The sequence below is a fragment of the Camelina sativa genome, chromosome 15 (assembly GCF_030686135.1).
Source record: "Camelina sativa cultivar CO46 ecotype springtype chromosome 15, ASM3068613v1".
Taxonomy (NCBI): domain Eukaryota; kingdom Viridiplantae; phylum Streptophyta; class Magnoliopsida; order Brassicales; family Brassicaceae; genus Camelina; species Camelina sativa.
Genome location: NC_141894.1, coordinates 7,930,708 through 8,070,043, shown reverse-complemented (window position 1 = coordinate 8,070,043; position 139,336 = coordinate 7,930,708). Strand labels below are relative to the sequence as shown.

The 139,336-nt window shown below is 35.1% G+C and overlaps 20 protein-coding genes, 4 long non-coding RNA genes and 8 pseudogenes across 36 annotated transcripts in view; 16 read left to right on the top strand and 16 right to left on the bottom strand.

The window, feature by feature from the left end:
• LOC104746035 (defensin-like protein 47) overlaps positions 1–568 on the top strand; it is a 675-nt gene extending 107 nt beyond the window's left edge. Inside the window, exons 1-2 of the mRNA XM_087489514.1 lie at positions 1–54; positions 254–568. The exon at positions 1–54 is cut by the window's left edge and continues 107 nt beyond it. Coding sequence (XP_087345640.1) covers positions 1–54; positions 254–420 — 221 coding nt within the window. The 3' untranslated portion in view covers positions 421–568. The remainder of the gene's footprint in view (positions 55–253) is intronic.
• Positions 569–6,206: 5,638 nt separating this feature from the next.
• Positions 6,207–8,186, bottom strand: LOC109129337 (DEAD-box ATP-dependent RNA helicase 20-like). 11 transcript variants are annotated; one of them, XR_015581608.1, is made up of 8 exons: positions 8,042–8,186; positions 7,787–7,907; positions 7,653–7,695; positions 7,262–7,467; positions 7,114–7,194; positions 6,808–6,993; positions 6,551–6,712; positions 6,207–6,444 (listed from the first exon to the last, which is right to left on the bottom strand). XR_015581608.1 is itself a non-coding variant. In XM_087487001.1 (8 exons), exons 4-8 carry the CDS (start codon positions 7,427–7,429, stop codon positions 6,314–6,316), a joined length of 660 nt encoding a protein of 219 aa, XP_087343127.1. In that variant the 5' UTR covers positions 7,430–7,467; positions 7,653–7,695; positions 7,787–7,907; positions 8,042–8,154; the 3' UTR covers positions 6,207–6,313. The 11 variants fall into 11 exon arrangements, 6 of the variants coding, with proteins under 6 accessions (XP_087343127.1, XP_087343126.1, XP_087343130.1 ...); XR_015581610.1 differs by having other exon boundaries at positions 7,374–7,467; positions 8,042–8,154; XR_015581607.1 differs by having other exon boundaries at positions 8,023–8,131.
• Positions 8,187–12,840: 4,654 nt separating this feature from the next.
• LOC104746034 (uncharacterized) lies at positions 12,841–14,101 on the top strand. The gene is made up of 3 exons (XR_760812.3): positions 12,841–13,174; positions 13,301–13,627; positions 13,805–14,101. It is a non-coding gene; the product is annotated as an uncharacterized LOC104746034 (long non-coding RNA).
• Positions 14,102–14,135: 34 nt separating this feature from the next.
• LOC104746033 (protein neprosin) lies at positions 14,136–17,517 on the bottom strand. Its single transcript, XM_087489513.1, has 8 exons — positions 17,195–17,517; positions 16,860–17,106; positions 16,642–16,728; positions 16,346–16,528; positions 15,663–15,833; positions 15,476–15,529; positions 14,821–14,967; positions 14,136–14,729 (listed from the first exon to the last, which is right to left on the bottom strand). Exons 2-8 carry the CDS (start codon positions 16,950–16,952, stop codon positions 14,283–14,285), a joined length of 1,182 nt encoding a protein of 393 aa, XP_087345639.1. The 5' UTR covers positions 16,953–17,106; positions 17,195–17,517; the 3' UTR covers positions 14,136–14,282.
• Positions 17,518–19,795: 2,278 nt separating this feature from the next.
• On the top strand, positions 19,796–21,335 carry LOC104746032 (chitinase-like protein 2). The gene is made up of 3 exons (XM_010467415.3): positions 19,796–20,429; positions 20,514–20,673; positions 20,756–21,335. The coding sequence occupies exons 1-3, from the start codon at positions 20,009–20,011 to the stop codon at positions 21,186–21,188; spliced, it is 1,014 nt and encodes a 337-aa protein (XP_010465717.1). The 5' UTR covers positions 19,796–20,008; the 3' UTR covers positions 21,189–21,335.
• A 145-nt stretch (positions 21,336–21,480) lies between these two features.
• On the top strand, positions 21,481–23,074 carry LOC147926377 (uncharacterized). Its single transcript, XM_087489511.1, has one exon. It carries the CDS (start codon positions 21,481–21,483, stop codon positions 22,822–22,824), a length of 1,344 nt encoding a protein of 447 aa, XP_087345637.1. The 3' UTR covers positions 22,825–23,074.
• On the top strand, positions 22,910–24,175 carry LOC147926376 (uncharacterized). Its single transcript, XM_087487041.1, has one exon. The coding sequence runs from the start codon at positions 22,910–22,912 to the stop codon at positions 24,173–24,175; it is 1,266 nt and encodes a 421-aa protein (XP_087343167.1).
• Positions 24,176–29,036: 4,861 nt separating this feature from the next.
• LOC104746031 (defensin-like protein 47 pseudogene) lies at positions 29,037–29,593 on the top strand (annotated as a pseudogene).
• Positions 29,594–31,441: 1,848 nt separating this feature from the next.
• LOC104746030 (uncharacterized) lies at positions 31,442–31,876 on the bottom strand. The gene is made up of 2 exons (XR_760810.2): positions 31,783–31,876; positions 31,442–31,675 (listed from the first exon to the last, which is right to left on the bottom strand). It is a non-coding gene; the product is annotated as an uncharacterized LOC104746030 (long non-coding RNA).
• Positions 31,877–45,585: 13,709 nt separating this feature from the next.
• LOC147926375 (defensin-like protein 47) lies at positions 45,586–46,259 on the top strand. The gene is made up of 2 exons (XM_087489510.1): positions 45,586–45,731; positions 45,974–46,259. The coding sequence occupies exons 1-2, from the start codon at positions 45,647–45,649 to the stop codon at positions 46,123–46,125; spliced, it is 237 nt and encodes a 78-aa protein (XP_087345636.1). The 5' UTR covers positions 45,586–45,646; the 3' UTR covers positions 46,126–46,259.
• A 2,419-nt stretch (positions 46,260–48,678) lies between these two features.
• LOC147926374 (uncharacterized) lies at positions 48,679–49,136 on the bottom strand. The gene is made up of 2 exons (XR_015582825.1): positions 49,018–49,136; positions 48,679–48,911 (listed from the first exon to the last, which is right to left on the bottom strand). It is a non-coding gene; the product is annotated as an uncharacterized LOC147926374 (long non-coding RNA).
• A 4,076-nt stretch (positions 49,137–53,212) lies between these two features.
• Positions 53,213–53,591, top strand: LOC109129082 (chitinase-like protein 2 pseudogene; annotated as a pseudogene).
• Positions 53,592–57,637: 4,046 nt separating this feature from the next.
• On the top strand, positions 57,638–58,393 carry LOC104746028 (uncharacterized). The gene is made up of 2 exons (XR_760809.3): positions 57,638–57,875; positions 58,115–58,393. It is a non-coding gene; the product is annotated as an uncharacterized LOC104746028 (long non-coding RNA).
• An 866-nt stretch (positions 58,394–59,259) lies between these two features.
• LOC104746027 (acetate/butyrate--CoA ligase AAE7, peroxisomal) lies at positions 59,260–61,929 on the top strand. The gene is made up of 3 exons (XM_010467414.3): positions 59,260–59,871; positions 60,205–60,795; positions 60,868–61,929. The coding sequence occupies exons 1-3, from the start codon at positions 59,650–59,652 to the stop codon at positions 61,762–61,764; spliced, it is 1,710 nt and encodes a 569-aa protein (XP_010465716.1). The 5' UTR covers positions 59,260–59,649; the 3' UTR covers positions 61,765–61,929.
• On the bottom strand, positions 61,921–62,887 carry LOC104746026 (protein LURP-one-related 13). Its single transcript, XM_010467413.3, has 2 exons — positions 62,572–62,887; positions 61,921–62,467 (listed from the first exon to the last, which is right to left on the bottom strand). Exons 1-2 carry the CDS (start codon positions 62,797–62,799, stop codon positions 62,126–62,128), a joined length of 570 nt encoding a protein of 189 aa, XP_010465715.2. The 5' UTR covers positions 62,800–62,887; the 3' UTR covers positions 61,921–62,125.
• Positions 62,888–62,993: 106 nt separating this feature from the next.
• On the bottom strand, positions 62,994–66,794 carry LOC104748243 (putative F-box/kelch-repeat protein At3g16880 pseudogene; annotated as a pseudogene). Its single transcript, XR_015582795.1, has one exon. The product of XR_015582795.1 is annotated as a putative F-box/kelch-repeat protein At3g16880 pseudogene (transcript).
• Positions 63,042–65,441, top strand: LOC104746025 (putative pentatricopeptide repeat-containing protein At3g16890, mitochondrial pseudogene; annotated as a pseudogene). The gene has a single exon (XR_015582794.1). The product of XR_015582794.1 is annotated as a putative pentatricopeptide repeat-containing protein At3g16890, mitochondrial pseudogene (transcript).
• A 1,782-nt stretch (positions 66,795–68,576) lies between the features above and the next one.
• LOC104746024 (uncharacterized) lies at positions 68,577–69,340 on the top strand. Its single transcript, XM_087487040.1, has 2 exons — positions 68,577–69,206; positions 69,323–69,340. The coding sequence occupies exons 1-2, from the start codon at positions 68,577–68,579 to the stop codon at positions 69,338–69,340; spliced, it is 648 nt and encodes a 215-aa protein (XP_087343166.1).
• A 2,802-nt stretch (positions 69,341–72,142) lies between these two features.
• Positions 72,143–76,449, top strand: LOC147926373 (uncharacterized). Its single transcript, XM_087489509.1, has 9 exons — positions 72,143–74,328; positions 74,444–74,809; positions 74,885–75,019; positions 75,113–75,187; positions 75,281–75,355; positions 75,449–75,541; positions 75,627–75,866; positions 75,944–76,089; positions 76,182–76,449. The coding sequence occupies exons 2-8, from the start codon at positions 74,531–74,533 to the stop codon at positions 76,031–76,033; spliced, it is 987 nt and encodes a 328-aa protein (XP_087345635.1). The 5' UTR covers positions 72,143–74,328; positions 74,444–74,530; the 3' UTR covers positions 76,034–76,089; positions 76,182–76,449.
• On the top strand, positions 76,060–77,904 carry LOC104773984 (uncharacterized). The gene is made up of 7 exons (XM_087487039.1): positions 76,060–76,089; positions 76,182–76,220; positions 76,266–76,448; positions 76,813–76,832; positions 76,920–76,998; positions 77,140–77,536; positions 77,626–77,904. The coding sequence occupies exons 1-7, from the start codon at positions 76,060–76,062 to the stop codon at positions 77,865–77,867; spliced, it is 990 nt and encodes a 329-aa protein (XP_087343165.1). The 3' UTR covers positions 77,868–77,904.
• A 1,381-nt stretch (positions 77,905–79,285) lies between these two features.
• On the bottom strand, positions 79,286–80,953 carry LOC147926372 (uncharacterized). The gene has a single exon (XM_087486887.1). The coding sequence runs from the start codon at positions 80,951–80,953 to the stop codon at positions 79,286–79,288; it is 1,668 nt and encodes a 555-aa protein (XP_087343013.1).
• A 4,492-nt stretch (positions 80,954–85,445) lies between these two features.
• LOC147926371 (glutathione S-transferase T3-like) lies at positions 85,446–86,369 on the bottom strand. The gene has a single exon (XM_087487038.1). It carries the CDS (start codon positions 86,367–86,369, stop codon positions 85,446–85,448), a length of 924 nt encoding a protein of 307 aa, XP_087343164.1.
• A 2,389-nt stretch (positions 86,370–88,758) lies between these two features.
• Positions 88,759–94,403, bottom strand: LOC147926370 (uncharacterized). The gene is made up of 5 exons (XM_087487037.1): positions 93,880–94,403; positions 92,102–93,786; positions 91,591–91,834; positions 91,000–91,476; positions 88,759–89,281 (listed from the first exon to the last, which is right to left on the bottom strand). The coding sequence occupies exons 1-5, from the start codon at positions 94,401–94,403 to the stop codon at positions 88,759–88,761; spliced, it is 3,453 nt and encodes a 1,150-aa protein (XP_087343163.1).
• A 4,186-nt stretch (positions 94,404–98,589) lies between these two features.
• On the bottom strand, positions 98,590–104,588 carry LOC147926369 (putative F-box/kelch-repeat protein At3g16880 pseudogene; annotated as a pseudogene).
• A 4,312-nt stretch (positions 104,589–108,900) lies between these two features.
• Positions 108,901–110,384, bottom strand: LOC147926368 (uncharacterized). Its single transcript, XM_087487036.1, has 2 exons — positions 109,235–110,384; positions 108,901–108,944 (listed from the first exon to the last, which is right to left on the bottom strand). The coding sequence occupies exons 1-2, from the start codon at positions 110,382–110,384 to the stop codon at positions 108,901–108,903; spliced, it is 1,194 nt and encodes a 397-aa protein (XP_087343162.1).
• A 191-nt stretch (positions 110,385–110,575) lies between these two features.
• On the bottom strand, positions 110,576–110,968 carry LOC147926367 (putative F-box/kelch-repeat protein At3g16880 pseudogene; annotated as a pseudogene).
• Positions 110,969–112,503: 1,535 nt separating this feature from the next.
• On the bottom strand, positions 112,504–113,211 carry LOC104748240 (putative F-box/kelch-repeat protein At3g16880 pseudogene; annotated as a pseudogene).
• Positions 113,212–119,767: 6,556 nt separating this feature from the next.
• Positions 119,768–120,930, bottom strand: LOC147926366 (putative F-box/kelch-repeat protein At3g16880 pseudogene; annotated as a pseudogene).
• A 264-nt stretch (positions 120,931–121,194) lies between these two features.
• Positions 121,195–122,457, top strand: LOC104746023 (GATA transcription factor 17). Its single transcript, XM_010467411.3, has 2 exons — positions 121,195–121,704; positions 121,925–122,457. The coding sequence occupies exons 1-2, from the start codon at positions 121,510–121,512 to the stop codon at positions 122,312–122,314; spliced, it is 585 nt and encodes a 194-aa protein (XP_010465713.1). The 5' UTR covers positions 121,195–121,509; the 3' UTR covers positions 122,315–122,457.
• A 1,674-nt stretch (positions 122,458–124,131) lies between these two features.
• LOC104746022 (COBRA-like protein 8) lies at positions 124,132–127,046 on the top strand. Its single transcript, XM_010467410.3, has 2 exons — positions 124,132–125,082; positions 125,411–127,046. The coding sequence occupies exons 1-2, from the start codon at positions 124,560–124,562 to the stop codon at positions 126,829–126,831; spliced, it is 1,944 nt and encodes a 647-aa protein (XP_010465712.1). The 5' UTR covers positions 124,132–124,559; the 3' UTR covers positions 126,832–127,046.
• Positions 127,047–127,058: 12 nt separating this feature from the next.
• On the bottom strand, positions 127,059–131,015 carry LOC104746021 (two-component response regulator ARR1). The gene is made up of 6 exons (XM_010467408.3): positions 130,457–131,015; positions 129,645–129,797; positions 129,101–129,535; positions 128,946–129,022; positions 127,715–128,866; positions 127,059–127,434 (listed from the first exon to the last, which is right to left on the bottom strand). Exons 1-6 carry the CDS (start codon positions 130,644–130,646, stop codon positions 127,366–127,368), a joined length of 2,076 nt encoding a protein of 691 aa, XP_010465710.1. The 5' UTR covers positions 130,647–131,015; the 3' UTR covers positions 127,059–127,365.
• Positions 131,016–135,887: 4,872 nt separating this feature from the next.
• Positions 135,888–138,918, bottom strand: LOC104746020 (putative polygalacturonase). Its single transcript, XM_010467407.3, has 5 exons — positions 138,524–138,918; positions 137,610–137,924; positions 137,258–137,378; positions 136,920–137,165; positions 135,888–136,842 (listed from the first exon to the last, which is right to left on the bottom strand). The coding sequence occupies exons 1-5, from the start codon at positions 138,533–138,535 to the stop codon at positions 136,178–136,180; spliced, it is 1,359 nt and encodes a 452-aa protein (XP_010465709.1). The 5' UTR covers positions 138,536–138,918; the 3' UTR covers positions 135,888–136,177.
• Positions 138,919–139,336: the final 418 nt, after the last annotated feature.

Here is a 139,336-nt window from a genome sequence, read left to right as displayed (position 1 = left end):
TCCTTCTCATAATATTTGCAGTGTCGTTGTCTAAGCAAAATGTTTTGGCTTCAGGTATATTTAAAGTTTGATTTTCACTTTCATAAGCTATATTTAAATACGTAGAATTTGTAACGACCATGTTTTTGATTTTATGTATATATATAGACATGCATTCAAAAGTTTCGTTAATTTTTTTTTTATTTGGACATGTTCTATAATTATCTTTGCATGTTTATACGATAATGTTTAATATATATGTGCACATGTATAGATGCAGGGATTGAAAAATTCTCATTTGACCATTGTATTCATTTGTGTACGGATCATTACGGATGGTTTGAATGTATGAACGACTGTCAGGAAGATGGATTTTTTAAAGGTGGACAGTGTGGTTCTCTTGGTATTGCAGAACCTCTGAAATGTTGTTGCCAAAAATAATCCAAACTTATATCATCTCTCTCAAAAGTGTCAATTATAGTGGGCACTTAATATGTATCTTGCGTTTATTTATTAAAGTTATTGGACTTAATATGTATCTTGCTTTTACAAAGAAATGCAATGAAATAAGAAAACGTTTTCTTATAAATAAGTATATTTCTTTTGAAATCTATATTTTATAAAATGTATTCTTAATCATACGTTAATAGCATAATAATGAGGGAGATTTGCAAGAATACATTTTTTTTTTACTCGTAACATATCATTTCATTGATTAAAACTGATCAATACACAATTGTTCCAGGAGCCATATTGGCTTGTTTACAGAATCAGCATAGTAAAGAGAAGAAGTACATCCAAATTGTGCCAATAAATGAGCTGCCTTATTACAAGATCGTTTTGTAAAAACACAATTAACACATTCAAATTTCGATAACCAACACTTTAGATCAAGGAGTATGTTTGTAAGCTGTCTGTGTCGTAAGTTCCCATTTATAATGTTTATCAGCACTTCACAGTCGCCTTCCAAAATTAATGATGTATATCCTCTGATCCAAGATTGTTGTAATGCTATTAGCATAGCTTTGGCTTCCGCTTCCAATGGTGAAGATGTGTTTGATAATCGCGTTGCACCCCAGGTCAATGCAGATCCCAAGTTATCACGAATGATCCAATCTCCTGTTGCTTCTCGATTTAAACTATTATATCCAACATCGAAATTGAATTTGATATAGTTGATAGGAGGTGGACACCAACGCTGAATATTACGATTCTCGATTCTCTGTTGATTGTGTCTTTCAATGCCATGTGTGAGATCATAGAATTGTTTCGCCTCCGATTTTGCCCATAATACAGTTTTAGATGGACTCTCTCTAATGTTGTTAAAAATACTGTTGTTCCTTGCTTTCCAAATTCTCCAAAGTATACATATAGGTGTCATTGATTCAGCACTTGATGTTGAAGAATTGAGAATTGAGGACAAGAGATTTGAGAGATTCTCTTCTGCATCATCAGCTAAATTTGCTGTGTCTAAATGGGAAGTATGTGAAAACCGCCATACCATTTTTGCAAAAGGGCATGCAAATAACGCATGATTAATAGTCTCTTAGTCGACATCTAGAGCAGATTGTGTCCAACTGCATACTTCGAGATCTTAATCTTGTTAAGGAGGGAAGACTCCGAGATATAATTCGCCATAAAAAGTGCTTAAGATTTGGAATAATAGGTAGTCTCCAAATTTTATTCTTCAGCTCAGGTGATCCATATGGTATATCCGGAGGAAAGTCACACGACAGGGGGTCATGCATTAAGAGCCAATAGCCTGATTTAACAGTATAGTCTCCAGAGGTACTATAATTCCAAATGAGTGTATCTGCCTGATCGTTTTGTGTAAGAAATAATGTTTTGATTTGATCAATGTCTCTGTGTTGAACTTGTGATTGGATCTTTTCCATATCCCATGATCGTAATTGTTCTGACTGTGTCATAAGAGTGTTAATGGTTCCTGTATTTTCACCACTGATCATAGATATTGGTCTTGGTGGGTGTGTATCAAGAACGTTGTCTATGCCTATTCTGGCTGTTTTCCCATCTCCTATATTAAATCTTGAACCCTTTTTATCAAAGAGATACCAACTAAAATTGATGACCAACCATAAGATTGGTTTCTCATTGATTTTGCATCTAACACCGTTGTATCTCTGTAATAACGAGCCTTCATTATCTTTGCAAATAAAGAATCTGGGAAATGGATTAGACGCCATGCCTTCTTAGCCAAAAGAGCGTCATTAAATTTTTCTAGATCTCGAAAGCCAAGTCCCCCTTCTTTTTTTGGATGTTGAAGCTTTTTCCAAGATATCCAGGAGATTCCCCGCTTTTGTGCATTTGTTTCCCACCAATATCTCATGAGTAATGATTCGATATCTGTTATAACACCTTTTGGTAATTTGAAACAAGACATCGCATAAACAAGCATGGCTAGTGCTATAGACTTAAGCACTATTTCTTTCCCTGCAGGGGAGAGCCTCCTCGCACTCCAGCTAGACGTTCTTTGCTTTACATTAGTGATTATATAGTCAAACATTTCTTTCTTTTTCCTACCGAACTGCTCCGGCAAACCCAAATACGTCCCACCTCCTCCATGATTTGGAATATTAAGAATTGCTTTTAGTCTATTCTGTGTTGTACCATATACAGAGGAACCAAAAGTTATCAAGGATTTTGAGGTATTCACTTGTTGACCCGAATAATACTCATAAACATCAAAAACATCTTTCAATGCTTGGCAGTTTTTTTTGTTGGCTTGACAAAAAAAGAGACAGTCATCTGCAAACTGAAGATGAGTTCTTCTTGGTGCATTGTCGCTAACCTTTACGCCCTTAATATCCTTATCCTCTACTCGTGATTGAATAAGATGACTCAATATGTCCGAGCAAAGTATGAATAAGTAGGGAGAAAGTGGATCTCCTTGTCTAATCCTCTTTCGGGTTTGATGTGGCCAAATGGTGAACCATTTATTAGGACGGAGTAACTCACCGATTCAACCGTAGCCATGATCCAGTTGATCCATGTATCGCAAAAGCCAAACAGTTGCAAGGTAGATCTCAGGAAGTTCCATTCTACACGATCATAGGCTTTACTTACATCAGTTTTGACTGCCATGTATGACTTTGCAACTCATTTCCGAACTTTGAGTGAATGCATGACTTCATGGGCTATCATGACGTTATCTTGGATTAGTCGACCTGGGATAAATGCAGCTTGTGCATCCGAGATTATCCCATTCAGATGTTTTTTAAGCCGTCTAACTAAGCACTTGGAGATGATTTTATACATAACATTACAAAGTGCTATGGGCCGATAATCTGAGAAGGTGGTTGGATTTTCTATTTTTGCAATTAGACATATGTTCGTATGGTTTAAGCGATGTGGCATTGAGGACGTATTGAAGAATTGTTGAACTTCTCTTATTACATCAGTTCCAACAATGTCCCAACATGTTCTGTAAAAACGAGCAGTGATACCATCGGGACCTGGAGCTTTGTCCTCACCTATTTGACACACTGCTTCATAGATTTCTTGAGCTTCAAAAGGCCTGGTAAGTTCATCATTCATATCAGATGAAACCCGAGGTTGAAAATCTGAAAACACTCCTTTTGTTACTTCATGACCATTAGTAGAGAAGATGTTTTGAAGAAACTCTTGTGCATGTTCCCCTATTGCCTTGTTTCCATACAACACATTACCACAAGCATCCTGGATTGAATTTATCTGATTTTTCGTGAATCGTGTGTTAGCACAAGCTTGGAAAAAGCTTGTGTTACGGTCTCCCTCCAGCATCCATTGATTCCTGCTTTTTTGTTTCCAGTGTTTTTCTTCATCCAAATATGCTTTTGTAAGCTCATCTTCGATTATTGGGATATGCCTTCGTATAGTAGAATCGAGACTTTCCATCGCTGAGTTAAGTTGCGATTGCAGTGCCTTTATTCGGGTATAAGAGTTCAGTTGATTATCATGTTTGAGCTTTGCCATTGCTTTCCTACATGAAACTATTCGAGTGGATATATGAGTATTCTGGTCTTGACATGCACTGTTCCATCCTTGTTTAACCACCTCTTTAAAGCCATCGATGTCGCATAGTCTCTTGTCAAAATAAAAAGCTTTCCTTCTGTATGGGGTTCCAGTGTTAAAGTTTAACAAAATTGGCTTATGATCATAACCTGTGAAGTCTAAGAATTCAACTTCAGCATAAGGGAAAGCAGCTCCCCATGGCCCATTTTGAAAAGCCCTGTCTAAACAACATTTTACAGTATGGGAATGTCTTTCGCCTACCCATGAAAACTTATCTCCTCGGTGTCTAATGTCTTCAAGATCACAGATTGATATCATGTGTTGGAAGTCTCGAAAGGTCCAAGCAGCCCTGTCTGGACCTCCACGTTTTTCTGAGGAGTCGAGTATCTCATTAAAGTCTCCAATAAGAAGCCATGGATCAGTTCTGTGGTAAGATATGTTTTCAAGTCTTTCCCATAAATGGTATTTTTCAGATTGGACAGGGTGACCATACACACAAGACAATAATATCAGCTCCGATATTCCCATAAATGTTTGCAAGAATACATTTTGTCCATATCATTTTGCAAAAATATCAGCTCTTGCTATCTATTTTGAATAATATCCAATTAAATTCTAAATCCAACTCTAAATATTAAACTCTACTCCCTCAAAACTATACCCTAAATATAAAATAAAGAACCCAAACTTGAAAAAAAAATTAAAAACTAATTTAACATATTGTAATTATATAAAATGGCAAAAATAAAAATGAGAAAAATGTTATTTTTGAAAAAAATATATAAAAAAGTATTAATAACAATTTCTCTAATAATGATGCCCTTCCTCAGCTGTTTTTATAATCACACTAGCAATAATTCAATATTAATGTATTATGTATTATGATATTTTTGAATTTGAAGACAAAGAGGAGATATTTAGTCTAAGTTACAATTTAAAATAGAAATTATAAAATTATTATAATAAAATAAATTATTGGTTGGTGACTTTATATAAATAATGACAGAAGAGTTGAATTGTGATTTTAAACACCATAACTAATTTTGTATCAATTTTATTTAGTTATCTGAACCTTAATCATCTCGCTCGTTCAAACCAAGCAAACTCACGTGATATATCAAGATTCCTGTGCATAAGTTTGACACTACTAGCCTAGCCACTTATACAAGTAATATCAATAAAATTTTGATTTAAAGTTTAAACGTGAATGGAGTATCAATAAAAAACGTTGACTAACAAAAATGGAAATCAATTAATAATAATAAAATTTTGAAGACCAAAAGTTATATAAATAGAGTCAATACAGTATGTGAGATCAGAAACAAATAAAAACATTTGAATTCCTCTATAGTATAGAATCAAGAGATAGTTTAAGAAGTCAAATACTAAAGAATAACTTTTTTTATTAATACCAAAGAAAATAACTCAAAACTTTGGTCTCCCTCAAACTTTCAGTCTCTCAAAATTTCATAAGTTGTGTCACATCTCAACACCTCTTTATATATTACTAGCAATTGACCCGCCATACGCGCGGTAGTTAAATTAAGGTATATTTTGGATTTTGTTATGTATATTATTTTTTTGGTTACGTAAATTCATCTTTACGTTTGTTTTTGTATTTCATTTTGGTTGCTTATGTTGTTTTGTTGGATATTTTTTATAAACATAAGTTTTGAGTAAGTATAATTTAGTTTGTTGTTTATTTTTTAAAAATTGAGATTATCTTGTGTGCTTTTTAATGCTTTTTTAAAAAAATTATTATAAGAAGTTAACATTCACTACAAGAAAACAGACAAATAGCGACTGCACTATTAGTCACTATTTAGTCGCTAAACAGTGTGTTACGACTAAATAGCGACTAAAACCAGTAGTCGTAAATCGAGAGTCGCTAAAATAAATAGTCGTAAAATTAGTCGCCAAATAGCGACTACATTACGACTATTTTGCGTAGTCGTAAATGTAGTCGTAATGTAGTCACTAAATTTAGCGACTACACTACGATTATTTTACGACTATTCTAAATAGTCATAATGTAGTCACCAAATTTAGTGACTAATTGACGACTAATTTACGATTATGTATTTCAAAAATATTATAATTATAGAGTATTATTATTAATAATATATACTATTTTAATAATAATATATTTTTTTATTAATTATTTTTAAATATATATCAGTTATTGAATAATGGGTTGTTATTGGAATGAATTGATATTTAAAATAGAAAATACTATATATTATTATGAAACCATGATATCAAAAAAACTGTATTACAAAATAAAACTAAAAACATAATTAAAAATAAGAATACAAAGAATACATCATACTACTAAAAAAAGAAAGTAAATATTGGAAATGCAGAAAACAAGATAAGTAACCCTTCGCAGGTTTGTGTTGTTCGACTCCATCATATCTATTAACCTCCCAGGAGTAGCTATAACGATTTCCACAGCTAAATCCATAGGCAAGTAATCACTATCAGAATAGTCCACAACAAAGAATAAGAAATCTAATAGTTTGAGAAATGTCACGAAAAGCACTGAGCCAAAGCACTTCACCTTTCTGGAGATCACGCACTTGAGGCCCTTTTGGAACTCCACCATAAATACAAGTAGTCTTAATTTTTGAGGATGAACCAAATTTAGATGCGTCTTGCTGTATCTGCACAGCCAGTTCACGTGTTGGAGCAAGAACCAAGACGATTGGGCCGTCCCTAGGAGCTGAGAAAAGTTATTTTGAATCAGTACAGCCTTGACAACTTAACATCGAACAAGAACCAAGAAAAAGAACTTCACGAGCAGAACTCAAGCGTTACCTAGAATTGGTTGTGCATTGACATGGACGATTGCAGGTAGTAAGTAGGAAAGAGTCTTTCCAGAGCCAGTTTCAGCAATGCCAATAAGATCACGTCCCTTCATTGCCATTGGCCAGCCCTAAGATTGTATAGGCGTAGGTTCAGTGAAACCAGCCTTCTTAATCTCTTCCAAAACATAATCTAGGCCTATCAGGAAACTCTTATCAGTAGATATATACAAAAGAACTTACATAGACATGTAACATAGACTGATAGACATGTAACAAATGCACTAAGCAGAAAGACAGAGAAAGATAACACAATTACCTCTTCAGCCCCATGGGAAGAACAACAGTAAGTCTTGTTATGTCCCAGCCTGCCACCATGTTTCTGCAGTGGTTTTTCAATCTGCACAAGCACCAAAAAGTATGAGACATTACACACTATCCAGTCCAGAAAGAGACAGAGAACAAACCTTGGTAGGGCCTATTCCATCCTGTCTTGCCTCAATAGTGTTGCCATTAGAATCTAACCTTCTCTTTATGATAACCTTACAACATGTTTCAAAGACCAAATTGTTTTCTAACCTGATGCATGGTATACTCTTCTGCAATCTCTCCGGCCAAATTCCTGACATACTCATGGCCCCACGATCCAATGTCACCCTCTGATCCAGTTAACCTATAGTTTAAGCTTTCATGAAAAAAGAGTATCGTATAACCAAGGATTATAGCAACACATAACTTTGTCAAATTCTACCAAGAACCACTAATTATAAATCTGGTAAGGCACATCATAAGAGGAACACAAAAAGGAGAGTGTAGCAATAGGTAAGAAACTCCTACAACAATAGCAAGAAAGCATACCCTTTCACCTTCAGGAGACAGAAAGTATATCAGCCAACATTTTCTGCAAAAACAGCGAATGAGATCTTATAATACTCAGAAGAAGGAGCAAGAAGGTGAAGATGGGATATAACTTAAAACGTTTGAAAGCGTACTTTGAGATCAGACTCCGACATTGTTACATGAAATTCCTTGAGAGTTCCATAATGAGGACGGAGAAACTTGAGGGGTTTTGGGACTGATGTCATGGAGCTTGTTGAGTCACGAATTTCCTTCCTACAAACCAAAAAATACGGAATCAAGATTAGACTACGAAATAAGAAGGAAAAATAAACATGAACAAAAAATCCATTAAACAAAAATACAACGAAGATGATCAGAATATTTCCACCCAATGTTAATAGATATACTATGTCTGCTTAATAGACCAATCTGCAAAAGGCTGCTCTTGAAAGAATGAGAAGGGAAGAGACGCTTCAGGTCCACAGCGCCGTCGTCCGTTGAGGAGTATCGTGGAGAGGAGTTTTATTCCGCGGGCTAAAAAGAACAGGGCTTAGTGGATAATGTCACAAAATTAGGAAAATGAATTGGGCTTGAATGTCTCAGTTCGAAAATATGGACTTATTTCGAAAATATGGGTTTATGAAAAAGAGGGATATGCTGAGGTGGCAGCACCAGGAGTGAGTAAACTACACTTTATATATATAGATTTTGCTAATCCTAATCCTAAAAGGAATCCTCACATATCTAGATAACTCCTAGACATTTGATCCTTATCTCTTTGTCAACACAAACACAATAGGATTAGGACTAGTTTCCATTTTAAGCTTTCTTCAAGCTTACTCCGATATTCTCCTCATTAAGCTTGAAGCTCTGTTTCAACAAGTCTTGAGCTCCCAAGAGATCCCTCATTACTCTGAACTTATTCTTGTCTAACGCTTTGGTGAGTATGTCTGCTCTTTGCTCAGTTCCTGGAACATGCTCCACCTCAATTTGGCCACCCTCAACCCTTTCTCTAATAAAGTGATAACGCCTATGTATATGTTTGCTTCTCCCGTGGAAAACCGGATTTTTAGTGAATGCAATTGCCGACTGATTATCGATCCTGATAATGACCTTCTCTTCTACAGCTCCGGTAATCTCTACCATCAAATCCTGCAACCACACAGCTTACTTTGCCGCCTCAGTTGCAGCCATAAACTCTGCTTCACATGACGACAAAGTTACTACATCCTGTATCTGCGAGCACCAAGTGATAGGACCTTCTCCAAGATAGAAAATGTGTCTCGAAGTGCTCCTACCATCATCTTCATCAACATTATGGCTACTTTCACTATACCCTATTAACCGAGGCACCTTCATCCTTCCATATGACAAACCAAGAATAATGGTTCCTCTAAGATATCTTAAGCATTGCTTCATAGCTGCTCCATGCGACTCCCTAGGACTCTGCATATAACGACAAAGAATTCCAACACAATAGGAAAGATCCGGTCTAGTATGCAACAAGTAGCGTAGACAACCAACATTCTTTCTACAAGTAGTGGCATTGATCTCTTTCTCATTCTCTGCCTTCGACAATTTTAGCTCTGGTTCCATCGGTATAAGAACCGAATTGCACTTAGACATTCCTGTTTCTTCTAATATCCTCTTGGCGTAACAAGTTTGGCTCAATGTGATACCACCTTGATGTTGATCCACTTGCATACCAAGGTAATAAGTCAGCCTTCCCAAGTCACTCATTTCAAATTTAGAAGACATATCCTCCTTAAATTTGTTAATAACAACCAAGCTTGTTCCTGTAACGAACAAATCATCAACATAAACTCCAATAATGAGAAGATCACTACCAATGCTCTTTCGATAAACAGAGGGCTCCTTAGAACATTTAAAGAACTGCAACTCCTGAAGAATATGATTCAATTTGTTATTCCAAGCTCTACTCAAGCCATACAAAGCCTTATGGAGCTTATACACTTTCCCTTCATGTCCCTTTTGTTCGAATCCCTCAGGTTGAGAAACGTACACTGTCTCCTTGATCTCACCATGTAGAAAAGCAGTTTTGACATCAAGATGGTGAATCTATCAGCCATGAGACGCAGCAAGATCGATGAGTAGCCATATGGTTTCTATCCTAGCAACCGGTGCAAATACTTCTTCAAAATCAACTCCATACTTCTGAATATAACCTTTAGCAACTAGTCGAGCTTTGTATTTATTGATACTGCCATCAGAGTTTCTCTTCAACTTTAACACCCACTTTAGGCCAATTGGTTTTGCTCCTATAGGTAAGTCAACTAGATCCCATGTCCTGAGCTTCTCGATCAAGCCTATTTCCTCTTCACATGCTCGTGTCCACTCCTTAGATATTCGAGCTTCATCAAAATTTCTAGGCTCATTGTTAATACTAAGCAACAAGAATTCGCCTTCTTCTTCTGCAAGTAGGATATAATCCTCAAGGTACTTAGGCTTAACACTCACTCGAGTTGATCTTCGTAGCTCTGGAGATGGTAATTCTACAGAGGAAGTTCCAGTTTCTTCTGCAGTTTCGTATGACTTATGTTTTGTATCCTCCTTCTGAGTTGCTTCAACAATGCTCTCTGAATGTTCAACTCCCTCAACCTTGCTGAAAGTATCATCATCAATATCCTATTCTCCAAATTCTTGAAGACCGTGATTCCCAAACACATCAAAGCTAATCTTAAAACTTTCATCACCATTCTCTGTTTCTATGTTGTTTGACCAACTCCATCCTTTAGATTCATCGAACACGACATCACGGCTTACTATAATTATTTTTGACACAGGATCCAACAATCTGTAAGCCTTGGAACCCGGTTCTGTTCCTAAGTGAACAAGTTCCCTTGTTCTGTCATCTAGCTTTCTCAAGTTTGGTTTCTCTATCTTAGCATAGCCGATACACCCAAAAATCCTAATGTGCTTGACAGTAGGTCTCTTTTCCCGAAAGAACTCGTTTGGTGTCACATCCTTCAGAGCTCTTGTCACTACTCTGTTTAGTAAGTAAGTCGAATGTCTCAAAGCTTCTCCCCAAAGATAGTTAGGAATATTCATATGCTTCATGATACTTCTAGTCATTTCCATCAAAGTTCTGTTGCGTCTCTCCACTACTCCATTCTGTTGTGGAGTGTATGGTGCAGTCAAGTGTCTCTTTATACCAGCAGTGTTGCAGAAAGAGTTAAACTCATTAGATACAAACTCCCCTCCTCTATCTGTTCTGAAAGTTTGTATTTTCTCAGCAACTTCCTTTTCAATCATGGCTTTAAACTTCTGAAACTTATGAAACGCTTCTCCTTTCTCTTTTAGCAACATAGTCCACATGTAGCGAGAGTAATCATCAATGATCACAAAGACATATTTTTTTCCAGCAGGTGTACTTGGCGTAATAGGACCACAAAGATCTCCATGTAAGAGCTCTAATCTCCTTTTAGCTTTGAAGTTGGTTGCTTGAGGAAACACACGTCTTGTTTGCTGCAAAGTAAACACGATCTGCAAATTTCTTTTCCATGAGCAAGTTTTGGAGCTCCTAGAACCAATCCTTTTCCCAACATTGATGTTAAGGTGGCATAGTTGATATGTCCCAACCTTGCATGCCACCTACTTGGCTCGCTTATCTCTGAAAGATTCATACAAGTGTTGTCCTGCAATCCCATTTGCACCTTATACAAGCGGTTTCTCGATTTCTCTGTTCTCACAAGTAGGTTCCCTTCCTCATCCTTCATAGTTAGATAATTACCTCTTAGCCGTATGTCAAGACCTGCTTTAGTGGCCTGACCAAGACTTATGATATTGCTCTTCAAGTCAGGAATGTAGTAAACGTCAGTCATTATCCTTGATTTTCCATTCTGATCGATAAAAACGATGGTTCCCTTTCCTTTGATATCAACTCGTGAATCGTCTTCAAAGCGTACTTTACCGGTTACAGAAGCATCAAGCTTACTAAAATACCTCTTATCCCCAGTCATATGGTTACTCGCACCATTGTCGAGACACCATATGTTGTTTCTAGTTGTACTTGTTTCGAACTTGCTTGGTACAACCAATTTTACATTTAAGTAAACCACTTCATGAATCAAGAGCTCGTCTGCATCCTCTATATCCTTATTATTGTTTTCTTCTACTTCCTGCAGCTTCAATAGGTGATCTGGACATTGTGCTGCGAAGTGACCAGTTTGATCGCAACGAAAGCATGTAATCTGTGAGGGATTTCTGCCTCCGTAGCGACCTCGTCCTCGTCCTCTGTAGTAAGATCTACCTCCATGGCCCCTTCCTCTGTAACTTCCAGTTTCACCATTGTAATCTCGGTAGTGTTGATTTGCTTGATTTGCTTGTGGCTCTGAGTTAGCGTACATCAATTTACTCTGATCATCTTGAGTATCTTCTTCCTCTTGTATACGCTCTTCATAAGCCTTTAAGCGTCCAACGATATCTTCAAAGCTGATGGTATTCAAATCTAGAACTTGTTCTAGAGAAGCTACTATTTGAATGAATTTTCTTCGGGGAAGGCTGTTAAGGAACTTCTTAACAATCTTCGATTCCTCTATATTAACTCCTAAGGCGGCTGACTTTGATGAAATCGTAGCAAGCTTTCCTGAATAATCATCAATAGTCTCTGATTCCTTCATCTTCAAGCGTTCAAATTCCGCCATTAAGGTTTGAAGTCTGGCTTCTCGAACTCTCTCTCTGCTCCAACGTGTCTAGAACGTATTGCTTCCCATACCTTCTTTGTTGTATCAAGTTCTCCAACTTGCAGTGTTAGGCTCTCCGGTATCGACTAAAACAATAAGGCCATAGCTATATCGTTTTCAAGTGAATCAACTTTATCGGTCTCTAGTTCAATGGCGTCACATACTTTGTGTACTCGAAGGGCTATCCTCATCTTCATCGCTCATACGGTGTAGTTGGTTGATGTTAACATAGGACAGACAATCGAAGGAGATCTTCCTCCTACTTCTTTAGGCCGTGGTGTAGCTACGGTGATTTCCGACATGATTAAAGAACTCTTGCTCAGATACCAAATATAGAATCAAGAGATAGTTTAACAACTCAAATAATAAAGAATAACTCTCTTTATTAATACCAAAGAAAATAACTCAAAACTTTGGTCTTTCTCAAACTCTCAATCTTTCAATACCCCATAAGTTGTGTCACATATCTAGATAACTCATAGATATTTGATCCTTATCTCTTTGTCAACACAAACACAATAGGATTTACTAGTTTCCATTTTAAGCTTTGTTGAAGCTTACTCCAAACATAGAGCTCATAGGAAAAGTTACTATTGTAATACACTGTTTTCTTATATGATTATTGCCATTTTGTATTAAAAAAAAAAAAAAAAAAAAAAAAAAGAGAAGGTTTCTTTGTTTGCGCTGCGGCGGCTGGTTAGGGGCTCCGACTATCATTTAATTTCTCTGAGGAAGACGTAGTTTCCGGCGAGGGTAAGGTTGTTCTTTTGCGTTTGTGGAGATTGAGTAACGATTCGATTAGGAGTAAACTAAAGGAAGTGCTCTACTTAATAGAAGGTGAACTTAATTTCTGAGTTTTGGTTACAGATTTCAAAGGTACTAATACTAAGCCGTCGATTAAAATCAAATCGACGGATTCTGAGTTTTTGTTTGTTTGTTGAAACCCTAAAATCTATTTGGCAGATTCGAACGGGATTGGGAAGCACAAAGTTAATGGAGAAGAGGCGCGTGGGGACTCCCGGTGAAGGTTACCAATTTCATTGTCCTGTTTAGTTTTTTCGTTTCGGCGAGGTTAGTGTTAGGATTTCCATTTGAGGATTAGTGTTAGGATTCGTGTGCCTGATAGGGGCTTCAGACTGGTACGAGAGTTGCTGCTTTTGGGTAAAGCTTTTTTGGGTACCCTACTCGTGTTGCTATTGGATAAGTGCTTCTGTTTGTTCGTTGCAAGGATGCTCAATTTGGTCACCATCCATGCTCAACTTGAGGCTCTTCTTCCTCAAAAGATTAGTGGTATGTTTATAGATTCTTCTTTCATTGTTCTACTGGTTTTTAATCTTTACTTCTTGTATAATTTGTGGGTAAGTTAAGACCGTTAATCAATTATGTAAATGTCTTCTTCTTAGGGGTGGAATGGGTCTAAGAGACAAGAAATTCACTTGTTGTCACTGCAATTGTTTTTTTTTTTAGTTGCGTAGGTTATCTGATGCTATGAGAGCTTTGATTTACACTTGCTTGACTTAGAAGAGCTTTGATCGATCCATCCAAACAGAATAACCGAACGAAATTGGCAAAGGCAGATATTAATGCAGACCACGCCGAGATTACTAGTTATGAAAACTTTATGTATTTTGAAGTGTCGTTAGTCTCTTGTACATGCCAAAATCATGGAGTATACTCACACAATGACAAGGCTGGCATGCGTTGGAACTTGGAAGTTTCTAACTTTCATTTCATTCAATACGGAAATTAACCTTCATTTATACACACGCTAGTATCTAGCTTTACTATCTACACGCAGTTTAAGAAGATAAATGATCTAGTAACTTCACAATCAAACATTCTGTTAGCAAGTACAACAACCAAACACTGCCAAATTTTTTCAACAAACCGTTTTTAAGTCATAAGAAACAATAACATAAAACAAACCGAAAAAAAAAAAAAAAAACTAAACAACCAAGAACAACAAGCAGAAACATAGATATAGAAGGGTAGAGTCCCATGTCAGGTGAGCTGCAGTAGCATATCCCGGCCCACCATAGAAGAAATGCGTCCCGAACTCTGAGTTGTTGGACTTCTTGGCTCGGTAATAAGTCGGGTTAGATCCTCCCACTGCAAGATCTTGAAGCGACTGGAAACCTTCTCCGGACAATGAAACTTCTATGTTTCGCATATATGCGGCTTTTCCAAAACCGCTGTCGGGGAAATATCCCGACCCCATCTCCGTTGTCGTGTGCCGGCCAAAAGTACGCATGTTTGTGATCTCCCCGCCCCACTCCACTTTATGTGCGTAATCCTTTTGGAGGCTGAAAAGAAATTCCGGCCAATATCCGACCGGCTCCAAGACGCCATGTCCAAGGCCTACAGCCAGCCACCAACTCCCAACCTTCTGATCCTACATGCATTTGTGTGTTTATATATATAATTTGTTGACTAGAAAACATTTATGTAAAAATAAAAACCAAAACTTAAGCAAATAATCTAACCTTCCATATCTTGAAAGTCAGATCGACTTGGGTACCTCCTACAACAGACGTTGGAGATATGGCCCCCTCAACCACAATCGTGCGGCTGGTTTGGATAAAACCACCGCATCGCAAGTTATAACATCCTGTGTTATTATATGCGTCCGCCTACATTATCACGTAATTAAATCTTTAAATTAAACTTTATTGATAACCATATTTCTTAACATCATTCAAATCATATGAGAAACTAATATTTTAAAAATACTTATGATATAAGAATCGAACGTGTAACACATCTAACTACTTAACTAGTTAATATATATAGTCATATATGACTGTTTGTGGGAAAATACATTTCATTCGCTACTACTACTAGCCGTTATTATATAATTATATGACAAATTGACAATAGACAAAATTCAAAATGCATATAAATACTTATATCTCTGTCTTTGACAGAATATTTAGCTCATAAATGATAATACTCTGATCTAGTTTAGAAAACATTCCTACATCTATAATAATGTAATATTGATCTTTAATTTGTTAAATAATACTCTCTTCTACTTCGAGGTACATAACAGAATTAGACTAGGCTTAAGATTATTACTATTTTTTTTTTGTCAGTATAATACTTGGCATTGAAAGTTAAATAAAACAAAATTACACATACCGTCCAATATATGAACAATCTCGGCTGGTAGTCGAAATATATCTTCGGATAAACCTGAAAAGTCAAATTTATAGTTATTCATTATTGATATTTTTTATATAAATAAGTTTTTTGATTAAAATATATTAATACGAAATTAGAAATATTAGTTATTAGTGATTAATTTTTTATTTTTCTTTATACCGACCTGCCAGCCCGCCTCGATACTGTTGATACTACTATCGCCATATGAACCTGAGACCAGCCAGATCTGTCCCAGGCTAAACTCGTTAAATCGTTCTATCTTTGGCTGCCACACATTCATCGTCACTTGGATTCCATAGATTGGTTGGCTATTATTGGGACGGCCAATTGCATACTGTCAAACAAAAAGCAATCGAACAAAGTTATTTGTTTATAACATATTTTACAGATATTGTTGATGATTTATGTAAGAAAAACGTATTTTATAATCTTCTGAAAATAAAATTTATATGATTAACTAAAAATGGATGTGTGCTAGACATTGTTTTCAATAAACAAACAAAAGAAAAAAGAACCTCATAAAAATCTATAAGAGACTCTTAACTCTTAATCAGATCGATCTGGTTTAGTATTATTAGATTGTTAAATAACAAAAACAAAATATAACACAAGTGGCCAGCCAGGCCCATTAGTCGAGCTTATAATTTAAGCCCAACAAATCAAAACCCATTAAGAGTTTCTTGATTATAAACTCAAAAAGAAAAAATTAGAATCCACCAACCAATAGAGAGTGTTGTTTGAAACCCACTAAAATGAAAACCCGCTTATAGAACTTGTATGAAACCCACCAAAATAAAATTTAGAATTTGTAAGCCCACCAAAACGAGAACAGATCAAATTACGTACCTCATGTCCATTGATGACTCTATCCGCGGCGTTAGAACTGATCGTCTGGACCGTCTGGTTCTGATGTAAAGGTAGCCGTCGTACTGGAATAGACCCCTCAGGACATTTTGTCCCGTTCTTGTGCCAGACTTGCCATCCATTTTCTTCTTTGTTCACCGTATATGGCATGTCCGTTGGTGCTTCCTGTATCATATTTTTACAAAACAAGAGAAAATAAGAAAAAAATGATTAATTTTTCCAATTTAACACATGCATAATTGGTAATATTAAACAAGAGCTAGGGGCGGGAAATTAACCTGAATTAAATGGTTTTTGAGAAGCGGATGGCGGAAGGCTATTTGATCTTCTCGCCTGATGCAGTCGATGAGATCCCCGTCGGGACTCTGAAACGTAAAAATTTTGTGTTAAAATACTTAGTAAAAACATAGTCGGGATACGTAATAAAAAAAAAACATGCATACGTATACTACAAACAGAAAAGAAAAAAGAAAAAAAAAAAGATCAGTCTCGTTACATGGATTGTCAAGGTCGGGAGTGACACTCCTCCTAGTGGAGTTAGGAGTCCACCGATGATTAAAACCAGCAGAAGTGACGACAAACGCTCCATCAAGTTACGTCAAATCTTCTTCGGGATGGAATCTCAGACCTGCCAGTGCCAGATCGAGTTAAGCTGAGGTTTATTTGTTAGTTTGTTACTGACGGCGACCGGCGAAGCTGCTTTCAATCAACGGTTGGGTTTGGGTTTGTCATCGCGTTGGATCCTGAAGAAGATTCGATTTTCATCATATATTAAACGAATTGAACACCATATCCGTCAACTCGATTTCACTAGATTCAATAAAAAAAAACCTGAGAAGATGATCGGAGGTGAGATGAAGTCGAAGTTTTGTAGATTTCTTCCGATTCGCCAAGAGAAGAGAACGAGAGAGAGAGAGAGTCGCGAGGGAGAGAGAGTTGCAGAAAAAAGAAAAAAATCAAGTCGAAGTGTTGTAGATTTCTTCCGATTCGCCAAGAGAAGAGAACGAGAGAGAGAGAGTCGCGAGGGAGAGAGAGTTGCAGAAAAAAAGAAAAAAATCTTTTTTCTTCCAGCCAATCACCAATTGACACGCCCGAGATCCTTGTTTTATTTAACGATCGATGCTTAGCAAAGTTGAACTATTTAGATTATATTTAATCTGTTTTATTACTAAGCAACTCACTAAAATACTTCAATGATTCATCTACATTAATTTGGAACGTCCAAAAATAGAAACCTGCATGCGAACCAAACTCCAACCACTTTGGATTAGTGGACTGTGGACAATGATGTATTTATGCATGCTTTTATATATCTCTCTCTCTTGGGCAAAATAAAAGCTTATCGTTTTTTTCGGTAAAAGGTATGCTTATTGTTTAAATTTGTACGTAATGTTATTTTATTTTATTTTTATAAGTTTTACAAAGTTAAAAGAAAAACACTACTAACGCATCAATAATTGGTCACTAAACTTTCTTTACATTGGACATGTATTGGGAACTTTGCTAGAACATCACCATCTGGAAATCTCTAAAAATGGGATTTTCACATTTAATTTAATATTTTCATATAATCACGTTATTTAATTAAAATTTTTTATGTAAATGTTTTAATGAAAAATTAGTGTTGACTGGGGAGGTTCCTGAAGGTTTCTCATGAGTTCTCTTTTGAGAATCTATCTCTCTCTCCTTATTTCTTTCCTTCTTTTTAATTTTTTGTCACCCATCTCTTCCATTTCCATCCAATGATTTTAAGAAAACTAATTAGTACAGTATCTGTTGAGAGAATAAATTAGAATATTGCAATGCATATATATCTATATATATATATATACTTTTGGGTAAAATAAAAGCCATTATAGTTTTTTTTTTTTTTGGTTAGCCGTTATAGTTGCCAACGAAGAGTTAATAATAGTGATGATCTGTCGAATATGTATACTAGATGGTACGACTCGAACCCGATCATCTAAATGTATAACAACTATGCACCAATCATAATTTTTCACTGTACCACCACACGTCCGTTATTTTTTTTTTTGCTAACAATGTAAATAAATCATTGACATGAAAAAGGTTTAGGTTTACAATCATGGATTATAATCCTATAGAAATGGTCCCATGGCAAAAAAGGTAAAAACATGGAAGCATAATACATAAACATGATCTCAGTCCGTCCACTCGACATAGGCACGAGGTGAATAGAGTTGGACGAAGTGATAACGATATTGGTGTTCTTCCCGTGTGGTAAGCTCGTGATGAAGGGCGGGTACAATTTGTAGAAGCCAAATTCCTCAAGCAATAAACACACTAGAAGCCTTTCAAGGGAGGCCCGAGACTAAGCCGTCAACGGCAAAGTTTACAGAGCCCTCGATCACATACGTCCCCGGCGTCCTGTGAGAGCGGCTCATCTAACAACTTCCATAAGCTTCCTAGAACGGAACCTCACGGACTAAATTATGCAAACCTCACGAGCACACGTCCGTTATGATCACGTGTTTTATTAGGATATTCTTTATATTACAACGCTAGCCTTTTACTTACGAACCTTAATACATATACATAAGTTCACGTAAATGCAATGTGTACATATAACGTCATTCCTTTTGAAAAATGAGAACATACACCCCCAAAAGAAAAAGAAAAAAAGTTGATATGTACATATATTATATATAGAGATTATCATATAATTAATATATTTTGTTGCGCAAGTATACTATTGAAGAATTATCATATACCACTAAAGAATTATGTTAGATAATACATCTTTTTCGTCTAATATGACTCACGCCACTTGTGTTGGTGAACCTATTTTGTGGAAACACGTTTTCATATAGTCTACACAACCGGTTGGGACTAAACATAGCAATCCACTAACACAAAAACAAATTTTCCGACACAACTAAAGATCGAGTGATTCCTTCTCCTTTATTGTTTATGTAACAGAGTCAGAGAGTTAAAAGCTCTTGATTATAAGCATGTAAAAATAAAAGAGATCATATACGTTGTCGAGGCAAATAAGCTTCTGTACAGAAATCAAACGAGAAGACCGTACATTTTATATGTGAGTTAATAAACGAAGAAAATCAAATGGAGAAAAAATAATACATATATATATCTACCAATTTACCAAGTTGTGTTGCTGCAACCTCCATGAGGATCTTGTTGTTTCACTGGAACCAACACATCAACTTAATTATATTTTGGAGTATTATTTTCGAAATAACATGCTATTTAGTTCATAACTAATTAATAAATTAGTCCAAAGTTCATTATTATTTCTCAATCATCTGTTGTAATCAGTCCCATAAAACGAACACTTCATTATTATTCTTTAAAAAAGAAAATTGAAAGTTTAATTGCGTTGCAGTAGATAACCATTTTGCTAGAAATATAAAGTTTATAACGTTTATAGTTCTACGTGTCCATGCTCCAAGTCCAACCAACCTTCTCAAGATGTAACTTACACTCTAAGAAACTTCAAAGCCAAGCAAAAAACCCCACCGAATCCCGAAAACCCAATTCCTCCTAATACGAAGACGACACAACTCTATAGTCTCTATGCCTATATGTTTGTATATATTAACTATACACAAACAATTAATGATCGCATCGTTAAGCAAAAAAGACCAACAAATTTTTTGATAAACCATGGTTTCGAAACCGCTATTATTCTTCGTGCTACTTCTCACGGTGGAATTGGTCGTGTTTCATACCGGATCTCTAGTCACTGCGGAAGAGGAAGGTTCCGAGACTTCTAGTTCAGCGATAAAGCCTCTGGTGAAGATTGTGAAGGGCAAAAAGCTATGCGACAAAGGATGGGAATGTAAAGGATGGTCCGCGTATTGTTGCAACCATACAATCTCCGATTTCTTTGACACATATCAATTCGAAGAACTATTCTCTAAGCGTAACAGTCCGGTGGCTCACGCCGTCGGTTTTTGGGATTACCGATCATTCATCACCGCCGCCGCTGAGTATCAGCCTCTTGGGTTCGGTACTACCGGCGAGAAACTTCAAGGGATGAAAGAAGTCGCTGCGTTTCTTGGTCACGTAGGAAGCAAAACCTCATGTAAGTTTAATTTTATGATCCAAACCGGTTTGTCAACCGGGAATTGGAATCGCTATTAACCGGTACAATCATTCGATTTTAAAGGCGGGTACGGGGTTGCAACGGGCGGACCATTAGCTTGGGGATTGTGTTACAACAAGGAGATGAGTCCTGATCAGCTCTATTGCGACGATTACTATAAATTGACGTATCCTTGTACTCCCGGAGTCTCGTACCACGGTCGAGGAGCTTTACCGGTTTACTGGTACGTCGTTTTAATCAAACAGTTCTGGTTTACTCTAATTTAATTCTCAGGTTCAACTTCGTTTACGTTGATCTGGTTTTAGGAATTACAATTATGGTCAAACCGGGGAAGCTTTGAAAATGGACCTACTAAGTCATCCAGAGTATCTAGAGAACAACGCCACGTTGGCGTTTCAGGCGGCGATTTGGCGGTGGATGACGCCACCGAAGAAGCATTTGCCGTCAGCACACGACGTATTCGTCGGGAAATGGAAGCCGACGAAGAACGACACGGCGTCGAAACGAACCCCCGGGTTCGGAGCCACCATCAACGTTCTTTACGGCGATCAAATCTGCAATAGCGGATTCGATAACGATGAGATGAACAACATCGTTTCTCACTACTTGTATTATCTTGATCTCATAGGCGTTGGACGAGAAGAAGCTGGTCCTCACGAGTTTCTATCGTGCGCCGATCAAGAGCCTTTCACTTCCTCCTCATCCTCTGCTCCTCCGACCTCTGGTTCCTCTTCTTGAGTGATGTTTTTATGAAATATGGTTCGGTTGACTTTTGAAAAAAGAACTCGAGTTTGGTGTATATGTGTTTTGACTTTTGCATGGGGTTTGGTTGTTATATATTTTGTAAAAATATACGTACGAATTACAATATTTCCCACACCAAAAGGATAAAGATAAAATCCTAGTTCGAACACCAAACTCTTTTTTTTGGCTGCGTTTTGCTAAGGAGGCGACAATTTTGGCGATTAGGGTTTTGGCTTTCGTGTTGGCAAAGTTTGCTCCCCGGCGCCGGTAGGCTGTACGGCTGGTGATGTCGGCCTCCATGGAGAGTCCTCGGGGGACGTCTAGTCCAAGGATGAAGGATTCATGGGTGTCGATGGTTCAGAATAAGAAGGTTCTAAGGAAGTTTGATGTTGCTATCTCTACTACAGAGGGGAAAGCCTCGGTGGTGATCCCCGATGATGTACTCGATAACTCTACACCGCTCTGGGAGGATTTTCTCCTTGGAAAATTTCTCGATACTGCTCCTCACGTTGGTAAGGTCCATGTCATTCTAAATAAGATCTGGAAGCAGGGAAATGACTCTTCTAAGATCGATGTCTATGAAGTTAATTCCACTACAATGCGGTTTAAGGTCTCTGATCCTACTCTCCGGCCTAGGATCCTTAAACGTGGTATGTGGAATATTGCTGAGGTCCCAATGGTTGTTTCGCTTTGGTCCCCGATCACTGAGAAAGAACAACCTGAGGCAAAATCCATCCCTTTATGGGTCCATTTAAAGAAGGTTCCGATGCATCTGTATTCTTGGGAGGGGCTGAGTTATATTGCTAGTGCAGTCGGTTCTCCAATCAATTTGCACCCTCAGACTGAGGCTTGTTCAAACTTTGATGTTGCAAAAGTATTTGTTAATGCTGATCTGTCTAAGATCCCACCCACTAGTATCTCCTATTCTAAAAAAGACTATGCCTTTACGGTTGATTTTCATTACCCTTGGTTACCCCCTCGTTGTACTTCATGTGAGAAATGGGGGCATTTGGTAGCTAATTGTAGTGCTGAGAAGCCCGTGGAGGTGAGTCCCCCCCTCATGCGGGAGGAGCCAACTCCCTCTGCAACCATGCTTGAAAAGGAGGTTATTGAGAATGATGTACCCCCAGTAACATCTGCCTCTGTTCCTGGTTCGGCTGTGAAGCTAAATGGTTTGGATGTTGTGGTTCACTCGCCAGTGGTCCAGTCCGCAGTGTCTGATGAATGGTCTGTAGTGTCACCCTCAAAAACGTCTCGTAGCCCTGGCAAATCTGCAGCTCTGCCATCAGATACGCTCTCCATAGTTTCAGCATCCAAGTTCGCTGTTCTCAGTAACGAGGATGATGAGGAAGGGGAAATTGTTGAGGACGGTGACACTGCAGTGGAAATTGTTGAGAAACCGTTAGGCAATGCTATAGACACCAGTTTGGGAGTTTCATCTGCGGAGAGTCTACCACAAAATGAGTCACACACGGCTAATACCACAAGTGATAACAGTCGAGGTGGACGTCCACCATCGGCCAGAATCACTCAACGTAAGCAGAAGGAACGTACGAAAGCTTCAGCTCAGGCAACTAAGGCTAATTCCTCCGTTGCTTCAAAGCAGAGACTTCCTCACCGTCAATTTTAAAATGATGAGTTTCTCATGGAATGTGCGCGGATTCAATAAAACTAGTAAGCATTCCGTGGTCCGAGATTGGACAAGCAATAAGGAAATGCAGTTTGGTTGTCTCTTGGAGACGCGAGTCAAGGAAAAGAAAGCAACTCGGCTTGCATCTTCTGTTTTCAGTAATTGGTCTTTTCTGTCAAATTATGAGTATCACTGGTTAGGTCGCATTTGGGTGCTCTGGCGACCAACTGTCCGCTTAACTCCGGTTTTTAAAAGTGATCAAATCGTCACTTGCTCGATTCTGTTGGAGGGTGAAACAGAAGAATTTTTCTGTTCGTTTGTTTATGCAAGGAATTTGGTGGAGGAACGAAGAAGTCTGTGGGAAGATATGTGTCATCATAAGGACTCACAGCTTTTTCAAAACAAACCATGGATCATTATGGGTGATTTCAATGAGATCTTGAGTGGGGAAGAGCATTCCGGTTATCCTACAACTATTTTATCTCCGGGTATGTATGAGTTTCAGGCCGTTGCTACCCACTGTAATTTGTCAGACATGGGCGCTCAGGGTCCTTTATTCACATGGTGTAATAAACGTGATGATGGTCTCATCTGTAAGAAGCTAGACCGGGTTCTTATAAATGACGTGTGGTTGCACAGGTTTCCTCGTTCTTACTGTGTATACGAATCAGGAGGTTGCTCTGATCATCTTCGAAGTCGTATTCAGTTGGATGTAGGCACTCCCGCTCTTAAGCGACCTTTCAAATTTGTGAACTCCGTCGCTCTTATGCTGGAATTCCTGCCCTTGGTTAAATCATTTTGGGATGATTCTGTCCCTCTGTTTATCTCGACTACTGCAATGTTCCGATTCACAAAGAAGTTAAAGGGTCTGAAACAGGGGATTCGTTCCTTGACTAGAGATCGCCTGGGGGATTTGGTGAAGAGAACGCGGGAAGCACATACTGATCTTTGTGCTAAAGAAGTTGAAACATTATCTCACCCTACGACTGCTGCAGTGCAGGATGAGGCTGATGCTTATGCACACTGGCTACATCTATCGGAGCTTGAAGAGGGTCTCTTGAAACAGCGGTCAAAGCTTCATTGGCTCCAGGTTGGCGATCAGAACAACCGTGTTTTTCATAATGCGGTAAAGCTTCGGGAGCATACTAATTCCATACGTGAGATACAGTGCGAGGATGGTTCCTTAGCCACCACACAATCTGACATCAAGCAAGAAGCGGCAAGGTTCTTCTCAGATTTCCTTGGACTTGTTCCAAGTGATTTCGAAGGAGCCACGGTTGAAACTCTTGAATCACTCTTACCATTTCGTTGCAGTGAGCACCATAGAGCTATGTTAGCTCAGGATGTGTAGGATGAAGAAATCAGGAAGGTTCTCTTCTCGATGCCTGCAAATAAAAGTCCAGGACCGGATGGCTATACGAGTGAGTTTTTTAAGCAAGCATGGCCTGTGCTGGGTAAGGATTTCACGGTCACCGTCCAATCTTTCTTCCATAAGGGTTTTCTCCCTAAGGGTATAAACACTACCATCCTCGCTTTGATTCCTAAAAAACTTGATGCCCGGATTATGAAAGACTACCGTCCCATCTCATGCTGTAATGTCATATATAAAGTGATATCTAAGATTCTTGCAAATCGCCTAAAGGTTCTGCTTCCGGAAATAGTTTCTCCTAATCAAACGTCATTTGTGAAAGACAGACTCCTTATGGAAAATGTCCTCCTTGCATCTGAACTGGTTAATGATTATCACAAAGATGACATCTCTCCACGTTGTGCTATGCAGATAGACATCTCCAAAGCTTTTGACTCTGTGCAATGGTCTTTCTTGCTTAATACGCTACAGGCCTTGGGATTTCCTGGTACATTTGTTAACTGGATCCGCCTTTGTATCTCCACAGCCACCTTCTCAGTTCAGGTTAACGGTGAGCTCGCAGGGTTTTTCGGTAGTGCACGCGGTCTAAGGCAAGGTTGCTCCCTTTCACCATATCTATTTGTCCTCTGCATGAACGTCCTTTCCCATCTGATCAATAAGGCCGCAACCGAGGGTAAATTTGGCTATCATCCTCGATGTCATAATTTACTTCTCACCCATCTTTGCTTCGCAGACGACCTCATGGTTTTTGTGGAGGGTACTAAACGATCAGTAGAAGGAATCATAAAGATCTTTGATGAGTTCGCTTGTATTTCAGGACTGAAAATCAGTTTAGAAAAGTCCACTCTATTTATGGCTGGGATATCACCAGAGCTGCAGACGGAAATACAGTCAACTTTCCCATTTGAGATTGGCACTCTACCTGTTAGATATCTTGGACTGCCGCTTCTCACCAAAGCTATGTCCAGGGGTGACTATCAGCCACTTATTGATAAGATTCGAACGAGAATAAGCTCATGGACTGGTCGGTTCCTTTCTTATGGCGGTAGGCTTCAGCTCATCAAATCTGTCCTCCTCAGCATTACAAACTTCTGGTCCTCTGCTTTTCGGTTACCAAGCAGTTGTCTGAAGGAAATAAACAACTTGTGTTCCGCTTTCTTGTGGGGTGGTCCGGACTTGAAAACACACAATGCTAAAGTGGCTTGGGATGCTGTCTGCTTACCTTTCGGTGAGGGAGGTCTTGGCCTGCGACCACTAAAGGAGGTAAACACCGTTTGTGGCCTTAAACTTATTTGGAGATTGCTCTCTACGAATTCCCTATGGAGTCAGTGGGTGCATACATATCTTATCCGGCAATCATCCTTTTGGGACGTCGGGGACTCGCCTCAGCGGGGTTCGTGGATGTGGCGGAAGTTGCTCAAACTACGAGGGTTAGCTAAGCAGTTTCACAGCAAAGACATCAAATGCGGTCGTACGACTTCGTTCTGGTATGACTGTTGGTCTCCAATGGGTAGGCTGCATGATTTGTTTGGTGACCGGGGTTTTATTGATCTTGGGATCTCAAAACAAGATACGGTTGAATCAGTTATGCTACACCACAGGGTGCGGCGGCATAGAGTCGACTCTCTCAACGCAGTGGAACGCCTCATTACCACTGTCACTGCTAAGAGGAAGCCGGATGCAGTTGATGTGCATTTGTGGCGTCATAGAACTGGTCCAAAGAAAAAGTTCTCGACAAAAGACACCTGGCTCCAGTTGCGCATAACCACGCCTGTGCAACACTGGGCAGAGGGTGTTTGGTTTCCTCAAGCAACCCCAAAATATGCTTTTTTGACTTGGCTCGGCATGCTTAATAGACTCTCCATTGGAGACAGAATGTTGAAGTGGAACCAGTCTGTTGACTCCTCTTGCTCGTTCTGCTCGGCACCCTTGGAAACTCGATCTCACATCTTTTTCCAATGCTCTTACTCGCATCAGATTTGGCATGCGCTCACCTCGGGTTTCCTTGGGGTTCACTCAACATCTGATTGGGAATCCATTAAGACCCTCTCCTCGAACTCAACCCTTGACAACAATCTCCGGCTGTTACTACGATGTTCTCTTCAGGTTGCCCTCCACTCCATTTGGCTTGAACGCAATAATCGTCGCCATGGTGAATCCCCTGTACCTGCCACTACCCTGCTTCAACGGATTGATCGAACCATCAGAAACAAGCTTCTGCTCCTTCAAGATTCGGGAAACCGTTCATCTAGAGAGGCTCTCACCCTATGGTCCACCACTAGAATCTAACTAATGTATGCTTTTCAACAAAGCTTAAACCCAGCTTATATTTGATGTAAAGAGAAAACGGTTTTTTTGATGAATAAAATTTTACATTCATTCAAAAAAAAAAAAAAAAAAAATCCTAGTTCGAACAAAAGAAGTGCTATATGTTTTAATGGATCCGAAAACTCTTATTCACAAATTTTTACGATCCAAAATTTCAGAATCATATATATAAAAGTAAGGTTTTGATCTCTCCTTATTGGTTGATTTTCATTTAATACTTTTCAATTTCTTTTATTTTTAATTAAACAACACATTAAATCATATTCATTAATGCATACTTTAATTTCTTTCTTTACTACTAAATTGTAACTGAAATTACATAAATTGTAAATTGACGTTTTCTCCTCCATTCATTTTCATTTAAACACACTATTAATTATAATTGTAACTCTTATAATTTAATTATTTTAGAAATATAAATTCCATCACTTTTTATCCTATAAATAATCATTCTCACATATTATCCTCCACCATATCTCAAATCCTAAATATTTTCTTTGTTTTTTTTATAATGTTCTTGCATAGGATGAAATCCCAATTAAGAGTTTGATTATATTTTTTTGTTTACTATATATTTTACATTGTTTTGAATTTTATTGTTTCTTTGTTTTGTGTATTTCTTCTTCTTCTTTTTTTTTTCTTTTTTTTTTTCTTTTTTTTTCTTATATTATTTTGATTTAAAATACATATGTATTCTAATATGTATAATAAAATTTTGATGACTATAATAATATTTTGGTTATAACCATCTCATAACAAAGAAATCAAGCTAAAGAAATTATCTTAATTCTTTACTTTAGATGTTTGATTAGTTCTTACAAATTCATATCTATTTATTTTATTCATAAAATTTGAAATGTTCTCATGAAAGAAAATTTTGTAATATAATTATCAAATCAAATTTTCTTACCTCTCTCTTACCTCCAAAAAAATTGTATTAAATATATTTTAGAATACTCATCATTATATTTAGTTTATGATTCAACATATAATTATTTAAAAATTTAATCCAAATATGTATTTTAAGGATTTTGCTATATAAAAACCCAGTTTGATATTTATTTTCTTTCTAGCTTTTACTACAAGGATAAAAAATTAATACTAAGCCTAGCAGTATAACTTAAATTAAGGGAAATATATAACAAATTGTAATATAATTATCAAATCAAATTTTCTTAACTCTCACTTACATCCAACAAAATTGTAGTACATTTATTTTAGAATAATAATCATTATATTCAGTTTATGATTCAACATATAATCATATAAAAATCACAATTTTTTAAATTTAATTCAAATATGTACTTTAAAGATTTTTCTATATAAAAAACAAATTGATTTTTTTTTTTTCTATCTAGCCCTTATTTTAAGGATTAAAATTATAACTAAACCTAGCAATATATCTTAAACTAAAGGGAATAGAAAAAAAGATTTATTTTAAAAAAAATCATTAAAAATCGTATTTTAAATCTTCAGTTCATATGATTTTATGGGAATATTTTTTTTTTTACTTTCAAAATAGTTTAGTTGTTAATTATTAAACACTTTAGGTTATGTGTTAGTTTATATGAAAAACTTATATTATATATTTAAATCACATAGTAAAATTCGTTTTTATTATTAATAATATTTTATTATCTCAAATGCTCAAAAATACTAATAAAAATTATTATCAAATTTGAAAAATAAAAAACAAATAACTTTAAGAGATATGTATAATGTATGTATGATTATATTTAAATAAGTTATATATTTTGATATTATATGATTTGAATAAATAAACGTGTAAAAAATATTAATGACATTTAAATTAGTTTGTTAAGTTTTTTTATGATTATCAAATAAATTTAAATTAATTAATATATTCTATTATACAACAATCCGCGCATTTGCGCAGGATATTACCTAGTTATTTATAATAACGAAGGTGTCACTTTGAACCACCAACGGACTTGATAACTATTGTGGCGGTGATATGGTTCAATTTTTCCGAATGAATATTTTGTTTTGGTTAAGATCGGATAGGATTGGTTTTGTTTGGGTTGAAGCACCTCTAGCACAACAATTTAATAATTTTACCTTTAACCAAAAAAAGTTAATGATCTTACATATAATATGTAATTTTCATTTCAGTTTATCTTTTTTATCAATTTTAAAATCAAAGAAAATTTATACCATATACCTAATTATAAACAAAATTTTCCAATATTGAATTATGAAATTAAATTTAGCATTTAACTTAAGATATTGATTGATCATAATGATAATATATCCAACAAATTTTCTTTAACCATATATATTCACAAGTGTCAAATACTTTTTGAAGTTTAAGTTCTCATTTATGATCATTATCTGTAAATATTTACATATTCATAAATGAAAATGAATTTTTTCCCAAAAAAAAAAAGACAAATTTGACCAAAAAGATGGAAAATCAATTAATAATAATAATAATAAATTAAAGACCATAAGTTATATAAATAGAGTCAATCCTCCAAGATCTGGAAAAATATAAACATTTAGATACCTCAATAGAGTCAATCTCCAAGAAATACCTCAATAGAGTTCATAGAAAAAATTATTATGGGTAGTACGAAAACTTTGGTGATTTGTTTCCTTGCAATGATATTTGCAGTTTCATTGTCTAGCCAGAATGTTTTGGCTTCAGGTATATTTCAAGTTTGGTTCAATTTTATTTTACAAATTAATAGAGATCATGTCAAAAGCTATATTTAATTTAAATATCTATGTAGAAATTGAATTGACCATGTTTTTGTTTTCTATGTATATATAGACATGCATTCAAAAGTTTTTGTTAAATTTTTATCATTTGGACATGTTATATAACTATCTTTTTATTGAAATATTATATAAGATTAATTTACAAATGTTTGCATCCATTGTGTAGAAAATTTTTAATTTGACAACTGCCGTAAGCCATGTTCAGAATTCTATGGACGGGAGGAATGTATGAAGGACTGTAAAAATATTGGATTTAAAGGTGGAGACTGTGGTTCTCCTTGTATTCCATGTCCTGTGAAATGTTGTTGCCAATTATAGTACACTTATATATGCTCTCTCTTTCTCTCAAATTTGACGATTCTAAGATCGTATATATATTCTCTAAATTATTGGAGTTAATTTGTATTTTGCTTTTAAAAATAAATTCAATAAAATAATAAACAGTTATTATAATAAAATTCTCTTGAAATCTGCTATATAATAAACCTTATACTAAACCTAACGTAAATAGCATAATAATGATGAAATTCATTACAAGTCTAATTATATAACCTCTCGCGAGCAATAAGTCAATATTATCATATTACTATAGTCTATAGTATATGTTTGAAGATGAAGAGGGAGAGATATTAATATTAGTCAAAGTTACAATTTAAGATAAAATTTAGAAAATCCATTAGTTAAGAAAATAATCGTTGGTTTAAGCAAATAATGTCAGAAGAGTTTTTCGTATCAAATTTATCTAGTGGTTGAAACTTGATCAGTCAAACCGGCAAACTTATGGCCTGGATACCAACAGGGCCGGTTCTACACGCATTTGCACAAGGTTCATTTTTAAAATAATAATAAAAAAATTTAAACATTGGACACCAGCCTAGTTAATTATACTAGTAAATATTTATAGAATTGTGTTCTAAATTAAATGTCAACCGCGCGACGTTTGCCTTAGAAAAGAAAAAATATGATGATATTTCAGATTGTAACATTGCTCTCTCCAAGCTATATCTCTCGATCACTCAATGATGAAACGCTTTCCCGTTATTGCAATGAATGAAATAGTCCTCAAAACCTTAACATAAATTTGGAGACCTCTTCCAATTAATCTTTCGCTTACTATGATACAAAAGAGTGAGTAGTATATACGCTTGTAGATTGTGGAGCTGCTGGAGAAGGGAGCATATGGGAAAATGTTTACTTAAAGATAATTGAGGAAAAGGAAGCTGGTTAGTGGTTAGTATGACGATCGATAATGATGTTCAAGCTCCAAGTAAAGGATATGTGAAAGTAATTAGCTCAAATCTTAATTATTGAATGAAACATGAGTTGGTTTGTAGACTTTAATTATGCCCAGCTGAGGTTAATTAAGATATCATTTTAAGTCATAAGGAACGATAAACAATTTTTTTTTTTTAAAAAGCAAGCAAGAAAAATTAAAAAAAATCAGGAAAACAAAACAAGCAAGAAGCCAAGAACAACAAGCCGAAAATACAAGAGTCGAATCCCATGTAAGATAAACTGTGATCGCATGTCTCGATTTGAGTTGTCAAACGGACCGGCCTACGTTCGTTTGAAACACTCGAGTTACTCTGAAATGCATTTCATTAAAATTGTATTCTTGTTCTTCATATATTTTTTTTGGTCTTTATTTTTATTTTGATTATGTCTGTTTGTGACTTTTGGGGTGTAGTTATTAAAGAAGATAAATAAGTAAACGAGTATGCAAACCCCTAATCAGAATGTTGATAACATAAAATCATGCGAACAAATCTGGATTCGATTCAATGATAGTGTCTTCTTCGCGATGATAGTGAGAGACAAAAAAAATCAATGGAGATGAGAGGCTATGGAGGAGAAGAGTCGTGAAAGGTTTTTTCTTCTTTGGCACTTAAAAGTATTTTTATGTAAGGTCTGAAAAATTTTCCTAAATTTTGGGAGAATAAGTGATTTTGTCGTAGCATTGTTTTTAGTGTTATTATATAGTAATCAAAATTTTCCTAAATTTTGGGAGAATAAGTGATTTTGTCGTAGCATTGTTTTTAGTGTTATTATATAGTAATCAAAAGAAGACATCCATTTTTATAGCAGTTTAGTACAATGAGCTATCTTCTAATGTTATCAATGTAGACTTTTCTTGTAGTGTTATTTACGATTAAATTGAGCTATTATTTGCACCAAATAAAATAAACTTACTCCAAGATAATATTATTATAATTATACTTTCAAAAATAACATGTTTACAACATGTTTAGTTTATATAGCAAGCGCAAGTTTTTTCAGGAGAATCAGGTGTCACATAATAACATTTTCCGTGCTTCAAGTTTACCTTCATGCATTTTATGACGCAATCTTTAGTTGTCTCGCAAGAACCTACCCAATAATCGATATTCGGTGTGACATCAGCTTCTGCAATATCTGTAATATTTAATAAAACAAATTAAAAAATATAGTATATATATAATATATAAATAAACATATCATATAGATTTAAATAAAAAATGTAGATTTCTTATGTTGCATACTTGGGATCAAGAGAACAACCAAACACAAGAATATAAAACAGACAGATTTGTATGAAAAAGCCATTTTTTAAATTATTTGTTTTGTCAATGAAACATAATCGACACACTTACGAGTTATATATATAGAGATGTTATCCCTCCATAGAGTACATTCCTAGTATTTTTTTAGAATAATCATATCAAATCAACTTTTAATTTTTAGATATTGTAGGATATTGTAGTTGACTAAATAATTTCTAACATATTCGGATATGGAGTCGATATACTCGGATCCTTCAAATCTGCAAAACAATTTACCCAAAAAATATTAATATAAACAATTAAGGAAAGTTTTGTCCGGAAAAACATTTTAAGGAAACAAAATCAAAACAGTATTCCTAACTTTTGACTGAGAGGATTAATAGCAAATCATTTATACCAATTATGTCATTCGAGAAAACTATCCATATATATTTGATTTAAACCGAAAATATCATTAATATAAACATTTAAGGAAATCAAATCCAAATCAGTATCTGTGATAATTTACGATTCAATTTGAGCCGAGAGACATCAAAATTTTAGGAATTCAATCATTTTTTACAGTATCTTTGTATATTGAATTTAATGATAATTTGTATATTCCTATATTGTTCGAAGAGAATATTATGGAAATATCTTTATGAATATTTATTGCAAATCTTAATTAATAACAAAATTCAAAAAACCTATATATCAGCGTTACTAAAATATGACCGTGCTAGAGCACGGGTTGAAATTCCGGTTTTTTTATAGAATACTATGTCATGAAATCATATACTTAATATGACTTATGAAAATAATATCTATTGTGTAATATATATTCTAGTATATCTAGATTTTGACCCGCGGTATAACGCGGATTAAGTTGTGTAATAAAAAATAATTTTTGTTTGTTCATTTTATTTGATTTGTTTAGTGTTTAAAATTATATATTGTATTTTGATTGTTAATCGTATGACTTAAGCTATAGTATAGCATACATTAATTTTAGGACCAAATATATAACATATGTTTGTCAAAATCGTCGTCACCGAGAAAGCATACCAAACAACATTATTCCAAATTTAAATTTAATATGAAAAATCATATTTTTGAAATTTTAACCCGTGCTCTAGCAAGAAATCGTATTTATTGATTTTTTTCATGTTATAGTGACATATTATTGACCCGTGCTATAATAAATCAAATTTCAGAGATTAATTTATACAGAAGAGTGATTAATTTCTTAGATTTTTTGTCTATATATGGTTAGTTAAATATTCTTTGAAATTTTATTTTATTATTTGGGATATCTTTTTAAGAGGATCATAATCCTAAATCTATATAACCTATCAAATAATTAATCTATATAATATATCAAATAATGAATCTTAATTAATTATATCCTATATTAATATTATATGGTCTACCAATTTGAATTCGTGTACTTCCGTTTTATTAAAAAGAGGATAAAAACGGAATGATCTAATGTATTGCCTAAATCGTCATTAACAACATTAACTACGAAGTTTTGTATCTGCTGACGGATCTTCCTTATAAATAAGTACTACTCTTATTATCTATATATACATTTTTAAGTACATTTTAGGTTTTACCCTTTTAATATTGCTTATTTAAAATTTTAGTCCCTATAAAATTGCACTAAAAGCAATAAGTAAATGTTGTAAATTGACAAAATCAATTTTTTTATAGAAACTAATTAATTTTATCTAAATTCCTTATTAATAGCAAAAAAAAAATTTCTATATATGTGTCCCAAAATAAAAAAAAAAAAAAAAATCAATCATTAAACTGGACTGTATATACTGAAAAATAAACAATCAGTTAAATTAAATAATTATATATTAAACAAAAAATAATAGTATTATTTTAAATAAATACAAAATATTATTCTGATTAATTATACATTATACAAACAGTTATATTTCATAATTTTAGTGTTTTATCCTGATAAAATTATAATACTTTATGAATAATTGTATTATCGCTTAAATATAAAAAATACTAACAATTAAAAATATATAATTTTATTACTACTTTAAATACCGTTAAAATCAAACATCATTATAAATAAAATTAAATAATTTTCCCGTGGTGTACCACGGATTCAATCCTAATTCTTTTCACAAACCAAACCACCTATTACTTCGATATGATAGAAAAAAAAATCCTTAGGTTACTATCTTTTTTCTTATGACAACTTTTATAAATGTATCGGACTTATACAATACTCTGTGTTATTTTTGCTTTTTGTTATATGAAATTTCAAGTTTTATGATTTGTGAGGGTATTAAAAATTTGATGTGTTTTGCAGGTATAAATCTCTCTCTAGGTTCGGTAAACATTTGAAACCAAAAGGTCTTTCAAAGTGATAAATGCTTGGAATAAGGTAAATCACTCTTTACTTGGAAAATGATTGTAGAATATCTTTCCAGCAGTTGTTCAAATTCGGTCATCCTTCTCAAACTTGCACGAGTATGTTCATATACTGTAGAATATCTTTCAATAAAATGCTCTAATCTAAAGCTCAAACAAATAATTAGCAGTCTCAAGTAGTCTCTTCTCTCTTAAGTGAAGTGTTTTTGTTTGTTTCACTAATAGTTTCGATATTCTTAAGTGAATGTCTCATCAGATGAATACTAATAGATATAGCATCAAAAGAATTAAATAACTGACCTTTTTATAGTGCTTCCATCGAAAGAGTTGACTGTAGCCATAGAGTCTGATTATTCCAGATTTTCCAAGAACTATAGCTTCCCAAGAACTCACTTGTCACATTATTTTTAACTGTTTTTTTTTTTTTTGTTATAATCTTCTGTGCTGTTTTCAAAACTTCTCAATTTATATATCCTGAAATTGAACAAAATAATATGAACGGTAATAAGATTTTCATGTGCAACTACAAAGAAACTACGATCACATTATTTATTTTCTCAAAAATATTATGTTGACAGCAAACTAAAAAAAAAAACTTATGTGATAGGTAGATTTATTGAACAGCCAAGCTCTCATGACAAACAGTCAAAATCAACCCAGATTATTTATCCAATGTTTTTTCCATATCTAATCTATGATACAATACATTTATCAATCCGAACTAACTCATAATTTTAATTTTTAACCTAAACTTTATAAGTTTAGCCGATTTCAACATCTTTATAAACAGTGTTAGTTGACTGTTTAATGGCTCTGAGTCATACGCCAATAAGATGGCCATATGACATGTAGGCATCAAAACAACATCATTTTGATTGGTCAAATAAAAGTAAAATAAAATGTAGTTACAAGGATTTGAACCAAACTGTGCCGGTGGTTCATGAAAACTGTAGAAATCAATATGTTTCGTGGTTAAGGTGCCAGTGTGTTTGACTGTGCTTTCTTAGGTTCAAATTCTTGTAACTACATTTTGTTTTAGTTTTATTTGAGCTATCAAAATGACGTTATTTTGATGTCTACATGCCACATGGTCACTTCATTGCGGTTTGACTAGCGTCGTTAAGCGGTTAACAAACACCGTTTATAAAAATTGTTGAAATCGGCTAAAAAGTTTTAAGTTTATGTACGTAAAAAATCGTTTACCAAAGGGTTGCAAATCTACATTTTGTAAAATTTTAATTCATATTTTTCTAAAGGAGGGGCCAATACACAAAGTTACAACAAATCCTATAAAGATTCTAGATTCCCGAACACAAAGTTACAACAAATCCTATAAAGATTCTAGATTCCCGAACACAAAGTTACAATTATCTATACTCACGGATTGTACCATATCAATATTAAATTAATTAACGAAACACTTACCGAAAGAGATAGGATGATTTATTCTTCCACGATATATATCATCCAAATCTTCGAATCAAAAGTAATTCTTTGGACTCAATTGTTGGACCAGCGTCATAGTGGTATTGTCCGTGAATTTAATTTGATAAGGATGATGAGTATTCCTCTCATTCAGAGTTGGATTGATTACTTTGAAAGATCTAATATCATATCAGCCACCATCGTCAATATATTTTTGGAGTTTAGCGAGTGTATTTGACAAAAAAGTAGTTTCGATTGTGTTACCCTTCACAGTTTAATAACAATTGTGTAAGAAGTCATATATATATAAGAACTGTTAAAAATTAAAATTTAAGTAAGAATGATGCTCAATTAACGACACTAACCTCTACATCCACAAGAAGCAATACTCTTTTTGTAAAGAACTCGCTGATACTCCAAGAATGTAAGATCTTGGCGTGTATACGCCAATTAGTTCTTCCGGGAAGAACATCAGCAATTTTATTGAATCTCATGGTTTTCTCAAATTAGGGTTTTTCCTGTTTCTTCTCTGTTAACGAAAACGAAAAGTGGATTCCGGATTTGTAAGAATACAAACAGTCACGATTATACGTTGCGTCTTAATCGTTTTAGTATATCACCTTTTGTTTGACTATTAAATATTTTTAATATTTATTATTATCTATATATAATAGGAAATCCACTTTTGAGGGTCAACTTTAATCTAACGGGTGAGATTGTTTCTACTATCTCATCTAACAGTCTAGAATTATTGATGATCCCAACAGTTGCAAGTTTTTTTCAACAATCGTGTTTCTTCGTCTTACCCCATCTTTTAAATTTCACATCTTTTAATTTTTACACTTTTTTGTTTCACAGCTCTTTATTTTCACATCTCTTTGTTTTTATTTATATACAGATTTTTATGAACTTTGAAAAAAGTTTTTGTTCTTTGAGTATTATATTATTAATGATGTCACCCTTTGTTAATGATCTCAAAAGTTGCAAAGTTTTGATCCAACAATTGTGTTTCTTCGACGCACCCTCAGTTTTCCATGTTGGCACCCGTTAGGTTTCACACCTTTTTGTTTTGCACCTTTTTGTCTATATAAAATTGCAATGTTTTGATCTGATAACAAACCTACTTTTAGGGGTCAACTTTAATCTAATGGATGAGATTGTTTCTAATATCTCATCTAACGGTTTAGAAGAATTAATGATCCCAACAGTTGCAAGTCTTTTTACCAGTAATTGTGTTTCTTCGTCGTACCCTCATTTCACACCTCTTTGTTTTCACACCTCTTTGTTTTCACACCTTTTTGTTTATATATATATATATATATATATATATATATATTATACACAGATTTTTTTGAACTTTGAAAAAAGTTTTTGTTCTTTGAGTATTATATTATTAATGATCTCACCCTTTGTTAATGATCTCAAAAGTTGCAACGTTTCGATCCAACAATCGTGTTTTTTCGTCGTTCCCCAACTTTCCATGTTAGCACTTGTTAGTTTTCGCACATTTTTGTTTCACACATTTTTGTTTCACACCTCTTTGTTTTCACACCTTTTTGTTTATATTTATATACAAATTTTTATAGACTTTGAAAAGAGTTTTTATTCTTTGAGTATTATTTCGATCCAACAATTGTGTTTCGTCGTCGCACCCCCAGCTTTCCATGTTGGCACCCGTAAGTTTTCACCCATTTTTGTTTTACACCTCTTTGTTTATATAAAGTTACAATGTTTTGATCCAACAACTGTGTTTCTTTATCGTACCCCTAGCTTTCAATGTTTGCACTTGTTAGTTTTTACACTTTTTTTGTTCACACCTTTTTGTTTCACACCTCTTTCGTTTTATATATATACAAATTTTTATGGACTTTGAAAATATTTTGTTCTTTGAGTATTATTAATGTTCTCATCCTTTGTTAATGATCTCTAAATTTACAAAATTTCGATCCAACAATTGTGTTTCTTCGTCGCACCCCCAATTTTCCATGTTGGCACCCGTTAGTTTTCACATCTTTTTGTTTTACACCTTTTCATTTATATAAAGTTGCAATATTTTAATCCAACAATTGTGTTTCTTCGTCATACCCCTAGCTTTCAATGTTTGCACTTGTTAGTTTTCGCACCTTGTTTTCACACTTTTTTGTTTTTATGTATATACAGACTTGTAAGGACTTTGAAAAGAGTTTTTTTTCTTTGAGTATTATTAATGATCTCACCTTTCGTTAATGATCTCAAAAATTTCAAAGTTTCGATTTAACAATTGTGTTTCTTCGTCGCACACCCAGCTTTCCATGTTGGGTCACATTAGTTTTCACACTTTTTTGTTTTACACCTCTTTGTTAATAAAAAGTTACAATGTTTTGATCCAACTATTGTGTTTCTACGTCGTACCCCTATGTTTCAATGTTTGTACTTGTTAGTTTTCGCACTTTTTTGTTTCACACCTTTTTGTTTCACACTTTTTTGTTTCACACCTCTTTGTTTTCACACTTTTTTTGTTTTATATATATACGGAATTTTATGGACTTTGAAAGAAAAAAATTTGTTCTTTGAGTATTATTAATGATCTCACCCTTTGTTAATGATCTCAAAATTTGCAAAGTTTCGATCCAAAAATTATGTTTCTTTGTCGCACCCCCAACTTTCCATGTTGGCACCCGTTAATTTTCACAAATTTTTGTTTTACACCTCTTTGTTTATAACTTTGTTTATATAAAGTTGCAATGTTTTGATCCAAAAATTGGGTTTCTTCTCGTATCCCTAGCTTTCAATGTTTGCACTTGTTAGTTTTCACACGTTTTTGTTTCACACTTCTTTGTTTCCACACCTTTTTGTTTTTATGTATATACAAATTTTTATGGAATTTGAAATGAGTTTTTGTTCTTTGAGTATTATTAATGATCTCACTCTTTGTTAATGATCTCAAAAGTTGCAAAGTTTTGATCCAACAATTATGTTTCTTTGTCACACCCCAACTTTCCATGTAGGCACCTCTTAGTTTTCACACATTTTTGTTTTACACCTATTTTTTTATATATAGTTATAATGTTTTGATCCAACAATTGTGTTTCTTCGTCGTACACCTAGCTTTCAATGTTTGCACTTGTTAGTTTTTGCACCTTTTTGTTTCACACCTCTTTGTTTCACACATTTTTGTTTTTATATATATATAAATTTTTATGGACTTTGAAAAAAGTTTTTGCTCTTTGAGTATCATTAATGATCTCACCCTTTGTTAATGATCTCAAAATTTGCAAAGTTGTGATCCAACAATTGTGATCCAACAATTTTGTTCTTTGAGTATCATTATTGATCTCACCCTTTGTTAATGATCTCAAAATTTGCAAAGTTTTGATCCAACAATTGTGTTTCTTCGTCGCACCCCCAACTTTTCATGTTGGCACCCATTAGTTTTCACACCTTTTTGTTTTACACCTCTTTGTTTATATAAAGTTTCAATGTTTTGATCCAACAATTGTGTTACTTCGTCATACCCTTACCTTTCAACATTTGCACTTGTTAGTTTTCGCATCTTTTTGTTTCACAGCTTTTTGTTTCACACCTATTTGTCTTCACACGTCTTTGTTTTTATATATATACATATCTTTATGGACTTTGAAAAGAGTTTTTGTTCTTTGAGTATTATTAATTATCTCACCTTTTGTTAATGATCTCAAAAGTTACAAATTTTCGATCCAACAATCTTGTTTCTTTGTCGCATCTCCAGTTTTCCATGTTGGCACCCGTTAGGTTTCACACCATTTTGTTTTACACATTTTTGTTTATATAAAGTTGCAATATTTTAATCCAACAATTGTGTTTCTTCGTCGTACCCCTAGCTTTCAATCTTTGCACTTGTTAGTTTTCGCATCTTTTTGTTTTACACATTTTTGTTTCACACCTTTTTGTTTTCACACCTTTTTGTTTATATATATATTCAGATTTTTATGGACTTTGAAAAGAGTTTTTGTTCTTTGAGTATTATTTCACACCTCCAAGTTTTAAAAATTATGATAATTATTTTCTTTTAATTTATTAATCAACATGATTCACTCATCTTTGTTAAAATTTGGATTGTTTTATTTATTGATTCATTCATCTAACTTTTGTTTGGTGTCGTTTTCCATTTATTCATGCATCAATCATCTCTTCCAATTATAAATCTAGGTAATTGATTGTGATTTCTAATTTTTCATAGATTTATATGTTTATATATTATAGCAAACTCACTTTTAGGTGTCAATTTAAATATAAGGGATAAGATTATTTTTATTATCTCATCTAACTGTTTAGATTTATTAATGATCTTAAAAGTTGCAATATTTTGATCCAACAATTGTGTTTTTCGCCATATTCACAACTTTCAATGTTCACATTTATTATGGACATATATATATATATATATATATATATTATGGACCTTGAAAAGAGTTTTTGTTATTTGAGTATTGTTTAACACCTCCAAATTTAAAAATTATAAGTATTATTTTCTTTCAATTTATTAATCAACATTGATTCACACATCTTTGTTAAAAAAATTTTGAATTGTTTTATTTATTGATTTATTCATCTAACTTTTATTTGGTGTCGTTTTCCATCTACATGTATTGATCATCTCTTCCAAGTATTAATTTAGGTAATTAATTGTGATTTCTAATTTTTTATAGATTTATCTTTTTAGTCAATTTAGTTTGTTTCAGCTATAGCTCTTTCTCCCTGATTCTCTTATTATTTTTTTTTATAAATTTTGATAGAATAATGATTCATTTTTTTTAAGGTGAATATCTTTCAAAATTGATTATCTGAGTATGATTCAGTAAACTTCGATTTATATATGTTTAACATTATTCTCTTATTTTCATTGAATCGATTTTTCATTTTATATATACAAAAAATATTTTATTTAACTATTTGGTTGATTAATCTTAGTCATTATTTATGATTTTTATACTATACAGTTAAAAAATTACCATAAAGTTAGTCATTTTAAATTTTCATTTTCCCGTAAGATAACGTATGGGCTGACATCCTAGTATATATAATTACATATTAAAGGTAAAGTTTGTAGTTAATGGGAAGGAGGAAGAAGAGCATAAAGGAGAAAATAAAAGAGAAATTTAGTAGCGGTAAGCACAAGGATGAGCAAACACCCGCCACAGCCACAACCACCAGACCTATCACCACCAATACCACGACCACGAAACAACACGAGAAGAAGGGCATTCTCGAGAAAATCAAGGACAAACTTCCCGGCCATCACAACCACAACCACCCATGAACACCAATCCGATGAACTTAATTTTCATCATTTCATGAATAAAAAGGCCCATGGTCACTCGTATATATACACTTTATAATACAGCTAACAATTGTATGTTTTCAAACAATATTATTGAAACCAGATAAAATATAATCATGTGAAAATTTTAAATAATATGTTCTTAGACCATCTACAATGTATTTATCTATTATTTTATAATATAGAATAAGTCTAAATTAGAAAATGGTTTTCTCCAATGTGAAAGTCTATATCTGACTATAAAATAGAGGTAGTGTTAAAGATATTAAAAATCACTATATTTAAGAGAAGAAATATAATTCAAGTCTAAATATCCAAAAAATTATCCAACTACAAACCATCATTATACAGTCTCAAATACCTCTTTGAATCATAAGTGTTTTATTCTGGCATTTTCCATCTTTCTCTGTAATTAACACCTTTTATTATTTTCTGGTTGTGACTTGAGAGAAGGCAACATAAAGCTGTACATATGTGAAAACCGGTTTCGGTAGAAACAATCCAACATGTTCTAGCGTCTGATCTTGACTTTTGTTTATAGTAATTGGAAACGCCACAGTAACAGGAAACTGTCGTTGCCTCATACGAAAGGGAAGCTTTGCATCAGGTGGACTAACATACATCCTAGGGGTAAATACTCTATCACCAACCTTTTTTCCTGTCACGATTCTTGCTTCGATTACATGATTTGCCATCTGAGTAATAATTAACCTCGTACCATTACACAAACCTCTCTTAGGATCTATATTCCTTAGCAACATGAAGGTGCTCTTATTTTCAACGTTAAAACATGGATTGACAATCCAGAAACTTGTATACTGTTTAGAAATTCCTGAGTGTAGATCATATTATCATGATCACTTGTATCTGACGTTTCAATACTATCAGACCTAAGATATCATCTCTCCTCACCTGTAAATAAAAAAATAAAGATGAAATTTTAGATATTTATTTAATATTAGTATTTCTTAAAATTATTACTTCAATATCCATATTATGAGCTTTGCTTCTCTAATTAAGTCAGCAAGATCTGATTTGGCATCGATAGTACACACAGAATATTCATTAAGATTGATTGGAATACCAAATCTTGAATGAGCCGTTCTACCACATTCCAAAAGCAAAGCAACTATACCACTTGAAGCAACATTCAGAACAATAATATCTTTAGACCTAATATCAGCACCAAGAATAGTCCACAAGAAAGTATTCCAATATCACCAAATCCATGAACAAAAAACATACCACATTTGTCGTGATTCACAGAGTGAATGATTTCTTCATAAACACGTCTTTGCTCCTCAGTTAGCATAGGTAACAACTCATTGTACAATTCCTGTTGTTTATGAGGCTTATATATTCTCTCATCTGCGATAAGCCTATTTACATCTGTGTTCATCATACTATTATCTGGTTTAGGCATTTTCTCAAACGCCGTAAGAGACATTCCATTCGATTGCAACATCAATTCTATTTCAGTTAAACATATATTTTCTATCTGAGCCTGTGTCAACATTAGACCTACAACAGTAAAGTTAAACACTTGTTTATAATTTTGTTTTGCAAAAAATAAATAACATTCAATTAACCAAATAACAATTTGACTTGTGCAGGAAAAAACTTTTTTAAAAAGAATTATTGTCTAAACTTTTTTGTGGTCAAATATATCACTAATTCAATTCTTTTATAAATTTGTGTGGGCAAATATATTTTTAAATAATAGTTCAACTAATTTAACAAACTAAAAAGTAAATTAATTATAAGACTAAAAAGGATTCCAACAAAAATGTAAATGGAAAAGAATTAACTAAAAGAGAAGCTATAATTTATTCTTCAAAAATAGTATTTATTTTCCGTTTTTAATAATTTAAAATGGGATTCGATTATTTTATTTTTGAGATTTTCTAATTTTTGTTTAAAAAATAATAATTCATTTTTTTAAACAGTTTATTTTTAAAAGTGAAAGAAAAATAATTTGTTAAAATTACTCGTTTATATTTTCAATATATATAAATTGTCAGGACCTTTTGTCTTATTTAGAATCTTTGTTCCTCCTTTTGGTGATAGGGATCCAGCCGGAATAACATGGGTTTTCCGAAGATTTACATCAACCCTATGAGATTTTGCCGAGATCACAAAAGATTGTGTCATATCATCAAATTAAATGGATATTTGTAATATATCCTCTTGAGATTTTCAGTTCCTTCTATCCAAATCAAACCGTCATAATTATCTATAGAAATTTAACATTTTAGAAAATATAAATTTTCTTGAAACAAATATTTACAAAAGATTTAAGTATTTATTTTCCATTTTTAAAAAAAAATTTAATTGGATATGAATATTTGATTTCTGTTTTTTTTTTCTTCTAATTTTCGTTTTTAAAAGAAAAATAATTTTAAAAGTGAAACAAAAGGTCTGTAGAAATTTACTTTTTTAAAAAACAGGTAACTCAAAGAAATATTTGTAATATATTCTAGTATTTATTTTCTATTACTTTTAAATTTTAAATGAGACATAAAATTTAGTTTTCTAATTTTTTTTATTAAACAAAACGGGAAAATTACTATTTATTATATATTATTTATCCATCTAAAGCAATTTCAAATAAACAATAATTGTAAATCGTTAAAAAAACTGTTCCTAATTTTGCTTAATCTCTTTCATTCTTGAAAAACCTCTGAGATATAAAGTCCCGAATCCAATTAATATTCATTCCTTCTTCTTTTTATCAATTTAAGAGGAAAAAAGAATATTAGTCATAAATATTTATGAAAAAATATTAGTCACAAATATTTATTTAAATATTAGTCATAAAAAATATTTTATTTATTTGTAAATAGAAAGAAATCAAAGTCTTTAGAAAATTATCATAATTTTTTATGAATAGAATCCACCATAATTTTTGTGCAACTATAATCATTACAAAAAATTTTAGCGACAATATTATTTTAAAAAATTAAGGGTTCGGGTTAGCAAAAATTAATACATGAATTTCATTATATTCAATTTAGTAGATCCACAATTATGATCAATGATCATCCATGAATTCAACTGAAACAAAAAAAATTATGTAATAGGTTACATATAAATAGAATTATAATTTAAATCTATTTGTAAACAGAAAGAAATCCAAGTTTTTAGAAAATTACCATAAATTTGTTATGAACAGAATCCACCATAATTTTTCTGCAACTATAATTATTACAAAAAAAAGCATTAGCAACAATATTATTTAAAAAAAAATAAAGATTCAGATTAGCAAAAATTAATACATGAATTTCATTATATTCAGTTTTGTAGATCCACAATATATGATCAAGAGAAATGATCATCCATGAATTCAACTGAAACAAAAAAATATGTATTAGGTTACATATAAAATTTTATTTCAAATTACTAAACTACAAAACAATATAGAAAATAATACAACCTATATTTTTTAAAGATGGAGAATCCATAGACAAAGTTTATGATTGCTTGATCTTGTTTTCCAAACAACCACTACAAAAAAAGCATAAAAATTAGAATCCGATGATAATATAAAATTGTCAAAAGTTGTCTTTGCTCATTTGCTTGTAGAATAAAAAATCATGGAATAAAAATATGATCATGTTTAACCAAGAGAATAAAATTGAATAACAATCACCACTATAAAAAAAAAAAACAAATAAATACAATTATTAAAAATACTTTACCAATTTGATTTTTTTGCTTGCTTCATCAACTTGTTCGTCCAATCTTATTTTTAATATACAAAAAAACATCCATGGTCCATGGCAGGTACACCTAAAACACAACCAAACAGTATGAAATGGGTTAAACCTTTGATATGATTCAACATAATAATTAAAAATTATAGCAGCATAAAAATTAATCATGCAAAGCACCAAAGCATATGGATAGTACATCAACATGAAAAAAAATTAAAATCATACAATAGTAAAGTTGATTCAATAGAACCAAAATAATACAAAAGAAACATTATACTCTCAAAATATATGTTTAGCTTAATGAATCTGACTTCTACTGTTTTGGTTGAGCCTCTATATATAGCTTAGAAGAAAAATCGTCATAATTATCTTTACCATTTTAATATTTTAAAAAATAGAAATTTTCTTTAAACAAATATTCGTAATATATTCTAATATTTATTTTCTATTTTAAAAAAAAAAGAGATATTGTGTAAATATATTAGATTTCCGATTTTGTAAAACAAATTTCGTTTTTTTTTAATTAAAACTTAGAAAAGGGTAAAAAGGTTCAGTTTTGAATTTCATTAATGGCAAATTAGTAATCTTAAGTTTGAGGATGAATGTGGTACGTTTCAGCAACCTAGATAGAGAGAAAAAGCTTCTCCGAAATAGTTTTAAGGGCAATTTTCATTAAGGGCAAGAGAAGTCAATTTTTGTGAGATTGGCTGTGAGCTCTCTCGAGTTCTCCTTTAATATATTAGATATTCACAAGTGTCAAATACTTTTTGAAGTTTAAGTTCTCATTTATGATCATTATTTGTAAATATTTACATATTCATAAATGAAAATGATTTTTTCCCCAAAAAAAAAAAGACAAATTTTACCAAAAAGATGGAAAATCAATTAATAATAATAATAATAAATTAAAGACCATAAGTTATATAAATAGAGTCAATCCTCCAAGATCTAGAAAAATATAAACATTTAGATGCCTCAGTAGAGTCAATCTCCAAGAAATACCTCAACAGAGTTCATAGAAAAAATTATTATGGGTAGTACGAAAACTTTGGTGATTTGTTTCCTTGCAATGATATTTGCAGTTTCATTGTCTAGCCACAATGTTTTGGCTTCAGGTATATTTCAAGTTTGGTTCAGTTTTATTTTGCAAATTAATAGAGATCATGTCAAAAGCTATATTTAATTTAAATATCTATGTAGAATTTGAATTGACCATGTTTTTGTTTTCTATGTATATATAGACATGCATTAAAAAGTTTTTGTTAAATTTTTTATCATTTGGACATGTTATATAACTAATTTTTTTATTGAAATGTTATATAAGATTAATTTACAAATGTTTGCATCCATTGTGTAGAAAATTTTTCATTTGACAACTGCCGTAAGCCATGTTCAGAATTCTATGGACGGGAGGAATGTATGAACGACTGTAAAAATATTGGATTTAAAAGTGGAGACTGTGGTTCTCCTTGTATTCCATGTCCTGTGAAATGTTGTTGTCAATTATAGTACACTTATATATGCTCTCTCTTTCTCTCAAATTTGACGATTCTAAGATCGTATATATATTCTCTAAATTATTGGAGCTAATTTGTATTTTGCTTTTAAAAAAAAAATCAATAAAATAATAAAAACTTTATTATAATAAATTTCTCTTGAAATCTGCTATATAATAAACCTTATACTAAACCTAACGTAAATCCCCTATATAATAAAATGGAAGTACACAACTTTTTTTTGTAAACTATATAATTTTTATAAGTTGGTTACAAAATAGGTCATAGATTAAATATAGGTTGGTTACAAAAAAAAGTTATAGATTAATTGGTCAATCTCTGGGCTATATGAATACACTTAAGAATATTCTAAAGAATCCTCTTAAAGAGAATATTCCAATAATTTATATAATTTCCAAGATAAAATTTTTAGTATTCAATGTATTGTTACAAAATATATACTGTTAGGCACACAAAAGAATAAAATCTTGGCAATTTATCACACTTAATCGTGATTTCTGAGATTTTATTGTGCAGTTAAAAATAAAATCTTACCTAAGCACGGATCATATTAAAACACTTTCACTTCAAAAATTAAAATAAGAACAAACAACAAATATAACCATTTCTCATACATAAAATTACAAAATTAACAATATAAAACTTACAAAATAAGTGTTTTTTTCAAACCACCATATTTAGCAAATGATTTTATTGCATAATATTTTATCTAAAAAAACATTTAAAACAATTATAAAAAATAAATTTTATTCTAAAATTATAATATAAATAAAAGAAATTTTAATCCGTGCTCTAGCACGGATTGATTAGTAGCATAATAACGATGAAATTCATTACAACTCTTATTATATAACCTCTCGCGAGCAATAAACTCAATATTTTTATATTACTATAGTATATGTTTGAAGATGAAGATGGAGAGACATTAATATTAGTCAAAGTTACAATTTAAGATAAAATTTAGAAAATCCATTAGTTAAGAAAAGAATCGAATGGTTTAAGCAAATAATGTCAGAAGACTTTACGATGTTGATCACCATAAGAATTTTTCTTATCAAATTTATCTAGTGGTTGAAACTTGATCAGTCAAACCGGCAAACTTATGACACCAACAGGGCCGGTTCTACACACATATGCGCGGGGAGTGCATTTGCACAAGGTTCATTTTTAAAATATAAAAAAAAAAAATTTAAACATTGGAAATAAGAGCTTATTTCTTTTTTTCAGCTCAGGGTAGGGACACCAGCCTAGTTAATTATACTAGTAAATATTTATAGAATTGTGTTCTAAATTAAATGTCAACCGACGTTTGCCTTAGAAAAGAAAAAATATGATGATATTTCAGATTGTAACATTGCTCTCTCCAAGCTATATCTCTCGATATCACTCAATGATGAAACGCTTTTGCGTTATTGCAATGAATGAAATAGTCCTCAAAACCTTAACATAAATTTTGAGACCTCTTCCAATTAATCTTTCGCTTACTATGATACAAAAGAGTGAGTAGTATATACGCTTGTTTAGATTGTGGAGCTGCTGGAGAAGGGAGCATATGGGATCGTCATACTAACCACTGCCTCTCATCTCTTTCAAAAAAAAAGATAATTGAGGAAAAGAAAGCTGGTTAGTGGTTAGTATGACGATCGATAATGATGTTCAAGCTCCAAGTAAAGGAGATGTGAAGGTAATTAGCTCACATCTTAATTATTGAATGAAACATGAGTTGGTTTGTAGACTTTAATTATGCCCAGCTGAGGTTAATTAAGATATCATTATTAAGTCATAAGGAACGATAAACAAATTTAAAAAAAAAAAGCAAGCAAGAAAAATTAAAAAAAAAACAGGAAAACAAAACAAGCAAGAAGCCAAGAACAACAAGCCGAAAATACAATAGTCGAATCCCATGTAAGATAAACTGTGATCGCATGTCTCGATTTGAGGTGTCAAACGGACCGGCCCATTCGTTTGAAACACTCGAGTTACTCTAAAATGCATTTTATTAAAATTGTATTCTTTTTTTTTTTTTTTTGGTTTTAATTAAAATTGTATTCTTGTTCTTCATATTTTTTTTTTTGGTCTTTATTTTTATTTTTGATTATGTCTGTTTGTGACTTTTGGGGTGTAGTTATTAAAGGAGATAAATAAGTAAACGAGTATGCAAACCCCTAATCAGAATGTTGATAACATAATATCATGCGAATAAATCTGGATCTGAGTTATCCATAGTCTTCGCGACGATAGTGAGAGACAAAAAAAAAAAAAAAAATCAATGGAGATGAGAGGCTATGGAGGAGAAGAGTCATGAAAGGTTTTTTTTTCTTTGACACTTAAAAGTATTTTTATGTAAGGTCTGAAAATTTTCCCTAAATTTTGGGAGAGTAAGTGATTTTGTCGTAGCATTGTTTTTAGTGTTATTATATAGTAATCAAAAGAAAACATCTATTTTTATAGAAGTTTAGTAAAATAAGTTATCTTCTAATGTTATCAATGTAGACTTTTCTTGTAGTGTTATTTACGATTAAATTAAGCTATTATTTGCACCAAATAAAATAAACTTACTCCAAGATAATATTATAATTATACTTTCAAAGATAACATGTTTACAACATGTTTAGTTTACATAGCAAGCGCAAGTTTTTTCAGGAGCATCAGGTGTCACATAATAACATTTTCCGTGCTTCAAGTTTACCTTCATGCATTTTATGACGCAATCTTTAGTTGTCGTGCAAGAACCTATCCAATAATCGATATTCGGTGTAACATCAGCTTCCGCAGTATCTGTAATATTTAATAAAAAAAATTAAAAATATAGTATATATATAATATATAAATAAATATATCTTATAGGTTTAAATTAAAAATGTAGATTTCTTATGATACATACGTGGGATCAAGAGAACAACCAAACACAAGAATATAAAACAGACAGATTTGTATGAAAAAACCATCTTTTAAATTATTTGTTTTGTCAATGAAACATAATAGACACAATTATGAGTTATATATATAGAGATGTTATCCCTCCATAGAGTACATTCCTAGTATCTTTTTTAGAATAGTTATATCAAATCAACTTTTAATTTTTAGATATTGTAAGATATTGTAGTTGACTAAATAATTTCATACCTATTCGGATATGGAGTCGATATACTCGGATCCTCCAAATCTGCAAAACAATTTACCCAAAAAATATTAATATAAACAATTAAGGAAAGTTTTGTCCGGAAAAAAAGTTTAAGGAAACAAAATCAAAACAGTATTCCTAACTTTTGACTGAGAGGATTAATAGCAAATCATTCATACCAATTATCTCATTCGAGAAAACTAACCATATATATTTGATTTAAACTGAAAATATCATTAATATAAACATTTAAGGAAATCAAATCCAAATCAGTATCTGTGATAATTTGCGATTCAATTTGAGCCGAGAGACATCAAAATATTAGGAATTCAATATATAAAAACGGAATGATTTACTAATGTATTGCCTAAAACGTCGTTAACAACCTTAACAACCTTAACTCTTATTATCTATATCTATGTATACATTTTTTTAAGTACATTTTGGGGTTTACCCTTTTAATATTGCTTATTTAAAATTTTAGTCCCTATAAAATTGCACTAAAAGCAATAATAATATTGTAAATTGACAAAATCGATTTTTTATAGAAACTAATTAATTTTACCTAAATTCCTTATTAATGTGTCCCAAAATAAAATAAAATAAAATACAAAATCAATCATTAAACTAGACTGTATACACTGAAAAATAAAAAAAATCAGTTAAATTAAATAATTATATATTAAACAAAAAATAATAGTATTATTTTAAATAAATACAAAATATTATTCTGATTAATTATACATTATACAAACAGTTATATTTCATAATTTTAGTGTTTTATCCTGATAAAAATATAATACTTTAAGAATAATTGTATTACCACTTAAATATAAATAATACTAAAAAATTAAAAATATATAATTTTATTACTACATTAAATACGGTTAAAATCAAACATCATTATAAATAAAATTAAATAATTTTCCCGTCGTGTACCACGGATTCAATCCTAGTTCTTTTCACAAACCAAACCACCTATTACTTCGATATGATTAAAAAAAATCCTTAGGTTACTAACTTTTTTCTTATGACAACTTTTATGAATGTATCGGACATATATAATACTCTGTGTTATTTTTGCTTTTTGTTATATGAAATTTCAAGTTTTATGATTTGTGAGGGTATTAAAAATTTGATGTGTTTTGCAGGTATAAATCACTCTCTAGGATCGGTAAACATTTGAAACCAAGAGGTCTTTCAAAGTGATAAATGCTTGGAATAAGGTAAATCACTCTTTACTTGGGAAATGATTGTAATTTTTCCATGCATATTGTAACTCTGGTCTATAGTTGTCCTAATTTCAGGTTACGACTGAGATAATTTGAATACAAGACTATAAATGCTTTTTTCCATCAGTTGTTCAAATTCGGTCATCCATCTAAAACTTGCACGAGTATGTTCATATACTGTAGAATATCTTTCAATAAAATGCTCTAATCTAAAGCTCAAACAAATAATTAGCAGTCTCAAATAGTCTCTTCTCTCTTAAGTGAAGTGTTTTTGTTTGTTTCACTAATAGTTTCGATATTCTTAAGTGAATGTCTCATAAGATTAATATTAATAGATATAGCATCAAAAGAATTAAATAACTGACCTTTTTATAGTGCTTCCATCGAAAGAGTTAACTGTAGCCATAGAGTCTGATTATTCCAGATTTTCCAAGAACTATAGCTTCCCAAGAACTCACTTGTCACATTACTGTTAACTGGTTTTTTTTTTTTTTTTTTTTTTATAATCTTCTGTACTGTTTTCAAAACTTCTCAATTTATATATCCTGAAATTGAACAAAATAATATGAATGGTAATAAGATTTTCATGTGCTACTGAGTCAAACTACCATCACATGATTTATTTTCTCAAAAATAATATGTTAACAGCAAACTAAATAAAAACTTATCTGATAGGTAGATTTATTGAACAGCCAAGCTCTCGTGACAAACAGCCAAAATCAACCCAGGTTATTTATCGAATGCTTTTTCATATCCAATCTATGATACGATACATTTATCAATCCGAACTAACTGATAATTTAAATTTCTCACCTAAACTTTATAAATTTAGCCGATTTCAACATCTTCATAAACAGTGTTAGTTGACTGTTTAATGGCGCTGAGTCAGACGCCAATGAGATGAAATCAAATGAGATGTAGGCATCAAAACAACATCATTTTGATAGGTCAAATAAAAGTAAAATAAAATGTAGTTACAAGGATTTGAACCTAACTGTGCCGGTGGTTCATGAGAACTGTAGAAATCAATATGTTTTGTGGTTACGGTGCCAGTGTGTTTGACTGTGCTTTCTTAGGTTCAAATTCTTGTAACTACATTTTGTTTTAGTTTTATTTGAGGTATCAAAATGACGTTGTTTTGATGTCTACATGCCACATGGTCACTTCATTGTGGTTTGACTAGCTTCGTTAAGCGGTTAACTAACACCGTTTATTAAAAATGTTGAAACCGGCTAAAAAGTTTTAAGTTTACGTTCGTAGAAAATTTTAATTATTAGACGGTTAAGAATGATAAATGCATGATATCATAGATCGGATATAAAAAAGCGTTATGCAAATAATCTGAATCGATTTTGACCATTTTTCCGTCAAGATGTAACTCAATTAGTTATTAACTACAATATGACATGTGCTAGAGCACATGTATAAATTCGTTCCTTTTGTTTATTTGGTCATTTTTATTTAAAACATCGTATATGTGATTATTTTACTTGTTTTGAAAGTTTTTTTTGGATGAAATATTATGGCATGAAATCATATATTGAATATGACTTATGAAAATAACATTTATTCTGTAAGATATATTTTACTATATCTATATTTTGACCCGCGGTATAACGCGGATTAAGTTGTGTGATAAAAAAATTAATTTTTGTTTGTTAATTTTATTTGATTTGTTTAGTGTTTAAAATTATGTATTGTATTTTTATTGTTATTATATGATTTAACCTATAGTATAGCGCATATTAATTTTAGGACCAAATATATAACATATCTTTGTCAAAATTATCGTGACCGAGAAAACCTACCAAACAACATTATTCCAAACATAAATTTAATCCGAGAAATCATATTTTTGAAATTTTAACCCGTGCTCTAGCAAAAAATCATATTTCTTGAATTTTTTCATATTATATTGATATATTACTTACCCGTTCTATAACAAATCAAATTAGAGTGTTTATAATTTTTAACTTTTTGATATATCATATATTTATAATATTCTTAATAATATCAAATTAAACTATTTCTAAAGATTCCAAATTAAATTATTTAAAAAGTTTATTATAGTATATAAAACTGTACAATTCAACAAAAGAAATATATGAAATAAATTTAAATATTCAAATTTTGATGACTCAAAATTTTCTGATAAAGTTAGGGAAGATTTTATTTTTTAGTATAATCGGAAATCACTTGTACTATATGGAATAGTGATTAATTTTTGAGATTTTTTGTCTATATATGATTAGTTAAATATTTTTTGATATTTTATTCTTTAGAATAAAAGAAGATCATAATTCTAAATCTATATAACTTATCAAATAATTAATCCATATAACCTATCAATTAATTAATCTTAGTTATAACGTATATTAATATTATGTGGTCTACCAATTTGAAGTTGTGTAATTCAGTTTTATTAAAAAAGGATAAAATGATAATAAAAATGTTATTTTTATTAACTCACCGATGAGGACACTCACTGACTCACACATCAATAATTGGTCCTGATCAGCTCTATTGCGACGATTACTATAAATTGACGTATCCTTGTTCTCCCGGAGTCTCGTACCACGGTCGAGGAGCTTTACCGGTTTACTGGTACGTCGTTTTAATCAAACAGTTCTGGTTTACTCTAATTTAATTCTCAGGTTCAACTTCGTTTACGTTGATCTGGTTTTAAGAATTACAATTATGGTCAAACCGGGGAAGCTTTGAAAATGGACCTACTAAGTCATCCAGAGTATCTAGAGAACAACGCCACGTTGGCGTTTCAGGCGGCGATTTGGCGGTGGATGACGCCACCGAAGAAGCATTTGCCGTCAGCGCACGACGTATTCGTCGGGAAATGGAAGCCGACGAAGAACGACACGGCTTCGAAAAGAACCCCCGGGTTCGGAGCCACGAGTTTCTATCGTGAACAACATCGGATTCGATAACGATGAGATGAACAACATCGTTTCTCACTACTTGTATTATCTTGATCTCATAGGCGTTGGACGAGAAGAAGCTGGTCCTCACGAGTTTCTATCGTGCGCCGATCAAGAGCCTTTCACTTCCTCCTCTGCTCCTCCGACCTCTGGTCCTCTTCTTGAGTGATGTTTTTATGAAATATGGTTCGGTTGACTTTTGAAAAAGAACTCGAGTTTGGTGTATATGTGTTTTGACTTTTGCATGGGCTTGGTTTTTATACATTTTGTAAAAATATACGTACGAATTACAATATTTCCCACACCAAAAGGATAAAGATAAAATCCTAGTTCGAACAAAAGAAGTGCTATATGTTTTAATGGATCCGAAAACTCTTATTCACAAACTTTTACGATTCAAAATTTCAGAAATGTTATAAAAAAAAAAAAAAAAATTCAGTAATGTTTTATCTATACTATTAAAAGGGAAGCATTATTTGCTCTGTACAAAAAGAATGGAAAAATAGGACATGAAATACCCTTCATAATATAACAAACCATATAAAAAGAAAAGGATAGGCAGGTAATTTTATTGCCAAACACACGTTGATATTAATGCAAACCAGATTTAATCTGTTCGGATCGTGATTTGTCTGTTTGGATTGAGGACAGTTATCCTAGATACCAAACGAACGTATCAATCACTCGGGCCCATATATTGGACGATCGGCCCATAACCTAGATATTTGTATTTATTGGTCTACATACAAGTTTCCAAAAACAAGCATTCTATAATTAACAAATATTTATTACTTCCTCTGTTTCATAATAAGTGTCATTTTGACACTTTACACACAAATTAAGAAAACATATTTAAATATCTCTTATATCCTTAAAATTGATATTGACTCTTGATATTCTTCAATGAATATGAGGTTAAAGTTGGAAATTTATGCTTAATATTACATTGAAAATCTAAAATGACACTTAATTTGAAACAAAAAAATCAAGTCAAAATGACACTCTTTGTGAAACAGAGGGAGTATAACAGATCATTAGCTCCCTAAAACTATTAGAAACAAATCAATGAAAAATCAATAATATTAATGTCCTCATAATCACGCAACTTACCTATCCCATTCAATGACACGCACGTATTAATAGTATAGATAGTATAGATAACAACTTACCTATTTATGAAAAATGATCATATATTGCAAACCCAGTAAAGGAATTCGGTATAACGAAAACATTTCCTAAAATTCAACAATTATATTAAACAGGAACACAAACTAGGGAACTATTCCAAATTTACTCTCAAGCCGGAATAAAATCGTTTCTAATGTTACCTAAATTTACGATAGAAATTATACGAAATCTCAGGAAGAAAAATATAGGAACAAAAATAACAATTTTGTTATAAAAATATATGGTATCAATTGCATTTATTCTATTGATGGAACCGTTGACCTCCACTATAAATATAGTCATGGTTAGACATTGAGCATTGTACCCGATCCTACTTGAAAAATCTAATTTTGTATATCAAAATGGTTACGAACGATGGCAGATCCGAATCATGATGTCAAACTTTTTCAATCCAGTGGGGATATATTGAAGGTCATTTTATCAGGTGAAATAATGAAGAGATCATCACTTATAAACAATGGTTTGAATTTAAAAAGTATTTAGTATGCATACTTCTTTTCTATTTGTAAAAGTATTTTTTTAATATGAAACTACTCAAGAAAATATATGTGAGGCGTTTTTGTTCTATTATTTTTAACTACTCTTTAAGGTTTTTCTGCTTTTAGTATTCTAATATTTTTCATCCTTGAAAAGGGTTCTCAATTACATCATTGTTGACAAAATCCTAACCATTTAACAACAAAAGGTGTTGTTTATCTTTATGAAATTATATCTTAAGAATCTCATAACTATAAAAAATAGTAATATCTTTAATTAAGATTTCATATTTTAAATTGATATTTTTATTTTATATATTATTAATAATACATGAAGATACCAATATAGATACATGGAGGTACCTCCTACCAAAAAAATACAATAAAATACCAATATATAAATGATTTTAATTTTTTTTTGTCACACATGATTTTAATATTTATATGTATATATATGTTTGTAGGCGGTTAAAAGAACAAATGTTGTTAATACATATGGTGTCAAGGAGAAAACATGTAAGGTGAAACGTGAAGGAGTATTGTCAAAGGACTTTAATTATGAAGAATGTAATTCTCAAGTGATTGATTCTAATTAATATAATTGTATAGTAGATTTGTGTAACCATCCACACATATGGCGTAGGTATATGTGTATATATGTGTGGTATAAAAAATCAAAATGTTTATTAATATATTTTATAAAATCATTTTTAAATTGTAAATTCATATTTTTGTTTATTTTCATTTAATTTGTGTGTTATTTAAATTGCGGCAATTAAACAAAACATATTTCAGAGTATTGGTTACTGGTTAGAATCGCATATCCAAACTTATATGAAACCAATAAACTACAATTTTTTTTTTATAATTATCAATTTCAAATAATATAACAAAATCAAATTTAATTCTATTGCATAAATATAGAACTAAACATACCAACTTTTTTTGGGGGGCAAAAAGAAGCTATCTTACCAACTAAAACGAAAGAACCTATCATACCAACATAATTAATATAACTGTGTTAGTGCATAAGGATAAGTTTCATTAATAAATACTAATGAATAAATATGAAGTTCAAAACGAAATATTTTCACTTCTTTTCACACATGAATATATAAAATTTTGGGTAATATGCTAAAATTCCTTTTTTTAATAGCTATATTTTATTCTCAAAATCTAACTTGAGTAAGAGCAATTTGGAATGGATAAATATATAACTTTGGAATGGAATAAATTTGAATATTTTTGAAAATCTTACAGAGTTTAGTATATTAAAACATAAAATAATCTCTTATCCAATCTCTTAAAAGATATTTTATAGATAATTTTTAAAAATTAAAATACATGTTACCCACGGGTTTTGCAAATTCAATACGGCGAATGCAGACATTGCTCCTGTGGTTTTTGGGTGACAAGTATAAAAAACATTACTATTACAAGGTAAGACTATCAATGTGGGTTTTTCATGCTATACAATTTATGTCATCAAGTTTAGGAATTTTAATCATTATGGTAGATTTTATCCAATTTGATAGAAAATTTTCAGAAATATAAAGAAAAATTGTATAATGTCCACTAATTTGTAAAAATTAAATATCCAAACAAAAAGTACATGAAGTACGAATATCCCGTCTAAATCTTCTACCTATTTCTTTATCTGTTGGATTAAAGTATACAATCTCAAATGGGTAAAGTATTATTAAAATCACAGTTATGAATATAATAAATATGACATATATGGGACGTGACGGGTTTTTCTGTCCAGATATAAACATTCTATATTCGTCTTACTTTTTTAATTGTAGTTGTTTATACTTTTTGTCTAAAAAACAAAAACATATCAAATGCTATATTGATACGAGTTTAGATTATAATTATTACTAATATTCGTTAGAAATATGTTTATAAACATTACTCTGCACATAGATTATATATTGTAAACCTGATAATAACATTAATTTTTGAAATCAACCCCGCACGTACGTGCGGGTCCGAATCTAGTTTATAATAACGAAGGTGTCACTTTGAACCAACAACGGACTTGATAACTATTGTGGCGGTGATATGGTTCAATTTTTCCGAATGAATATTTAGTTTTGGTTAAGACCGGATAGGATTGGTTTGTTTGGGTTGAAGCACCTCTAGCACAATAATTTAAATTTTACCTTTAACCGAAAAAGTTAATGATCTTACATATAATTTTCATTAAATATGTAATTTTACCTTTAACCAAAAAAAGTTAATGATCATAATATGTAATTTTCATTATATTTCAATTTATTTTTTATCTCCATTTTAAAATCAAAGCAAATTTATACCATATACCTAATTTTAAACAAAATTTTCCAATATTGAATTATGAAATTAAAATTTTGCATCTAACTTAAGATATTGATTGATCATAGTGATAATATATCCAACAAATTGTCTTTAACCATATTTATTCACAAGTGTCAAATACTTTTTGAAGTTTTAAGTTCTCATTTATGATCATTATCTGTAAATATTTACATATTCATAAATGTAAATGAATTCCCCCCCCCCCCCCCACAAAAAAAAGACAACTTTGACCAAAAAGATGGAAAATCAATTAATAATAATAAAAAATTAAAGACCATAAGCTATATAAATAGAGTCAATCCTCCAAGATCTGGAAAAATATAAACATTTAGATACCTCAATAGAGTTCATAAAAAAAATTACTATGGGTAGTACAAAAACTTTGGTGATTTGTTTCCTTGTAATGATATTTGCAGTTTCATTGTCTAGCCACAACATTTTGGCTTCAGGTATATTTAAAGTTTGGTTTAGTTTTATTTTGCAAATTAACAAAGAACATGTCAAATTCTATATTTAATTTAAATATCTATGTAGAATTTGAATTGACCATGTTTTTGTTTCTATGTATATATAGACATGCATTCAAAAGTTTGTGTTAAAATTTTATCATTTGGACATGTTATATAACTATCTTTTTATTGAAATGTTATATAAGATTAATTTACACATGTTTGTATTGATTGTGTAGAAAATTTTTCATTTGACAACTGCCATGGCCCGTGTTCGGAATACTATGGACGGGAGGAATGTAATAACAACTGTAAAAATGCGGGATTTAAAAGTGGAGACTGTGGTTCTCCTTGTATTCCATGTCCTGTGAAATGTTGTTGCCAAAAGTAGTAAACTTATATATGCTCTTTCTCAAATTTGACGATTCTAAGATCGTATATATATTCTCTAAAATATGGGATTTAATTTTGTATCTTGCCTTTACAAATAAATGCAAGAAATAATCTGTGATGATGCATTTACCGTAGAATAATTAACTAAAAGCAATTTACCATCCAAAGCCATCAAGGAAATGTGATTATAAATACGCCAATGAAAGCACAATTACAACATTAGGTAGATAAAAAAAAAAAAAAAAAAAAAAAAAAAGAACGCCGTAAAGACGATTCAAGAAATATTAGAGTTGTTTGGTCTATGTACGTACGTCATTCTATCTTTATCTAGTTAAGTAGGCTTTCCCGATCAGATCTAGTCAGGTCAAATCTAGTAGAGCTCTTGGTATTTTTAATGTGATCGATGATGGATAAGGATATAGAAAAAATGCTTTTTGAGTAAGATAGTTAATGTTTAACGCCAGTTTTGGTAAGAGAACGTGGTGATAAAATTGTAGCTAAATGGTGTACAAACAAAATAAAAAATGTACCATGGGATTTATATAATTATATAGTTTTACTTTTTTTTTTCTCTGATTTATAAAAGTCTCATGGGAGTTTACGGATAAAACAATATGAAATAAATTGAGACAATCCACTCACTTTCGATTTCTATCAATTTATTACAATGAGTGAGCATATATATGGCTATTAGTCAAACAATATCGAGACCAGCAAAATGACAAATTAATAATAAGCATGCTTTTTATTACCAAATGATTCGAATATATTGAGATTTATTATTGCTATCTTCTTAATTTTGCAAATTAAAAGAAAATAGATGCGTTATAATTTGTTGATAATTAAGAAATTGTAAATCAAAAACACAAACTAATCTCCAACACATATAAACAACGTGATACTCTTGCCATTTTCTTCCTAGTAGAATAGTGGCCACTAATATATTTTAATTAAAAATATAAAATAGAATCACTCTTAGTTCTTTTTTGGTAGATTGGATTACCATCATATAAAATAGAATAGAAAAAAAAATCCAATAAAAACCTTCCCATTTGATCAGTAACAGTCACAGTCTGATCCTCAATTTTGCATCGACGACCTTACAAATGTTGTTCGGTTCAAATTAATTTTGGGGTATTTTTTTTTCCGGTCCGCTAAACAAAATTAAAACCGGGGAAAAAACAACAAAACGACACGTGGCAATTACACCTCACCCCAAAAACAACCAGACACACTCCTCCATATAAGCTTTCCTCCTCCTCTTCCCTTTACGACTTCTTCATCAACGTCTTTGTGATTGGCTTCTCCACTCTCTCCAGATTTGAATAAACAAACAAACCCAAAAAAAAAAATATTGAAAGAGAGAAAGAGAGAGTCGGATATGGCGGCAAGGAAGTGGCGTGACATCGACGATCTTCCCAAGATTCAGGCCAACTACACGGCGTTGACGCCGCTCTGGTTCTTAGACAGGGCTGCGGCGATTCATCCGACGAGAAAATCGGTGATTCACGGATCTCGAGAGTACACGTGGCGTCAGACTTATGAACGGTGTCGTCGACTCGCCTCCGCTCTCGCCGATCGATCCATCGGCCCCGGTTCCACGGTAATCGCTCTTTTTGCTCCTCCGGTGGATTCTTTGGTGTAGGTGTTGACTCTAGCTGATATGTTCTTTTCCAATAACATTGAATCGTTTTGATTTTGAACAAAATCAGATATTTCCATAATTGAAGAAACGCATATGATTGGCTAGAAGAAATTGATTACTGTAGATTTTGTCTAATCTATCACATAGGAGATTGTAATCGATTTCATATTAGAATCTATGTTGTGGAATCATATCATGAATCTTGTTCATTGATGCACTGGTGATGATGTCGATTTTATTTGGTTTGGTTTGGTTGCAATGTTATAATGATGGCGCTTTGCGTTGTTTCAGGTGGCTATTATTGCACCAAACATTCCAGCAATGTACGAATCTCATTTCGGAGTACCAATGTGTGGAGCCGTCTTGAATTGTGTTAACATCCGTCTCAATGCTCCAACAATAGCTTTCCTTCTCGGTCACTCACAAAGCGCTGTTATAATGGTGGATCAAGAGTTTTTTACTCTGGCCGAGGAATCTTTGAGAGTTATGGAGGAGAAAGCTGGAAGCAGTTTCAAACGCCCACTTTTAATTGTTATAGGTGATCACACCTGTCCTCCTGAGTCTCTTAACCGTGCTTTGTCGAAAGGAGCCATAGAATATGAGGATTTTCTTGGAACCGGAGACCCGAACTATCCGTGGCAGCCACCGGTTGATGAATGGCAGAGCATTGCTCTTGGTTACACCTCGGGAACAACTGCTAGTCCGAAAGGAGTGGTGCTTCACCATCGAGGAGCTTATATAATGGCTATGAGTAATCCACTCATTTGGGGAATGCAAGAAGGTCCTGTTTATTTGTGGACTCTCCCGATGTTTCATTGCAACGGTTGGTGTTTCCCTTGGTCCCTTGCTGTGCTATCCGGTACAAGCATTTGTCTCCGTCAGGTAGTACTTGAGAGTCACTTGTGAAAAGAAGTTGACATAAATTAGAAGTCTTGATTAAATTTTGGTTTTCAGGTTACGGCTAAGGAAGTGTATTCAAGCATAGCTAAGTACAAGGTAACCCATTTCTGTGCAGCGCCTGTGGTCCTCAACACTATTGTCAATGCTCCTCAGGAGGATACTATCCTTCCTCTTCCCCATACAGTCCATGTCATGACCGCAGGAGCTGCCCCTCCACCTTCTGTTCTCTTCTCCATGAGTCAGAAGGGCTTCCGAGTCGCTCACACCTATGGGCTTTCCGAGACTTACGGTCCTTCCACTGTTTGCGCTTGGAAACCTGAGTGGGATTCCCTCCCTCCTGAGACTCAGGCCAAGCTCAATGCCCGCCAAGGTGTCCGCTATACCGGAATGGAGCAGCTTGACGTCATTGACACTCTGACTGGAAAACCTGTTCCTGCAGACGGGAAAACCGCTGGAGAGATAGTTTTCCGAGGGAACATGGTGATGAAAGGTTATCTAAAGAATCCAGAAGCAAACAAAGAGAGTTTTGCTGGCGGATGGTTCCACTCAGGGGATATCGCAGTGAAACATCCAGACAACTATATCGAGATCAAGGACAGGTCAAAGGACATTATAATCTCTGGCGGTGAGAATATAAGCAGTGTCGAGGTGGAAAACGTAGTGTACCATCACCCAGCTGTTCTTGAAGCCTCTGTTGTGGCCAGGCCAGACGAGCGATGGCAAGAATCTCCTTGTGCGTTTGTGACGCTTAAGAGCGGTTACGAGAAGCTAGACCAGAATAAGTTGGCTCAAGATATAATGAGATTCTGCCGGGAGAAGCTTCCGGCGTATTGGGTCCCAAAGTCTGTGGTGTTTGGGCCATTACCAAAGACGGCTACTGGAAAAATTCAGAAGCATGTTCTGAGGACTAAGGCCAAAGAGATGGGACCGGTACCAAGAAGCAGGTTATAGGAAGTGATAATAACTCATAAGGACATCAGTTCGAAAATAATGTGTTTGTATGTTTTGTGGAACGTTGTCTTTGTATACTTTTCATATGATAACAGAGACTTCCAAATTGTTTTGTTTTCATTTTCAACTTTTTTGTTGATAAATAAAACATCGCCCTTTGCAACAGTTATTTTTTCTCAGATGGAATCCGAAACAATGGAGTATCATAAGACAATTGAGAGATACACATGTAAACACACAAAATATGACAACATACATAGGCCTGACCACGAAGGTGACACACACACACATACACACATTTACAAATAGACAATGTAAAATTGTTAACTCTTTCCCTCAAGGCTCAAAATAATAGTAGTAATCAAATCCCAGCCCCAACCATATTAATGAGGTCAAATATAAAGATAAGTGTAACAATAAAAGCGTGGTCAACATTGGGGTATATTGTAGCCACTAGTCTCTTGTCTCCTTCATGTACCTGAGCGATGATTTTGGTAGATTCTCCAACATAGATCGTACATGCACGTTTCATAAACCGGCCTTTAATAGTGAAATCACAAGACGCTTCACTGGTCTGGTTATGTTTCAAGAATACTTCAACTCTTGTCTTCAATTGAACCGTCGATGATCTTTTAACCGTGAAGATCTTATCATCTAAATCACTTCCTCTATACACTTGCCATCGATCGTGCTTACTAGTCACCTTTTCATTACATTTCACATAACCAAGAATCAACTCATGAAAAACAAGAAAATCAAGAAAATATTCGTAGTAATCAAGAGGGAAGAAAAAACTAATTAGAAAACCTTCATTTTCATGGTGAGAATGGGAGAGTCATTAGGATCAAGCAAAATTCTTTTGTTGTGGAGACCAAAGAGAGGCGTTTTGACTTTGAAAACTTTGTTCCCGGTGGTATCCTTCACTGTATCTCCGGTAATGATAAGATCTAACGTTTGAGGACGAACAAACTCAGATCCTACGAGTGTTGGTATTGGTATCGTGTTGCTGCTGCTAGTTGGATCTTGTTTTGCCATTTATTGTTTTGTTTGTTTCAAAGGAGATGACAAATTAATATAAGAACACATTTATCAAAGCTCGAATTTATTGATCTTTTCTTTGGTCGTCACATGACTTTTTCTGAAACTATAATTAAATTCGAACTACAAAACGACATCGTTTAAGGAACGTCGTCTTCAGGTTTAGAGAAACCAAAAGCAATGTTTTCACTATCACTCAGCTCCGTTCTGGTGACTCTCGAGAACCGTACAGGTCTGACATGAGAGGCTTTGCTTCTTCAGCATCTAGAGTAGCAGCAGCAGCAGCAGCGGCGGCAACGAAACCTGCCAAATCCCTAAACCCCAAACCCTCAAAAACCCTAAATCCCTCAAATAAACCCACAAATCCTCTGAACCAGCGTTACATCTCGCAAGTCATAGAGAGAAAAGATTGGTTTTTGCTCCTGAATCAAGAATTCACCACTCATCGAATCGGTTTAAACACTCGATTCGTCATCAGCGTTTTGCAGAATCAAGACAACCCATTACACTCCCTACGGTTTTACCTCTGGGTCTCCAACTTCGACCCGGTTTACGCCAAGGATCAGTCTTTAAAGAGTGTTCTAGGGAACGCACTTTTCCGTAAAGGTCCTTTATTGCTGTCTATGGAATTGCTTAAGGAGATTAGAGAATCAGGGTATCGGATTACAGACGAATTGATGTGTGTTTTGATCGGAAGCTGGGGAAGATTAGGTTTAGCTAAGTATTGTAATGATGTGTTTGCTCAGATATCATTCCTTGGGATGAAACCAAGTACAAGGCTTTACAACGCTGTGATTGATGCGTTGGTGAAGTCTAATTCACTTGATTTGGCTTACCTGAAGTTTCAGCAGATGGGTAGTGATGGTTGTAAACCTGATAGGTTTACTTATAATATTCTCATCCATGGTGTTTGTAAGAAAGGTGTGGTTGATGAGGCGATTCGATTGGTTAAACAGATGGAACGTGAAGGGAACAGACCTAATGTGTTCACTTACACGATTTTGATCGATGGGTTTTTGATAGCAGGGAGGGTCGAGGAGGCGTTGAAGCAGTTGGAGGTTATGCGGGAGAGGAATCTGAATCCTAATGAAGCTACAGTCAGAACTTTGGTTCATGGGGTTTTCCGTTGCTTGCCTCCCTGTGAAGCGTTTGAGGTTTTGTTTGGGGTTATGGAGAAAGACTTAAACTTGCAAAGAGTGGGTTATGATACTGTGTTGTATTGTCTTTCAAACAACTCGATGGCTAAAGAGACTGCTCTGTTTTTGAGGAAAACAGGTGAGCGAGGTTATGTTACTGATAGCTCGACGTTTAACGCTGCAATGAATTGTCTTTTAAAAGGGTATGATCTTGTTGAGACGTGTGGGATATTTGATGGTTTTGTCAGCCGTGGAGTTAAGCCAGGATTTAACGGTTATCTTGTTGTAGTTCAAGCTCTGTTGAATGCTCATATGTTCTCTGAAGGTGACAGGTATCTGAAACAAATGGGTGTTGAAGGGCTTCTGTCAAGTGTATATACTTATAATGCGGTTATCGACTGTCTCTGCAAGGCTCGACGGATAGAGCGTGCTGCTATGTTCTTAACGGAGATGGAGGATAGAGGTATTTCTCCGAATCTTGTAACTTTCAATACCTTTTTGAGCGGTTATAGCGTGAGAGGGGATGTAAAGAAGGTTCACGGTGTACTAGAGAAGCTTCTTGAACATGGTTGCAAACCAGACGTGATCACTTTTAGTTTGATCATAAACTGTCTTTGCCGAGCGAAAGAAATCAAAGATGCATTTGATTGTTTCAAGGAGATGCTGGAATGGGGGATTGAGCCTAACGAGATCACATACAATATCTTGATTCGCTCATCTTGTTCCACTGGAGATATTGGTAGATCAGTGAAGCTGTTTGTGAAGATGAAGGAAAACGGGTTAAGTCCAGGCCTTTATGCGTGCAATGCGATCATTCAGAGTTTTTGCAGGATGAGAAAGGTTAAGAAGGCTGAGGATTTTCTTAAAACAATGTTGAAGATTGGTTTGAAACCAGATAACTTTACATACAGCACTCTCATCAAAGCTCTAAGTGAATCTGGAAGAGAGAGTGAAGCAAGAGATATGTTCAGTTCAATGGAAAGACATGGATGTGTTCCAGATTCATATACTAAGCGTCTTGTTGAAAAAATTGACCTGAGACGAAGTGGACTCTCGAGAGAAACCGTGTCAGCCTCATAGAAATCTAATCCTCGGGAGTTTGAATACCCGATGAAGGCTTAGGGACCAGAAAAGTGGGTTCTTACATTTGAAAAAATGTCTGAGAAAGAACGGGATCTTGGCCATGGTTTGCCTCTTTGATGCAGACGCAAGAGAAACAGAACATGAGCGAAAATGCAGGACAGAGTATTAAGTTTTGTTCTTTTGATTGATCAGAGCTTTTACATCTTTCTGTGCCCGAGAAAGTGGCGGCAATGGTAGTGGCAGTTGATTGGTACTTGACAGTCAAAGTGCAAAATATTTTTGTATGTTTAACACTAGATACAGATGGCCTCGCCCCTAATTATATACCCTTACCGTGTAAAAGTGCAAAAAGTTTAGGAGACAACAGTTTTTTTGGCCAGATTATATATTGACATGAGTATTGAATAGTTTTGTTGTTTCCATCTCAAGCTAGTATATTACAACATGCATGAATGCTTTATGAAGCATCTACTTGCTCTTGTTTAAGCTACTGATATATACTTGAACTCGAGAGATGACTCAAATTGGTCTTTTTCATGTGGGATACAGGCTGAGAATTGAAGACAAAGCACGAGTAGTAAGCAAACAATGCCAACAAAAACTCAGGTACTACTGTAAATAGACTAACTGCTTTTGCCTTTCGAAAGTTGCTTGATTTGCACTGAACTTGGAACATAAGAAGAGCACCCAAGCGGTAAACAATATCTGTGTGCAGATTCTCCGAGATCTACACTTCTGAAGTAGCCATTCTCTCCAATGATATAAGCTCTGTTGCGGGTTGTTTTTAGCTTCTTTTTGTCTGTATCAAAAAGCATAGCGGCTTTTATCTCCTCGTCAACGAAGAAACTCCAACGTGTAGTAGGTTTAGACATAAGACCAATGAATGGTTCCATGTCCACTGCTACGTGCAACTTTCTCCACGACACATCATTGGGTTCAATCGTGTTAGTAATCCATATCTCCATCTTAAATATATACCAGTGCACAAATAACACCGCAAGTTGTTCTTCTCTAACACTAGAGAGAACCACAACATCTCTACTACGAGAGCGAAACGGCAGAGGCAGAGCAGGTCCAAATCTCTCTGTTGTAAAATCAAAACAAATCACGTATTCACCCATACTTCCTTTTGGAGTGTACCAATAAGTATTTCCATTCACAGAGACACCACCGTATCTATAAACATCTGTCGCCCAATCAGAAGTGACATTAAGAACCCTCCATGAATTAGATTCTAACTCATAGACTTCGTACTCAAGAGGGCTACCAGCAATAGAATCCACACAACTCAAAAGTTTGTAGCTGCGGCAGGAGTTTCTCGTCTCGTATCCAATAGCATACATATCAGGTATGTGACGAGTTCTAGGTTCGATCCAACGACTTTGCCCCCAATATGGATTCCAAACCACAAACCTAGTGAAGTCTTTTGTCATGATCATGGATGCCAATAAACCACCGCAATGATAGACTCCAAACGCATTCATTAGGTTATTAAGTTCACCTTTACACTATAGATGATTCAACGTCTCTTTCCTTGTGAATTCCATGGAGATCGATGCTCATCAAACAAAAATTATAATCCATCATCATGACCACCATAAGCTCCCTAGCAGCTTTCACTTGAACGAGGTGCTTCTTTGTAAAGCTTTCTTCTTTGGATAAAGTGTTCCATTGTTTGCAAGTCAATCGTACTGATCTCATAGATTGCACTGGAACCCTAGCGAGTATCTCTTCCAGCAACTCCTTTGGAAGTTCGGACATGTTCTTCGTCATTGTTTCAGCTCGCAAGCAAGGATCAATGTAATAGGAATTTTAGGGAAGAAATAATAAGTTAGGTTATACAATTACAGTAAAACCTCTATAAATTAATAATGTTGGACCTTGAAAATCTATTAATTTATAGAAGTTTTATTTTATGGATAAATTAATAAATAGAGAAAATTTACTAATTTGATAACTTTTTAAATAAAAGTAATTAAAATTTAGATTTAATTATTATAAATATTTTTTTTATAAAATCAATTACAAGAAAAATAACAATTATCCAGTTTGGAAGAGAAAACAAAAAATTTTGATATAGTAAAAATGTTAGAAATAAGCTATAGAAAAAAAAAATTATATATATACATATATTTTGATAACTTTATATAATTATCAATTTATATTAATGATGTAACTATAGATTTACTAAGAATTTTCAAAAAAAAATGGGCAATTGTCATGGATACCATCATTTTTAGTTTTTGGGTCAAAAATACCACAAGGCCCAATAATTTCCATTTCTAACATTTCTAATTAAAACGTCTGACGAAAATACTCTCACATTCCTCAAACCCTCGTTCGCGTCTCTCTCTCTTGAGACGAAAAGACTGATCATCGGACTCTCGTCGCCGGCATATCTCGCCGGCATATATCGCCATCTCGAGTCGCCGTTTCATCGAAATCGACTTCTTCTTCATCTCCTTCCGTCGCCTCATTCCAAAAAGGATCTGATACGGTGGTTACCGGAGGCTCGCCGCTTTACCGACCTATCTCCTCGCTGTATGTCGTTGTTGTTGTTCTTTTTGATCTAACCACCATTATCTCAACATATTTTGATTTGCGGTTCTTTTTGGCTGTGTTTATGTGTGTTTAATTTTGATTTTTTTTAAACCTAAATCAATTAGATGCAAGTTTGATAGGGTTGTGTGATTATGTGTGATTATGTGTTTGATTTCGTGTAAATCGATAGGGTTAGTGATCAAAGCAATCGAATTTCAAATCAGATTATATTTCTTGACTTTATTTATGTCTAATTTTGATTTTCTTAAACTCTAAATCAATTCGATGGGAAATTAAGTAAGATTCTTGTGGGTTATAATTCAATTCTTGTTGTTTTTGAGTTTTTGTTGTAGATTATTTCAGTTTTTGGGTCTAAGATTATATTCAACAATTACCTCACTAGATTAATCTAGATTAATTGTGATCTTTTGTTCCTATTTCACTTTGTTCTTATCTGTTTCCGTTTTGTGTAATAGGCTTCTCCTATATACTTGGGTGGAAGACAAGTATAGATTGAGGAAGGAAGTCCAAATCCAGAGCAAGTAAGTCTTCCTTTGAAGAAATTGTGTGATTTATGTGTGATATTATGTGTTTTGCAGCTTCCGGTAACCCTATTCATCTCATTAGTGATAAAGCAATTGAATTTTAAGTTGGTTTGTTGACAAGTTTACTCACATTCCCTCCATGGTTACTCCATTACTGCTTTCTCATATTTTTCGATCCCTTTAGCATAGTTAGGTTTGGTATACGGTTTCTAATTGCTAGAGTTTCAGTGATTACTGAATGCATATGAATCCGTTTAGTGAAAGCATAATTTAGTCAGATGGCTAGATTTTTTAAAAAATTCATGAAAGCATCTATATAATTTAGGATCACTTTCCTGATATGATATGCGTTTCATCTTTACAGTCAGATGCTAGTTTTTTTTAAAGTTCATGAAAGCATCTATATAATTTAGGATCACTTTCCTGATATGATATGCGTTTCTTCTCTTTCTTTTATATGTTGCAGGATATGGGTGATTCTTTCCCTATAGATATACAGCTTCCTGAACTTTGTTTCAACATTGGAGAGGAACCAAGATCAGATGTGAAGATAAACCAGTTTCCAAACTACGATGCTGTCATACAAGTAAAAAGCATCCTCTCAGTTGCGGAGTATGAGAGGATCAAGAATTCGTTCCTGGGACCTATTTTGAAGGTTATCAACAGAGGACTGATGATGTCTGGGAAGATGGTGCACTGTTTTCTGAGCAGGAGTTTAAAGGTATCAAAGGATAATGAACTATGGATGCATTTTGGAGGACAACCAATGAGATTCTCAATAAGAGAATTTCATATGGTCACTGGATTGAAATGCACTGAATGGGGAGCTAATGAAGATCAACGGCAGAATCGCTATGACTGGGCTAACACTGAAGATGCTCACACATATGAAGATCTTTTGGATATTCTACAAGAAACTAATCCAGAGGCATCAGATGAAAGATTCTCTCTTGCGATGGTGATCCTTATCGAATGCATCTTCTTTCAGAGGTACAAAGGTAACAAGCTTCCTGCAAAAAACCTTAAGAGAGCTCAGCATCTGGATGTCTTGGCTAATTATCCGTGGGGGAAAGATGCTTATAATATTCTGATTAAGTCAGTAAAGAAGAATGTCAAATTAAATCTGATGAAGCATAAATGTGACTTACATGGATATCCGTTGGCACTGCACTTGTGGATTCTAGAGTCTGTTCCTATGTTAAAGTCATCTTTCAGCACATTGAGTGTAATTGAGCGACCATCAGCATATCTCTGTGAAAAAAACACACGTACTGTAACATCCGCGAACCGGATTTTGTGATTTTGAAAGGAGTGTCGGTTGACACCCTAGTGGCATCGATCGACACCACTAATTTCTGGGTTCAGCCGGTTTGAGTAATTGCCGAATTGGTTCGGTTTGGTTCAATTAAATCCCTAAATCGTGTTAGTTTAAGGGTTTTTGGGAAGTTATTTGGTCGCCGCTTAGTGAAAGAAAGAGAGAAAAGAGAGAGAAACGTTCTTGAGTTTTTCTGGGCTTGTTCTTGGAGATTTTGGAGAGATCTGAGGCAGTAGAAGTGTTAGCTGTTGCTGGACACGAAGGGGGAGCTTCTGGGGGTGTTGTTTTCCACGTTTCTCATTTCAATCTTCTTGTTCTTGAGGTGAGTGCTTGACCATGGTTGATCTAAGCATGAGATCTCTCTTGTTTGTGTGTTTTCTTTGCTGTTTGTGTTGTTTTGTTGCTTGGGTTCGTTGCTTTTGTGATTCCCAGTGATTTTCTGAGGTAATTGGGTGAGTTTGAGACGGGTGCGAGATGATTAGGAAGGAGAGTTCGATGTTCGGTTTCGCGCAGATCGTGTCTGCAGAGGAGGCATCGATCGACACTAGGAAGCATCGGTCGACACCATTTGGAGTGGCATCGGTCGACACTGTTTAGCATCGGTCGACACCATTGTTTGTAGCATCGATCGACACCGTGAGGCATCGGTCGACACTGGTCTCAGTCGAGACCAATTTCCTGGTTTGATGTATTGTTGTGTGTTGTTTGTTTTGCTTAAACTTGAGGGTCTCATATGCTTGTGTGTATAACCCAGTAGATGGGAGGACGGCCTCACTAAGTATTTATGATAATACTTACGCATCTCAATTGTTGTTTGTGGTGTGCAGGTATGTGACGTGGGATCATGGCGATGAGGAGTAGGATGAACTAGGGTCTCGTTTGTGTGTTGTTGGTCTTTGTTATATTGTTTAGGATGGAACCTTGGATAGAGATATGTTAGGTTGCTGGATAGAATGGATAGAAATGTTATTGTATTGGTTTTGTATTATTGATATGTTTCCGCTGTGCATGTAATTGGATGTTGGTTTATTATTGGTTGGCTACTGTGTGTGGGATGGTTTGTTTAATTAAGTAGTATGGGGTACTTAATTATATATTGTATTTAATTATTAAAAAGAAAAAAAAAAGGTCGGGTTGTTTCATTTTGGTATCAGAGCCTTTACGGTTCTAGGATGGTTAAATGGATGGTTAGAGCGGTTAGAAATTTAATTGGGTGAATTATTTTCATTTTTGCTTGATGCATGATGTTGTTTGATGGAATTGATTATGAGTAGTTAGTCAATTTGTTTGCGTTATGGAGTCCTAGTATCATCCTCTTCGAGCCTTCAATGAGATTCCACGGTAAGATGTGTACTCTATGTGCGGTTTTTGAATTGTGTGCTTAGCCTTCTGTTCTGGGTAGTGCAGATGGCTAGAGAGGGTGCTGTTGGTCGCGGTCGTGGTCGTGGGCGTGGTCGTGGTCGTGGTCGGGGACGAGGTCAGGTTCCTGAGGCCAGTGTGAGTGTAGCCCAGAGCATGGCCAGTGAGGAGGTGGCGGAGTCACAGGTTCATCCTAGTGTGTCTGGAGACCAGGCTGGTTTGGGTGACGGCAAGGCGGATGGGCCCGGTGTCGGTCACGGTGTTGCCCCGGGTGTGGGGGTTGCAGCGGGAGGTGCTCCAGGCAGGGAGGATGTCTTGATGGACTTGCTAGCTCAGGTTTTGCAGCGACTTCCAGCAGTTGTGCCGCCAGTGGTTGGTGGGCAGGATCCAGTAGTGCCGCCAGTGGTTGGTGGGCAGGGTCCAGTAGTGCCGCCAGTGGGTGGTGGGCAGGGTCCAGCGGTGCAGCCTGTGGCGGGTTTGCAGGCAGGTGTGCAGCCGGGGGCCGAGGTAGTGGATGCTCAGTATGTGCGAATGATGGAGCAGCTGCGGCATGTGGAAGCCGGGTATTTCTCAGGAAGTACCGAGCCGAGTGTAGCGGATGAGTGGAGAGAGCGGATGGAGGATATTTTCCTTTCGCTTAGGTGTCCCGAACGGTACAGGGTGGATCTGGCAGTGTTTTACTTGTCAGGAGATGCTCGTGTGTGGTGGAGGTCGGTGACAGCACGGAGGGTGCAGCGGGGTATGTCTTGGGGAGATTTTGTGGGGGAGTTTAACTCCAAGTATTTTCCTCAGGAGGCTCTTGATCGTATGGAGGCACGGTTCTTGGGTTTGACTCAGGGGGACCGTACAGTGCGGGAACTGGATGCAGAGTTCAGTCGGCTTGTGGGGTATGCAGGCCGGGCTTGGGAGCCAGAGTCGGCTCAGGTGCGGAGGTTCTTGCTGGCTTTGCGAGATGATCTGAGGACTCGGTGCAGAGTGAGGAGCTATGCCACGAGGGCGGAGCTGGTTGAGGTTGCAGCTGGGATAGAGGATGACTTGAGGTCACAGTTAGTGGTGGTCAGTCCAGCGGTTCGTTCAGAGGAGACATTGGAGCAGAGCATTCCAAACAAGGATAGGCAGTTGGAGCAAAGGCGTAAAAGGAAGCGGGAAGAGACGACAGTGGCGAACCAAGCTGGCCAGAGAGGTTATGGGAGCGGGAGCATGGATCATGTGTCGGCAAGCGGGGCCAGGGGAGGTGATTCGCAGGAGTACCGTCGAGTGTGTTATCATTGCGGGGAGGAAGGGCATATCAGGCCTTTCTGTCCTAAGAGGAGGCAGATGATGGAGGTTGCGGCGCAGCCGAAGGGAGGACCGGGTGTCCATTCCGGCGCTTAGTTTTAGCTTATGTATTCTTTCTTTCATTATGTATTTTTATTTGGAGTTGTAAAAGATTATTGCATTTGAGGTTCTAATAAAAGTTGGAGTTCTTTGGTTTTGGGATTTGTGAAAAATCACTGGAAAGGAAATAGCACGGGAGTCTATAAATGGAAAGTTTCCATAAATAGAAGGTTGCTATAAATGGAAAGTTTCTAAAAATAGAAGTTTCCAGAAATGGAAAGTGTTGAGGTAGATCTAGTCGGGAGATACTCGTTGACATCGGACTTATATGCTCAGGATTGTGTGGGCCCAACTCATGTGATACCGATAGCTCAATGGACTTTGTGGCCAGAGAGTGGGAGTGGTATGTTTGCTTCGGATGACGATCCGTGAGCGCGCTTTAGGGTGACGACCTTAGAGCAAGATTTTGAGACTCCCTGGATACCGTAGCTGTGAGCCGTGGCTCGGCAGTGAGCCGGTATGTCTCGAGGGTTGCGACCTGAGAGCGGGGGGAGTGGGCATGTGAGACTCCCTGGATACCGTAGCTGTAGGCTGTGGCCTGGCAGTGAGCCGGTATGACTCGAAGGTTGCGACCTGAGAGCGGGGGGAGTGTGTGTGTGAGTGACTTCCTGGATGCTGTAGCTTAAGGCGGTTGGCCTGATAGCGAGCCGGCATGATTCGTTGGTTGCGACCACGGACGGGGGAAGCACTGAGTTGTGAGCAAATAGTGTCTTTGATGTGAGTATATTGACTAGAGGGAGACCTCGTGGTTCAGTCGGAGGTGTGCGGGCTGTTGCGACAGTGCACGGGAAACCTTGGCTGACGGTATTTAGTCCGTTCAGGGACGTGCGGGCCGTGTTGACGGTGGCACGGAGGTCCTTGACAGTTGGACGGTTTTGCGGGATTCAAGGACGAATCCATATTGGTGGGGGAGAATTGTAACATCCGCGAACCGGATTTTGTGATTTTGAAAGGAGTGTCGGTCGACACCCTAGTGGCATCGATCGACACCACTAATTTCTGGGTTTGGCCGGTTTGATTAATTGCCGAATTGGTTCGGTTTGGTTCAATTAAATCCCTAAATCGTGTTATAAGCGTCTAAGGACGAGTTTAAGGGTTTTTGGGAAGTTATTTGGTCGCCGCTTAGTGAAAGAAAGAGAGAAAAGAGAGAGAAACGTTCTTGAGTTTTTCTGGGGTTTTTCTTGGAGATTTTGGAGAGATCTGAGGCAGTAGAAGTGTTAGCTGTTGCTGGACACGAAGGGGGAGCTTCTGGGGGTGTTGTTTTCCACGTTTCTCATTTCAATCTTCCTGTTCTTGAGGTGAGTGCTTGACCATGGTTGATCTAAGCATGAGATCTCTCTTGTTTGTGTGTTTTCTTTGCTGTTTGTGTTGTTTTGTTGCTTGGGTTCGTTGCTTTTGTGATTCCCAGTGATTTTCTGAGGTAATTGGGTGAGTTTGAGACGGATGCGAGATGATTGGGAAGGAGAGTTCGATGTTCGGTTTCGCGCAGATCGTGTCTGCAGAGGAGGCATCGATCAACACTAGGAAGCATCGGTCGACACCATTTGGAGTGGCATCGGTCGACACTGTTTAGCATCGGTCGACACCATTGTTTGTAGCATCGATCGACACCGTGAGGCATCGGTCGACACTGGTCTCAGTCGAGACTTGTTTCCTGGTTTGATGTATTGTTGTGTGTTGTTTGTTTTGCTTAAACTTGAGGGTCTCATATGCTTGTGTGTATAACCCAGTAGATGGGAGGACGACCTCACTAAGTATTTATGATAATACTTACGCATCTCAATTGTTGTTTGTGGTGTGCAGGTATGTGACGTGGGATCATGGCGATGAGGAGGAGGATGAACTAGGGTCTCGTTTGTGTGTTGTTGGTCTTTGTTATATTGTTTAGGATGGAACATTGGATAGAGATATGTTAGGTTGCTGGATAGAATGGATAGAAATGTTATTGTATTGGTTTTGTATTATTGATATGTTTCCGCTGTACATGTAATTGGATGTTAGTTTATTATTGGTTGGCTACTGTGTGTGGGATGGTTTGTTTAATTAAGTAGTATGGAGTACTTAATTATATATTGTATTTAATTATTAAAAAGAAAAAAAAGGTCGGGTTGTTTCACGTACAGTTAATCCATCGATTGCTCAAGTGGAGAACATTGAAGCATCAAACCATGTAAGTTATTCTCTTTAATTTAGGACTAAATCGTTTTAAAATATTGAATCGTTTTCAAATATAGTCACGATCGTAAGAAGAACTAATATCATTTTCAAATATTGATTGTGTGCAGCTCAAGGTTATTCACATATTACCATCGATACCCGATGATACAGAAGATACAGTCTTCTTGGAAGACACTCCTGATCAAGATTTGAGTATGTTAACAGATGTAGTGAACAAGGGATACAAATTGACACTTGAAGACTGGAGAAAAAGAGCATTGGATGTTGGTGCAGTGATGGAAGATATTGCTAGGAATTCTTACCAGTTACGTAACAAGGAGACACTAAAGCCATCCTCTTCTGGAGAGTCACTAATGGAGAAGCTAGATAAACTTTACAACATGGTTACAGATGGGTTCAGAGATATCAATTGCCGGTTATCGAAAATAGAGGAGAGTCTGAGAAATTATAAACTTACCAATACAGACGATCAGGTAAAACATTTTTTTATTTATCAACTTCCAGCTTCCTCTTTATCAACTGGTAACCGTTTTTGTTTTGTGTTGTAGGAGCAACACCAAGATAGTGGAATGTCTCCAGTTGCCAGTTCTCCAATTACCAACCCTACATTCCCCAGTTCTCCAAGCGCTGAACAAAGTACAGATAATGTGACTCAAGTTTCTGACTCTCAGATTCCTACGGAGGTAAGAATTTTTTTTCTTACTTGTAAATTAAATTTTAGGGAAAGTAGTCTTAATTCTGTACTAATGCTTCCTAAAAACGATTTGTATTTGCAGAGTGGTGATGGGATCCATCCGACTAACAATTCTTCCACTGAACAATATACATGTGACTTTCAGATTCCTACGGAGGTAAGAATTTTTTTTCTTACTTGTAAATTAAATTTTAGGGAAAGTAGTCTTAATTATGTACTAATGCTTCCTAAAAACAATTTGTATTTGCAGAGTGGTGATGGGATCCGTCCAACTAACAATTCTCCCACTGAACAATATACATCTGAGACTCAGATTCCTAAGGAGGTAAGAATCTGTTTCTTATTTGTTGTTTGAATATTAGGGAAAGTATTCATAATTATGCACTAAAGCTTCCTAAAAAACAAATTATATTTGCAGTGTGGTGATGGGATCCGACCATCTAACAAGTCTACCACTGAACAAAAAACAGTGCATGTGACTCTAACTTCTGAGACTCAGATTACTAAGGAGGTAAGAATTGGTTTGTATTTGTATTTTGAATGATAGGGAAAGTATTCTTAATCAATGTACTAAAAGCTTCTAATGTTTTTTTCAGCAATCATTGATTGACTGTGTACAATTGCTGCAAGAAGTTGAAGTTAGGTGTGAGAACAAAGGGAGCAAAGGAATAGTGCGAGCAATTCATGATACAGGAATCAGTGTTTTAATGGACAAATCAAAGAAAGAAGAATTTTTTGGAAAAGAACAAATACTGTTTTTCCATAGAGAGAATGAAGGTGAACTAAATCAGAAAGAGAAGGAAGGTGAACCAAATCCAGAAGTTTTAACTGCTGAGGTAAATGTAATGATTCTTAGAACTTTTTAAAAATATTCTAACACATTATATTGACAAGTGAAATAATTCATCTCTAGTTCTTTACTCCAAGCGAAAACCAAACAGAGAGGTTCACCCAAACCGAAAAGCTCGATTCAGAAGCTCATATGACCCAGAAGCTCAGATGACCCAGAAGCTCGATTCAGAAGCTCAGATGACCCAGAAGCTCGATTCAGCTGTTGATGTAAGTTTTATTATACAACTTTTTCTTGTTATTAATTTTGTAAGAAAGTCTTCTTAAGCTAAAAAAGGTTCTAAAACGTGTTTTGCTTGTAGGGTGATGAGGAGAACCTTCCTCAGGAAGGTGATGATGAAGTGAACCTTCCTCAGGAAGGTGATGATGAAGAGAACCTTCCTCAGGAAGGTGATGATGAAGTGAACCTTCCTCAGGAAGGTGAGAATCTAAATGATGGTCTTGATAAAGAAGAAGATCATGTACCAGAAGGAGTGAGCCCAAATGATGGTGATGATGAAAAAGAAGACAAACTGAATCCACAAGATGAAGGACCATCATTTGATCTTAAATGTTTTAGTTCACCTGAGGTATGTCAATTTAATTCAGTTCTTGTTTGTTTTGTATATATCATTGCTGATTTTTGTAAAAAGTACAAAGAGGACATTCATAAACACGTTTCTTTGTTACATCTTGATTTCAGGAAAAAAAAGAGAAAGCTGGATAAGAAAGATAAAATTGTTATTCCAAGAAAGAAGCAAAGAGTTGATGGTGATGGTGAGAAGCAAAAAGATGATGGTGAAGGTGAGAAGCAATCGGCTCACAACTCCATCATTTTCAACCATTACTCCATATAAAGCACCAAGAAACCCTGCCACATCTGCTATTCATCCAATGTTCAACCCTTTCCTGTCTCCATCTTTCAATGATATTGAAGAATTAAATTCTTGAAAGAGCTCAAATATCAGAACAAGGTTAGTGTGACGTTTTAACAATTCTTGTCAACTTTAAAAATTAAGTTTTTATCAAAGTATAAGAGAATGTTTTTTTGATAATTCCAGGGTAATAACGGATACAGAACCATTAACCTCACATTGGATACATTTGCTGGGAAGACCAGAGAAGAAATTGCAAGAAACGGTACTGCTCACAAAATTTGTTTCAGTTTCTTTTGTGTTGGGTGGTTTCATGAATCTTATCTTGAATGTCAGATTATTAAATATTATCGTGTCTATTTCTCCTAATATACTAAAAGTCTTTTTCTTTCTTTTTTTAATGTAGCATATTGATGCAGCTTTGGGATTACTTTGGTTGAGAAGAAACAAGGATCCCATTTATTTTCACAACAAGAGACTTCCGAAATCAACCTTTGTGAGGCCAGACTTCTTTTCAAATTTGAAAGCTGGATACTTCAGTTTCAAGGAGGATAAGTTTAAATCACAACACGTGTTTCCAAAAGAAGTCACTGATATTGTGAGTGGGAAGTTGCCTTCGGTTTGTCATCCTACTGAGAAGTGGCAGGATCTCGAGGGAGTTTATGGTATTGCCTATAACTCTAAATACAAACAGTACATTGGTATGGAAATAAGCTTCAAGTCCAGGAAGATTACTGTTTTTGATTGTCGAACTCATGAGAGTAAAGGTGACTTGGTGGAAACTCATGTTAAGCCAATTGCAGGTAAGAACTTATTTGATTATGATAATTTGATTATGATGTGAATTTTATGCTTGTGATATATTACTGATAACTATTTGTGTGTATTGCAGAGATGATACCTTATCTCTTACGCACTGAAAGAAACAGAGGAACAGTTGATCTGTCTCCATTTAAAGTCTTATGCCCTAAGAAGTTCTTTCGTCGCATTAAGAGTGAAGCAAACTGTGGATTATTCATCCTCAAAATGGTGGAATGCCACTCAATGGGCGTAGAAGAGATGATGAGTAAGCTTCAAGAAGAGGTTTCAGAAGATATTAGAGCCAAGTTATGTTTTGATATCTATCATTCTTAAGAAGATTGAGATGTTTAGAGGTTGATTTTTTGTTTTCAGATGGTAGACTTTTCTTTGGATTTATAAGTTTACAATGGATTTATTCGAATCATATGTTGTGTGTTTTGGGATTATGATTTAAATGTTAAAATACTTAGTAAATGGTGTGTTTTGTGAAACTTTTCTTATTTTAGATGGTCTTTGTACAAATTAGGGAAAGAATGAAAAGTTATTTAGGAAGGGTTTATAGAAAATCAGGATGACTTTCCTCAAAAAAATAAAAAATAAGGATGGCATTCCTTAAATGCGCACCCAGGAGGTTCGAACCCGCGACATCGAGAGTTTACAAGGGGGAGAGTAACCAGTAGGCCAAAGCTTGTTATTAGGTAATTAGTAATAAGCTTTATTATATATGGTGAAACACTTAGGATGACATTTAGGAAGGGATTACAAAAAATAAAGATGGAATTCCTTAAATGCACATCCAGGAGATTCGAACCTGCGACATCAAGAGTTTACAAGGAGGAGAGTAACCAGTAGGCCAAAACCTGTTATTCGGTAATTAGTAATAAGCTTTATTATATATGGTGAAACACTTAGGATGACATTTAGGAAGGGATTACAAAAAATATGGATGGCATTCCTTAAATGCGCATCCAAGAGGTTCAAACCCGTGACATCGAAAGTTTACAAGGGGGAGAGTAACCAGTAGGCTAAAGCCTGTTATTCGGTAATTAGTAATAAGCTTTATTATATATGGTGAAACACTTAGGATGACATTTAGGAAGGGATTACAAAAAAGAAGGATGGCATTCCTTAAATGCGCATCCAGGAGGTTCAAACCCGCGACATCAAGAGTGTACAAGGGGGGGAGTAACCAGTAGGCCAAAGCCTGTTATTCGGTAATTAGTAATAAGCTTTATTATATATGATGAAATATATAGGCTATTTATTTTAGGAAGACTATTTTGTTATTTAGGATAGCATTCCTTAATAGTGTAGGTATGTAATTTAAGAAATAATGATGCAAAAATGGATTTACAACCTATAAAAACACACAAAAACAAGAATGTGTGTTAAAAAACTGAAAGCTTTCATAAATAACAACATAAAGGAAAGAAAAATTATATCTACTAAAAAACTTAATTATATTTAGGAAGGAGTTTCTGAAATTCAAGATGACCTTCCTTCACAATATAAAAGTATGTTGTCTTAATGTTTCACATAACAGAATGACTACCCAATCAAATGAAAACTATAAATTGAAATTAAAGAATAGAATACTGTAAAGTATGAAACACATCATCCTATTTGTATCATCCTCTACAACACCTACAAAAAAAAAATGAAAAATGTTAAAATACATATCCCAAAAATGTCACAGATTCAACATATAGCTTTGTTGTATGAAATGTATGAAATTTATAACTAACCGATAATCATATGGGAAGTCGGCATGTACTCTTATTGTGTCCTGCTGTGCCACATCTACTGCACTTGTGACTCTGAGACTTTGAACCTGGCACCCCAAATTCTCCAACAGATCGCTTTCTTTTTTTTGGTGGTCTCCCACTGTTTGGCTTACTAAATGGAGGTGCACAAAAGAATTCTTCTATAGAATCAGGGAAAATCCAATCTTTTATATCTCCATTCGGGTGTATGCTTTCAGCATATACTTTAGCCCATGTCTCAGTCAAGTAGCAAACATGAACAAACTTATTTTCATCCCTATTTGAACGCTTCGCAGCAGCAATGGCATGAATGCACGGAATTTTGTCGATGTCAAAAACACAGCAACTGCAATGCATGTTTTTCAAGTGAACAATAAACTTGTTAATGTTGTCCTTCACCTCAAACTCGTCTTCATCAACTTGGAAAACGTCAAGTTTCATTGCATCTGAGAACCTTGATACCAACTTCTTCACTACTTGCGGCGTGACAAGCTTGTCATGTTTAGCAGCCTTTTCACGTCTCTCATGAAACCACGAAGTCAAAGTTAACCTGATTGTCTCAATGAGAGAAAGAACTGGCAACTCTCTTGGTTCTTTCAACATCGAATTAAATGATTCAGCAATGTTTGTTGTCATAATATTGTAACGATTAGAAGGAGCATAGGAATGAGCCCATTTTCTGAAATCAGCCTTTTGTAAATACTCAGCCAACTTAGGATTTGCATCTTGAATCTGGATGAATATTTTAGCAAACTCTTCACGAGTATAAGCAATGGCTGCAGATTCAACAAGTGGCAAATATGATTGACCCTTGAAACTTACTTTGATGTTGTTTCCAAGGTGGTATTTGCAGATTCTATGATGTGATGCTGGATACAACTCTGTAAGTGCTTTTGCAATAGACGATGCACGATCAGAGACAAACACCAAATCTGGGGCATCAGGTATGATAGTACGGAGACACCTAAAAAACCAATTCCAAGATTTATCATTTTCTGAATCAACAATAGCAAAGCCTATCGGGTATAGGTGATGATCTCCATCTTGTGCTGTAGCTACTAATAAAGTTCCTTTAAATTTCCCCTTCAAGAAGGTACCATCTACTGCAATCACTCTTCTCAGCAAATCAAAACCTCTTATCGATGGACCGAATGCAATGAACACATATTTGAATTTAGTACCAGAATCCATCTCAAGATAAACAACTGATCCTGGATTTCTTTCCTTAGCCATGAACAACCATTTTGCTATGTTGTGGTAACTGTCCTCAGGAGTTCCTCTAACCAAAATCTGAGCTGCCTCTTTTGCTCTCCAAGCTTTTTTGTATTGTATATGAACACCATGATCTAATCTAACTCTCTCAATTATCTGTTTTGGCTTGAGTCCAGCCTTCTTTTCTGCAAAATGACTGCAAATAAAAGAACCAATGAGTTTTGCAGTGGCTTGCCTATGGTTCGCATTCCTGTACGTTGTATCACAATTGTGTTCTCCCATATACTTAATCAATACAAAGAAATCAGATGACTTGAGCTTCGTTGCACGCATCTTCCAGTTGCAACTAGGCTCGACACAACCCAATATCAATCTTGTTCTGTCTGACCACAAAGATCTGAACTCAAACTTGAACTCAAGTGCAAACAGCCGCATCTTCATCATCAACTCTGCTTTGTTTTTGAAATATTTCCCCTCATGTATATAATCAGTCCCTTGAGTGTGATGTGAAAAACCTCTAGGAATACCATCATAAATCACTTTTTCAGCAGTTGAACAGGTATCAGAATGTGATTCAGAAACTGTGGCGCCACTTCCACTTGGTTCATGAAACTCCTACATATAAAATGTAAACATTAGGGGATATCTGATAAAGACTTTAGGACAACTTTCCTAACATATAGATATCAGACTTGATTTCATCATATCCTTCTTAATGCACAAAGAAAGATTCTAATATATATGACTCTATTCTTCACAGCAAGCACCTATTACAAAAAGCACATATGTATTCTATCATTTGTAAGACATTGTTTTTTGAGTAAAAAAAATAGAGCCAAGTTTACCTTGGTTAGATAACGAACTGATGCAACAGATATATCACTATTTGAAAACTGAAAACCTTGAATGCATCGGTTGTTCTCTAAAGTAGCTGACAGAGTATTACTTTCAACATTCCCATAATCAATAGGCAACTACATAAAAAAACAAAAAAAAAACATCATATATAAGAAAGACATACTAATGCAGTAAGAAAACTACAGTGTATTCACTTACAGTCACACATAAACGATTCAACTCAGGGTCATCTTGAAACTTCCTGAAAAATGTCTGTACTTGACGATCATTTCGCAAATACATTGGTGGAGAATCTTCTACCATCAAATTCATCCTTGAAGAAAGCCTATAGCTAAGTTTGATATCATTCACTAAACAATCAAGTCCAAAATCTTCAATTACCATCTCAGCTAAAACCTTATATGTGATATTCTCATCTACTTCACTAAGAGATCCTCCTTTTTTAGAATCAATTGCAAAATCCCATACTCCTCTATGGTTTTGTTTCCACTCCCCACAAACAGAGTATAACTCAATCATAGTCACTAATCAGTTAGAGATCACCTTGCGATTGAGGCTAGATCTCAATATGAATCGAGAGGAACCACTACCAAATTGAAATTGCGAATCGAGAGGAACCACTATCAAATTAAGCAGGATCGATCACTAAACTGACATCGGAGCTAACAAAGTTGACAGATATCGCCGGAAATGATAGGACACAACGACGGAGCTAATCGTTACCGGAAGATCTCGTCGGAGAAGTTGGTGCCATCGTATCTCGTGGAAGAAATAATTTGAGTTTATAAAATCTTAACACAATTTGGGTTTATAAAATGCAAGGATAAAAGAGTCATTATATTTATTAATGAATGGTATTGATGGAAAAATAAGGAATGTGTGGTATTTGAGGAAAAAAAACTATTTGAGTGGCATTTTAGGGCATTTCTCAAAAAAAATTATCTTATTATTTTATCTAATTGTGTCCAAAATTACATTAGTCTAATTTGGGACCTGATTGGAGAAACTATTAATTTGTAGATATTATTGAGGAGGATACAAAGAAAGAGTATGATCGCATCCAAATCTATGAACTAATGTTTACCAAAAACTATGACTCTTTGACGACTTCAAGATTCTATATGCAAGATCACAAAATAAGTCTTACAAGGCATGCTACCAAGGTAAATTAATTAAGACTCAAAGGACAAAGACGAACAAAAAAAAGACAAATAATTTTTGTAAATAAGAACAGGTGCTCATCCATACCTGGCAGTGGCAAGTAAGGTCTCAATTGCAAACTAAACAAGTAAACATGCTTCACAACAACAAGTCAACAACAACAAAAATAAGTAAATAACTTTTGAAGTACCTATACACAGTTTGCTCCCTAAGAGCATCCACATCGGTTGGGGACTTTTTTTGGTCCCCCACATTTAATAATAATATTTTGATAGTTTCTTATTTTTAGGATGAGCATTGGTGTCTATTTGTATTTGGTCTCCCGAATAAAATAATAATATATTAAAAGGTTAAAGATTAATTATTTAAAGTTGAAAAAACAAAAACATACAATTAAGAAATTAATAACAGAAAACATATAACATAAAAACATCAAAACAAAAACAAACATTTTATTCAACTCATAGAAATTTTAAAATCAATCTTCATTATTTGGAAGATGTCCAAAGTTAGTCCAAATATGCTCAATCAAATCTTGTTTTAGTTAGTCATGAGTTTGTTTATCCCGAAGTCTTGTTTGACGAGTAATCGTACTGCTGATATTTGAACCCACACCGGCGGCACCAATGGTATATGTTTGATCCACATGTTCTCCGTGTTGAAATTCAGAAACAATGTTTCGGTAACTGTATGTATGTCGTTCATCTTCGACAATCATATTATGGAGTATTATGCATGATCTTATTACATTTGCCATTTTGTTTTTATCCCATAAACGAGACGGATTTTTAATAACGGCGAATCTAGCTTGCAAGACTCCAAAGGCACGCTCAACATCTTTCCTCACAGCTTCTTGTTTTTTAGAAAAGAGAGATTTTTTCCTACCTTGTGGAAGTCGGATTGATTGAATAAAAGTTGCCCAATTTGGATAAATACCATCAGTGAGATAGTACGCCAAGTTGTACTCCCTTCCGTTGACAACGAAGTTGACTTCCGGAGCTTGACCGGTTATTATGTCATCAAAAACATTAGATCGATCAAGAATATTAAGATCGTTCATAGTACCTGGAGCTCCAAAAAAAGCATGTCATATCCAGAGGTCATACGAAGCTACTGCTTCCAACATAATTGTAGGTTTTCCGGTTGATCGTGAATACATGCCTTTCCAAGCCGTGGGACAATTCTTCCACCCCCAATGCATACAGTCAATGCTACCAATCATCCCGGGAAATCCACGCTGTTCATTCTGATAGAGTAGTCTTTGTAGATCCTCCTGCGTAGGACGTCTTAGGTATTCATCTCCAAACACTTGGATGATGCCGGCGGTAAATTCGTGAAAACATTTCCGAGCTGTCGAAGCACCAATTCGTACATACTCGTCAACACTGTCAGACGAAGTACCATATGCCAATTGACGAATTGCTGCAGTACATTTTTGTATTGGTGAAAGACCAGCCCATCCGGTTGCATCCTGGGTTTGGCGGAAATATTCGATTTCGGTAGAGAGACGTTGCACAATTTGCATGAACAGTGGCTTGTGCATGCGAAACCGTCGCCGGAATAAATATTCTGGATATGTTGGAGTGTCACTAAAATAATCATTCCAAAGATTATTGTGGCCTTCTTCCTGGTTTCGCTCGATAAAAATCCTATCGTTTGGCTGGTTTGGTTCCGGAATAATATGGGAGACATCATAAATGTTTTCTAAATAGCCCTCAAAATGACCATTGTCATCGGCTTGGTAGTGATAATGATTATCATCGGCTTGGTAGTGATAATGGTTTGAAGATGATCCCATTTCAAGAGAAAGGAAAAGAAATGAAGAAATGAACTTGTATTAAAGAGAGAAGAAGAGAAAGGAAGATAAAAGAAGAGAAAGTGTTGTTGCTTTAATCTTGTTTGGTGAGAGTATTTTGTTACTTTGATGGTGTTTCTTGAGAATTTTTTGTTGTTTTGGTCTTGTTTGGTGTGAGTGAAGAGTTATCATATATATAGTGGAGTTCCATTATTTTGTAACCCGTGAGCCTCAACAAAACAAGACAATGTACCCGTGAGCCTCAACAAAACAAGACAATGTACCCGTGGGATAGCAAAACAAAACAACGTACATAGTCAAAAAAACAACAAATACCCGTGAGAGACCAAAACAAAACAACATACATGATAAGAAAACAACAAGTACCCGTGTAAATCATTACACCAACATGAACAAAATACATGCGAAAAGGATGATTACACCAACAACCATCAAATCAGTTAAATTTCTTAACTTATTTTCCTTACGTATCTCATTAACTACATTCTCCAAATTATACTTCAATAAATAAAGAGTTAGCATGTATACGAAACTTATACTTCAATAAAATTATACTTCAATAAATAAAGAGTTAGCATGTATACGAAACTTAAACTTATACTTTATTTAAACTTATACTTCATCACATACCTTCTGTTGTAGCAGTTGGATAGAATAGGCTGCGCACCACAGTAGCATTCCTTCGGGAATCCATGCTCCACCTCAGGTTGAGGTGGGTATTGCCTCGACTCTGCTTCATCCATACAAATCAAAGCCTCTAGCTCTCTATCCGCAGTGTCCTCTGAGTACTTATCAGCCAGATCAGATGAAGAAGGCTGAGAATAGCTATAGTCCTGGCCCATTTCTTACGTAACCTGAAGATAAACAAGAAGAAGCAGATTAGACTTAGTACAACAATTGTTTTAAAGAACTAACAATCTGATTAAGTTAGTTAATACAATAGCCGAGTTACTAGAAATTAAAATAGACTTATATTGATTTAGTTTGAAACAAGAAATACAAATCAAACAGGAAAGACTAAAACAGGAAATACAAATACAAATCAAATACATAAGCCGAGATTTAAGCAAGAAAAACAAACAACAAACACATGCTCTAATATCAGAAATATTGGGACACTATCTTGTTCATGATAACTTCTTCACTCGCATTCAAGGGTTCTTTTTTGGCTAGGAGAGTGTCTAGGATGGCCAGCTTCTGTAGTTTCTCCTTCTCAGCCAATTCCTCTTTCTTGACATCCCACATGCTCTTATACTCAGCAAGAATCTTCACGTTTGTGGACTGAGCATTGTTCCTCTTCGCCTTCGCAGCCTTGATCCCTTCTGGCCTTTTCTCAGACTCCTCAACATTGCAGCTTGATGATTGTGAACCTTCAGCAGCTTGTTTCCTCTTTGTTGCAGGCTGAGCTGGGGGCGTGTTAATAGTGTTCAGTGATAGAAATTTCTGCTCAAACCTTAACCGAGACCAACAATGTTCAAGGTTAAATCTCTTGTTATGGGCAGCGAAGTAGATATCATGTGCATTCTTTAAGATATCATTTTCAGAATGACCAGAGCTGTTCAGTCTCTCCGCAGCTGCGAATGCCACACAGAACTTGTTAGTTTGGTCATTTATCTTGTGCCAACGCTGCTTGCAATGTGTCACCAGCATCTGTTCACTACCGTTTCTAGCATGAGGAGTGTCAGCATAGTATTTTTGAATCCTTTGCCAGAAGCTTCCTCCCTTTTGTTGATTTGCAACGATGGGATCTTTTGAAGTGTTGAGCCATGCGGAGATCAAGACTTCATCATCAGCAGGTGTCCATGTCTTTCTCTCCTTGCGCTCCAATGGTGTTTCTTGGGAGCTGTGAGGAGAAGGTTGGGAGCTGTGAGGAGAAGGTTGGGAGCTCTGAGGAGAAGGTTGGGAGCTCTGTCCAGAAGGTGGATAACTTTCCCAACGAAAGTTTTCATTTAAACCACCTTCTTCTTGACTGTTAAGCAGGGTTAAGTAAGAAGAAGACTGAAAGAAGGGATTCGTAGAATCCATATGAAGAAACGAATAAGGAAGAGAAGGAATGAGAAGAGAAGAGAAGAGAAGCGAGTATAGAAGAGAAGTGATAAGCGAGTACAAGTGAGAAGGGGTTACTAAATGAAAGAGATTTATGGGTTAAAAGGTAACTTGCAATAAGTAACAAAACTTAAAGACCAAACAACCAATGTCTAATCACAATTTATGACAAGTACACATTACAACTACCAAATTAAACAAGAAACTATGAACAAACCACACCAAAATTAAATACAACCAACTACACAACAATCACAATTTATTAGAAGTACACATTACAACTACCAAATGAGAAACCTAAAATCCTTTGTGAATTAAGACAAAAAAAAAACAAAAGTTGTATCAAAATCAATGTAAAAAACATTTTAGCAACCATACGAATGACAATGTAAAAAAAATTTTAGCAACCATACGTTGACACAACAATCACCAAATTTAAAACCTATAATAGAGTTTCTATATACCAATGATCCTTTAACAATTAAGACAAAAAAACCAAAGTTTAACCAAACTCAATGTTAAAAAAAAAGAAAGACCGAGACACAAAGATGTTGATCAGATGAACTTCTACAGCAAACGACACAGACACAAAGACGTTGATAAGATGAACTTCGACATACTTAACTTCGAAGTTCATCTTACCAACGTCTTTGTGTCGCGAAAATAGAACAAATGTTATACAGAAACGAATCGACCTTTAGACAGAGACAGCTCGATCTTCACACAGAGACAAATCGATCCAACAAACACATGAAAAAACAGAACGAGACCAAAGCAACAAAACCTAATTCAATAACCCTAATTCAATAACCCTAATTCAATAACCCTAATTCGATAATCCTAATTCTCTAACCCTAATTCGATAATCCCAATTCTCTAACCCTAATTCGATAATCAGCGCCAATCAAGGTTAAATCTCATATTGGGGGAAGAAGACAAACCTTAATTAGCACGATTCACCCGCCGGACAAGCATCGGGTGACAGAGAAAGATCGCTTCGGGAGAGAAGATCGAACCGCCGGACAAGCTTCGGGACAGAAGATCGGACCGGCTTCGGATGCGACAGAAGATCGGCTTCGTTAATTTGGCAAGAAATTCCGGTGAGAAGAATGGAACGGTTTCGTCAAATCGTCGAGGATGTGTATCGCCTTCGTCGTCGCCGTCGAGAGAGAAGAAAGAACTCGATAAAATTTTGTCTCGCGAAAGAGTTTTTTGGTTTAACCCTAGATAATTCGACAACCAATCAAACAACACCACGTGGCGAAGAAGACGGACGAAAAACGTCCCCAAATAAGAACCGTTTTTTCAATAATGGGCTTTTAAGAATTAAATTAAAATTAAAAAAAACCGGGGACGGCCCGAATCTACGGCGTTGCCCATGGTCTAATGGGCTAATATTGTACCCTGACCGTGTAAGGTTATGGAAACAATAATCCTTTTGCCAGATTTTGACATGAGAAATGAGTTTCTTGTAGTAACCTCAAACTAGTCTTCCTCAGTTCCTCGTACTGGCCATCAAATTTTTGAATAATCTTATACTTAGTACTGTAGATATATCCTTGGTTTTAAGAAGTTAACAATTGACTTATTACTGCATATTGCATACAATGCAAGATGAGAAACAAATTTAACAATTGACTTATTAACCTTGTTAGAAGAAGTTCACAAAAGAAAAACAAAGCAAGAGTATATTAAATATGCAAGAAATTAACTTATGCAAGTAAACGGAGTTATCAATAGTGTGTTTTAATTTTTCCCCTTTGCCTGGTGGTGCAGAGATTGCTAGATTTGCACTGAACTTGGAATATAAGAGCACACAAATGGAGACCAATGAAGTTTGTGTGCAGTTTTTCCCAGATCCACTTTTCTAAAGTATCCATTCTCTCCAAAGATAAAAGCTGTGTGCTGCTTCCCTTTGCTGTTATCAAAAACCACAGCTACTTTCTTCTCCTCGTCAACGAGGAAATTCCCATTTTTAAAGTCAAGTTCACGTCATCCAGCTAGTGGATTCATATCCACTTTTAAGAACAACTTGTTCCACAATACGTCATTGGGTGCAATCTTATTAGTAATCCATAGCCTTTGCCTGGTGGTGCAGAGATTGCTAGATTTGCACTGAACTTGGAATATAAGAGCACACAAATGGAGACCAATAAAGTTTGTCTACAGTTTTTCCCAGATCCACTGTTCCATAGCATCCATTCTCTCCAAAGATAAAAGCTGTGTGCTCCTTCCCTTTGCTGTTATCAAAAACCACAGCTACTTTCTTCTCCTCGTCAACGAGGAAATACCCATTTTTAACGTCAAGTTCACGTTCAGCTCGTGGATGTAGAAGTAGAACTATATCCACTTCTAAGAACAACTTGTTTCACGATACGTCATTGGGTGCAATCTTATTAGTAATCCATAACTTCATCCTTAACCTATCCCAGCCCCAGTACTGACACAACACGGCAAGTTGCTCTTCTCTAACAGTAGAGAGAGTCACAATACAGTTTTGGTTACTCTGAAACGGAAAAGGCATAAGCGGTCCAAATCTTTCTGTTGTAAAATCAAAACAGAACAAGAATTCTCTCGCCTTTCCACCGAATGGTTCTTCTTGATAAATATAGCAATAAGAATTTCCTTTCACAGAGATGCCATTATGATGACACCATGTTTCCCATATGGTTGACTTGACATCAAGAACCGTCCATGAATTAGAGTATAACTCATAGATTTCGTACCCACCATATTTATTATATCTCAAAACTTTGTACTTGCGGCACGAGTTTCTCGTCTCGTATCCAATAGCATACCAAGGAAAGTTCATTCCGTCACGACTTATAAGTTCGATCCTCCGAGATTGCTCTGTATAAGGGTTCCAAACCACGAGGCTAGCATAGTCATATCTGATACATAACAACAACCCTGAACAATGACATACTCCTGTTATACCGACTTGACCATATGAATCGTCGTGAAGGTTAATAAGTTTACCTTTATGCTTTATAGATGATTTAATAATAACCTGGTTTTGAATTCCATCGAGGTTGACACTCATTAGATAAAGTCTAAAATCCTTAATCATGACCACCAATAACTCTCTTTCGCTTGCTGTAGCTTCTTGAGCAAGGCGTTTATTTGTAAAGCTCTCATCTTTGGATAACTTGTTCCACGTTTTGCAGATAGATCGTACTACTCTCAAAGATTGTTTAGAAAGTTTAGAGAATATCTCCTCCAATAAATCCCTTGGAAGATTGGATATCTTCGTCATTGTCTTCTCTCAGCAACGAATCGATGTTGTAGAAAGCTTTAGGGTTTCTAACTTTTTATATAGAGTTGTAATAAGTCAAATAAGTTAAGTTACAACTAGGATGTAACCAGCGGTACACCGCCGGATAATATTTTTAATTTTAAAAATTAAAAATTTATATTGTATTTATTTGTTATTTTATTACTGTTTTATTAATTTTAAAAATATAAAATTCTACAGTTATTTGATATAAGTATTTAAAGTATAGGATTTTTGTAGTATTTTCAAGGTTTTAACCTTTGTGGTATATGTATACTCTAGTAATACATTTATCTCTTGGTACACATCTAAAAGTGTTAAAAAATAAATTCCACTTAACTCCCTATATAGGATTAATGTCAACATGTCTCACCAAAATCAAAATAAGTTTTTGCATAAAAAAAATAATCAAAATAAGTTTTTTTATCAAGTTTAATTATGTTAATTGTTTTACAAAATTATCATATTTTTATAGTTTATAATTTTCCATGTCAATATATATAATTTATGATAATTAATAGAATTTTATTTTTTTTGGTAATTCCTCAAAAATTAAAAAATAAACCAAATTATATGGGGGTTTTCAACATATTTAATGTGACATTTTATAATTGGATTTTCGGTTTAGGAAATTTATTAATTTTAATATAAGTATGGATATTGTAAACTTTTGTTATGGAAAATCTGTTGTATATCATTTAAATTTGAGAGATTCTAGCATCTATAAAAATAGTTTTGGAGATTTAATAGGATAAAACTTTAATGGGTAGAGTTGTTTTTGGAAAAATCGAAATATACATAGATGTTGTTAAGATTTTATGGCAATAAATGTAACAAAATGTTGGTCAATTTAAGAAAGTTTAATATTTGAGTTTCTCTGCAATGTTATTTATGGAATTGTTTTAGGGGTTAATGTTGTAAAAAAAATTAAATAAGTAAAACTTAAAGGGCATAAACCAAAATGTACTTCAAAAATGTTAATATAGATTGTTTGCGACCTTCCAAATTTGGTGTATACCTACCTATAAGTATGATTGTTCAAAGGTACTAATTATGGTCCTCATGGGCTTTGGACTTTCATACTAAGCCCAATCTTCTGTTTTTCAAAATTTGGTGTATTTTTTTTTTTTTTTTTTTTTCAACCAAACTATAAATTAAAATAGAACTCCAAGATTGGTTGCCCAAACAGGAGGGTACGAGTTTACAAAGGTAGATTCTGAAGGTAGAGAACGTGAAGATCGAGCTAGGCAGTCGGCTCTGACGTTGGCGTCTCGTGGAATCCTGGTGAGGGTGAAGGAGGGATAGGAACTTCGAAGCAGAGAGAAATCCTCCAACAGGTTAGAAAAAGCCGGCCAGTCTTCCGGCATCTGCACCATCGCCACTAACTCTACACTATCCGTCTCAAAAGCCTGACAATCGACTCCAGCCACCAGTAAAGACTCCATAGCCCAGATCAGCGCTTGTAGTTCTGCATGAAGTGGGGAAAAACTCCGATGATGACTCCGTGCTCCCAACAGGATCGTTGTAAGCTCTCCACTACAACACCACCAGCCCAAACCCTGGTAAGGGTCTGTACCTTTCCAAGAACCATCAATTTGGCATCGAGGAGAGGAATCCCTGTCCTCCGAAAAAGACGGAGGATCCAGATAATTCACTGAGTAAGACTTGGCCTCCTCCCACAATAATTTATCAGTAGCCGCTTGATTCAAAATCTCAAGAGGTGCTATCTCAATACCCTGGAAAACCTTTTTATTCTTATCTTTCCAAATTGACCAAATAATCCAAGGTAGTTGAATGCCTATATCTGAGACCCTGGATTGCGAAGACACCCGCCAAAAAATAAAATCTAAATTCGCATAAATCGATGTGTACGGAAAACCCCCCGGGTCAAGCTGGATAGGGGACAACTCCCAAATACATCGAGACCTTGGGCACTCAAAGAGCACATGGTTTATAGTTTCCACTGCAGAATCGCATCTCTTACACACGGTATCACAGCGAACACCCCGATGTGCGAGACGCTCTAACACAGGCAGAGTACCCGATCCAATCTGCCAAAAAAAGTGTTGGATCTTGGAGGGTACATCAAGTTTCCACGATTGGGCCTGCAAAGCCGTACACGTCGGCCCATACTCGACATCCATATTTAATTCCCGAGCTAACCGGTAACCTGATTTGACAGAATATTTCTCAGATTTAGAAAAATGCCATATTAATCTATCCGGTTGATAAGTTCTACTAACCGGCATACTCCGAATAAGTTGTATATCCCCCGGATCAAAAAACTCCTCCAAAGTAGGTAGATGCCAATCCTTAGTCTCCGGATTAATTAAATGATTAACCATTAAACTCGGAAGCCACAACCTCCCTCGACCATTCGCCGATCTAGGGCGAATATCTGGTATCCATTAATCACGCCAAACCGAAATGGAATTACCAGAGCCTACAGTCCAACGCGCCCCCTGCTCCACCAATCCCTTGATGGAATAAATACTTTTCCAAGCAAAGGACGGATTATGTGGTTTTTTTGCCATAAGAGGGTGCTTGTTCCTGAAATATCGACTTTTCATCACCCTAGCCATTAAAGACGTTGGATAGTGAATTAGACGCCAAAACTGTTTGGCCAACATAGCCTCATTAAATTGTTCCAGAGCTCGGAAGCCAAGTCCCCCTTCAGCTTTATCTTTACATAATTTATCCCACGCAACCCAATGCATACCACGAGCTTTGTCATTGGATTTCCACCAGAAAGTGGAAATTGCACTCGTCAATTTAGATGTTAGTTCCTGAGGTAGTTTATAACACGACATAACATGGGTAGGTAATGCCAAAGCCACTGATTTAATCATAATTTCCTTGCCGCCCTTCGACAAGCACTTCGCAGACCAACCATTTACACGATCATCCAGGCGATTTTTAACGTAGCTAAAAACCTTTGTTTTCGAACCTTGAAGATTCTCAGGGATACCCAAGTAAGAACCCATACCACCCTCCTGAGAAATCCCAATAACTGATTTCAACTGGGTTCGAATATCCGGAGTTACCTTTTTGCCAAACATAATGGATGATTTAGCCAGATTAACCTCTTGAGCTGAAGCTCTGCCATAGGTACCGATTATATCCATTACTGTCCTACATTCCTGCGCAGTTGCTTTGCAAAAGAATAGACTATCATCCGCAAACAGCAAATGCGAAGCAGTAGGACTACCACGGGCGATGGTAATACCCGTCAATTTTTTCTCCCTTTCAGCCTTCTTAATATTAGCTATTAAGACCTCTGTGCAAAGAATAAATAAATATGGTGATAGAGGATCCCCTTGTCGTAACCCCCTCTGAGGTCTAATGAAACCTCTGGGCTGACCATTCAGAAGAACTTGGTATGACACTGACGATACACACCACATAATCCACGAAATCCATCTTCTATCAAATCCTAACTTGACCAAGACCGCCTCCAGAAAATCCCACTCTACCCGATCATATGCCTTACTCATATCCGTTTTAAATGCCAAAAATTCCGAGTTACACCTACTATTAGTATTTAATCCGTGGAACATCTCCTTAGCCACTAGGATATTATCAGTAATTAACCGTCCAGAAACAAAAGCTGATTGTGTTTCTGAAACCAAACGAGGCAATAAACGCTTCAGACGAAAACACAACACTTTTGAAATAATCTTATAGCTCACATTACATAGGCTTATAGGCCTAAACTCCGCCATCCGCTGAGGCCGATCCACTTTAGGAATAAGACAAATATTTGTCTCATTTAGAAGCGGATCAAAGCTACCAGTACGAAAAAACTCTTTAATTAAAGCCACTAAATCCCCTTTGAGAGAGGACCAGAATCTTTGAAAAAACAAAGTTGTCATCCCATCAGGACCCGGAGTTTTTTCCGGATGCATAGCAAACAAAGCTTGTCTGACTTCCCTTTCCGAGATATCCCGGATAAGATCTCTGTTCATCCCTGCCGTAACAACCGGATCAATTACTTGGAACATCTCAGAAATACCTCCACCATCGGATTTCTTGAACAGATCCTCGAAATATGTTGTAGCTATATGTTCTATACCCGACGATGATTCATCCCAAACGTTATTTGCACCAAATAAACCAATTATCCTATTCCGAACTCGCCGTTGTTAAGTGGATGCATGAAAATATGAAGTGTTTTTATCCCCAACCCTTAACCAAAATTTTCTGCTCTTTTGTTGCCAATAGATCTCCTCATCTCGGTATGCCTCTTTCAATTTTCTCTCGATTCCCCGAATTTCTTCCAGTGATACGGAATCATCCATCTTCGCGTCATGCAGAGCAGTCTTCAAAGAAGAAATATTTGATGGGCCAGTACTAACATTATTTTTCCTCCACCAGGAAATTGAATTCCTACAATTCCTTACTTTATCAACAAAACCCGGAATCCTAAAATTCCGTGTCCGATTCCACCCCGACTCAACCGCTCCAGCTAAGCCCTCCTTACCCAACCACCGCTTATCAAACCGAAATTGTCTCTGTCTCCTCCGGATCGCCGTTAAACAAGTTGCTAAAATTGGACTATGATCAGAACCAATCATCTCCAAATACTCTACTTTCGAATTGGGATAAAGGGCATGCCAGTCTTCATTACCTAAAGCCCAGTCAAGTCGGCAACGAATCACTTGATTATTACACCGATTCCCACGCCAGGATAATTGATCCCCATAACATGGAAACTCAAGCATCCCACAATCCTTAATCATTGAGATAAAAGGTTTGAAAGAAGAAGCTGACCGCAAGGCACCGCCCTGCTTCTCATGGTTTCCAATTAATTCATTAAAGTCTCCAATAATAAACCAAGGATCAATACGAAAAGATCCAATATCCGTTAATTTATCCCACACTTTTCCGCGATGTTGGGGAACCGGATCACCATATACAAAAGATAAATATACCAAATGATGGCCAAAAACAGCTTTTGTATCAATTATACGATCATTATGAAATAGAACAGAAAGATTTATTTCATCCTTATAAAATAAAACCAAACCACCACTAGCCCCTCGGGATTCAACAGTAAACAATTTATTATAACCAAATATTATAAGTGTATTTTTATAAGTGTGTTTTTGCTGATGGTCTCTCTCTCCAATGTGATCGTTTCCCAAACTTGTCTCAAAGTTGTTATCTTTGCTTTTCTAGCTATTTTGATCAGACAAGACACCAGTAGGAGGATCATTTATCTCAAAATCATGGTATTAATTTTCCTCGACTTGTTTCCTTGTAAGATGGAAATGAGCCATAGAAGGAAGCTTTGTGGTCCTATATAAGAACTTGGATTCCAAGGAAGAACTAACAAGAGGAAAGCGGATCTAGTCTACTTTGTCGACAAAATTGTCTTACGAATAATAAAATCAACTTCGAAACATAAATACATATTAAAGCGCAAATTGAACACAAGATTCAGTCTCCTACATTAAAAGTCTTGATGACTAAAGAGTAATAAGCGTTTAGATCTATCGTTCAAACATATTTTTGAATCTAAGTATATATACCAATAAATAGGAATCTTTGGACAACTTAATAACTACTACGTAACAACATTCACTATATACGAGATAAATTGATTCAAATAAAAGTATTTATTATGGATAAAATTATTATTCTGAAACCAATATCTGTTTGTGTAAAATACGTTTCATCCGTAAAATATTTTATCGTAAATGTTCTTTTAACGTGATAAATAGAAAATATTAATATAATATTATTATTTATGGTTTTTTGTGTGGTTTAAAAATTAAATTCATATGCTTTTATGTTTTATATCTTATAACCATAACAATTTCACATAATATATAAAGGATATGTTATATGCAAGATCACATAATCTGTCTTACCAAGGCATGCTACAAAGGTAAAGACTTAAGGACAAAGACCAAAGAAAAAAAAAGAAAAAAAATTCATAAATAAGAACAGATGCTCATCCATCCGAACCTAAAAGGTCTCCATTACACACTAAACATGCTTCACAACAACAGCAACAACAACAACAACAAAAATATTGTAGCCCTTACCGTGTAAAGGTTAAGGAAACAAGAATTCTTTCGCCTTTTTTTTTTTATTTGACATGAGAACGACTTTGATATAGATTGTCTCAAATTAGTGCTAGTCAGTGCCACATACTGGCCATAATATTTTTTTTTTAACAATCTTACTTATACTGTTACATAATACTGTAGATCCTTGGTTTTAAAGTTGGAACCGAAAAAATGGATTACAAATCTGAAATCTTACAAATAAAACGTATGATGAATCTTTATATTGTATAGAATCCAAAACGCAAGTGTTTATGTTTGTAAGAGTTAAATAGCTTATTTGTTTTCCATATGGCATACAATATGATAAAATGCAAGATACAAAGCAAAATTACAATTTAATTGCCTAATCTTTTCCCAAAGAAGATCACAACAGAAAAAAAATGCCAAGGGTATTTTAAATTTGCAAGAAATTAACTGATGGGTAAATAGTAAACGGAGTTATTAATAGTGTTCTTTTTTCCCCTTTCCCTGGTGGTGGAGATTGCTAGATTTGCACTGAACTTGGAATATAAGAGGAGCATACAAATGGAGACATCATAACTGTGTGTGCAGATGTTCTTCGCGAGGCGGGCTTAGACATAGCATTGAAAATATAGTTTTAACATTTTTTATGTTCAAAACAGTTGAAAAGGGGTCTCACATCACATATTTTTATTTTACACGGATTGCGGGTTTTAACAGGCAAGCCCATGCGGATCGCAGATTTAGCGGGCAAGCCTATGCAAGTTGCAAATCTCGCAGACAAGTCCAGATGGATGCGGACTGGTTCGTTTAACATATATATTTTACACAAACAAAATGAACACGAAGAAAAATAAACAAAACAATATATAAATTTAAGAAAGTGTGATATGCCTCAAGTATACCGTGTATCAAAACCAAACAAAACAAAAAATATATTTGATTTTCATTCAATAAAACCCAAAATATATAAAACACTTTATTTTACAATTTAATCTAAACACGAAAGACAAAACATTAACAAATATTACATCTCCAACAAAATAAAATAAAAAATACCGTGGGCCAGTTTGGGTTACAACTTTTAGAACCCGATCAATACCCGAACTACCAAGTACCCAAAAAAATATTCAAATAATTTTAGCTAAATTTTGGCATATCATATATTTAACAAATATTTTTTGGATATTTTGATTATTTTTGGTATTTAGGTATAAAACTAATTGGTATATCCAAAATTACAATTATAATTTTGGATAATTGAATTATATCAATGTTAAATATTATTAATATTGCAAATATTACTATATTTTTGGGTTTTATAGATACCCGTTTGGGTAGCGGGTATTACCCTAACCCGAATCCAAACCCACGGGTTAGCAATATAAAACTCAATAGTGTTATTTAGGTACACCCGTACTAACCCAAACCTGTCTTTCAGATTGGATTCTGGGTAGGATATTCGAGTACGGTTTTTTTTGTCTAGCCCTATGTAATATGTACTTTGAACTTAGCTACAACACCGAAGGACAAACCAACTACTCTAGACCCTAATATCTAATGTATAACAAAATATGATATACAAAATAATGGAAAACATATATATGCGGTGTACCGGCGGTGTATTATAATTGTACTAACTCACTTCAAAATTATTGCTATTAGTTTAGTATATGTTTACATTATATATTAGTATACAATATATTTAATATGTACAACAATACATATACCATTAAGGCCATCTTTATAGGGAGAACACCAAGGGTGTTCTAAGCCCAAAAAAATTAGAAAAATAATGAATAGTGGGTTTAGAACACTTTTTTATTTTTTGATGTAGAACTGATCTTGGCTCAGTTCTAAGCTGACGTGGCAAGTTGTGAATGGATATAATCTTTTGCAAACAATTTTTCACAAATTAAAATTTGGACATTAAACTATGTAATAATTAAATAAAATGTTTGTGTGCTTTAATTAAGTAATATATTTGTTTGTTTTTTTTATCTTTAATGTTTTTTTTTTGTTTCATAAAAATTTGGTATTGTATTTTGAATTTTAGTAAAAGTTTTATAAGTTTGCAATTTAAACGTTATTTTATAAGTTTTTATAATTGTAATATGTTTAAGAATATTATATTATTAAATCTTATGATCTTAAACATGTTCTCCTAATAACTAACTTTTTAACAAAAGATCTTAACTAATGATCTTACATTATTTTCATAATATATTTACATACCGCAGGTGCGTATCTTAAATTATTTACATACCGCAGGTGCGTATCTAGTAAGTCTTACAAGGCATGCTACCAAGGCAATTAATTAAGACTCAAAGGACAAAGACAAACAAAAATAGAAAAATAATTTTTGTAAATAAGAACAGGTGCTCATCCATCCAAACCTGGGAGTGGCAAGTAAGGTCTCAATTGCACACTAAACATGCTTCACAACAACAAAAATAATTTTTGAAGTACCTATACAGTTTGCTCCCTAATGGGCTAATTATTGTACCCTGCCCGTGTAAGGTTATGGAAACAATAATCCAATTTGCCAGATTTTGACATGAGAAATGAGTTTCTTGTAGTAACCTCAAACTAGTCTTACTCAGTTCCTCGTACTGGCCATCAAATTTTTGAATAATCTTATACTTAGTACTGTAGATCCTTGGTTTTAAGAAGTTAACAATAGACTTATTACTGCATATGGCATACAATGCAATATGAGAAACAAAGTTAACAATTGACTTTTATTGATCTTGTTGGAAGAAGATCACAAAAGAAAAACAAAGCAAGAGTATTAATTAAATATGCAAGAAATTAACTTATGCGTATATAGTAAACGGAGTTATCAATATATAGTGTGGTTTTTCCCCTTTGCCTGGCGGTGCAGAGATTGCTAGATTTGCACTGAACTTGGAATATAAGAGCACACAAATGGAGACCAATGAAGTTTGTGTGCAGTTTTTCCCAGATCCACTTTTCTAAAGTATCCATTCTCTCCAAAGATAAAAGCTGTGTGCTGCTTCCCTTTGCTGTTATCAAAAACCACAGCTACTTTCTTCTCCTCGTCAACGAGGAAATTCCCATTTTTAAAGTCAAGTTCACGTCGTCCAGCTAGTGGATATAGAAAATAGATTTGCTTAAGAACACAAAGATTAATAAAGTATAACTCCCTTTATTAGCTTAAGAAAAATATCTCAAAAACTCAAGCTTTCAATCTCTCCTTTCTCTCACAAATCTCATAAGGTGTGTCACATCTCAACATCACCTTATATACTACTTTGCTAGTCCTAGTCCTAATAGGAATCCTCACATATCTAGATAACTCCTAGACAATTGATCCTTATCTCTTTAATAACATAAACACACTTGAACTAGGACTAGTTTCTACTTTAAGCTTTCTTCAAGCTTACTCCAACAATCTCCTCTTTAAGCTTGAAGCTCTGTCTTGACAAATCTTGAACTCCTAACAACTCCCTCATTGCTTTGAACTTGTTCTTGTCTAATGCCTTTGTGAGTATATCTGCTCTCTGTTCATTCCCTGGAACATGCCCAACTTCAATCTGACCACTCTCTACTCTTTCTCTTATAAAATGATAACGTCTATGGATGTGTTTACTCTTTCCATGGAAGACAGGATTTTTTGTGAGGGCAATCGCTGATTGATTATCAATCCAAATAGTCACCTTCTCTTCTGTAGCTCCTGTAATCTCGACCAACAAGTCCTGCAGCCAAACTGCTTGTTTTGCAGCTTCAGTCCCTGCCATAAACTCTGCTTCACAGGAGGATAGAGTCACCACGTCCTGCTTCTGTGAACACCATGTAATAGGACCCTCACCAAGATAAAAAACATGTCCAGAAGTGCTCCTTCCATCATCGGGGTCAATATTATGACTACTATCACTATAACCTATCAGCTTTGGAACCTTTGATCGTCCATAAGAGAGTCCAAACTGAGTGGTTCCCCTTAAGTACCTGAGACAATGCTTCATTGCTACGCCATGTGAATGTCGTGGACTCTGCATGTATCTACTTAATATCCCTACACAATACGATAGGTCTGGTCTGGTGTGTAACAGATAGCGCAAACACCCCACATTCTTCCTATACAGAGTCGCATCAATCTCCTGTTCATCCTCAGCTTTAGACAACTTCAACTCAGTCTCCATAGGAATAAGAACTGAATTACACTTAGACATTCCTGTCTCTTCAAGAATCTTTTGAGCATATCGAGCCTGACTTAGAGTGATCCCATCTTGAGTTTGACAAACCTGCATTCCAAGATAGTATGACAACTTTCCAAGATTACTCATGTCAAATTTATCAGCCATCTCCTCCTTAAATTTGTTAATCACCGTCAAACTAGTTCCTGTGACAAACAAATCATCAACATAAACCCCTATAATCAAGAGATCTTTACCAACATCCTTTCGAATACACAGAGGGTTCTTTTGAACACTTCACGAATCTTAACTCTTCCAGAATTTGATTCAGCTTATTATTCCATGCTCTAGGTGCCTGCCTTAAGCCATACAAAGCCTTGTTTAATTTATAAACTTTTCCTTCACTTCCTGTTTTCTCAAAGCCTTCAGGTTGACTCACATACACAGTTTCTTTGAGTTCTCCATGAAGAAAGGCTGTCTTAACATCCAGATGATGTATTTCCCATCCATATGCAGCTGCAAGATCAATTAGGAGTCTTATAGTCTCAAGTCTAGCAACTGGTGCAAACACTTCCTCAAAATCAACTCCATACTTTTGCACATATCCTTTAGCTACCAATCTAGCCTTATATTTATTGATACTGCCATCAGAATTTCTCTTAAGCTTGAATACCCACTTTAAACCAATTGGTTTTGCTCCAAAAGGCAGATCAACAAGATCCCAGGTCCTAAGTTTCTCTATAGAACCTATCTCATCCTCACAAGCTTTTATCCATTCTTTAGACTTCATAGCTTCATAGAAGTTTCTTGGCTCATTATTGAGACATAACAACAAAAGCTCACCTTCTTCTTCAGCAAGCAACACATAATCCTTTAGATGTCTTGGTTTAAATCGTTCCCTATTTGACCTTCGTAACTCTGGTTCTGTCAAAACTGCAGGTTGTTCTACGATTGCAGGTTGTAGTTCGCTAGTTTCTCCTGTTTGACGGGTCTCTGTTTTAACCATTTGTTCTTGTAGATCCTCGGTGCTAGGTGCTGTTTTACTCAAATTTTCTTCTTCTTCACAATTCTGGTTCTGTTCACTATCGTCGTGAAGACCATGGTTACCAAAGCTTCCGAGACTTATTCTAAAACTCTCATTACTTACTTCTGCTGAAATATCTCGAGACCAATGCCATCCTTTAGTTTCATCAAACACAACATCACGGCTAACAAAAATTCGTTTTGACTGTGGATCAAACAAACGATATGCCTTAGAGCCTGGCTCTGTTCCTAAATGAACAAGGATACGAGTTCGATCATCAAGTTTTTTCATGTTAGGTTTCTCTACCTTTGCATAGCCAATGCATCCAAAAACTCTAATATGTTGAACTGTTGGTTTTTTTTCTCGGAAACACTCATATGGGGTCTTTTCCTTTAAAGCTCTCGTAGCTATTCTGTTGATAAGATAAGTAGAATGTCTAATAGCCTCTCCCCAAAGATAATCTGGCATATGCATGTGTTTAAGAATGCTTCTAGCCATTCCCATTAATGTTCTATTTCTTCTTTCAACAACTCCATTCTGTTGTGGTGTGTATGGAGCAGTTAGGTGCCTTCTTATGCCAGATTTTTCACAAAAGGAATTAAACTCTTGAGAGATAAACTCTCCACCTCTATCTGTTCTGAAGATTTGAATAGTTTCCCCAACTTCTTTTTCTATTACAGCCTTAAATTTTTGAAATTTCTGAAACGCTTCTCCTTTTTCTTTTAGTAGCATAGTCCACATATATCTAGAGAAGTCATCAATGATCACAAAAACATACCTATTCCCAGCTGATGTACTTGGTGTTATCGGCCCACAGAGATCACCATGTAAAAGTTCTAATTTTTTGGTTGCTCGAAATTCAGTTTCTTGGGGAAATTCATGCCTAGTCTGTTTTCCAAGCAGACATGAGCTGCAAACTTCTTTTTTCACTTTGAGTTTTGGTGCCCCTAGAACCAGCTCCTTGCCTAGCATTGATCCTAATGTTACATAATTCACATGCCCCATCCTTGCATGCCATTTACTAGATTCACTTATCTCTGTAACATATAAGCATGCATTATCTCGCAGTCCCATCTGAACCTTGTAGAGCCGATTTCTAGACTTCTCTGTTTTGACAAGAAGGTTTCCATCTTCATCCCTTATTGTTAAGTACTTACCTCTCATGCGTATATCGCAACCAGACTCTGTAGCTTGTCCAAGACTAATAATGTTGCTTCTCAAATCAGGAATAAAATAGACATCCGTCATCTCTCTTTGCTTCCCATACTGATCCACAAAGACAATCGTTCCTTTTCCCTTTATATCAACTCGAGAATCATCTCCAAAACGGACTTTTCCGGTAATAGACTGGTCAAGTTTCTCAAAATATCTCCTATCTCCAGTCATATGATTGCTAGCACCATTATCAAGGTACCAGGTGTTATCCCCTTCTTTACTAGTCTCATACTTAGCTGGTATCACCTTTTTCTCATTTAAGAAGACTACTTCATGCATTAGAAGTTCATCTGCGTCCTGTGTGTCCTTGTTATCTGTTTCTTGTGTCTCCTGCAATTTTAATAGTCGGTCTGGGCACTGAGCAGCAAAGTGTCCAGTTTGATCACATCTAAAACAAACAACTTGTGACATATCTCTTCCACCAAATCGTCCTCTTCCTCGTCCTCTAAAACCAAACCTACCTCCACGACCTCTTCCTCTGTAACTTCCAAAATCTCCACTATATTCCTTATATTGTTGATTCGACTGCTGATTCTGATTCGACTGCTGATTTTGCTGATTTGTATTTGCATACATGAGCTTACTCTGTTCTTCTTGAGTCTCCTCTTCAGTTTTGATTCGTTCTTCATAAGTTTTGAGCCGTCCAACAACATCTGCAAAACTTACTGTATTCAGGTCCAGAAACTGTTCTAGAGAAGCAACCATATGAATAAACTTCCTACGAGGCAAGCTGTTAAGAAATTTCTTAACAATCTTTGATTCTTCTATATTCGTTCCAAGTGAAGCTGATTTTGATCGAATCGTAGCTAGCTTTCCCACAAAGTCATCAATTGTCTCGGTCTCCTGCATTCTCAATCTATCGAACTCGGCCATTAGTGTTTGCAATCTTGCTTCTCTAACACGTTCTGCTCCAACATTTCTTGTTTGGATTGCTTCCCATATTTTTCTGGCTGTATTATGCTCTCCGACTTGCATAGTTAAGTTCTCAGGTATCGATTGAAAAATTAAAGCCATAGCTATGTTGTTTTGATCCTCGTTGACTTGGTTAGTTTCTTCTTCTATAGCATCCCAGACTTTGTGAACTTTAAGTGCAATTTTCATCTTTAACGCCCAAACTGTGTAGTTACTATCATTCAGCATCGGACAGACTATGGAGGAAGAGCTTCCTCCTTCTTTAAGAGGTGGTAGTTGTTGTGTTGCTGTGGTTGGTATTGTAAGTTTGGACATGATTCCTTAGGTGTTTTTGAACACAGCTCTGATACCAAATATAGAAAATAGATTTGCTTAAGAACACAAAGATTAATAAAGTATAACTCCCTTTATTAGCTTAAGAAAAATATCTCAAAAACTCAAGCTCTCAATCTCTCCTTTCTCTCATAAGGTGTGTCACATCTCAACATCACCTTATATACTACTTTGCTAGTCCTAGTCCTAATAGAATCCTCACATATCTAGATAACTCCTAGACAATTGATCCTTATCTCTTTAATAACATATACACACTTGAACTAGGACTAGTTTCTACTTTAAGCTTTCTTCAAGCTTACTCCAACAGTGGATTCATATCCACTTTTAAGAACAACTTGTTCCACGATACGTCATTGGGTGCACTCTTATTAGTAATCCATATCCTCATACTCCAGCCCCCGCGCATACATAACACGGCAAGTTGCTCTTCTCGAACAGTAGAGATAGTCACAATACTATTTTCACTAGTCTGAAACGGAAAAGGCATAAGCGGTCCAAATCTTTCTGTTGTAAAATCAAAACAGAACAAGAATTCTCTCGCCTTTCCATTGAATGGTTCTTTTTGATAAATATAGCAATAAGAATTTCCTTTCACAGAGATGCCATCATGATGAAACCATGTTTCCCACATGGTGGACCTGACATCAAGAACCCTCCATGAATTAGAGTCTAACTCATAGATTTCGCACCCACCATATTTCCCATATCTCAAAACTTTTTTTTTTTTTTTTTTTCATATCTCAAAACTTTGTACTTGCGGCACGAGTTTCTCGTCTCGTATCCAATAGCATACCAAGGAAAGTTCAATCCTTCAGAACTTATAGGTTCGATCCTCCGAGATTGCTCTGTATACGGGTTCCAAACCACGAGGCTAGTAAAGTCATCTCTAGTACATAACAATAACCCTGAACAATGACATAGTACTCCTGACATACCGACTGGATATGAGTTGTGAATGTTAATAAGTTGACCTTTATGCTTTATGGATGATTTAATAACCTGGTTTTGAATTCCATGGAGGTTGACACTCATTAGATAAAGTTTAAAATCCTTAAACATGACCACCAGAAACTCTCTTTCGCTTGATGTAGCTTCTTGAGCAAGGCGTTTATTTGTAAAGCTCTCATCTTTGGATAACTTGTTCCACGTTTTGCAGATATATCGTACTACTCTCAAAGATTGTTTAGGAAGTTTAGAGAATATCTCCTCCAATAAATCCCTTGGAAGATTAGATATCTTCTTCATTGTCTTCTCTCAGCAAAGGATCGATGTTGTAGAAGTTAGGGTTTTCAATTAGAAAGAGTTGTATAGGTCAATTCAACTAAGTTAAGGTTACAGTTTTGTTTATGCGACCTTGACAAAAAGCTCAATCCAGTTTTTGTATATTTTGTTACTAATCTATGTCTTTGTGGTCATGGGCTTGGACTATCAAATTAAGCCCAATAATTTTGGCAAATTTATTAAAATTGCGGCGCCACTTTGAATCTTGTTTGAAAACCAAAATTAAAAAATTAAAATCTTCCCTCGTTATTTGCACTGAACTTGGAACATAAAAGCACCCAACCGGAAAAAAATTTCTGCGTGCAGATTCTCCGAGATCTACACTTTTGAAGTAGCCATTCTCTCCAATGGTTGCGGGTTTTTTTTAGATTCTCTTTGTGTGCATCAAAAAGCACAGCGGCTTTCATCTTAATCAACGAAGAAATTCCAACGTGTAATATGTTTAGACAGAACACCAATGAGTGGTTCCATGTCCACTACTACGAAACAACTTTCTCCACGACACATCATTGGGCTCAATCGTGTTAGTAATCCATATCTCCATATTACAAAAATACCAATAACACCGCAAGTTGCTCTTCTCTAACACTAGAGAGAACCACAACATCTCCTGATCTCCACTACGAGAGCGAAACGGCAGAGGCAGAGCAGGTCCAAATCTCTCTGTTGTAAAATCAAAATAAATCACGTATACACCCATACTTCCTCTTCTGGAGTGTACCAATAAGTATTTCCATTCACAGAGACACCACCGTATCTATAAACATCTGTCGCCCAATCAGAAGTGATATTAAGAACCCTCCATGAATTAGATTCTAACTCATAGACTTCGTACTCAAAAGTTTGTAGCTGCGGCAGGAGTTTCTCGTCTCGTATCCAATAGCATACATATCAGGAATGTCACGAGTTCTAGGTTCGATCCAACGACTCTGCCCCCAATATGGATTCCAAACCACAAACCTAGTGAAGTCTTTTATGATGATGGATGCCAATAAACCACCGCAATGATAGACTTCAAACGCATCCATAAGGTTAATAAGTTTACCTTTACACTCTATAGATGATTTAACTGTAGAATTGGATATCAAACTGCCTTGGCTTTATTAATCTGCTGTTAAACAGCTTATATACATGACTCCATTAGGGTTTACACAGAACACATACAACCGACTAAGACGTGATAAATACGTAACAAGCCCATAATTACTAAGCCCATCAATACATATGATATATACCCCAATACTCCCCCTCGCATTGGAGCATGAAGATCCTGAATGCCCAACTTGGATACTATATACTCAAACTGACAACGACCAAGAGCTTTTGTAAAAATATCCGCGAGCTGTTCATTTGTACGCACATGATGAGTAGAAAGAGTACCATAGAGAACCGCATCACGAACAGCATGACAATCATTTTCAATATGTTTAGTCCGTTCATGAAAAACGGGGTTGGACGCAATATGCAGAGCAGCTTGGTTATCACAATAGAGATAAGCGGGAGAGCACTGTTTGACACCCAATCCTGTCAATAGCTTGCGCAACCACATGATTTCTTTTAACGCAAAAGCCATTGACCGATATTCAGCTTCAGCTGAAGAGTGGGAAACAACATCTTGCTTCTTTGTTTTCCAAGCGATAGGTGAATCACCAAGTAAAACGACATAAGCATTAAGAGACCGACGCGTTAAAGGACAAGACGACCAATCCGAATCACAGTACACGTGAAGAGACAAATCTTGATCAGCTTTAAGAAGTATACCTTGACCCGGAGCACCCTTAAGAAAACAGACAACACGCAACGCAGCATTCCAATGAGCCTCTCGTGGGTCTTTCATGAACTGAGCTAAAACATGAACAGAGTAACTAAGCTCCGGACGAGTGTGAAGGGGATAGAGTAAACGACCAACCAGCCGACGATACGGTTTAGGATCAGTAAGAAGAGGACCATCATCGAGAGGAAGTTTGTGGTTTTGCTCAAGAGGAGTAATGGCAGGTCGCACAGCCGTAGTACCACTATCAGCAAGAAGATCCAAGGTGTACTTGCGTTGAGACAAGAAAATCCCCTCCTTACCATGACTAACTTCAATACCAAGAAAGTATTTAAGCTTACCCAAATCTTTCATAGAGAAACAACGGCTGAGATATTCCTTGAATTTTTGAATCATGTATCCATTGTTACCAGTAATGATAAGATCGTCAACATATACAAGAACCGGTAACTCAATGTCCTTATGAGAGTAAATGAACAAAGAATAGTCATCATAGGATTCCACAAAACCAAACCGAAGAAGAGAATCCGATAACTTCTTGAACCAACACCGCGGAGCCTGTTTAAGGCCATAGATAGACTTGCGTAAACGACAAACTTTGCCAGGATGCGAATGACGGAAACCTGGGGGAAGTTTCATATACACTTCTTCTTCCAAATCACCATGAAGAAATGCATTGTTGACGTCCATTTGATAGACCTCTCAGTGATTAGCCGCAACAAGACGAAGCAAAGTACGAACCGTAGTCATGCGGACAACAGGAGCAAACGTTTCATTGTAATCCTCCCCCTCAACTTGATTATTACCAAGGGCAACAAGACGGGCTTTGTAGCGTTTGATGGAACCATCGGAATGATACTTGGTCTTGTAAACCCACTGACTACCGAGAGCAACTTTTCCCGGAGGCAAATCACAAACATCCCAAGTACGTTTCACCTCAAGAGCATCAACCTCTTTGTGCATAGCATTGTTCCACACTTTGATCTGAACAGCCTCTTTAAAATGCTTAGGCTCGACATTGGTGTTGATGGCCGCCAAAAATGCTTTATGACGTGGTGAAAATTTTTTATCGGAGATAAATTCAGTTAGAGGATAGAGCACAGTACCTGGATCCGATGACGAGGACTGGAGTGGAGAGTCGGAGAGAACGTGCGATGCGTCAGGTGTACATATCACGGAGTTGGTAACGTAATCTTTTAACCAAACAGGCGCATTCTTGGGTCTTGTACTCTGTCTAGGAGCAACTGGCTCAACAACTGGCTCAACAGTGGATACCACAGGCAGTAAATCAGTAGAAGGAGACAAGCCCTCTGTGTGCAAAGAGGACGAATCAACAAGACCATCTTGGTTAGCAGGTGGAGCGAGTGTAGGAACAACAGTCGTAGGGACGAGTGTTGGAACAGGAGAGAGAGCAGGCAAAGATGCAACAACACCATCTTGATCAACACTATCTTGAGCAGCATGAATGAACGAATCAACATTATTTGCATCAGAACTCCCCCTTACGATAGGAGACGAAGACAATGCCCAATCATCATCATGAGAGGTAGCAGGCGAGACAACAACCGGAGACGAAGAGGATGCTTGGTCATAAGGAAAAACATCTTCATTAAAGACCACATCACGAGAAATGATAAACTCATTACGTTCAAGATCATAGACTTTCCAACCTTTCTTACCAAATGGATAACCAACAAACATACACCGTCGACTACGTTCACCAAACTTGTCCTTATCACGAGACACACGATGAGTGTAACACGCCGATCCAAAAACACGAAGTTGATCATACACAGGTTTACAACCATGAAGAACCTCGTATGGAGTGCGACCACCAAGAACAGAGGAAGGAGTCCGATTGATCAAATAAGCAGACGTAAGAACAGCCTCGCCCCAAAATTTGATAGGTAAATGTGCTTGGAACAATAACGCACGAGAAACATTGAGAATGTGTCTATGTTTGCGTTCTACACGTCCATTCTGTTGTGGAGTCCCGACACACGATGTTTGATGAATTATACCTTGCTCACGAAAATAGGCAGAAGACACATAAATTCGGTACCATTATCACTACGAATCATTTTCACCGACTTGCCAAACTGTTTTTCTGTATAGGACAGAAAATTCACAACACGCACTTCGGACTTTTCGAGTAACAAATACGTCCACACAGCTCTTGAAAAGTCATTGACTATTGTCAAAAAATACACAGCACCACAAGAAGAAGGAACACGATATGGCCCCCAAACATCACAATGAATCAAGGAAAAACAATCACTGGTTTTATTAATACTTTCTGGAAAGGTTTCTCTTGTTTGTTTTGCCCGAAAACAAACATCACAAGAGTGAGAACCAACACACGTAGATGAATGAGAAAACATAGGTAAAAAGGAAAACACCGAATAACTTGGATGTCCTAAGCGCTTATGCCACAAGGCTTGATCAGAAGAGACTTTAACCGTATGTATCTTTGCAGTAGCAACATCCGTAAGATAGTACACCCCATCACGTTCTTCCCCGGTCCCAATCCGAGTCCTCGAAAAACGGTCCTGTAAGAAACAAATAGTATCAGTGAATGTTGCAAAACACTTCGTTTGTTTCACAATTTTTGAGACCGAGAGTAAGGTGCAAGTTAAATCAGGAACATAAAGAACATTAGTCAACTTGACAGTGTCCGAAAGAGGAAGAACGCCCATGCTTGTGGCATTGGTTTTACTACCGTCAGCAAACCCCACAGAACACGATGGAATAGGCACAATATCATGCAAAAGAGACATATTCCCGGTCATGTGATGAGACGCACCGGTGTCTAAAACAACATCGCCAAGTGCTAGCTTACCAGACAATTTGTCAAAAGATGGAGTGCCCGAGTTTTCTTCTATCATGCGAGCAAGCACCTTCATTTGATCCGGAGTAAAGTTTGAAAACGCTGAAGGATTGGCACTGGTGGCATGAGCTGCAACAGCCTGCCCACGTCCACGACCCGAGACATTGGAACCAGAACCCTGGAAACCAGAACCGCGACCACCACGTCCACGTCCTCCAGAACCACGACCGTTACTATTACGTTCAGACCACCACTCCGGAAAACCAACGATCTGCCAACAATCCTTTTTCTCGTGACCAACACGACCACAATGAGAGCACGTCGTCCGAGACCGCACCAATGAAGAATCAGTTCGATTGGCACCATTAGACAACATCTCACTTTGATCACGACGAACAAGGAATCCTACAGCTTCGGTTTGCTGCTCACGAACCCGAACAGTAGACAAACGACGTTCTTCTCTGATGATCCGAGAGTACACTTCACCGAGAGAAGGCAAAGGATCCATTGAAATAATGTTAGTGCAAATGCCTCCAAACCTAGATTCATCAAGTCCCAACACAAACTGATGTACTTTCTCTTCTTCACGTTCTTTAGCAGGCTCAAGAGCAGCACCACAAACACACAAACCGCAAGTACAAGCTTTGATCGGTTTGTAAATACCATACTCTTCCCAGAGAGTACACAACCGCCCATAATAATCCAGAACGGTCTGCCCATCTTGACGACAAGAAGCAAGCTGAGCTTTGATTTGATGAATACGCACCTTGTTCCCCACAGAGAAACGTTCCTTCAAATCGACCCATAACTGATGAGCATCGGATATGAAGGTGACAGTAGACTTGACTTTTGGCTCAATACTGGTTCGAATCCACCCAACTATCATTGAATTCACGGTTTGCCAATTCTCAAAGTCAGGATCACTACTCACCGGCTTTGGAATCGTACCATTAATAAACCCTGTTTTGCGCTTAGCTTGAAGAGCATTCAACATCTCCGTTGCCCATTCGTTGTAATTGTCTCCGGTCAAAACGACAGCAGAGATCATGGAGCCAGGGTTGTCGGAGCTAGCAAGAGTGTACGGTGAGACCACCACAGACGCGGACTGAGACATCGCCGCTGCTGCACTTTTCGTAACAGAGGATTCTTCAAAATTGGACATGACTTCTCAAACGATGAGAGGAGGAATCCCAAAACTGTCGAGAGAAACAACGATGAAACAAAGAGAGAGTTCGAAACTATCGAACAAAAGAAAAAAGAAGAAGACAGCGGAAGAAAAAAAAAATTAGGTCTGTTTATGAGATCTTTGCTCTGATACCATGTAGAATTGGATATCAAACTGCCTTGGCTTTATTAATCTGCTGTTAAACAGCTTATATACATGACTCGATTAGGGTTTACACAGAACACATACAACCGACTAAGACGTGATAAATACGTAACAAGCCCATAATCACTAAGCCCATCAATACATATGATATATACCCCAATATTAACCTTTCTTTCCTTGTGAATTCCATGGAGATTGATGCTCATCAAACAAACCTTAAAATCCATCGCTATGGCCACCATAAACTCCCTAGCAGCTTTCACTCGAACGAGGTGCTTCTTTGTAAAGCTTTCTTCTTCGGACAAAGTGTTCCATTGTTTGCAAGTCAATCGTACTGATCTCATAGATTGCACTGGAACCCTAGCGAGTATCTCCTCCAACAACTCCTTTGGAAGTTCGGACATCTTCGTCGTCATTGTTGTTTCAGCTCACAAGCAAGGAGATCAATGTAATAGGAATTATAGGGAAGAAATAAGTTAGGTTACATATATCCCAACTTTCTAAAACTCTTTCCGTGTCTTACGGGCTATATCTAAATCTCTTTCCAATTATTTATATTGGAAAAAAAGGAACTATTAAAATTGTTACGAGGAGGATACAAAGAGTATATATATACATACAAATCTATTTCCTCTGTTTCAAAATATATGATGTTTTAGTTAAAGCACGCAGATTAATTAAAGAAGCTTTTACTTTTAATAAATTCAACCAATCATAAACAATACTGCATAATATAAAATACTAAATTAATCTAAAAGTTGCATAGAATCTTGAAAACATCATATATTATGAAACAAAAAAATTCTTCAAAACATCTTATATTTTGAAACGGATGGAGTATTAATGTTTAACAATTTCAGTTTGTCACCGAGTTCAGTCAGTATATACCAAAAAACTAGGAGTAGGACTCTTTTGACAATATGTAATATGCAAGATCACAGAATGAGTCAAGGCATGTTACCAAGTTAAAAGACTTAAGGACAAAGACGAAAAACAACAACAACAACAACAAAAATATGCTTCCTTCGTAACAACAACAAAAATATTGTACCCTTGCCGTGTAAAGGTAAGAAAACAATAATTCTTATTGTTTGTAAAAGTTAAATAACTTATTTGTTTTCCATATGACATACAATATGACACAATACAAGATAAGAAACAAAATTAAGAATTGACTATCCCAAGGATAATGTAATAGGAGCTTTAGGGAAGAAAAAAGTTAGGTTATACAATTACCTATTAATTAGAGGAGGATACAAAGACGGAGTACGATGACATCCAAATCTATGAATTAATGTTTACCAAAAACTATGACTCTTTTGATGACTTTAAAGATTCTATATTTATATGCAAGATCACAAAATAAGTCTTACAAGGCATGCTACCAAGGTAGAAAAATAATTAAGAACAAAAGTAGAAAAATAATTTTTGTAAATAAGAAGAGGTGCTCATCCATCCAAACCTGGCAGTGGCAAGTAAGGTCTCAATCGCACACTAAACATGCGCTTCACAACAACAAGTCAACAACAACAAAAATAACTTTTGCGTACCTATACAGTTTGCTTCCTAATGGGCTAATATTGTACCCTCACCGTGTAAGGTTATGGAAACGATAATCCTTTTGCCAAATTTTGACATGAGAAATTAGTGAGTTTCTTGTAGTAACTCGTACTGGCCATCAAATTTTTGAATAATCTTATAATTAGTACCGTCGTCGATCCTTGGTTTTAAGAAGTTAACAATTGACTTATTAGTGCATATGGCATCCAATGCAAGATGAGAAACAAAGTTAACAATTGAGTTTATTAATCTTGTTCGAAGAAGATCACAAAAGAAAAACAAAGCAAGAGTATATATTAAATATGCAAGAAATTAACTTATGGGTATATATATAGTAAACAGAGTTATCAATAGTGTGTTTTTTCCCCTTTGCCTGGTGGTGCATATATTGCTAGATTTGCACTGAACTTGGAATATAAGAGCACACAAATGGAGACCAATAAAGTTTGTCTACAGTTTTTCCCAGATCCACTGTTCCATAGCATCCATTCTCTCCAAATATAAAAGCTGTGTGCTCTTTCCCTTTGCTGTTATCAAAAACCACAGCTACTTTCTTCTCCTCGTCAACGAGGAAATACCCATTTTTAACGTCAAGTTCACGTCCAGCTCGTGGATTTAGAAGAAATATATCCACTTCTAAGAACAACTTGTTCCACGATACGTCATTGGGTGCAATCTGCTTATTAGTAATCCATATCTTCATCCTTAACCTATCCCAGCTCCAGTACTGACATAACACGGCAAGTTGCTCTTCTCTAACAGTAGAGAGAGTCACAATACAGTTTTGGTTACTCTGAAACGGAAAAGGCATAAGCGGTCCAAATCTTTCTGTTGTAAAATCAAAACAAAACAAGAATTCTCTCGCCTTTCCGCCGAATGGTTCTTCTTGATAAATATAGCAATAAGAATTTCCTTTCACAGAGATGCCATTATGATGACACCATGTTTCCCATATGGTTGACTTGACATCAAGAACCCTCCATGAATTAGAGTATAACTCATAGATTTCGTACCCACCATATTTATTATATCTCAAAACTTTGTACTTGCGGCACGAGTTTCTCGTCTCGTATCCAATAGCATACCAAGGAAAGGCCATTCCGTCACGACTTATAAGTTCGATCCTCCGAGACTAGTTATCTCTGGTACATAACAACAACCCTGAACAATGACATACTCCTGTTATACCGACTTGACCATATGAATCGTCGTGAAGGTTAATAAGTTTACCTTTATGCTTTATGGATGATTTAATAACCTGGTTTTGAATTCCATCGAGGTTGACACTCATTAGATAAAGTCTAAAATCCTTAATCATGACCACCAGTAACTCTCTTTCGCTTGCTGTAGCTTCTTGAGCAAGGCGTTTATTTGTAAAGCCCTCATCTTTGGATAACTTGTTCCACGTTTTGCAGATATATCGTACTACTCTCAAAGATTGTTTAGAAAGTTTAGAGAATATCTCCTCCAATAAATCCCTTGGAAGATTGGATATCTTCGTCATTGTCTTCTCTCAGCAACGAATCGATGTTGTAGAAAGCTTTAGGGTTTCTAACTTTTTATATAGAGTTGTAATAAGTCAAATAAGTTAAGTTACAACTAGGATTTAACAATATTTTTAATTTTAAAAATTAAAAATTTATATTGTATTTATTTGTTATTTTATTACTGTTTTATTAATTTTAAAAATATAAAATTTTACAGGTATTTGATATAAATATTCAAAATATAGGATTTTTGTAGTATTTTCAAGGTTTTAACCTGTGAAGTATATGTATACTCTAGTAATACATTTATCTCCTGGTACACATCTAAAAGTGTTAAAAAAAAAAATCCACTTAACTCCCTATATAGGATTAATGCCAACCCGTCTCACCAAAATCAAAATAAGTTTTTGCATAAAAAAGAATAAACAAAATAAGTTTTTTTATCAAGTTTAATTATGTTAATTGTTTTACAAAATTATCATATTTTTATAGTTTATAATTTTTTCATGTCAATATATATAATTTATGATAATTAATAGAATTATTTTTTTTTGGTAATTCCTCAAAAATTAAAAAATAAACCAAATTATATGGGGGTTTTCAACATATTTAATGTGACATTTTATAATTAGATTTTCGGTTTAGGAAATTTATTAATGTTAATATAATTATGGATATTGTAAACTTTTGTTATGGAAAATCTGTTGTATATCATTTAAATTTGAGAGATTCTAGTATCTATAAAAATAGTTTTGGAAATTTAATGGGTCAAAATTTTAATGGGTAGAGTTGTTTTTGGAAAAATCGAAATGTACATAGATGTTGTTAAGATTTTATGGCAATAAATGAAACAAAATGTTGGTCAATTTAAGAAAGTTTAATATTTGAGTTTCTCTACAATGTTATTTATGGAATTGTTTTAGGGGTCAATGTTGTAAAAAAAAATTAAATAAGTAAAACTTAAAGGGCATAAACAAAAATGTACTTCAAAAATGTTAATATAGATTATTTGCGACCTACCAAATTTCCTATACCTACCTATAAGTATGATTGTTCAAAGGAAAAATGATTGTCAGCTACTTGAAGTATACACCAACACATAGCCACACATACAAACAATATCAATGTCTTGTTAACTACGTACATTATTGTCATCACATAAGGACATCCATAAACAAACATATGTTACGTCTACAACACCATAAACATTCGAGGTTAGCCGGAATCTAGCGTTGACCGGTATTGACCGACGTTGACCAATATTTACCGGCGTTGACCGGCGTTGACCGCTGTTGACCAAAAAAAAATATTCAAAAAAAAATATATTTTTTCCTAATAATAATAATTTTTGTTTTTATGTATTTTTGAAAATACAAAATTAAAATTGATATTTAAATAGAAAGAGTATAAATTTGTTATTGTTTATGAAAAAATCTACTACACATCAAATTTTGGTGGTATAGTTTTATTATATTATTTTTGGTATATTTTCTGTATTAAGAAATAGACAATTCATGGGTTCATCCTTACGGGCGAACCTCTCTTATTCATCCCCTTTAAATTAAGGAAACAAATCTTAATTAAAGAAACAAAATATGTTGATCAATACTGGTCAACGTCGGTCAACTCTGGTCAACGCCAGATTCCGGCAGACCTCGAATGTTTATGGTGTTGCACACATAACCTATGTTTGTTTATGGATGTCCTTATGTGATGACAATAGTTTACGTTGTTAACAAGACATTTATATTGTTTGTATGTGTGGCTATGTGTTGGCGTATACTTCAAGTAGCTGACAATCATTTTTCCTTGTTCAAAGGTACTAATTATGGTCCTCATGGGCTTTGGGCTTTCATACTAGGAAAAATGATTGTCAGCTACTTGAAGTATACGCCAACACATCGCCGCACATACAAACAATATAAATGTTTTGTTAACTACGTGAACTATTGTCATCACATAAGGACATCCATAAACAAGCACATGTTATGTGTACAACACCATAAATATTCAACTCCGGTGGTTGGTTGGCTGGAATCCGGCGTTGACCAATGTTGACCGACATTGACTAATGTTAACCGGTGTTGACCAGCGTTGACCAAAAAAAATATTCAAAAAAAAAAATTCCTATAAATAAGAACTTTTTTTGTTTTTAGGTATTTTTGATAAAGAAATAAAAAAGATAAATGATTTGTATAATTTACAAAGACAAAATATAACAACAAAAAGTTATACACCAAAATTTTATGTTTAGTAGATTTTTTCATAAAAATATAACAAAATATATATTTCTTTCCTTTTAAAAAGCATTTTTTATTTTGTATTTTCAAAGTTGGGAGTTATAAATATTTTTTTCTTTTTACTTATTTATAAGATTATGTCATTTGAAATATATCCAAGATATTGCCAACTATTTCTTTATTTTTAATAAGAAAAAGAACAGAAGAAAATAATGAAAAATTTTATTTATTTACATGAAAGACATATATCTAGAAGATAGTTAAAAAAACAAAAGTTGATTCTGTAGAATCAAAGGTTGGTTTTGTAAAATCAAAGAAATAGTTGGCCATGCCTTGGTTATATTTCAAATGACATAATCTTATAAATAAGTAAATTATACAAAACATTTATATTTTGTTTTTGTAAATTATACAAAACATTTATCAAAAAGAGTAATAAGCTTTTAGATCTATCGTTCGAACATATTTTTGAATCTAAGTATATATACCAATAAATAGGAATCTTTTGACAACTTTAAAATAACTACTACGTAACAACATTCACTATATACGAGATAAATTGATTCAAATAAAAGTATTTATTATGGATAAAATTATTATTCTGAAACCAATATCCGTTTGTGTAAAATACGTTTCATCCGTAAAATATTTTATCGTAAATTTTTTTTTAATGTGATAAATAGAAAATATTAATATAATATTAGTATTTATGGTTTTTTTGTGTGGTTTAAAAATTAAATTCATATTTTTTATGTTTTATATCTTATAACCATAACAATTTCACATAATATATAAAGGATATCTTATATGCAAGATCACATAATCTGTCTTACCAAGGCATGCTACCAAGGTAAAGACTTAAGGACAAAGACCAAAGAAAAAAAAAAAAAAAAATTCATAAATAAGAACAGATGCTCATCCATCCGAACCTAAAAGGTCTCCATTACACACTAAACATGCTTCACAACAACAGCAACAACAACAACAACAAAAATATTGTAGCCCTTACCGTGTAAAGGTTAAGGAAACAATAATTCTTTCGCCTTTTTTTTTTTATTTGACATGAGAACGACTTTGATATAGATTGTCTCAAATTAGTGCTAGTCAGTGCCACATACTGGCCATAATATTTTTTTTTTTAACAATCTTACTTATACTGTTATACATAATACTGTAGATCCTTGGTTTTAAAGTTGGAACCGAAAAAATGGATTACAAATCTGAAATCTTACAAATAAAACGTATGATGAATCTTTATATTGTATAGAATCCAAAATGCAAGTGTTTATGTTTGTAAGAGTTAAATAGCTTATTTGTTTTCCATATGGCATACAATATGATAAAATGCAAGATACAAAGCAAAATTAAAATTTAATTGCCTAATCTTTTCCCAAAGAAGATCACAACAGAAAAAAATGCCAAGAGTATTTTAAATTTGCAAGAAATTAACTGATGGGTAAATAGTAAACAGAGTTATTAATAGTGTTCTTTTTTCCCCTTTCCCTGGTGGTGGAGATTGCTAGATTTGCACTGAACTTGGAATATAAGAGGAGCATACAAATGGAGACATCATAACTGTGTGTGCAGATGTTCTTAGCGAGGCGGGCTTAGACATAGCATTGAAAATGTAGTTTTAACATTTTTTATGTTCAAAACAGTTGAAAAGGGGTCTTACATCACATACAAGTCTACACGGATTGCGGGTTTTAACAGGCAAGCCCATGCGGACTGCAGATTTAGCGGGCAAGCTTATGCAAGTTGCAAATCTCGCAGACAAGTCCAGATGGATGCGGACTGGTTCGTTTAACATATATATTTTACACAAACAAAACAATATATAAATTAAGAAAGTGTGATATGCCTAAAGTATACCGTGTGAACACGAAGAAAAATAAACAAAACAATATATAAATTAAGAAAGTGTGATATGCCTAAAGTATACCGTGTATCAAAACCAAACAAAATAAACAATATATTTGATTTTCATTTAATAAAACACAAAATATATAAAACACTTTATTTTATCATTTAATCTAAACACGAAAGACAAAACATTAACAAATATCACATCTCCAACAAAATAAAATAAAAAATACCGTGGATCAGTTTGGGTTACAAATTTTAGAACCCGATCACTACCCGAACTACCAAGTACCCAAAAAAATATTCAAATAATTTTAGCTAAATTTTGGCATATCATATATTTAACAAATATTTTTTTGATATTTTGATTATTTTTGGTATTTAGGTATAAAACTAATTGGTATATCCAAAATTACAATTATAATTTTGGATAATTGAATTATATCAATGTTAAATATTATTAATATTGCAAATATTACTATATTTTTGGGTTTTATAGATACCCGTTTGGGTAGCGGGTATTACCCTAACCCGAATCCAAACCCACGGGTTAGCAATATAAAACTCAATAGTGTTATTTAGGTACACCCGTATTAACCCAAACCTGTCTTTCAGATTGGATTCTGGGTAGGATATTCGAGTACGGTTTTTTTTGTCTAGTCCTATGTAATATGTACTTTGAACTTAGCTACAACACCGAACGACAAACCAACTACTCTAGACCCTAATATCTAATGTATAACAAAATATGATATACAAAATAATGGAAAACATATATCTGCGGTGTACCGGCGGTGTATTATAATTGTACTAACTCACTTCAAAATTATTGCTATTAGTTTAGTATATGTTTACATTATATATTAGTATACAATATATTTAATATGTACAACAATACATATACCATTAAGGCCATCTTTATAGGGAGAACACCAAGGGTGTTCTAAGCCCAAAAAAATTAGAAAAATAATGAATAGTGGGTTTAGAACACTATTTTAGTTCTTGATGTAGAACTGATATTGGCTCAGTTCTAAGCTGACGTGGCAAGTTGTGAATGGATACAATCTTTTGCAAACAATTTTCACATATTAAAATTTGGACATTAAACTATGTAGTAATTAAATAAAATGTTTGTGTGCTTTAATTAAGTAATATATTTGTTTGTTTTTTTTATCTTTAATGTTTTTTTTTTGTTTCATAAAAATTTGGTATTGTATTTTGAATTTTAGTAAAAGTTTTATAAGTTTGCAATTTAAATGTTATTTTATAAGTTTTTATAATTGTAATATGTTTAATAATATTATATTATTAAATCTTATAATCTTAAACATGTTCTCCTAATAACTAACTTTTTAACAAAAGATCTTAACTACTGATCTTACATTATTTTCATAATATATTTACATACCGCAGTTGCGTATCTTAAATTATTTACATACCGCAGGTGCGTATCTAGTAAGTCTTACAAGGCATGCTACCAAGGCAATTAATTAAGACTCAAAGGACAAAGACAAACAAAAATAGAAAAATAATTTTTGTAAATAAGAACAGGTGCTCATCCATCCAAACCTGGGAGTGGCAAGTAAGGTCTCAATTGCACACTAAACATGCTTCACAACAACAAAAATAATTTTTGAAGTACCTATACAGTTTGCTCCCTAATGGGCTAATTATTGTACCCTGCCCGTGTAAGGTTATGGAAACAATAATCCAATTTGCCAGATTTTGACATGAGAAATGAGTTTCTTGTAGTAACCTCAAACTAGTCTTACTCAGTTCCTCGTACTGGCCATCAAATTTTTGAATAATCTTATACTTAGTACTGTAGATCCTTGGTTTTAAGAAGTTAACAATAGACTTATTACTGCATATGGCATACAATGCAATATGAGAAACAAAGTTAACAATTGACTTTTATTGATCTTGTTGGAAGAAGATCACAAAAGAAAAACAAAGCAAGAGTATTAATTAAATATGCAAGAAATTAACTTATGCGTATATAGTATAAACGGAGTTATCAATATATAGTGTGGTTTTTCCCCTTTGCCTGGTGGTGCAGAGATTGCTAGATTTGCACTGAACTTGGAATATAAGAGCACACAAATGGAGACCAATGAAGTTTGTGTGCAGTTTTTCCCAGATCCACTTTTCTAAAGTATCCATTCTCTCCAAAGATAAAAGCTGTGTGCTGCTTCCCTTTGCTGTTATCAAAAACCACAGCTACTTTCTTCTCCTCGTCAACGAGGAAATTCCCATTTTTAAAGTCAAGTTCACGTCATCCAGCTAGTGGATTCATATCCACTTTTAAGAACAACTTGTTCCACGATACGTCATTGGGTGCAATCTTATTAGTAATCCATAGCCTTATACTCCAGCCCCCGCGCATACATAACACGGCAAGTTGCTCTTCTCGAACAGTAGAGATAGTCACAATACTATTTTCACTAGTCTGAAACGGAAAAGGCATAAGCGGTCCAAATCTTTCTGTTGTAAAATCAAAACAGAACAAGAATTCTCTCGCCTTTCCATTGAATGGTTCTTTTTGATAAATATAGCAATAAGAATTTCCTTTCACAGAGATGCCATCATGATGAAACCATGTTTCCCACATGGTGGACCTGACATCAAGAACCCTCCATGAATTAGAGTCTAACTCATAGATTTCGCACCCACCATATTTCCCATATCTCAAAACTTTTTTTTTTTTTTTTTTTTTTCATATCTCAAAACTTTGTACTTGCGGCACGAGTTTCTCGTCTCGTATCCAATAGCATACCAAGGAAAGTTCAATCCTTCAGAACTTATAGGTTCGATCCTCCGAGATTGCTCTGTATACGGGTTCCAAACCACGAGGCTAGTAAAGTCATCTCTAGTACATAACAATAACCCTGAACAATGACATAGTACTCCTGACATACCGACTGGATATGAGTTGTGAATGTTAATAAGTTGACCTTTATGCTTTATGGATGATTTAATAACCTGGTTTTGAATTCCATGGAGGTTGACACTCATTAGATAAAGTTTAAAATCCTTAAACATGACCACCAGAAACTCTCTTTCGCTTGATGTAGCTTCTTGAGCAAGGCGTTTATTTGTAAAGCTCTCATCTTTGGATAACTTGTTCCACGTTTTGCAGATATATCGTACTACTCTCAAAGATTGTTTAGGAAGTTTAAAGAATATCTCCTCCAACAAATCCCTTGGAAGATTTGATATCTCCGTCATTGTCTTCTCTCTCAGCAAAGGATCGATGTCGTAGAAAGCTTAGGGTTTTTTAATTAGAAAGAGTTGTATAGGTAAAAATAAGTTAAGGTTACAGTTTTCTTTTTTTTTTATGCGACCTTCAGAAATAAGCTATTATTTACCAATTCCAGTTTTGGTGTATTTTATTACTAATTTATTATGTTTTGTGGTCATGGGCTTGGACTATCAAATTAAGCCCAATAATTTTGGCGTATTTATTAAAAATGCGGCGCCACTTTGAATCTTGTTTTTTGAAAACCAAAATTAAAAACTAAAATCTTCCCTCGTTATTTCCTTTTTTTAATTCAGACGCTACTTTAGATTTTTTTTTTTTGTGGTTGGCGGGTGGTACAAAAGTAATAAAAGCTCCCGCTCGAGGGTATAATGGTAACTTCAAGTAACCCGAAATACTAGGGTTTCTCCGCCCCCCCGCCTTCCTCCCACACAATTATAAAATACCTCTCCGTTTGTTTTATCAGTTGCCTCTCTCATCCCCTCGCCGTCTCTCTCTCTCTCTTACTTACTTATCATCAAAACGATCATTTTCTTATTTTTTTGAAGATGTCTGAGAGATCAGAAGAAACCAAAACAAAGCTAGACTCTGCCGGAGAGTTATCCGATGTTGATAACGAGAACTGCAGCAGCAGCGGAAGCGGCGGCGGTGGTAGTAGTAGTTCCGGTGATACCAAACGCACTTGCGTTGATTGCGGAACTATCCGTACTCCTCTCTGGCGTGGTGGCCCTGCCGGTCCAAAGGTTAGCCCCCTTTTTCAATTTCATATCCTTCTTCTTTGAGTTTCCGATTTTACTAGATCTGATCAGTGGATCGCTGTATTCACATCTTAGTATGATCCGATCTATGCTTATGTTCACCAATAGGAACTGATCTCTTCACATTTGAATTTGGCGATCTAAGTTTGTGATCAGAAGCATTGGTACTAATAGATTTGCTTTTGTTGATTTGTGAAATATGCAGTCATTGTGCAATGCTTGTGGGATCAAGAGCAGGAAGAAGAGACAAGCGGCTGCTGGTGTGAGATCAGAGGAGAAGAAGAAGATTAGAAAAAGCAATCAGATCAGTAGTAATGATCTAAACCTTGAAGATCGAAACGTTAAGAAGAACAACAAAGATGAGGATGATGAGGATGATCACAAGACTTGCAATCATAGCAAGAGTACTACTACTAGTAGTAGCAGTAACAACAATAATAACAAAGGAGTGAGTAAATTTTTGGATTTAGGGTTTAAAGTGCCGGTGATGAAGAGATCAGCCATTGAGAAGAAGAGACTATGGAGGAAACTCGGTGAGGAAGAAAGAGCCGCTGTGCTTCTCATGGCGCTTTCTTGTAGCTCTGTTTACGCCTAAACCGGGTTCTTGTTTTTGGTTATTAGGAAATAATAATAATAATTAAGTGAGAGCGATTTTGAATTAACTTTTAATTAGATAGAGAACATTGTAAGAAATGAATGTGTAAAAGTTCCCTAGTGATGTCGTTTTTTTTTCTTCTATTTTGGTTTCGCTAATGTTTTGTGTGGTTCATTCTCTTAATGAATTCAAACATTATTAACAAAAAAAACACTTTGTTTTGGATCATTGGATGTTAATCATTGAATATGCACACAATAATGAGGAGTTGGTCGTAATTTTTTTTGTGCGTCAATGTACCTTTTTTTATGGGCCCGACTAGCCCAGGGTATTGGGCTTTTTTGAGAGAATCGAGGCGCGTGGTTTTAGTTGTCCTGTCTCCATCAACGCCCCCCCCTTTTTTTGTTTTTTTGGTCCATTGAAGACGTATTTGATTTGAATTTTTAAAATTATGTTTCCTTCCTTTTGTGCGAAATTCAAATTTCAAATTTTGTATGGTTTGAGTTTGAGATTTTTTTAATAAAAATATCTTCAAATTTCGATTTTTTTCCCATTGTGATTGAAATTGTTTTGGTAACTTTGTAATAGCGAAACTGTAAATTGTAGGTTTGTAACCCTAGTAAATGTTTATTTTTTTTTACTTCTTTCATTTTATTAGTATGTAATAAAATGATTAAAGTTCTGAATGGTGACTGCGGTCAAAGCCGTGGCTAATTTTTCGAGGGCCACAATTAATTTAAAAAAGTTGGGCTGAAAATGAGCTACAAGCGGTTCAAACACGCGATGAGTGAAACTTTACTATTACTCTTAACGCCATTGGACCAAAGAAACTTTTGACAAAAGAGAGCCGAATTTTGTATATAAAATATACAGCCGCAAACTGATGCTTCATTTGCTTGGCCTTTGGGCGGGCTCTGACTGCGGTTGGAGCGGCTAAATCCGTCAGTGATTTAGTCCGCCTTAAAAATAGGACCAATAGCAGACCGCTGGGTACCAACTTTATTTGTACATAAGAATAGTCCACAGTTGGTCCATAGCAATTTTTTCTGTATTTTTTGGACCGCACCACTTACGAACTGTATTTGATGAGTGGTAAATAAAAAATGGTACTATCCGCAAATAGATTTGTATCCACAAATAAATTTGTTCGCTCTGACCACTGCAACCAAAAATAAACTTTAATAAGTCATCACATAGAATATTATCAATGAATTATGAATTACAAAAATCTAAAATCGTGACGAAACAATATTTTGTAATTTAAAATTAGACACCGTGGTGGTCAAATGGGGGCAAGTGGCTAGGTGAAAACCACGGGAGAAGGATTCAAGTAAACGGGGCAAGCGAGTGGACACCTCAGGCTCAGGCTCAGGCTCAGGCTCAGACCGACCTGGCTCGCTCAACGGGACTTTCTTTGACCATTTCTGTTTTCACCCTTATATTACTCAGTTTCTTCAATTTAGTACCTATAGATTTGATAAACTGACTATTTAATACTAATCCTCAGGGAAAGGTTGCAAAAGTCATTAATCAAATTCAAAGCAAAGGTGACATCTAAAAAGACAATTATCAATAACATATCTCTTTTGGGTTTTAACTTATGGTAGTATATTTTTTATACATAAATTAAATCATTGTTATGGAAACAAATACTAATTATTAATTTATTACCACATTTATAAGAAAGAAATCATTTATGTCCATATGTTCATAATCAAATTTTATTAAATTTGGAAACGCGTTTTCCTTTTTCTTTACCAAAATCACGCAAAATCTTCATAATATATATATATCCCTCTCATTACATCCAAACATTTCCATAAAACACTATTACAAATAGAAGTTTTTTTCTGTCAAAATAAATCATTTAAGCAAACATTCCATAAGCTACCTTTGATATCAGTGTAATAATCTACACATATTACATAACTATACCCGAGTTGCACTTTTGATTGATTAGAAAAATACATGGTTCATCTTGTAATTTTTTTAACTTAGTCTCGTTTGTGTAACCCTTTTTTATTTACTTAAACAAGAAAACATGTGACTATGAGACCAAACCAAGCAAGCAAGTTTCAACGCGCACATAACTCTCTTTTCATTACAGCGTCTAAACTGTTCTGTTCTTTCACGCGGTCTTCATCTCTTCATCATATAAAAGCTCTGATTAATTTCTACTTTTTTCATTTTCGAATTTTCTCAAGAAAAAGAGGTTTTTGTGAGTAAAGAGAGATCAAGACTCATCATGGGTTTGTGGATCCTGTTGTTATCTCTCTTCACGGCGATCTCACTAACGTCGTCTCAGCCCCAAGCTCCTCCACCGCTTTCTCCAGACGCCAATCTCTGCAACGGCGTGTTCGTTTCCTACGTTTACTCAACCGGCACCAAGATTAAACCGAACGACACGAAGAACCAGCCGTACCGGTTCGAGTCAGCGATCACGGTGCTCAACAACGGACGCGACGAGCTTAAATCGTGGCGTGTCTTCGTCAAATTCGCCCACCGCGAGATTCTCGTTTCGGCCACCAACGCCGTTCTCTCCGACGGTTCTAGCCTCCCTGTTAGCGTCGAGAACGGGACGATCTTCTCCGGGTTTCCTTCGGCGGATTTGAAGTCGGCTATTATGACGGCGGGTGACGTCACTCAGATGGAAGCACGTGTTGAGCTCGTTGGTACTCAGTTTGGAGTTGCGCCGCCGAGAGTTCCGCTTCCGAAAAACATCACTCTTGTTAATGATGGCTGGTCTTGTCCCAAACCTACTCAACGAGGTAAAACATATTTTGTTATGTGTCGACTGTTCAAGAAAATTTCAAGAATTGTTGCGTGTTGAACGTTATTAGGTATTGTGTGATCTTGAATTTGTTATTTTCATTACGTACGAAAGCATTAGAAAGAGTGAAAAATTGGAGGAACGATCACAGTGGTTGGTTCTATTAGTTTTTTAATCATTCACTCGTTGAAAAAGTCTATCTCTTGGTACATTCAAAGGTTGAACTAGTCCTCATTAGCAAATTCAGATAAAACCTTATAGTTACTTAAGAAACAATCTACTTGCTTGGCTTTTCTGAAGGCAGAGTTCTATTGTTTTTTTAACAGGTTGGAATGTTCTGGAAGTATGTTGCACGCCAAATCCGAACATTACAACAGCCAAGATTGTTGAAAAGTTCCTTCCTAGGCAAGAGGGAGATCTAACCATAATGTACGATGTGACCAGAGCGTATCAGTCGAGTTACTATGCGCAGGTAACGATCGAGAATCATAACCCGCTTGGTCGGCTTGACAATTGGGATCTGAGTTTCGCGTGGATGAAAGATGAGTTTATCTTCTCAACCAGAGGAGCTTACCCGAGTGTTGTCGATTCATCGGATTGCATCAGTGGTCCGCAATCAAAATACTATGGACAAATTGACTTCTCCAACGTTTTGAGCTGTGCAAGAAGGCCACATATCATAGACCTCCCTCTCACTAAATACAACGATTCAGATATGGGACGTATCCCATTTTGCTGCAGAAACGGGACGATTCTGCCACGGTCCATGGATCCAGAGAAGTCCAAATCAGTTTTTCAAATGCAAGTTTACAAAATGCCTCCGGATCTCAACATCTCAGCTATAACGCCTCCACAGAACTGGCAGATTAAAGGTAACCTTAACCCTGATTACAAATGTGGTCCTCCTGTCCGAGTCAGCTCAAGCCAGTTCCCTGATCCAAGCGGTTTGCCTTCAAACAAAACTGCATTTGCTAGCTGGCAAGTCGTCTGTAACATCAGTCAACCAGCTACTCCTAAATGCTGCGTCTCATTCTCTTCTTACTTCAATGACTCGATCATCCCTTGTAAAACCTGCGCTTGTGGAGGTTGTTCTAGCAACAGAGTGGCGCGTACTTGCAGTGCAACCTCTCCAGCTCTACTTCTTCCACCTCAGGCTCTTCTAATCCCGTTTGAGAACCGAACCACACTTGCCACTGCTTGGGCAGCTATAAAACGACGCAAGCTCCCGAACCCTTTGCCTTGTGGAGATAACTGTGGAGTCAGCATAAACTGGCATCTAGCTACAGACTATCGAGGAGGATGGACTGCTCGAGTCACACTCTTCAACTGGGGGGAAACTGATTTTGCAGATTGGTTTACAGCGGTTGAACTGAAAAAAGCTGTACCGGGTTTTCAGAAAGCTTACTCCTTCAATGGAACTACCATAGCTATCAACGGCAAGAACAGCACTGTTTTAATGGAAGGGCTTCCTGGACTGAACTATCTTATGGCAGAGAGTGACGGGAAGGACCCGGATAAGGACTTTAGGGTACCAGGGAAACAGCAGTCTGTTTTGTCCTTCACCAAGAAAGGAACTCCTGGAATCAAAGTTCATTCAGGAGATGGGTTTCCGACCAAAGTGTACTTCAACGGCCAGGAATGTTCACTCCCTTCTGTACTACCCACGAACAACAGTCAAAGGAGACATGTGTCCACTTCTCTTCTCATGGTGTTACCATTTTTGGCTCTAATGTTTCTGCGGATTTAAAAAGTTCCATTGAGGAGCTTCACCATTTAGCTGGACAATACACAGGTTTCTTGATTCTTTCTAACCAGATATGTTACAAAAATAGTCAGTTGTGCTTTGTGCAGCGTGTGATTCTTGAATCTCTTATGATCAGATTTTGCTAATCAGTATGTATACACATTGAATAGACAAACTCCTTGTGCTTTAATAATATCTTTAGTCCGGCTTTAAGTCTTGATCTTGAATTCTTGATAGGATCCTTATATATAGCATTGATTCACTTCAAAAATACTTACAAGACGTCTTATTATCCAAGTTAAAAGAAAAAATCAAAACCCTAAACAACCTCAGTACATAAAAGAGGAACATAAAAAAATCGTCAAGGTATATAATTAAAACCTAACATAAATAATAATTTTTGTATATAATCTGCCATCTAAAATTTCATGCAGACTATACATATCAAACAAATTTTAAGTAGAAGTAGATGGTCGTGTAAATGATACAATACAAATCCCCGATAGTCCCTTCGGTTTATCGAGCTTTTTTATCCAATCAAACCGGAATGTTATCGATCGAGTATGCGTCAAAGTCGAATTCACCATCAACCGGTGCAATTCCTTCCTGTATCAACACAAGATTGTGTTTCCAGTTCTGTTAAGCCAACGTTTAAACTGCAACTGCTCTTTGTTCGTTGATACAAGTCAATGTTCTTGGATTAGTTACATTTTTTGGATCTTTCTTGTTTACTTAGTGGTAGTTTACGTAATTATGAAACACATGTGATGTGACAAATGGTGAGAAAGCGTCTGAGAACTGTTATATATATTTGGTTTTGAAACGTGTGCTTGGCGATCAGATTATGCTTCTATATAAGTGAGAAAAAAACCAAAAAAAATCAAACCTGCTTAAGAAGTGCGCTCATAAGATCTTCTTGATTACTGTACTGCTCGTGAAAAGCCATTGCCGCTGAATCCGCCGCCACTCTCTCAGATTTCACCCTCACTGAACCGCTGTTTCCATCCGCATAAACCTGATGGTTCTGGACCATTCCCGGATGTGGCTGTTGCTGGTGGTTCCGGACATGCTCGGTGGCTGCAACCGTTGTGTTGTTGTTTCTTGACATGGATGAAGAAGAGAAAGCTTCTGAATTCGAAAACGCAGCTGATTCTGCGTCCTGATGAGAATCAAAGGCTATTCCAATACTCCTTAGATCCCAATCATTCTGTCTTGTGGTGAACATGTCGTAGCTCGGGGTAGCGAAACCAGCTTCAGAGCTGTTAACCTCTTCCTGGTAAGAATTGGTTTTCCTTACTGGAACTGCTGATAAGCCTGGCGCACTTGCTAACGGGAAACTGTTCACAGGGAGTTCTGTTTGGAAGTTGTTATAAGCCAATGAGCTTGACGAGTGTTGTGTTGTTAGGTGATTGGTGTAACCTGTTGGTAACACTCGGCTGCTCTCAGGGACATTATTCCTTCCAGAGAAACCACTTCTCTCGGGAATGCGGTTTGATAACATTGGCTGCCTAATGGATGACTGCGACGAGGTTAGCATTGGCGGTGGTCCACGGGGCAATGACTGCATCAGCATTCCACTGTTTTGAACATTATGTCCAGCTCGAACAGCAGCGATCTGTTGCTGAATGCTCATTCTATTACCCAAAGGAAGCTGTTGTTGTAAACCTGTTGGGACACCGTGAAGTAAGTTCATCTGCGGTTGTTGCTGTTGGGGTTGTTGTTGCCCATGATGATGTCCAAGTCCCTCTCCGAATCTTGTTTTCGAGTTGTCAAAGCTGAATATACTCCTCTCGTCCACAATAGAGGAAACTGGCAATCCTGACTTAGAGACCATTGTAGGCCGGCCTAAACCAGCTGCTTGAAGCTGTGCAAGGCTCTGAGCAGGTAGCTGACCTGTGACGGCTAACGCTTGAAGATCAAACCCATTTAATGTTGAAAGAGGGCCAAAGCTTGCGTCTTGACCCGTCATAAACGAGTTGTTTAGATTGCCTTGGTGTTGAGATACTCCCCCAAGCCGTCTTAGATATATCCGATATTTCTGTAAGTCCACACTAAGTTGGTAAGAACATCTATGCAAATCAAATGGCTCATTCCTTTATCCGGTATAAGATTTATACCTGGAGGTGACTGGCTACGTTTTCTCGGGTTAGTCCAGGAACATTCATCAGCTCTAAGATCTTCTTAGGAACCGCCTCTGTGCAATACAAAGATCAATTAGACCCCTAAGCATAGTAATCACAAATGCAAAATGTAATAAGCTTTAAGTCTTTACTTTCGACGCCGAGCTGATTAACAGCAGCAACAAACTGCTGATGCAATTCAACAGACCAGACAACACGCGGTTTCTTCAAATTAGACGCATCTTCATCTTTATCGTCCCCTTGCTCTTCCCCATCCTCGTCTTTCCGCTTCCGCGAGTTGCTCCTCCAGTTGTTCCCTTCGTTAACAGAGGACGAGTTATCGTCCACTGCATCCTCACCACCAGAAACAGCTGCATTACCTCCTCTGTGTTGCTGCTGCTGCCTATCCCCTGTCTCTTCAATGCTCCCAGAATGTTCTGGTACGCTCCACTCGCTCCTTCTCTTCCTAACGACATGCTGCCATATGTTCTTGAGTGCCTCCATTCGTACTGGTTTGATTAGGTAGTCAACGGCACCGTGTGTTACTCCCTTGAGAACCACACTCTTTGAATCATCCGCAGACATCACTGAGTTACATAATATTCAGAAAAACAAGATCAGTAATTGGATCCATAATTGTTGAAGAATTTATAAAAAGATTCAAACTTTGAGATTTAAAGGAATAATGTAACGTACTAATAACAGGTAAGTCCATCTCAAGACCAACATGTTCAAGGAGCTTGAAGCCGTCCATGTCAGGCATATGAACATCACTGATGACTATATCAAATCCATGTTTGTTCTTCCGGAGCAGAGACAATGCCAGCTCTGCCCTGTTGCATTTCGTTACTGCATGTCATGTCAGAGAAATAAAAATCAGCCAAGAGTGTTTCCATATCCCAAGAGTTTAAAAAGAAAAAAAGAAAAAACAGAGAGATTCAACACCAAAGACATATTTAAGAGAGAGACAGAACTGTAGATAGATAAGAGTCCTAACAAAACATGTCTTGAAATTGACATTTTAACCAAACGCAAGTCAAAGATCAGAGAGACTCAGATTTAAATCCATTTAAAGCCCCTCAATTATTCATATATAAAAACACAATGGATCTCACAACTTATTGTAATTTGCTAAGAAAAGGGTTATCCTCAAAAGTGAATCTTGAAACCAGATCATATAGTGTGATCTAAATCAAGAAGCTTGAGAATTGGTAACGTATATGAATCTTAATTAAAAGAGCAACAAAAAAAAGTTAGCTGCAATTTAAATTTCTATTTTAGGGAGAGCAAAGTTAGTCAACCACCGAAATGAAAAACCATAATTATTACTCAAAATAAACCATAATTTTTACGAGAGAGAGAGAGAGAGAATGGACCACAAAAAAAAAATAAACCACATCATTGGAGGAAGAGGAGGAGAGAGACCTCCTCATAGAACTATATCGTTAAACACACACACAAAACAAAACAAGAAAAGAGAAGATCTCGTTGTGTTTTTGGATACGAACCTTCGTAAAGACAAGTCCTAAGCATCCTCTCTAAGATCATGAGACAAGTAGGGTCATCGTCAACTACAAGAACTCGAAGACCAGAAGGAAACATCTCAACGACGGTCTCACCACCGCCGCCGACTTGATTTCTACCGGAACTAGACCCACCAGCCGATCCGAGTCCTCTTCCGTGACTCGGATTCATCATATCTCTCTCCAAAAGAGAATATATACCAAGAAAGAAAGAAAGAGGGGAATAATTATTCGATTTTTTTAGTTGAATTTGAGAGAATAAGAAAAAATTGGAAGACGATGAGAGAGTAGTGTGAGAATATGAATTTGGGGGTAAAAGAGAGAAAGAGAGAGAGAGAGAGAGAGAGAGAGAGATGGTGAGATGAGACTTAGGGAGTTGAAGAAGAAGACATGGCTTGTCTCACCTTAGAGCTCTATTCCTCTGTTTTTTTAATCAGACAGACAGAGTAAAGCTCTATATTACAAATTATTATTATTATATTAATAATTTAAAAAAAAAAGGAAGAAGCAAAAAAAAAAAAAGTTGTGGTTTTATTTATATATAGTCATTCATATAATTACTTTACATATATATAAATTGTATTCCTATATGCAGAGCCTTTGTTTTTTGATTTTTTCATCATTTAGACCATTTATTTCTAAGAGTTTCACTTTAGATCCCATTTTCTTTTATATTCTTCATTTTTTCACAGATTAGTTATGTCTATTGCAAAGTACAAACAAAAAACAAAAAAAAAATAACCTTTGGGATGTCAAAAAATATTGGATGTTGTTTTAAAATTTAACTAAAAAGTTTTTGGCTATTTTGTTAAATAGTAAAATGTTGGGTTGGAATTATCAATTCATCGAAAATACAGGGGTAAAGGAAGTTTTTTTAATATAATTGGAAGATAGTGGGACCAAAGACCCTTGATGCGTGGATCCAGCTCATAATTATAAAAAAAGAAACAAAAATTTAAATTATCTCGTTTATGTAAAGTTGTAAACTCAAAACCTTAAAAACAGATTTTCATTATTATTGTTATTTCCTAATCTATTGTTATTAGTTTCTATTTTTTTCCAAATGTTAAAGTTTTTGTTTCTATTTTCTACACATTCGAATAAAGGAATTTACCAAAGGAGAGAGAGAGAGAGGTTGAAGAAGAAGTTTGACTTAAACTAAAGCCTTTGAATTTTAAGTTTTGTAATTGAGAAGAAAACCATGCTTCCTTGTCTTAATGAATGGACCTACATGTGTTGTGTGTGTATTAGATTAAACGGCAAAAAGAAATACTAGTACTCCCTCTGTTTCACAAAGAGTGTCATTTTGGCCTGATTTTTTTGTTTCAAATTAAGTGTCATTTTAGATTTTCAATGTAATATTAAACATAAATTTCCAACTTTAACCTCATATTCATTGAAGAATATCAAGAGTCAATATCAATTTTAAGGGTATAAGAGATATTTAAATATGTTTTCTTAATTTGTGTGTAAAGTGTCAAAATGACACTTATTATGAAAGAGAGGAAGTATTAATTAATCAATCATCATTAAATAAAACAAAATAATACGTCGACGCACATTCAAGCGTATGATTAAGGTACCAAAAAAATACACCTAAGCATTTTCCATCATCACGTATACATGTTTTAGCTAAGATATACTATATTAATAATATATACTTATTAACTAGGGTTATTTTGGAATATGTCCTTTCAAGTCGTTGTGTAAGTATGAAACATAGTATATAACTTCGACGGTTGGATAAGAAAACAAATTCGATTTGCCCCCAAAAGAAAAAGAAAAAATTATACGTTTTCAAACATACCCAATTTTTAGTTCCATCTTGAATCTTGGGGGAATCGTTGATTATCATCTAGTTTGAAGTTTTTTATTGGGAGAAAAATGGTGTAGCGAGAGAAGAGGAGAAGAATTTGGAATATTGAACGTGACGAAATACAACAATCATCATTACAAAATCGTTTAGTGGCATTCTAATAAAGAGCGAAGATAAAAGTCGCATTTGTTCTACCCCTTTTAGACAAACATAAAAAAAACATATTAGTCTTCGTTTTTTTGGTACGTTGAGGAAATTTTCATAACATATAAGATAATATTTTGCCATCAAACATTTTATGTTTTAGTTCTTAAGAACTCGGATTTTTTTTAATATATATGTAGTTACAACATTATATATGATACAAGTATAACATATGCACGTCTATTGAAAAACGTTGGATGCTAAAAATAAACAAATAAATAATTCAAATGGTTCGTTTCCTTTGAATGATTGATTAGTAACATATGCTACCCACCAATCGCCTATTACCCTCAACAAGTATTTCTTTAATATACGATAACAAATTTGACTATTTTGATTGCTATTATAAAACACAGCTAAACCGGTTAACTATTCTATCAACTATTTTACTTACTTTGCCTTGTGTGTGTAACTTTTCTATATTTAAATGTAAAAATTTGTCAACCTCAATGTAAATAATTTATAAAAAGTTATCCAAGTTCAGTGTATACTTTGCTTAGACAGATGATTACTTTGCTTAAACAGGTGTTTAGCACCGCCGACATGTCTATTCTTTTGTAAATTAACGATCGTGTTAAGTGTGCCATACGACTGGTTTCATATGTGCATCGATACCTAATACCTTTACCTTAAAGTTTTAATCCGATGACATCAAGTGAATTTTTTACTGTTTGTTTAAATAGCAAGTCTTCGAACATTAGAGGTAATACAGTATCAATAAATCAATGAAGCATTTCTTTATTTTTATGAACTATCAACTTATATATCACTGGAAATACATGTGTTAAGATGATATTATATCATTTAGTTATTATAAACTTATAAAATCAATAAATGAAAAGGCATTTAATTAGTAATAAGAAAATGAAAAAAACAAATAAATCACGTTGCTGAGAAGCTTTCCCTATTGCGACACGTGTCCACGAGAAATGGATAAGATCAGTCGCACCTTTTGTGCATCGACCTCTCCATCTATCGTTGTCTTCATTTGTTTTTTATTTTCCTATTCCAACACTAGTAAATTAGTAAGTTAAAAAAAAGAAAAGAAACAAAAAAAACTTTATCCTCAAACACTACTTATTCTACCACGAAAGCTTGGATTTTAATTTTTGAAGAGATCTATCTATCTATCACTAGTAGATTTAATATTTACTGATCCATGTTTGTCATAGCTTTTTTGTTCAACCGCTTTTTTTTTTTACTTTTGCTTATGTACGATATACTTTTTTTTTTTTTTTTTTTTTTTTTTTTTTTTTTTAATTTATGTACGATATACTACTAGTATGTACAACAAAAATTATGATTATAAAAACTAAAAAATTAACTGCGCAAAAAGCTATAAAATGGAGAAGGTCCCAAGAAAGAAACCGTATATTCTCTGTAAAAAGTTTTTTACTCTTACGATGAGCTTTTTGCGTTTTTTATGTATATATTTTTACTTTATCGTGCTTAGACAGACATGGTATACATATATTCTTATTATATTTTTTTATTTCAAGTACCAACTATAGGTCCATGTCACTAAAAAAGGTTTTGTAGAACGCAAATGTTTCAGCTTTTTATGCAGAAACAAAAAAACTTTAGAATTGAGTACTAATATTTGCACACCTATTGAGCTTTATGTTATTTGTATATATATCTTATTAAATGACTGAAAACTTATCAGATTTCCTAATGGAAAATGATGTACCCATCAAAACTTGGATAATCAAAATATACTTATCCAAAACACACAAATGCGTTACAACTTAAAACTGTAACTTGATGATATACGAGGAATTTATTTATCCAAAATTATTATACATGTATGAATCTTTCAGAATCGATAGCATGTGACTAAAACAAATTAAAATATTTTGTATTGTAAGTATTTTGTTTGAATCACGTAATTAATGGTCTAATGGAGTTTATTTATAGTTTTTTAAGTTTTTTTTTTTCTTTCTGGTGTACGTGAGAATGTTTTTTTATGGAAAAAATGAAGGAGGTATCAAAATATTAATTCACGCGCACCATTCTTCCAAATAATGAATCCATATGGATTTTGAGAAGTAAATTCCGATAACCAAATTATTGAATGCGCCCCAAATAGACTGTGGCGTTATATGTTACACAACACAACTTTCTATATTCATCTACTTGATGTGTGTCCTATTATGTGCCCATAACGTTTAGTAATTTCTTTTTCTTACAGAACTGTTTGAGTGTACGCAAAAAAAAAAAACAAGAGTGGGAGAACAGACAGTGGGGTCAACGGCTACAAGGATGAGCCACGTGTCAATGTGGGAGAAGAAAAGATATGGAAGCCACACAGAGAGAGAGAGAGAGAGATACAACGAAACTAACCGCAGCAACATTGTGACACGCGCACGCACGAGTCCTCCTTTACTTTTTTCCTTCTGCCAACCTCTCAACAAGATGGGACAAATATTGGCCTAACACAATATATGCATTCAGAAATTGTTAATTCAGTTGCAAAGGTTTTGAAGAAAAATATATAGACAAAACTTGAGTTGCTCTCATTATACAAAGAAAATATGTTGTCACTAAATTAATCTCAGCAGAAAAAATAAACGCATGAAAATGGATAATTTCTTAATCAGTAGATGGTAGTTACGATTAACTGTTGCTAAAACCACCTCCATAGCGAATGGTTACGAGAAAGGAAGTTTATAAAATCCGGGAAAATGATCTGCAACCGCCCAAGCCGCTCGTAACAGCCTTTTCTTTCTTTGATGCTCATGCAAGCCGATGGTTTGAGACACGAAATGTGAGATTGGTTTCGGTTGTTTGAACCGGGAATCGCCATTTTGTCAGTTGTTTGTTTTTTTGAATGTGTGTGTAGTGAAATGTAAAGAAGCAACAAGCAAGCCGATCGGTGTTTTGCAATGTCTGACTTACTGGTACCTTAAGAATGTGCATTTTTTGTAGACAAGATTTGAGAAAGAAAGAGGGAGATAAACTCGGGAAAATGTTGTGTGGGAAAAAGATGGTTAGAGACCGTACCAAGCAAACAAAAAGCCAACCATGAAGACGGTAGATCACAGCCACAAACTTCGGTATGTTGAGAGAGTTGGAAACTGCAATGACAGGTTCTAGATCTACATTGTCAATGCTTACATAATGATTTCTAACTTAAATGAGATTGTTGGAACATATACGAGTAAAAAAGGATTGAGAGAAACACGGAGACAGAACAAACAAATGGGTTTCAACCAGTTCCTATTTTCTTAAGGGACTCCTTGTTCTGAGAATCCAATCCCATATTGTTGTGTTTTGGTCATCCGAATGTGTTACTATCTTACGACACCTCTCATGTTCATAACTCATACAAGAGATCAGTTGTGAAGTATAAAACTTGATTTAGTAGTAGTCTTTGGTGATTAGTCAATTCACAAATGATAATATAATTTTTTTTCTTCACATTAACAAAGAAGGATGAATTCTTGTTACACCATGAATGAAAGAAATGGAAACTGTACATAATAACAATAGAAGAAGCTCGCTCTGTTCTTCAAACTCACCACTTTAAACGTAATTCTCCTTTCTTTTTTTTTATCCTCTCGCTCTGACAACAAATTTATGAACTTATTGACAAAAAAATTTGAAAAATCCAATCGTATCGTACGTAAACCAAACTCCCACCTCACTCTCCTTTTCTTCATCACCCGTTTATTACTTCGCTATAATTACCACGACTGAGCCGCCGCATCTCCACCGTATATGCTACCACCACCACCAAAGCACGACGATGGAGAACTCATGAGCTCTGAACAAGGCTCCGGTGTTACGTCATCTGAGAAACCAGAGACGTTGGAGCAAACCCAAGAATCTGAACGTGTTTGTAAATGAATATCCGCGAGACATATCGACGTGAACGGAGCTTCTCCTATCCCGGTGATGTTTCCGGCCAATCCTATATCCTGTCCGGTGATATTCCGCATGCTGATGTGTGTCACGACTGGGAGTGCGTCCCGGTCGAATTTATCATCCGGATGCGACCCGATGTGTCCGCTGGCGAAGATGGCTGTGTCAACGCTAGAGAGATCGATGCTAGAGATTGTGATGTTACGGATGTAACCTCCTCTGCCTCTGGTGGTTCTGAAGGCTATGCCTACGAGTGAGCCGTGTATGTTAAGATGCTCGACGGTCACGTCAGAGATTCCCCCTGACATCTCGCTGCCGAAGGAGATTCCGGCGCCTGTTGGAGACTTTAAGCTGAGGTTTCGAATATGAACTGCTGTGGTTGGACGGCCGTAGTTTATGCCGTATTGGTCCCAACCACTTTTGAGAGAGACAGCGTCGTGGCCAACGTTGATCGTTGAGTCCTCGAGACAAACATTGTCTGAAGAATCTGAAAGTAAAAAAGAAAAAGATATTAGTGTTTTGGAACGGTAACTTAACGGAGTTGATGGGTAAAACATGACTTACCGGGTGAAACACCGAGAACGTATGGTGAATCAACTGATGTTTCGATCAAAACTTTGTGGATATGAACGTGGCTGCAATAAACCGGGTGAATGTTGATCGAGGGTGCGTTTAAGAAGGTTAGATTCGATATGAGGATGTTTTTGGAGGAGACGAATTCGATGATATGAGGTCGGCTGTAGTTTAAGGACCCTGACTCAAGCCACTCCCACCACGCTGCACCTTGACCGTCAAATGTCCCGTTATCACCTGCCAAAAGTAAAGAAGTTTTTTTAAGTCTTAAATGTTGTCAAGCCAGAGTATTTTTAGGTATTGATGCGTATAAGTTTGTTTTTGTTTACCGGTGATGATTACGTCTATTAGATTGTCTCCGTTGATCAAACTTCTGTACCGCTTTCCAGGAAGTTCAACTCCACGACCATAGGACGGTAGAGGACTGACAACGTCCCAATGCGATGGATCCTAGAACATTAGCAACATAAGAGAAACAGTGTTACCATCTTAACCAATTCAAAAACACTGAACTTGTCTACAGAGAGCCTTCCTAAACGAGAAATGAATCTTGCTTCCAAAAGAACGATACAAGTGATGTTTTATGTATTTAACTGTTGTTAGTTTTTGTTCCGATACCCCAAACGCAAACACGACAAAGCTCAGCGAAATAGCATAAACAGAGTTTGCAAGAGACCATACCGGTGATGCAAGAATAGTTGCTCCTTTCTCCAAGAAGAGAGTGAGATGGCTCGTGAGATTGAAGCTTCCCGTGAGCCATTTCCCTGGTGGAACGTAAAGTTGAGCACCGCCTTTATCCGCAAAGGACTTGAGATAGAAAATAGCGTTCTGGAAAGCAAGCGTGTTCAGCGCCTTTCCATCTCCAACCGCTCCAAACTCGAGGATCGAAACGCTGTGCGGTCTAGGGTCTAACTTGAAACTCTCCTTGCAGACAGCATTACTGCCTTCTCCTCCTATCAGTAGAATACTGAATGCCAGTAGCCATACCAATGCCACCTGCATTATTACAGCTTAAAACAATCAGTCTAAAATTCGATAAAATTCGGATCGAAACTGATGAAAATTTCAATAAATCTAACAAAATATGGATGTGATGACTAATGACAATTATATTTGTGAGAAGTTTAAAAAAAAAACGTTTTGATAAGAATTATATCTGATGAAAAACATTAAGTAATCTGATCATATATTTCTATTCTTGGAAAAATCTAAGAAACAGCCAGAGAGTTCATAAACTTTGCATACAAACCAGGAGCATCAGCAGCATATACAAAAGTCACTGACATGAAGATCCAAGAAGATAGAAGAAACAGAACCAGTAAGTACAAAAAAAAAAACAGAGGAATCTAAGAGAGATTTCTAGATTTGGCTGCTGAGACTGGAAGAAGTCTCAATTACAAACAAATAACACAAGAAGAAATCCAGAAGATAATCTAGATTCCATATAATTTTCTTTACCAACAAAAAAAACAAGAATCATAGAATTAAAGTATAACAACACATAAGAGATTCGTCCAAAGCAAAACTCATTAGTACCAAAACTAAAAAAAAAGATTCAACAAGGAAAGAAAAAGAAAAGGGAGAAACGTACTTACTGGCATCTTCATAGACTCAGAAACTTAAGAAGTTCCTGATGAGGGAAGGAGAAAAGTCGCAAGAGAGAACAAAAAAAATATAAAAAAAAAAATTAAAAGACGAGAAGGGAGAAGGAGGAGATGAAGAGAAGAAGAAGAAGCAAGAGAGTCCCGAAGCCAAAGTACATGTTATTATTTGTTTAAACACTTACTGTTTTGTTGGAAAAATTTGCTATTAATATTAATAATTTAAAATCTATCATTAGTACCAGTTTGTTTGATCCCGGTAGTAAAACATTAAATTTTACATAAAAAGGACCAGACAAATACTACTAATTCACTGAGATCTTTGGTGCTTTATTTTAGCTTAACAAAGACATCACTCTCCTCCTTTAAACTTAAGAGAGAGAGTTAATAATGATACTAGGAGTTAGTTTTGTTTTGTTATAATGTTTTTATCTTATGATTTTGTCTCGTAGCTGTTTATACTGTATTCACTGTAATCATATTTTTATCAAAATTAACTAAATAGTTCGACAGATTTCATCAGTGTTGGACGACTGGAACAACGTATCTTGCTGCCGACACGACTATTTTATACGTTATGAATTTACTAAAACCAAATTAAGAATTATTTGTATATATATGCACCACTACTGATTTCGTCTTTAGTAACATCAATATACAAACAAATGATCAAATGCTAACAAATTTTGATTTTAAAAAATAGCAAAGATTTTTATACTAGCTAGTAGATAGAGATAGAGAAGACGAAGAAAGAATAAGATGTGTTCAAACGACACATGGAGCTCATGTGGTCTGTTTTGATTTGAG

Excerpts from the sequence above, each read along its gene's own strand:
- LOC104773984 (XM_087487039.1), top strand. The coding sequence starts at position 76,060 with ATGACCCAGAAGCTCGATTCAGCTGTTGAT. Across the intron at positions 76,090-76,181 it reads AGCTCGATTCAGCTGTTGAT|GGTGATGAGGAGAACCTTCC; the intron begins GTAAGTTTTATT and ends TTTTGCTTGTAG. Across the intron at positions 76,449-76,812 it reads AATGTTTTAGTTCACCTGAG|AGCTCAAATATCAGAACAAG; the intron begins GTATGTCAATTT and ends AATTCTTGAAAG.
- LOC104746024 (XM_087487040.1), top strand. The coding sequence starts at position 68,577 with ATGGGTGATTCTTTCCCTATAGATATACAGCTTCCTGAACTTTGTTTC.
- LOC104746027 (XM_010467414.3), top strand. The coding sequence starts at position 59,650 with ATGGCGGCAAGGAAGTGGCGTGACATCGACGATCTTCCCAAGATTCAG. Across the intron at positions 59,872-60,204 it reads CCATCGGCCCCGGTTCCACG|GTGGCTATTATTGCACCAAA; the intron begins GTAATCGCTCTT and ends GCGTTGTTTCAG. Across the intron at positions 60,796-60,867 it reads CAAGCATTTGTCTCCGTCAG|GTTACGGCTAAGGAAGTGTA; the intron begins GTAGTACTTGAG and ends TTTGGTTTTCAG.
- LOC104746020 (XM_010467407.3), bottom strand. Across the intron at positions 137,166-137,257 it reads AATAGACGTAATCATCACCG|GTGATAACGGGACATTTGAC; the intron begins GTAAACAAAAAC and ends TACTTTTGGCAG. Across the intron at positions 136,843-136,919 it reads CGTTCTCGGTGTTTCACCCG|ATTCTTCAGACAATGTTTGT; the intron begins GTAAGTCATGTT and ends TTTTACTTTCAG.
- LOC147926376 (XM_087487041.1), top strand. The coding sequence starts at position 22,910 with ATGCAGTTTGGTTGTCTCTTGGAGACGCGAGTCAAGGAAAAGAAAGCA.
- LOC109129337 (XM_087487001.1), bottom strand. The coding sequence starts at position 7,429 with ATGAGTATGTCAGGAATTTGGCCGGAGAGATTGCAGAAGAGTATACCA. Across the intron at positions 6,713-6,807 it reads CAATGCACAACCAATTCTAG|CTCCTAGGGACGGCCCAATC; the intron begins GTAACGCTTGAG and ends AACTTTTCTCAG. Across the intron at positions 6,445-6,550 it reads AGTGCGTGATCTCCAGAAAG|CTGTGGAAATCGTTATAGCT; the intron begins GTGAAGTGCTTT and ends CTATGGATTTAG.
- LOC104746022 (XM_010467410.3), top strand. The coding sequence starts at position 124,560 with ATGGGTTTGTGGATCCTGTTGTTATCTCTCTTCACGGCGATCTCACTA. Across the intron at positions 125,083-125,410 it reads TCCCAAACCTACTCAACGAG|GTTGGAATGTTCTGGAAGTA; the intron begins GTAAAACATATT and ends TTTTTTTAACAG.
- LOC104746023 (XM_010467411.3), top strand. The coding sequence starts at position 121,510 with ATGTCTGAGAGATCAGAAGAAACCAAAACAAAGCTAGACTCTGCCGGA. Across the intron at positions 121,705-121,924 it reads GTGGCCCTGCCGGTCCAAAG|TCATTGTGCAATGCTTGTGG; the intron begins GTTAGCCCCCTT and ends TGAAATATGCAG.
- LOC147926368 (XM_087487036.1), bottom strand. The coding sequence starts at position 110,384 with ATGTCCAATTTTGAAGAATCCTCTGTTACGAAAAGTGCAGCAGCGGCG. Across the intron at positions 108,945-109,234 it reads ATCTTTTGACAAATTGTCTG|GACCGTTTTTCGAGGACTCG; the intron begins GTAAGCTAGCAC and ends TGTTTCTTACAG.
- LOC104746021 (XM_010467408.3), bottom strand. The coding sequence starts at position 130,646 with ATGATGAATCCGAGTCACGGAAGAGGACTCGGATCGGCTGGTGGGTCT. Across the intron at positions 129,536-129,644 it reads GATGGACTTACCTGTTATTA|TGATGTCTGCGGATGATTCA; the intron begins GTACGTTACATT and ends TATGTAACTCAG. Across the intron at positions 127,435-127,714 it reads TGAGCGCACTTCTTAAGCAG|GAAGGAATTGCACCGGTTGA; the intron begins GTTTGATTTTTT and ends GTGTTGATACAG.
- LOC147926375 (XM_087489510.1), top strand. The coding sequence starts at position 45,647 with ATGGGTAGTACGAAAACTTTGGTGATTTGTTTCCTTGCAATGATATTT. Across the intron at positions 45,732-45,973 it reads CCACAATGTTTTGGCTTCAG|AAAATTTTTCATTTGACAAC; the intron begins GTATATTTCAAG and ends TCCATTGTGTAG.
- LOC104746033 (XM_087489513.1), bottom strand. The coding sequence starts at position 16,952 with ATGGAGCGTTTGTCGTCACTTCTGCTGGTTTTAATCATCGGTGGACTC. Across the intron at positions 16,729-16,859 it reads TCCCGACCTTGACAATCCAT|AGTCCCGACGGGGATCTCAT; the intron begins GTAACGAGACTG and ends TTTACGTTTCAG. Across the intron at positions 15,530-15,662 it reads GTATCGAGGCGGGCTGGCAG|GTTTATCCGAAGATATATTT; the intron begins GTCGGTATAAAG and ends TTGACTTTTCAG.
- LOC104746032 (XM_010467415.3), top strand. The coding sequence starts at position 20,009 with ATGGTTTCGAAACCGCTATTATTCTTCGTGCTACTTCTCACGGTGGAA. Across the intron at positions 20,430-20,513 it reads CGTAGGAAGCAAAACCTCAT|GCGGGTACGGGGTTGCAACG; the intron begins GTAAGTTTAATT and ends TCGATTTTAAAG. Across the intron at positions 20,674-20,755 it reads GGAGCTTTACCGGTTTACTG|GAATTACAATTATGGTCAAA; the intron begins GTACGTCGTTTT and ends ATCTGGTTTTAG.
- LOC147926372 (XM_087486887.1), bottom strand. The coding sequence starts at position 80,953 with ATGATGAAGATGCGGCTGTTTGCACTTGAGTTCAAGTTTGAGTTCAGA.
- LOC147926370 (XM_087487037.1), bottom strand. The coding sequence starts at position 94,403 with ATGATTAAGGATTGTGGGATGCTTGAGTTTCCATGTTATGGGGATCAA. Across the intron at positions 93,787-93,879 it reads CGAGATGAGGAGATCTATTG|GATAATTGGTTTATTTGGTG; the intron begins GCAACAAAAGAG and ends AGTTCGGAATAG. Across the intron at positions 91,477-91,590 it reads GTGCTCTTTGAGTGCCCAAG|GGTCTCAGATATAGGCATTC; the intron begins GTCTCGATGTAT and ends TTCGCAATCCAG.
- LOC104746026 (XM_010467413.3), bottom strand. The coding sequence starts at position 62,799 with ATGGCAAAACAAGATCCAACTAGCAGCAGCAACACGATACCAATACCA. Across the intron at positions 62,468-62,571 it reads TTCTCACCATGAAAATGAAG|GTGACTAGTAAGCACGATCG; the intron begins GTTTTCTAATTA and ends TGTAATGAAAAG.
- LOC147926371 (XM_087487038.1), bottom strand. The coding sequence starts at position 86,369 with ATGGATTCTACGAATCCCTTCTTTCAGTCTTCTTCTTACTTAACCCTG.
- LOC147926373 (XM_087489509.1), top strand. The coding sequence starts at position 74,531 with ATGTTAACAGATGTAGTGAACAAGGGATACAAATTGACACTTGAAGAC. Across the intron at positions 75,020-75,112 it reads ACTCTCAGATTCCTACGGAG|AGTGGTGATGGGATCCATCC; the intron begins GTAAGAATTTTT and ends TTGTATTTGCAG. Across the intron at positions 75,356-75,448 it reads AGACTCAGATTCCTAAGGAG|TGTGGTGATGGGATCCGACC; the intron begins GTAAGAATCTGT and ends TTATATTTGCAG.
- LOC147926377 (XM_087489511.1), top strand. The coding sequence starts at position 21,481 with ATGTCGGCCTCCATGGAGAGTCCTCGGGGGACGTCTAGTCCAAGGATG.